Raw genomic sequence first — 144,179 nt, forward strand, 5'->3', positions numbered from 1 at the left:
TTAACTTTATCCATCACATCAACAAGCTAAAATAGGAAAGCTATATGATTTTTATCAGTCAAGACAGACAAAGCATTTGACAAAATCTAACACTCATTCATGATATATATATATATATATATATTTTTTTTTTTTTTGACAGAGTGGAGAGTGAGAGAGAGACAGAGAGAAAGGTCTTCCTTTTTGCCGTTGGTTCACCCTCCAATGGCTGCTGCGGCCAGCTCATCATGCTGATCCGAAGCCAGGAGCCAGGTGCTTCTCCTGGTCTCCCGTGCGGGTGCAGGGCCCAAGGACTTGGGCCATCCTCCACTGCACTCCCTGGCCACAGCAGAGAGCTGGCCTGGAAGAGGAGCAACCGGGATAGAATCCGGCGCCCCGACCAGGACTAGAACCCGGTGTGCCGGCACTGCGAGGCGGAGGATTAGCCTGTTAAGCCACGGTGCCGGCCTCATTCATGATATTAAAACATCAAAGTACTAGAGGAAGATATAGGGGAAACCCTGCAAGACATTGGGCTAGGCAAAGACTTCTTGGTTAAGAACCCAGAAGCACAGGCAATAAAATCAAGAATAGACAAATAGGATTATATCAAGCTATGATTATTCTGCACATCAAAGAAAACACTCAACAAACCAAAAGGGCAGCCAACAGAATGGGAGAAAACATTTGAAAACTAATCATCTGATAAAAGATCAATATCTAATATATATAAGGAATTAAAAAAAAACTCAACATCAACAAATTAAACAATCCAGTTAAGAAACTAGCGAAGAATGTGGATAGGCATTTTTTTTAAGGACAGAACACAAATGGCTAACACACACATGAAAAAAAATACTCATGATCATTAGCCATCAGGGAAATGCAAATTGAAAAACACAATGAGTTTTGACCTCACCCCAATTAGAATGGCTATCATCCCAAAATCGAAAAATAACCTTTGAGGTCCAGGATTTGAAGAAAAAGGTACACCAATATGCTGTTAGTTAAAATGTAAACTAGTACAACCATTAGGGAAGATTGTGTGAAGATATGATATGTGAAAACACTTGAAAATACATCTAAAATATGAGCCAGCTATCCCACTCCTGGAAATTTACCCCAAGAAAATAAAATCAACATATGAAAGAGTTATCTGTACCACCATGTTTATAGCAGCTCAACTCACAATAGCTAATATATGGCATCGCCGGCGCTGTGGCTCACTAGGCTAATCCTCCGCCTTGCAGTGCCGGCACACCGGGTTCTAGTCCCAGTCGGGGCACCGATCCTGTCCCGGTTGCCCCTCTTCCAGGCCAGCTCTCTGCTGTGGCCAGGGAGTACAGTGGAGGATGGCCCAAGTGCTTGGGCCCTGCACCCCATGGGAGACCAGGAGAAGCACCTGGCTCCTGCCATTGGATCAGCGCGGTGCGCCGGCCACAGCGCGCCAACCGCGGCGGCCATTGGAGGGTGAACCAACGGCAAAAGGAAGACCTTTCTCTCTGTCTCTCTCTCACTGTCCACTCTGCCTGTCAAAAAAATAAAATAAATTAAAAAAAATATATGGCATCAACAAAAATGTTTATCAATAGATAACTGGATAAATAAAATGAGTACATATACATGATACAATACTACTCAACCATAAAAAAGAATGAAATTCTGTCCATTGGAACAAAATGAATGAAATTGGAGAACATTATGCTCAGTGAAATAAACCAGTCCCAAATATCATATTTTCATTGATTTGTAACTAACATATACAATAAAAAAAAAGTAATGTGTACGAGTGAAATTGACACCTTCAGATTTTCTTTCTGTTTATAGCCCTTGTCTGTACTCCTGAAGAAGAGTGGTCTTTCTTCTTTCTACTTGTTGAAATTTTTGTTTACTGGAGAAATAAGCCTGTTGTCATAAAGTAAAATTAAAGTGCATTATTATAAAAAGAAAAAGAAAAGAACTACATTATTTTCTTAAATTGTATAAATGAAGTATGTGAAATCTGTTCTTGAAGAAAAGAACACAAAGAATAAATTTTTTTAAACTTTTTTAAAAATTAAGAAATCATATAAAAATATTACTGTTAAGAAATATAGAGAACAATTTTTTTTTACTTCTATGATATAGAATTAGAGGTAAGGAAGATTGAGTTTATTGCTTTTATTTTTTTTTTTTTTTTGACAGGCAGAGTGGACAGTGAGAGAGAGACAGAGAGAAAGGGCTTCCTTTTGCCGTTGGTTCACCCTCCAATGGCCGCCGCGGTAGCGCGCTGTGGCCAGCGCACCGCGCTGATCCGATGGCAGGAGCCAGGTGCTTCTCCTGGTCTCCCATGGGGTGCAGGGCCCAAGCACTTGGGCCATCCTCCACTGTACTCCCTGGCCACAGCAGAGAGCTGGCCTGGAAGAAGGGCAACCGGGACAGGATCGGTGCCCTGACCGGGACTAGAACCCGGTGTGCCGGCGCCACAAGGCGGAGGATTAGCCTATTGAGCCGCGGCGCCGGCCTATTGCTTTTATTTTAATTTCATTATACTTTTCAATATTTTACCATATGTATGTAAGAATTATTTCAATACATGTTTTAAATAAAGAAATGAAAAAAAGTTCTCAGTAAACTAGGAGTAGGAAGGAATTTCTTTAACTTAACAAAGAACATCTAGAAAAAAATCTACAGCTAACATTATACTTAAAGACAAGAAATTAGATGTTTTCTTGCTATGATCAAGAAGGCAAGGGCATCTTCTAACAACTCGTATTCAACATCAGGCTAGAATACCATGTTAATATAACAAGATAAGAAAAGCAAATAAAGGGCACAGCTGTCCATTAGTATCTGCAAGAGATTTGTTCCAGTTCCCCTTCAGATACCAGAATCCACAAATTCTCTTTTATATAAAACGGTCCAGTATTTGAAAATAACCTGCATACATTATATTTCCTGTATATTTTAAATCTTATCTTCATTACTTAAATACCTAATACAATGTAAATGATACATAAATAATATAGGTAATATATAATACATGTAATATCAGTAATAATGACCAAAAAATAAAGTCTGTTCATGTTAAGAACAGCTGCAGCATTTTTTTCTAAATATTTTTGACTTGTGGTTAATTGAAACCTTGGATGTGAAGCCCACAGATATAGAATGCTGACTATATATACACTTGAAAGGAAGAAATAAGAGAAAAGAAAATATAGCCAGATTGAAGGTAAATTGGGCAGGAGAAAGTGTGTGATTTGTTGACATAATATTTTGGTGTTGAAAGGGAGCACACTGAGAATGCCTGTAAGGAACAAAAAGTTAGAGAGTTAGGATGAGAGAGACAATAAGACTCAGAAGACGAAGACAGTAATTCATAAAACAATGCTAAGAACCAGTGTGGGACAGGATCTAGAATATAGATGAAAAAGCTACATTCTCTGCTGAAGTTAAATATCCCTACAACTGTCTTCAGCCAATCAGTAACAGAGACAGTGGAACAGAAATAACTAAGACACTGGCTCTCAAGATTCAGCGGTTTCTCTATCTTTCAAAAAAAAAAAAATTCCATCCCAGGATACCAATTTCCTTTCCTAAAATGGTTATTTTTAGATTCTGCAAAAATAGCCATTTGAAGTAAATTCCCCTTTTTCACCCTTGTAGCATATAATTATTGCAATATTTCGATCATACTATAATTGCTTTGCAGTATTTCAATTATTGCAGTATTTCAATCATATACACGGTTGTGAAAGATTTCATATCCAATTATTAATTGTGCTGGACTTTACCAAAATGCAACCTCTAACAGATACTTTTCAGTTACCCAAAGTCTACTGACAGACAATCCTATTAAGAAACATGAATAGTTGTAATTCATGAGGATAACAACAGCTACTACTTACTGGGAACTATTTTGTGGCAGGCATTCTATCTGCTCTGATACTCACTGCACTCTAGCTGCAAATGTTCATCTTAGACTAAGCAATTTTTAAAGTACAAAGCTTGTTTTGAAGCTATTCTTAAACTACACTAGTCTGTAACATGAGGTAAATTTATTATTCTTGTTAAAAGGAAGAGAGGCAATTTAAAAACATTTTGTGCCTTTTAAACATTACTGGTAAAATATTACCTAGGCTAAAGAAAAAATTGGCTCACTGATTATAGTAACTCATTAGAAGTTGGACAGTGGAATCTTTCCTAGCAAAGGTTTCCTCCTGAAAACTGGAAAGAATCGTTTTCATGGAAGCCAAGGCAAAAAATAATTCCAGATTGTCATATTAGAAAACATTAAGTAAGCAGAACATTAGTTGGGCTTAATTTTTCATTAGCATAAACAGGTGTCAGACTAGTTTATCATCATCATCATCATCATCATCATCACTAAAATTAAATTTTGCTTTCATTTAATACACATTTTGGAAAGGATTAGTTCCCTAATGCAGTTATGAGTGGTTTTCATATATTCCTAAGGATTAAGCCATTTTCTGATAATACTCCTTGTATAACTTCTAAAGTTTGCTCCATAAAATAATTTTGATATTATCAAATTATTCAATTATGCTTTGTAAGAATAATTATTATGTATAATCATGTTTTAAGTATATATTTTATTTTAATTAACACATTGTAATCATACATATTTATGAGGTACATTTACATATTGTGTAATTATCAGATCAGGGTAATTAGCATATCTATCAACCTCAAACATCCATCATTTCATTGTGTTGGGAATGTTCAGAATCATCTCTAGCTATTTTGAGATACATAATTAATTATTTCCATCAGTCACCTTACTGTGCTGTAGAACATTAGAAGTTATTCTTCCCACAAACTACACTTCTGTACCCATTAACCATCCTCTCTCCATTCCCTCCTTGCTATTATCCTCTACTTTCTATTCTATGAGACCAACTTTTTAAGCTTTCACATATAAGTGATAACATGATGATAATGTCTTCAGGATCATCTATGTTGTTGAAAATGGCAATATTTTGTTCTTTATTCTTTATAGTGCATTGTGTAAATGTAACCACATTTTTTTTTTATCCATTCTTCCATCAGTGGACACCCAGATTGATTCCATACCATGATTATTGTTGTCAGTGCTGTAATAAACATGGGAGTACAGGTACTCCTAGATATGTATATACCCACAGTGAGATTGTTGGATCATTTCTGTCTTTTAGTTTTTCTATTTCTAGGGTATTTTTTTTTGAAACCCCATGCTACTTTCAATAAGAGCTGTGCTACTTTACATTCCCACCAACAGTGTATGAGAGTATCCCCTTCTCCACATCCTTGCTGCATTGCTTTTGTCCTTTTGCTAATAACCATTTTGAGCTGTTCAGTAACTCCCATTGACAGCTCTTTCAGGGATTTCTAGCCATCAGAATCACACTTAAATATGTTTAAGAACTTAGATTTGGTCTCTTGTCATAAGGAAATAATGAGTGGCTACAATTTGAGCAGGAGGTTAGCTGACATTTGGAATGTCGTTGTAATATTTGCAACTGATAGATAGTTGTTCCTATCCTTGTCCCGAATTCCTGAAGAAATATGTTTTCTGTAAAACACAAATCAATGTGCCTAAACTAAACTAATTATGTAAAACAATTCAGAATCTAAACACTACTGAAAGCTTAAATGTAAATACCATGTTGGTTAACCTTAATAAAGCGGAGAAGTGTTGGAGACAAAAGAGATGATTCTTGTATTATGGTGCGAGATATTAATCTAGTTTCATTCTTCTACATACAGATACCCAGTTTCCACAGAACTGTTTATTTAAGAGATTTTCCATTCTCCAATGTATGTTCTGGTTGCCTTTGTTTATAATTGATTGACTGAAAATAATCTGGATTTATTTCTGTTCCATCGGTCTATGTCTCTATTTTTATGCAAGTACTAATCCAGGTTATTACAGCCTTATAGTGTATTTTTTTGTTGTTTTTTGTTTTAAAGATTTTTATTTATTTATTTGAGAGGTAGAGTTACAGACAATGAGAGGGAGAGACAGAGAGAGGCCTTCCTTCTGTTCATTCACTCCCCAAATGACCGCAACGGCAGAAGCTGCAAAGCCAGGAGCCAGGTGCTTCTTCCTGGTCTCCCATGTGGGTCCAGGGGCCCAAGCACTTGAACCATCATCTACTGCCTTCCCAGGCTGCAGCAGAAAGCTGGATTGGAAGAGGAGCAGCCAAGATTAGAATCGGCACCCATATGGGATGCCGGCACCACGGGGGAAGGATTAACCTACTGCGCCACAGCCCCTGTAGTGTGCTTTGAATTCAGGTATAGTGATATCTCCAGATTTTTGTCTTTTTCTTGAATATTTTGGCTATTTGTTATTCCATGAGAATTGTAGGATTGTTTTTTTGTGAAACATGCCATTGATATTTTCATAGGCATTCATTATTTTCAAATATAGAATGTTTACTATGTAGATTTTAAAACTATAACTTTTAAATATACCAATGAAAGAATAATTAAGATATTATATTTCAATAACATAGATTGTTATAACAATACTTTTTTTAGAAAGTTTATTGCACCCTGAGAAACTGGCAAGGCCCAAGGATTGACTGTCACAAACAATGACAAAAGTAGCATGCAAACATAAGAATTAGACTACACCAAAATACAGCTCAACAGATGAGCAAGTACAAGGATTCAGACAATCATAAAAGGATAAAATAGGAAGCCAGAGGAACAAGAAAACAAACCAGAATCAAACAAGAAAAATCTTTAGGTATTAGGCAAAAGGTATCAAATTCAAAGCATTTACAGATCCTGAGATACAGACATTTTCTCTTACTGATCTGAAGTGTTTTATTGTCTCTTGGTCAAGACAATCTAGAGATATTTAAAAGACTGATATATCCTATAAAAATTATGGTAGAGGGGTCTGTGTTGTGGAATAGGATGCTAACCACCACTAACAATGTTGGCATTAGATATTCAAGTGTGTGTTCAAATTCTGGTTGCTTTGCTTCCAATCCAGAAACCCGTTAAGGTGCCTGGGAAGGCTGTGGAAGAGGGCCCAAGAACTTGAGCCCCAGCTATCCATATGGAAGACCAGGATGGAGTTCCTGGCTCCTGACTTCGGCCTGGTCCAGACATAGCTGTTGCAGCCATGTAAGAAGTGATACAGGGAGCAGAAGATCTCTCTCTTTCCCTCTCTTTCTGTCATTCTGCCTTTCAATAAAATATTTTAATAGTAATAATGATGATGATGACAGTGATGGTAGAAATTAGTACTTTAATTCCACTGAAATATTTTTTCCTATCAGCAACTTTTATCTATCCTTTTTAGGGCTACACTACAAAGTTAGACAAGTGGACTTCACTGGGATTCTTAGATAAAAGGCATTGCAAATGAAATACATCAGTCTACTCTCGAGGTTAATTTTCAGATACTACTAGAGGAATACAGATAAGAGGCAGAAATGAAACAAAAAGGGCCTCTGCGAATTCAAATCAGAGTTAGCCATTTATTTACTCATTTTATCCATTACTCAGACACTTGTTGAGTAATTATATCATGACCAAGCCAGTGTTAGGTGCTGAAAATGTAGTAGGAGAAAAAAATAATCACTGTCCCTGTGGGATTTAGAGTCCATTAGAAAATATAATGCTGTAACAGGGGGTGTATAGAGTATTCAGAGACACACATTGAGACCCTTTCCCCAAAGCTCCATGTAGGAAGATGGTAGTTCAAGGGTGAGGGAAGACTTTCCAGAGAATAAAACCAAACTGACTTAGGTGATACTGTTTCTAAGCAAAGGAGTGGGGTGGAGGAGTTATGAGGGAGAAGCAGAGAACAGTGTTGTTTTAGGCAAAGAAACAAGTGAAATAAACTGTAGATAAGAATCCAGTGCATTTGAGGAACCAAAAATAAAGCAGTCATTCGTTTACTCAATATATGTTTATCAACTCCTTAGGCAGTTGGGAACAGAGCTATGGAACAGAGAGGCTGGCCTCTGCTCTCCTACTGTTTAAATTTTGATTTAGCAAAGTATGATTAAGGCACAGACAAACTGATAAAAGGCTACAAAGTTTTAATGTGTTTGGGGAACAAACAATTGCACAGTGTGGCCATGATTTATTGGCTGTAAGGAAGAATGGCCCTGTAATGTGATGGACAACGCAAGCAGGAATCAGAATCTATAGGGCCTTGTTAGACAGAGAAGGGGTGTTTTTTATTTCACAAAAACCAACAGATTTAGGCACAAAAGGTGTATAACCTGATTTACATTTTTCAAATATTACCCTGTATTATATAGAAAAATGGGTTATAAAGAGGTGACAATAAAAGTAAATTCTCTGGACTAAGTATCCAAAACTACCAAATGAAAAGATTAGACCACATCCAAATTTATTTCTGACTCAAAGGATCTATGTCCATATGTGAAGCTAAGTATCAGTGAAAGATTTTTATTCAAGAAAATATGATATTGCAGGTCATAAAATGTAATCTATAAAAATTTAAGTTAAAATTCAAAGTAGTACATTTTAACTTTGTAAATTTTACTTATATGGATTATTTCATGTTCCAACAATAGAGATAAATTAAGAATGTTATAATTACTCATTGATCAATTAATATTAATTAATTATAATTGTTATATGTTTCTGTCACTACAGAGATAGGGGTACAATAAATCAAATAGAGACTTAACTGAATTGTCATATTACAGAATTTCCTACAGTCCACAATTTAATACTATCTTGTAGAATATACTCTACTATATTTTTGTTAACATTGCCCTTAAGTTTTATTATGAGTTCCTTCCAGGCAACTTTACCCAGTAGTTCTCTTTTTTTATCCAAGATTGTTTTTGTGCTCTAGTTATACACTAGACACTTTATAATTTTCATGTCCAAAATAAATAAAGACCAGATCTGGAAAGCATTCTCTCAAAGTTTCACAAGAAAATGGGCATGATTGGACTCAAACATGGATTACCCTAAGAACTACAGCCCAGAATCTATAATTGCCTTATCTATTTCAACAGAAAAATATTTAGTGAGGTTTCTAATATCCTACATCAAAGACTTGGCGATTTTTCATGTAATGTTTAAATGGATTTTTGCACATCAAATATATCCATAGCCTTTCCCATTTCTGGTTCATATATCAAAGACTGCAAATGTTTACTGCTCTGCTTTCCAATTAAGAAAAAAAAAATATTTCATGAACAGAATTCCCCAGAAATTACAACTGCACCCAAAGACCTTGAATTCAGATTATTATCTTCCCCAGTGTCTTCCAACACAGATCGCCATTATAAAATGATTGTAAATGAAATTAATAAAAGGACAGTATATATTTTAAAGAAACAAAACAAGATACTAAGATGATAGCAACTCTTTATCCCCAGCTTAATGCCTCAGTGAACACAGGATTCCAGGCTCCTACTTCCTAGCAGCTAAAGCTGCCCTGTCTTTGGCCAGGAATGACAAATAGCACCCACAGCATAAAGCATGTGTATCACATTCCTCTTATTAACTCTGCTTGTCCTGGCTTGTCTCTCTACAGAACACAAAGAGCTCCTTCCAAGAAACTTCAAAAGACCCCTAACAGCAAAAATAATAGTCATGTCAGGAGAAATAGGCTGTCGGTTAAGCAAAATTTACAATTTTGTAAATTTACAAAAAAGACTCTCTGCCACAGGAGTTGAACATCTTTTATTCTGTGAGGTTTCTCTGGCATAAAAAGTAAAATCCCTCATTCATCATATTGTACTTTAGAACGTGAAGCCATTTCAACAGATTATCCAAAAATGGACATAGCACAAATGTGGACACAGGTTTCTTTTTCATTCAATCAGCACAATTCATAATCATAAATATTGAAGATACAGAGGAATAAGAAAAAATCAGACTAAAAACAGAGACTCACAGATCATCAAGGGATAAATACACAGTTAATGGCACATCCAGGACTAGAACTCTAGATTCCTAGTTGACAGCCTAATTTTCTTTCCACTGCATCAACATGTTGATTGCATCAAATTTCATGGTAACATACACACAAATAATGAAAGCATCCATTCCAGGCAAATTAAGGAATTAAAAGGTGGACTAGTCCTTATGAAGTATTAGCAGTAGTGAATATTTTATGTTTTAGGATCATATCCTGACATGTGCTTGTTAAAAATAACTAAGAATGTTATAATTACTTATCGATCAATTAATATTAATTAATTATAATTGTTATATATTTCTGTAGCTATAGAGATGGGATACATTAAATCAAATATGTTGATGTTAGGAAAACATATAACCAACTCCTAATTTTTTCTCTTCTCCTGTATAATTCTTATGTTCAAAGTCATAAACTGAAGCTTTACTGAATTCAACCATTAGGAAAAATGGTAGAAGTCAGCTCCCAAAACCTACATGCTGCTATTGGTTACTTTAGGCAATGATGGGCCTGTTGTGGCACAGCAGGTTAAGCTGCCTCTTGTAATGCCAGCATCCCACCTGGGTGTCAGTTCAATTCTTGGTTTCCACACTTTTTTTCTTTTCTTTTTTTTTTTTGACAGAGTTAGACAGTGAGAGAGAAAGAGAGAAAGGTCTTCCTTCCATTGGTTCACCCCCCAAATGCCCGCAACAGCCGGCGCGCTGCGCCTATCCAAAGCCAGGAGCCAGTTCCTCCTCTTGGTCTCCCATGCAGGTGCAGGGCCCAAGCACTTGGGCCATCCTCCACTGCCTTCTCGGGCCACAGCAGAGAGCTGGCCTGGAAGAGGAGCAACCGGGGGACAGAACCAGCGCCCCAACCAGGACTAGAACCCAGATGCCTGCGCTGCAGGCGGAGGATTAGCCTTGTGAGCTGCGGCGCCGGCTGGTTTCCACACTTTTGATCTAGCTCCCTGCTAATGTCCCTGGGAAACCAGTGGAAGATATTCCAAGTACTTGGGTCCCTGCACTCATCTGAGATGTCTGGATGGAGTCCCGTGCCTTTCAGAGAATGAACCAGTAGATGGAAGGTCTCTCTCTCTCGCTCTCATTCTCATTCACTCACTTGCTCTTACTGTCTCTCTGCTTTTCAAATAATAAGTCTTTTAAAAACCACAGACAACGACAATATTTTTAGGGATTATCAGAAATATATATCCCTTGGATTCTCCTCGTTGAGCTCAAATGGCCACCACAGTTTGAATCTACAAATAATGCACAACATAAATAATTTCACTGCCACTATTCCAAGAACTATGGTTCCATGAATTAACCAGAAAGAAAAAAGCCATAGTGCATTCATTAATATATTACAAAGTATATACCAGTGGGTCCAAAAGGTGCCACCAAGAGGCTTGGCATATACTACATGTGGTCAAGATAATTCAACTCTACTATTAAAAGCTGATGTCTGTCATCATTCCATCCAGGACCCACCTCACAGAATATTGAAAGTGACATTTGTTACCACAAACTTGATTTGAATAATCCCCAGAAAAATATCACAAGTTTTGAAATTAAGTGGGGTGCCAGGGGTAGAATTCCTGCTCTATTTTTCAATTGTTCCACACATTCACCCTAGAGCTAAAAATTAACTCTCTCATCTCACTCAACTAAGGTTGATCTGGTCACATTTTTTTCCAAATCCAGGTCCCATTTTAAATAAATGCAAAGCTACACTATCACTATGAAAGTATTTTATAATTACTATGCTGTAAAAGATCTTCTCTAAAATCTTCCCTGGTACAAACTGTATAAAATTTAGAGAACCTCCTAGAAAAGGAAGTATGATAATTAAAAATGAGTCTTTTTAGAGGAGAGATGTTCTCTGAAGTTGTAACATTTCTGCCTTCTTGGTAGGCTCTTCTCCAGTTGTTTCTAGGAAACTACCCTCTTTTTGTTTTCCAATTGTCTCTTTCTCCTTCTCAGTGCCTTTTTGGGCATCTCTTCCTATGTCTTCTTAGAGATTCTGGTGAAGCTGAATGTTCTAGTTCAAGCTTTTTTATCATTACCCTTCCTAGATGATTCCATCTATTGTCATGGAAGTACTGATTAAATTGAATGCTGACAGGATCACTAATTATGGACTTTCCATTTCGGGACATCTTTCATTCATTTGATAATTACAGCACTTTGAGTTCTTTCCATGGGCCAGGCAGGATTCTAGATTCAAAGATACAATTATGAATAAATGAGGGTACAGAGCTCACTTGTTGGAGGAAGGGGAGAGTTCTAGTTGAAGTGGGGGGAGCAATAATAAAAATAACTAAGTAAGAAAAATATATAATATATTGGATGATGATAAAAGCTGTGGTGAAAGTCATGCAGAGGGAGGAAAATTCAAGTACTCATTCAAATATTTTAAAAATTATGAATTGAAAGCCCAGTCAAATAAAGTCTCTCTGCAACAAACGTTGAAAGCCTTCATGTATATTTGTTGGGCCTCATACAATAAGTATAAAACAATATCTCACACCAGAAATTCACTCAAAAAAATTAAAATTCAGGACAGGCATTTGGCCTAGTGGTTAAGACCTTGCTTGGCACACTATATCCCACATCAGAGTGTCTGGATTCAAGTCCCAGCTCTGCTCCTAATTCAAGCTTTCTGCCAGTGTTGCACACTTGGAGGCAGTAGGTGATGGCTCAACTAATTGGATTCTGGCCACCCACGTGAGAGACCTGGATTGAATTCCCAGCTCCTGGCTTGCTCGCTCTCTCTCTCTCTCTCTCTCCTTCTCTCTCTCCCCTATCGCAAGTAAATAGTTAATTTTTCAAAATTAGAAATTCAAATTAAAAAATTAAACACCTAGAAACAGAGTAGAGTGGTGGTTATCAGCTGTTAGTGGGAGCAGGGGTGTCACTTGTTGGTGAGATATTGGTCAAAGATCACAAAATTTCAGTTAGGAAGAATAAATTCAAGAGATCTATTTTACTATATTTAATATTAATAAATGTTTGTACTTGCAGATTGCTAAAACAGTACAGTGTGAATGCTGATTTTGATTATGGTGGCCACCCAGAAAATCAGAGGGAATTGATCCTTTGAAATGGGAAGAGAGAGAGCAAGTAAAGCTTAAAAGAAGGAGAATATCAATAGTTTATTTCGCAAGTGGCAAACTTCTCTCACAATTTTGCTAAGAGCCAACATTAAATTGAGTAATTGCATGCAGTAAATAAATACTGGCTAATCTCTCTAGACTTCCTTCATATTTAAAAACTAAAACTTCCATAAAGGTACCTGTCAACTATTTAATAACATCAATGATTATCCTCTAACTCAGTAAAAACCAAGAGTGCAGGTTGGATATGTGTTATTAGTAATCTACCAAATTAGTTCCATTACATACAAAGGAAAAAGCCATTGCATCAAAGTCAAGCTGCCCACATACCTAATACACATACAGACAACAACCAAAATAGGTTCTACTTCTAGATTTCTCTGAGATAGTAGCTCTTCAAATATACAAAATTATGTATATTAATTTGATCTATATGAACTGAGAAAACTAGTTATTCTGATACCTCTGTTTACTTAACATTTTAACAATACCTGAAGGAATTATTGATCATGTAATATGCTCCTGTGGAAAGTATGTGTAAGCTGTAAGTATGACAACATGTATCTATATCAATCAAACCACAGCCTCTTCATTAGCTACACCTATGGAAATTTGGAAGGGCTAACATGCAAAGCTTTTAGAACTGCAGCCAGCTACTTTCCTACCACCTCCCCCAGTCTTACAGTTTTCTAAACTTGCACAATCTGAACAGGGCTAGAAGAAATTCACTGAATGATGCTGATTATATTATTAGGTTAAAATTCCCTACTGATATTTTCATTGAAAATTATTATTTGCTCATTTATTTGTTTAAGACAGAGTGAGCTAAATTCACTGATTCACTACTCAAATACTACAATGGTTGGAGTTGAACAAGGCTGAAGCTGGGAACCAAGAATTCAATCCAGGTCTCCATATGTGTGTCTGGGACTCAGTTGGGCCATCTCCCACTGCCTCCCAAGGTCAGCATTATCAAGAACCTGGGGTCAGGAGCAAGAGCCAAGAATTGAATACATATACTCTGACATGTTGTATGGGCCTATTAATCAACATCATAACCACTGCGCCAAATATTTATTCCTGAAGATTATTTGTTTTCTGCTTTGGCACACTACTGGCAAATAAGGTAATAATGATTCCATAATTTCTGTAACAGAGAAATAGGCATGAAGATTAAATTTGTACCAGAAACATTACAACATTATAAAGAACATGATGAGATTGACTTCACAAATAAATGAAAGTTCAAGAAGTCCTTCCTAATAAAGGACATTTCTCTATCAATTGCTTTAGTCCATGCTCTAATTCCTACCTGTGTTTCACCTTTAATTAAGGTTCAGAGCCTCATGTTAACAGTCACTCATGGCTCTACTCTTTCTAATAACATTAACAGGAATAATTACATATTGTATATTATTTTATATGTTTAAATTTTATATATATGATATATGAGAGATCTTCAAAATGGTCATGGAAAATGTCTGCTATTTTTAAAACTGTGCAAGAATTTAATTTTTACACCAAATTCTCATTTTAAATTTCATTTTTCACAGAGTTTTTTGAAGTATCCTCATATATATGTATTTATTTGTATATGTGTAATATTTTGCCAATGAGTCCTACTTCTGGTAATACTATTTATGTAAGGATTTATCTAAAAATCCTGCATCTCAGCTTAGAAAAATTTGGTTTTCCTAAATGTTGTCATGTAGTATAGTAACTGCAACATTTTAAGCTACATCTTTCTAAATGAAGTGGGAACTCTGAAGTGCAATAATTATGAATATTTACTTAGAATTTAGGAAAGTTATGTCTTTAATCACAAACATTTTTATGCATTTTTGCAGATTGTAAAAGATTTTTATGAAAAGGACTTCTGTTATTTTCACAGTTAGGAAATTTCTTTCTGTTTTTCATCAAAGTCAGATTGGAAAAGTTAATTGACGATTAGTCATGTTGTTGAATGGAACATTTCATAATACTGGAGAAACTTTCCATCCATTTCCAAAGAGCCAAGATTATTGATTACTTAATGCATATTTTAATGATTTCAGGAAATGTTTATACTGAAATGCCGACAGTGTTTGCCCAGTCACGCATATGTACACACACATACACATACAACCACACCCAGCTGAAATTATCTAGATGGGAAGGGTTTCAGTACAGAGATGCAGTTACTGTATTTATCGAAGGAGATTTGAGACTGCTTTTAACTAATGTTAAGACCAACACTACTCAATTCAAAGGAAGATGAAACAGAGAGGCCTTGTTGAATCTCATTAACAAACTAAATTTTAATACACTTAATACAATAGCTACTTTGTTTTAATATTGTTTTTAAAATTTGTTTACAAAAATTACAATTAGAAATCTGCATGGTGTTGCCTTTCATTTTTATTTCTGTCCCTGTCCTAGAGGTCTAACAAATCATTTCTTTGTATTAAACATTTATTTATTTATTTATTTGAAAGGCAAAGATACAGAGTGAGAGAGAAGGAGAGAGGAGAGAGGAGAGAGAGAGAGAGAGAGAGAGAGAGAGAGAGAGAGAGAGAATAGATCTTCCATTCACTGGTTCACTCCCCAAATGGCTGCAACAGCCGGGTCTGGGTCAGGCCTAGCCAGGAGCTAGGAGTTTCCTCTGGGCAGGGGACTGGTACTTGGGCCATTTTCTCCTGCTTTCCCAGTAGGGAGTTGTATCTGAAGTGGAGCAGCCAGGACATGAATCTGCGCCCGTATGGAATGTCAGCACTGGAGACAGGGGCTTAAACTGCTGCTCCACATCCACTCTTCCCCAAATCACTTCTAATAACTTCTTGCATTGCTGCTTATTTTTCTAGTCCAACCTTTGTTTCCAGTTGTTCCATGGTCTTTTAAGTATCAATGACTAAGTATATACTCCCCAAATGTGAAGTCAAATTGGGAGAAATGTTTTCTATGAGATTCACTATTTTTTTCTAATTCAAAATATATGGAAAAATTCTGACACTCCATCTAAGGACAGCTTATTTTAAAGAACACACACTTCCTTGTTTTTACTCTAGTTCTATCATTTGTAGTCTTGTCACATTTTATCAAGACACCAGTTAAGATCATTTCCCTTTATCCTTCACCACGTACCAATAAGTATACATTACTTATTCTAATATTAGTTTTATTGAAGAGTGCAATCATACTAGTGTGCTCCCAGTTCTCGTTACTTCTTTTATGTATTGGTGTATGATTCATTTAAAATATCAGAAATATTATATATTTCAATGTGTCTTGTGTAGTTATGCCCATTTTTAATTTAAACCAATTTTGTTTTATTATAGTGCCTTTCTACTTCTTTTTATATTAAAACTAAATTCAGAGATTTTTCACAACATACCACAGGACAGTTATAATCAAAACAGCCTGGTCCCATCATAAAAATAACCATGTAGATCAATGGAACAGAATAGAATCCCCCAAAATTAACCCTCTCATCTACAACCAACTAATCTTAGCAAACAAGCTAAAATCAATCCTTGGAGAAAGTATGGTCTCTTCAACAAACGATGTTGGGAAAATTGGAGTTCTGAATGCAGAAGAACAAAATACCCCCATTTTATACCTTATATAAAAATCAACCCACAGTAGAACAGGGATTTAAATCTATGCACTGATACCATCAAATTACTGCAAGAGAATGTTGGAGAAACTCTGCAAGATATTGGCAAAGACAAAGACTCTTGAGAAAGACTCCAGAACACAGGTGATCACAACAAAAACTGACAAATGCAATTACAAGATAATGAGCTTCAGTGTTGAAAAGGAAACACTCAAAAATGTGAATAGACAAATGACAGAATGGAAGAAAATATTTGCAAACTATGTATCCAATAAAGAATTAATATCTGTGATTTATAAAGAGCTCAAGAAACTCAATAACAACAAAACAAACAACCCAATTAAGAAATGGGCAAAGTACATGAACCAGCATTTTTTTTTTTTTTTTTTTTTGGACAGGCAGAGTGGACAGTGAGAGAAAGAGACAGGGAGAAAGGTCTTCTTTTTGACATTGTTTCACCCTCCAATGGCCGCTGCGGCCTGTGCACTGCGGCCGGCGCACTGCGCTGATCTGAAGCCAGGAGCCAGGTGCTTCTCCTGGTCTCCCATGAGGTGCAGGGCCCAAGCACTTGGGCCACCCTCCACTACACTCGGGCCATCCTCCACTGTACTCCCCAGCCACAGCAGAGAGCTGGGCTGGAAGAGGGGCAACCGGGACAGAATCCAGCGCCCCGACCAGGACTAGAACCTGGTGTGCCGGCGCCGCAAGGCGGAGGATTAGCCTATTGAGCCCCGGCGCCAGCCTTGAACCAGCATTTTTCAAAAGATGAAATACAAATGGCCACTACACATATGAAAATATGCTCAGGATCACTACCATCAGGGTAATTCAAATAAATATCCACAATGAGGTTTATCCTCACTCCAGTAAAAAAGGCTATCATTCAAAAATCAATAAAAAATAAATGCTGGTGAGGATGTGGAGAAAAGGGGACCCTAATACAATGTTGCTGAGAATGTAACCAAGTATAACCATTAAAAAAGACTTAGGAGATTCCTCAGAATTCTGAGGCGAGGTCTACCATATGATCCAGCCATTGTCCTCCTGGGAATTTGCACAAATAAAATGAAATCATCATATGAAAGAGTTATCTGTACTCCCATGTTAATTGAGCTCAATTCACAACAGCTTAGATAGGGAATCAACTCGGATGTCCAACTGATAATTAGATAAAGAAAATGATATATACACATGTATACATACATGTAATGGAATACTACTCAGCCATAAAAAAAGAATGAAATACTGTCTTTTGCAACAAAAAATTCTTTTCAAATCAAGATTTTTTTCATCAAATGTCTTTGGAAAATAGATGTGGTAAACAATAAGATTATTCCAGATGAAGCAGATAGGTATCTATCAGTATTAACATTTTGACAACTTACTATTATATGTCCATTAAAAGCATATGAAGAAACTAAATAGAAATGCAATAAAGAGAACGTGCATTTGTTATGATTTCACAGAATATGGTTACAAAATTGTATAATTTTATCTTTTTAAATTCTATGTTTTTAATTACACAATTTCCTTTATTTACTCAATAAATATAATATGTTGTAACAAGCAGTTGCTTCAAACTCAAAACAACAGGGGTGAAAGAAGGTAAGGTAGAATGAGATCTTGGAAAAATCATCTCCCCACAGGGACACCAATTTGCATATTTATTCAAGCATCAATCTGTCTTTACAAGGATTGCAAGGACCAGGTGAGAGAAACAGTGCCTATTTTTAGTATCATAATAAGAAGAGACACATTAAAGAAGGCAGGAAGAAAAGAGTTGATGTCTCACCTCTCTCCCAACTCCAAGCACTACAGTATGGAGATAAATTGCCTTACTCATTGGGAAAGAAGTGGAAATTAAGTCCAAGCCCTGATATAAAGATCAGTACTGGGCCCAGTAAAGTGAAACTGAGTACCATTCTGGGTTCCACAGCTCTATCCCCTACAACAGATTCTACGGACTAAGGCTGTGGAATCATATAAGCCAGATAGCCAAAGCACTACCTCCATCATCTCTCCTCCAAACTTAGGCAGTACAGTATGAAGAAAGATTAAATGCACTGGGAAATAGAACAAGAATGCGAGCACAGTACTAGACATTGCAGAGCATAGAGATACACAATGGCCTTACAAAGAGGAGACCTAAACAACATGGCATCTACCATTCCATCACCATCACTCAAGAACAACTGTGAACCAACAAGAAGCATACTTGGTGGGAAAAAAGGTAAGCAAGAGAGCCTCAGAAATGTCCACCTACACTACAGACACTGAGTCATTTATTGGCTGCTCCTCTTCTGATCTGGCTCTTTGCTATGGCCTGGGAAAGCATTAGAAGATAGCCCAAGCCCTTGGGCCCCTGCACCCACGTGGGAGACCTGGAAGAAGCTCCTGGCTCCTGGCTTCAGATCAGCACAGCTCTGGCCATTGTGGCCATTTATTTGAAGAGAGAATCAGCAGATGGAGGCCCTTTCTCTCTGTCTCTACCTCTCTAACTCTTTCAAATAAATAAAATAAAACTTTAGAAAAAAAATAATACAAAGCAACTATAAACAAAACAGCATTATACTGGCATTAAAAAGAGGCAAATGGAAGAGAACTGAGAAATCAGAAAGAAATCTACACATTTATAGCCAAGCAATTTTTGACAAAGCCAGTGAATATACACAATGAAGGAAGGTAAGTCTCTTCAATAAATGATGCTAGAGAAACTGTGTATCATATGCAGGAGAAGTTCTACCCCACCCCCATCTCTAACCACATACAAAGGTCAACTCAAAATGAATAAAAAACTCAAGTGTAAGATGCAAAATTTTGAAACTACTAGAAGAAAATATAGAAAAATATTTCAGGGCATTAGTCTTGCTGAGGTATTTAGATATGACTCCAAAAACACAGACAACAAAAGCAAACATTGACAAGTAGGATTACAGCGAATTAAAAAGCTTCTGGGGGCCAGCACTGTGGCGCACTAGGTTAATCCTCCCCTGTGACAGCGGCACCCCATATGGGCACCAATTCTAGTCCCAGTTGCTCCCCTCAAGTCTAGCTCTCTGCTGTGGCCTGGGAGGGCAGTGGAGGATGACCCAAGTGCTTGGTCTCCTGCACCTGCATGGGAGACCAGGAAGAAGCACCTGGCTCCTGGCTTCGGATCGGCATAGCTCCGGCTGTTGTGGCCATTTGAGGGGTGAATCAACGAAAGGAAGACCTTGCTCTCTGTCTCTATCTCTCACTGTCTGTAACTCTACCTGTCAAATAAATAAATAAATAAATAAATAAATCTAAAATAAAAGCTTCTGTACAGCAAAGGAAATAATCAATACAATGAAGAGACAACCTATAGGATAAGAAAAAAAATTTTTTTTCTAACTATTCATCTGAAAAGGAATTAATTTCCAAAATGTATAAGGAACTCAAACTCAACAGAAAGAAAGTAAATAATATAATTTTAAAATAAGTTAATGATTTAACTGGCATTTCTCAAAAAGAAGTTATACAAATGACCAATCAATATATGAAAAAATACTCAACCTTGCAAATCATCAGGGAAATGTATATGAAAACCACAATGTGGTACCATCTCACTCCAACTGTGATGGTTATTACTAAAAAGATTAAAAAGTGGCCAGCACTGCAGCTCACTAGGCTAACCCTCTGCCTGCAGTGCTTGCAACCCGGGGTTCTAGTCCCGGTCGGGGCGCCGGATTCTGTCCCGGTTGCTCCTCTTCCAGGCCAGCTCTCTGCTGTGGCCTGGGAGTGCAGTGGAGGATGGCCCAAGTCCTTGGGCCCTGCACCCCCGGGAGACCAGGCGAAGCACCTGGCTCCTGGCTTCAGATCAGCGTGGTGCGCCAGCCGCAGTGCGCCGGCCGCAGTGGCCATTGTGGGGGTGAACCAATGGAAGGAAGACCTTTTTCTCTGTCTCTCTCTCTCACTGTCTAACTCTGCCTGTCAAAAAAAAAAAAAAAAAAAAGATTAAAAAGTAACAAATGTTGATGAGGATGCAAAGAAAGGGAGATTCTTATATACCACTGGTGGGAATGTAAATTGGTGCAAGCCGTTATGAAAAACAGTATGCAATTTCTTAAAGAATTAGAGATAGAACTACAGTACAATCCTTGAATCCTTCTAATGGGTACATATCCAAAGGGAATGAACATGGTATGTCAAAGAGACATCTTCACTTGCAGGTATATGGTAGCATTATTCATAATAGCTAACACATAGAATCAACCTAAGTGTCCACTGAGAGACGAATGGGTAGAAAATACATTGTATTTATACAAAATGAGTATTCTTCATTAAAAATTTAAATCCTTTCATTTGCAGTAACATAGAGGGAACTGGAAGATATTGTCTTAAATTAAATGAGTCAGGCATAGAATGACAAATACTACATGTACTGAGGGGAAGCTAAAATTGATCTCAAAGAAGTAGAGAATATAATAGGTGTCACTAAAGTCTGGGAAAAGTGTGGGGGAGGAATTCACAATGGTTAACAAGTACAGGGTTGTGATTATGTAGGAAGAATAGAGTCTGATGTTTTATAGCATAGCAGAATAACTATGGTTTACAACATTTAATTAAACATTTCAAATAGCTAACAGAATTTTAAATGTTCCCAACATAAAGAAATGATTCCTTGATCTGATTATTACATGCTATGTAAATATATTAAAACCAGATTAATTACACTTATCTGATCATTACACAATGTTTAAATGTATTGAAACATCACACTGTACTCTATAAATATGTAAATTTACTAGGTGTCAATTTATTTAAAAAAGGAAATAACGAAGACCTTAATTAGTACATCCTTCAGACGTTTAAAATATACATGTGTGCTAATTTAAAGCATCATAAATCTTATAACCTACTTTTTATTAGCATTTTCTGCAACTATAATGCCATGTCCATATCCATTATATTGTCAGTATTTGATATATAATTGATAAATATTACCCAACAGGTTCTACCTGCTAGCAAACAATGGAATGCCTGTGTTGTTATTCAAAGAAGAACCTGTTGATTATTCCCACTCCTTCCCTTTTATTCTTTGAGTTGGTTGTTTAGAATATGAGTGTGTTTATAAAATAAATCTTATTCTGCTGAGTGGAGTGCCATTTACCAAATATACAATACACACAAATTTCATAATTAAAAATAAGAGAATTACGCTCATGGGTAGCTTTGCCAAAAATACTACTTTTTAAAAGAAAGTCATATTCACTGACAATACAATGCTCTGTTGACTACCTTTTTAAGCTTTCTCTTTGCTATTCAAAAGACTTATATAAAGAAATACAGATAAACAATGAAGGCAAGTAATGCCAGAGCTAGAAAACATTCTTCCGTGCTAGAGCAACAATGGTACACGCCAAACTGGACTTGAAACTCTCAGCCATGTAGTCTTTTGGAATGCCTTAATATGTAACATATTCCATTGATTTCCATTGGGAGAACAGTCAAGGTTTCCAATTGTATATTTTGTAAAACCTAACAATAAAAGTTAGTTTTCATTCTTTAAGGTAGTTTTATAACATTTTCTTTGGCCAAATCCATAGTTATTTTACATCCAACTGCTATTATATTTAATCATTATTTACATACAACTAAGACACTCAGTGTTATCCAGGCTGGTCGTCAAGTAATCAAATCCTTTTGGTGTCAACAGCTTTGGCCTTGATTGAACGTGTGTGTTAAGGACTTGTTCCTCCAGTATCAATGAAATTAAATACTTACAAATACATATTGACATAATATATAAAGAAAACTAAGATCATTCTCCAATATAAAATATACAAGAATTTTATGAAGATATATTGTTCTCACAGTGTAATTGCATAGTGGGCAACTGAATGTAGTAGACAATTGTATAATTCACAATCATATTTTTAGATGTTTGAAAAGAAAATCATACTAATTTTTAGATTGCTATATTAGAGCCATGTAATTAAAAGATAAAATGCATTCTTGGCCTAAATTTTCATCTAAGAAATGTAAAAGGAAAGATGAATTCTAGGTAAATATGATAATTAAGTACACGTTTATCTCTGTCTCCTATTAAAATCACACTAAACAGAAAATCAAGATATTCTAAAGACAATTGTTGAGGAGATAAACTTGGGAAAGTGATGATATTAAATTCCCACACCTTTTGCCCATGACTTTTATCTCTATGCTCCCATATCTCTGTATTTCTATGGTAACTGGTGTCATGGTAACTGACAGGTCCACCTGCTTGGATAACTGCCAACAAATCTGTTGTGTAATGGCTTGACTCTGGGACACTTTTGCATGTAAACCCATATAAGCAACTGGGGAGCTCAGTGAGGGATGGCTGCCTGTTGATGGATGTGGACATGTATGGGGCTGTTTGTGGTTGTGTGTAGATGTCTGTGTGTATCCAACCACCACCATGGACACAAAGGCAAATATTTCTTGTAACCCCAGTGCTATAGAAAGCAAGTGGCAATTCCTTATGCATTTCTCACCACCACTGTGAGTAAAGGAAATATAAACCCATTAACAGCTCCAAGTTGTCCTGTCAGAATCTGGATCTGCTTGTCGTGGGCTCTAAGCCCTGGGCAAACAAGAAGTAATACCACAAGGTAAAAAGAAGAACAGGAGACAAGTATACAGCATAATAAGTGATGGTAACAAGTTTTACATAAATAAGCTAATAAATAAATGTTACCTTATTTAGCTACTCTGGGAACACTTGAGGGAAGCCAGTATCCCTGCAGCAACCCCTGGAGACATAAGACCCTCTGAAATGCGAGGGCTGTGATTAACAGCAGAAGTCTGGTTTAAAAGCTCTTTGATGGCACCACCAGGCAACCATCTCTCTACAGCCCTGGCAGAAAATGAGAGATTTACTCACAGGAGACATTGATCTGGAGCTGAAATGCAATCAAATGAGATATAATCAAAGAAGAAATGTCAAATTAAAGCAGGAAAAGTTAACAAACTGAACAGTGACAACATGAGTGCCCTTATACACCAAAGGCAGGAATTGAACGAGTCTGAAGAAATTGATCAATCCAAGGAAAAAGAACCACAGATGAAAACACTCAGGAGTTCCTCAATGAAAGAATCATATGTCTACTTCACAGCATTAGATTTAAGCTCATGGCTTAAACCCACTTGGCTGCCTACTGAAAGTCTAACTCTTTTTTTTTTTTTTTTTAATTAAACTTTTATTTAATGAATATAAATTTCCAAAGTATAGCTTATGGGTTACAATGGCTTCCCCCCTCCCATAACTTCCCTCCCGCCCGCTACCCTCCCCTTTCCCGCTCCCTTTCCCCTTCCATTCATGTAAAGATTCATTTTCAATTCTCTTTGTATACAGAAGATCAGTTTAGTATATATTAGGTAAAGATTTCAACTTTTTGCCCATATAGCAACATCAAGTGAAAAAACTACCATTGGATTACTAATTATAGCATTAAATAGCCATGTGTCGTCTAAAGCCAAGTGATGCTATGACTGGTACTGAAACGGTATTTTTATACTTTGCGTTTCTGTGTGGGCGCAGACTGATGAGGTCTTTGCTAATTATATACTGAAGTGATCTTCTGTATATAAAGAGAATTGGAAATGAAAAAAAAAAAAAAAACCTGGTGTTAAAATGGAAATGGCATAGAAAATTAATTAATTTGAAAAAAAAAATTATGTAGGATCTCTGTCTTTAATGTGAAAGTCTAACTCTTAAACACAAATGACAGCCTACAATGGCCAGAAATTTAAAGATCTCATCCAACTTTAAAGAAATTCGCTAAAATAAGTAAGCAAAGAAGCCCTGAGAGAAGAAATTTTTTGTCAAAAATGTTCAGATCTTCAGATACAAAAAGATCATGTACCTATGATATAAAGGCAGGATGGTATAAAAATGTTTCCTACATATTCACAAATCAAGAATTTGAAAATATTTTTAAAATGTAGTATAAATGTAAAAATTCCATATAAGTTCTGTAAAATATAGTAGATTTCCTAGAAACTAGCAAAAGATAGAGGCAGAAAATTAGACAGAATATTTTTGAAAAATTGCTATTCCACTAATTATATCCAATGTTCAACTAATTAGAGCTCCAGGAAAGGAAAACAGAAATAGGACAGGAAAATGGAGACTTAAAGGAAATATAATAACAAGAAAAATAAATGAAAATGAAATATTATTTTGTATATTATATCTGGTTAGAGTTTAGAGAGAGCCATTGGGACAACTGCTTTATGTATGGAAAAAGACATTGGATTTCTTTCTAACATCAAATCAAAATGTTGATCTAGGTTGATTATGTATTTAAAAGTAAATAGTGAAATTTTAAAACTTTTTTTAAAGATTTTATTTGTTTATTTGACAGGTAGAGTTACAGACAGTGAGAGAGAGACAGAGAGAAAGGTCCTCCCTCTGTTGGTTCACTCCCCAAATGGCTGCACCAGCCAGAACTGCACTGATCTGAAGCCAGGAGCCAGGAGCTTCCTCCAGCTCTCCCTGGTGGGTGCAGGGGCCCAAGCACTCAGGCCATCCTCCACTGCTATCCCAGGCCACAGCAGAGAGCTGGACTGGAAGAGGAGCAACCAGGACTAGAACCAGCACCCATATGGGATGCCAGCACCACAGGTGGAGGATTAACCTAGTGCGCCACGGCACCAGTCCCAAAATTTTAAAACTTTAAAGAAAGCATGGGGCAATGTGTTATGTGTATAGGGAAGCATGTCTTTGGGGAAATAAAAAATGAAAATCGGGGTCTGTGCTATAGTGTAGTGGGTAAGGTTGCCGCCTATATTGCCAGCATCCCATTTGGGCTCTGGTTCTAGTCCTGGTTGCACCACTTCAGATCCAGCTCCCTGCAGATTTGCTTGGGAAAGCGGTGGAAGATGGCCCAAGTATGTGGGCCCTGCATCCACGTAGGAGACCTGGATGAAGCTCCTGGCTCCTGGCCTCAGAAGTGTCTAGCTCACTCTTGCTCTCTCTCCCTATCCCTCTTCCTCTCTCTGTAACTCTACCTTTTTTTTTGGGTAATAAAGAAATATTTTTTAAAAAATGAAAGCTGCTTTTTGGAAGGAGAAATCAAATAAATGTGACTAAAATTTAAATTTCCATTCATTAAATATTCTTCAAATAGACAAATTTTCTGATGTTTTTGTTCTATTGAGAGTTTTCAAGGTAGGAAATAACACAAAAGAACTAAACTAACAAAAAAACTGAGGCAATCATTGAATTCAAGAAAAGCAAAATAATGTATGACATAAAGTGAACATGATATATATGCATACATTTAAAGTTACACTAATCTAAAACTAAGTATTCATTTATTTCAGATTCATTACATAAATTCAGAGAGAAGATAGGAAAACAGATGGGCAGGGAAAATGTCCAAACACCCTATTCTTCCATCACAATATATTAAGGAGTAACAATGAAAGCTAAGTCATACAGAACTTATATTTTGCATGCATTATGTAATTTATTTTTCCCAACATCCTTATAAAGTAGGTATTATTATTCATGTTACTTTAGCATTTACAAATATGAATTATAGATAAAAGGAAAAGTTAAAAATAATATCATTTGTTAGTGCAAGCTTAATCCATACAATGTAGCAGGGAAGGAAGATTCTGATTTATGTTATCTTATAGTAGTATTTGATTTTTTTTACCTAATATGTACATTGATAAAATAAAACTAAACTAGAAAATAAATCTTATAATACTTTATATCCCCATTTGAAATATTTGTGTTTTTATTTTAATATAAAAAGAACAGATTTCATGTATTTCATATATAAAATTCTAAGAACATAACCATACTTCTCTCCCTTCTATCCTCCCTCCCTCAATCATTCATCCTTTCCTTCTTTCTTTTTTATTTTCCTTTTAATTTTTGCAATAATATACTTTCAAATTACTTTATTATCATGGGTTTAATACACCACTAAACATAGTGTTCAACAAGTAAAAAGTAGAAAAAGCACTCTTCCACAAGAATATAGACAAGGGTTTAATTTTCATAGATATATAAAAATTACACATATCTTGGGTACTATGCAATGTTTCAGTATATGTATGCATTGTACAATGTCCCTTTGGGATAAATATGCCTCCTCAAATATTTAACACTTCTGTGTGAAGAAAACATCCAAACTCCTGTCTTCTACTTCTTATAATAAAGAAATATGCAGTACGTTAGCATTATCTATAGTCCCTCTAATATGCAATACTCTCACTCCTTATCTAGCTTACTTAACTCCTGTCTACTTAAAACGTAGTACCTGTTAAGCAACTTTCCTCATCCCTCTGTCCCACTTCCCTCCCCAGTCTCTGGTAACCATCATTATACTTTTAATTTCTATAAGATCGCTTTAGTTTTAGACCCCACATATGGATGAGATTATGTGATATTTGCCTTTGTGTTCTTGGCTTATTTCAGTTAACATAATTGTCTCCAGTTCCATCCATGTTGTTGTGAACTAAAAGATGTGTTTTGTTTTTATAGCTGAATATTATTCCTCTGTGTATATGTATCACATTTTATTTAGCAGTAGGTGGACACGTATGCAGTTTCCATTTCTTGCTATTGTGAATACTGCTGCAATAAACATGGGAGTGCAGATATCTTTTTGAGGGGCTGATTTTATTTCCCCTCAATATTGGTTGTATGGTAATTCCATTTTTAGTTTTTTTTGAGGATAATTCTTTTTTTAAACTTTTATTTAATAAATATAAATTTCCAAAGTACAACTTTTGGATTATAGCTGATTTTCCCCCCATAACAACCCTCTCACTCCCAACCTTCCCCTTTCCAACTCCCTCTCCCATCCCATTCACATCAAGATTCATTTTCAATTATCTTTATATACAGAAGATCAATTTAGTATATGCTAAGTAAAGATTTCAACAGTTTGCACCCACACAGAAACACAAAGTATAAAATACTGTTTGAGTACTAGTTATACCATTAATTTACATAGTACAACACATTAAGGACAGAGATTCTTCACGGGGAGTAAGTGCACAGTGACTCCCGTTGTTGATTTAACAATTGACTCTCTTATTTATGACATCAGTAATCACCCGAGGCTCTTGTCATGAGCTGCCAAGGCTATGGAAGCCTCTTGAGTTCGCCGACTCTGATCTTATTTAGACAAGGTCATAGTCAAAGTGGAAGTTCTCTCCTCCCTTCAGAGAAAGGTACCTCCTTCTTGGATGGCCCATTTTTTCTGCTGGGATCTCACTCACAGAGATCTTTCATTTAGGCCTTTTTTTTTTTTTTTTTTTTTTTTTACAGTGTCTTGGCTTTCCATGCCTAAAATACTGTCATGGGCTTTTTAGCCAGATCTGAATGCCTTAAGGGCTGATTCTGAGGCCAGAGTGCTGTTGAGGACATCTGCCATTCTATGAGTCTGCTGTGTATTCCACTTCCCATGTTGGATTGCTCTCTCCTTTTTAATTCTATAAGTTAGTATTAGCAGACACTAGTCTTGTTTATGTGAACTCTTTGACACTTAATCCTATCATTATGATCAATTATGAACTGAAACTGATCACTTTGACTAGTGAGATGGCATTGGTACATGCCACTTTGATGGGATTGAATTGGAATCCCCTGGCACGTTTCTAACTCTACCATTAGGGGTAAGTCCAATTGAGCATGTGCCGAACTGTACATCTTTGAGGATAATTCTTTTAACAAACATATTTTCCTTTCTTATCATCTATAGTAACTTATATAAGCTAAATATAAGAACATATCTTAATGCTAGACATAATTTTACCATTTTCTATTTTTCTATAACACAATACTCAGATCTATTTCACAGTAATCCCTATTTCTTTGTGATAAATTTATTCTAAATCACTGTTAGGCAGTTTAGTTCTTGATCTTTTGACCTCATCATTTTATACAGTCTTTCTTGGTGACCTCATCTGATTTTATAGCTGAACACTCTCTTGTACACTGATGACTTCTACAGTTCCATTTCTAGCTTCAATCTTCCCATTAAATTCTAGGTTTACAAAGAGAGTGACCACTCACCTTTGACACAGCTTAGGTTTATGGCTATTGCCTTAACTTCCTATCAGTTAGTATCCCCCTCAGCTCTCAAAAGTACCCATTTAAAATTATCAATTTTATGGTTACCCCAGCTGTAATCCTATTTACAAATTAAAATCTCCATTGTGATCTCAAATAACTCCTTAAAATGTAAATACCAAAACAGAACTTTTTATTACCTCCCATAAAATCCATCTTCAGCCCTATGTTCCCCATCTCAGAAATGTAATATCATTCACTCTGTTATTCAAATCATAGAAGTTTGGAGCCATCCTTGCCTCTCCTCAGACCTCAAAATCAATCAAACTTCAAAGGGAATCTAGAATCTGAGCACTTCTCAATCTCTCCTTTGCTGTGATATCATATCTTTTGCTGTCACTATCATATCTCTCCTGGGATTTTGCAATTGCTCCTGCTTCTATTCTTTCAGTCACCTCTTAATATGTTTACCATATAATGACCAGCATATATTTTAGCTCAGATCACATGCCTCCTCAAAACCTCTTAATCACCATTCCACTAATAAAACCCAAAACCTTACCCAATTCCCAGAAACATGGCCCAGCAAATGGCTGGGTGGCTGTGGAGCCCAGGGGGCCTACGGCACACCCACCCTCCAAAAGTGCACAGGCATGCAAAAACCTGGCTTGCTCTCTCTACAATCGTATCTTCACTACTCTCTTCACTTGTTCTGCTCCATCCATACTGACCTGTTAGCTGTTCAAAAAAAAAAAAAAAAAAAAAAAAACAACAACAACAACAACCACCTCACAATTGCTTTTCCCTGCAGCTCACATACCTCTCTCAGTTAATATTATGGTTCATTCCTTCTCTTAAATCTCTGCTCAGGCAGCGCCGTGGCTCAATAGGCTAATCCTCTGCCTTGCAGCGCCAGCACACCGGGTTCTAGTCCCGGTTGCCCTTCTTCCAGGCCAGCTCTCTGCTGTGGCCAGGGAGTGCAGAGGAGGATGGCCCAAGTACTTGGGCCCTGCACCCCATGGGAGACCAGGAGAAGCACCTGGCTCCTGGCTTCGGATCAGCGCGGTGCACCAGCTGCAGCGCGCCAGCCACGGCGGCCATTGGAGGGTGAACCAATGGCAAAAGGAAGACCTTCTCTCTGTCTCTCTCTCTCACTGTCCACTCTGCCTGTCAAAAAAAAAAAAAAAATCTCTGCTCAGACTTAAAAAGCTACACAGAGGCATCCTTGACCATCTAAAAAAGCATCCCCCACTCACTGACTCTTGCGTCACTTTATGTCATTGCACTTATCTCCATGTGGCATTATATCTTTATATCTTTTTCATACACTTGTATGGTCCTATCCTAGAACTTACATTGCATAGAGGCAGGAAGGGTTTTTTTTTTTTTTTTTTTTTGCTTTATGTTATATCCCCAGCACTTAAAATGGTGCAGGACTAAAATTTTAAAAAAAAATTGAAATTTTTCCAAGAAATTAATAAATAGGATTACATGAATATTTTTCTGTGAGCAAAAACATATATAACATTTTAGTAGTCCCTGTGAAGGCTCACTTCATTGATATTAATGGTGAACATTTATTGCATGCTTATAACATACCAATTACTTTGTTAAATGCTTTACTTTCATTTGTCCACTAATTCTCACAAAAACTTCAAGGAGTAGCATTTTTCCCATTTTTGAGATTATGGAACAGGCTATGAAATAGTAAGTCCAATCACACTGTTAATTTGTGGCTAAACTAACTTTCAAATCAGACATACTGGGTTCACGAAGTGTGTCCAGAGATGATGAGTTTAACTGCATATATGGGTTGTCATCCAAAGTCAAAACAAACACATTTCTCATCTGAAAAGGAAAAAAAAAATGAAACAGAACATATACATAAAGGAAGATGCATTTTAATATGACTTTTGCATAAATTTCCTAAGTGCCTTTTTACTATTTGTTATTAGTCACAGTAAGTTGATTCATTGAAATTAATGAACTGCTAGAAAGAAATACACAGGGACTGAAAGCAACCTCTCACCCAACCTGGCAATCATATTTCAAAGACAGCTACCAGGTCTATAAGAAAGAGCTTCTTGGGTTTTAACACTGGCAAGAAGCTTTTTAAAAGATTATGTCTTGGAGAAGCAAACAAAGAATTTACAATGAAATATTTTCTAAAGAGAATGCTCTAAAATGAATGTCGAAGTCCTCGAGTCAGGAAGATGTCTGTCCAAAGTCCCCTGAAGCTAAGGAAAATGTTAGGGTCATCTTGGTCAGTTCTTTCATCCTAACTTGGAAGCAATAATATTAACTTTATGGAGATTAATAAAAACTGAATACTACTACTTATATGCTTTTTGCTCTGTGTCTGACACATGGTAGATAATGTTATCATTGATATGATTATCATTATAAGGAAACAATTTCATAAGATTTCCCATTAAATCTCTTAAAACCCTTCTTTGGCACAATTGGAGAAACATAAAATGCTTCAGCTGGAATATACAGAAAGCATATGATCACAGTCTTTTCATAACCAAGAAACTACATCAAGGAAAACTGTCCACATTTAGCTTGGTTAAGCAGAAAACAAAAAAAAACAATATAAAGTCATTGGTCCAAACAAATGGTAATGTGTATAGAGAGTAGAAAAATGACTTCTAATATTGAAAATGCAATATATCAAAGATTGTGAAATAAAAATCACCAAGTTAATACTTGTCCTATTAACATGTAAGTTAAGTAATGCCAAGAAGAAAGGAATGACTATGCCATACAGTCAAACAATAAAACCTCATCTTCTACTAAGAGAAAAAATATGACTCCAGAAAAAATACCATGCAGAGATTATATTTGGAAAAGCTTTTTTATAATAGATACATTGCCATAAAAATATGCAATATATGATTTGAGTACTTGAGCTTTAACCAAAACCCAGTGAATTAGAAAACAAATCCAATTTTTTTTTATTTTCAACATTATGAAGTTTTCTTCAAAATTGCTTTTGGATAAGTAAGAAACTCCAAATACACACAAAAAAACCTTAGTGGTATTGATAGAATTGAAAAGTCAACTTTCAGCAACAGTAGATAAGCTATTTTTTTTGATTTCCTAAAGTGACAGTAAGATTTAGGTAAAATCATGTAAATATTTGCGTGATTTTCATTAGGATAACAAATTTTACATAAAATATACTATTCCCATTGGAGCACTCAGTAATGCATAAGAAGCTATCCAAAGAACACCTACTGGCAAGAATTCTAGCACTGACTCACTAAAAATTTTGGATAGAATCAATGTGCATTGATTTCTGGCAGTCATGAATTGGTTTGTTTATTAAGGTGACCAAACTGTTGGGGGAGTTAAGTTCAGAACCCTTCAGGCACTTACAAAGATACTTTGTATAGAATAAAGGGTTCCATATTTCATTCCCTCCATGGTGGAATACTTCTAATATACCCAACACAAACTGAACAGGAAATTACCTTATGAACTTATAAGGTAAATTTTGCTGACAGGCAACTTGGGTTGTTCCAAGACCTTCTGGAAGGCAGCAGCCATGCAACTGGGTGCTTTCCCATGACTTCTATACCTTTGAAACCAGTGGATGATAGCTAAAGTGGAGCACCAAAGAGCCCAATGGGAAAGTAGCAATTTATCCTATTGGGATACACTCTTGGCTTAGGGGAGTGGCTTATCGGGCTGATTGGGTTGCTTCTTTCCTTAAGACAGAGCTACACCCTGATCCTTTTTGGTGCACTACTAGTCTCTGGGATTGCTGAGTTAGTGATGTTTCATACAAGATCAGCATAGTTTTTAGGTTAACTGTCTTCTCTATACTCTGAGGCTACCTGGGTCCAAAAATCAAAAGGAAATCAAAGTACAAAATGGAGTGATGATAACTTCAGCACTAATAAATAGGTTTAGCAACGATCAGGCCTATCATTTTACAATCTATCAATATTTGATCTTCTGTATATAAAGATAATTGAAAATGAATCTGAATGAAGAATGGGATGGGAGAGGGAGTGGGAAATGATATGGTTGCGGGTGGGAGGGAGATTATGGGGGAAAAGCCGCTATAATCCAAAAGTTGTACTTTGGAATTGATATTTATTAAATAAAAGTTGAAAAAAAAATTGGCCCACACAGATGAGGGGGGCTACTGGCAAGTCTGACAGCTGTGAGGCAGGCCAGCAAGCTGAAAATTTAGGAAAGAGTTGAAGTTGCAGCCTTGAGTTTGAATGCTGCAGGGCAGCCAGTTGCAAACTCAGACAAGGTTTCCATCGCAGTCTGGAGAATCCTTTCTTCAAGAAATCACCACTGTTGCTCACATGGCCTTCACCTAACTAGAATAGGCCAACACACATCATGGAAAGTGATTTGTTTTACTCAAAGATTCCTGATTTTTTAAAAGTCAATCACAGCTGAAAAATACCTCCACAGCAATATCTACACTGGCATTTGACCAAACAACTAGACACCATAACCTGACCAAGTTACACATGAAGATAACCATCCCAAGCTTTACAGCTGAGTAGAAAGGTGGCAAATATTCACAACTTTCTGAATAAAGGCAATGGGCTAAAATCCAATTTGACCAAAAATTTAGTGTACACCAAGACTCTCACTTTTATAAAACTGCACAGTTCTTATATATTTATATATATTATGCTTTGATGTTTCAAATATATAAGCACAATTTGATTTTCTTACTTACATATTCATCACCATCTTTTTCCAAAGTGTATATATTTCTGAATTCATCGTTATAATTACCATCATGTGATACCTGACACCAGTACTGTGAAGCAAATGTCAAACCTGTAAGCAATACTTACTGTCCTGAATATATGCCTCCATGTTAATCTATGTAGCACTGAATTCAGATCATTAACCTTGGTGTCTGGATTGACACCAAGAAAATCACTGGAGATCAAGGCCTTCCAAGCTCTTAAACCAAATGGATTATAAACAGTGTCAGGCAAGACATGTATGATTACTCTAAAGCATGGTTTTATTTCCCTTTTTCATTTCATATGTATCAAAACTCTGAGTGCATGTAGTCATTATATTGCTTTAGAAAACTGCTGATTGAAATTTTGGTGATGTACAGACAACTTTTATATGCCTGATATTTCACCAGGATTTATAGAAGTGCTAAAGATAAAATGAATAAAATAAAACAAAATGTGAATTGCCTCAGAAATTTTTAAATTGCATTCTAGCATATGTTGTGGTTCTCGCAATTATACACCAACAAGATGTGACAGGTACCTGAAGAAGAATTTATAATATCATTCCTGCCATTTTTCCTCTTTTCTTTATATAAGGCAGTGTACTTACTAGGGTGCATTTACAACTAACAGATAACTTAATGACCTAAACCAAAAGCCAATGAATTATTTGACAAATCCAGAGGGGGTGTGGTGAGATCTGTTTTGAATCAACAGAGTCATCAGTAAAATTAGGTTCCTCTCATACATCTACTCCATCATCTTGAACATTTTGATTTTTTTGTCCTTGGATTTATCACCTAATGACTACAAGATGGCTGCTTCAGAGACAGACTACTGATTGCATTCAAAGACAAAACATGAAGTGTAGCCATAATCGTAATCATAATCATAATCCCCAGGTAGAATTCTCCTTAATTTCCTTAATCAGAATTGAGTTAAATTCTTGGAAGAGCATTGACAAGAAGGAATTACATTTGCATAACTGGCTAAAAATCAGCCCCCTTCACTGATAGAAAGGAAACCACCTTCTTGATCAGCTACTTCCTGCTGAATCTGAGCAAATGTGTGCTTTCTGTCAAGGAAGAAGAGCTGGGAGTGGGCATTCAGCAGGTGAGTGACTACCTAAGGCACTTCAGGATCAGTAAATATTTCTGAGAGCCCAAGTAACCAAAACATCTTCAACCCAAAAGCTCTCTCGTCTCTGTGAACATTTTCTGTGGTTCTCTGGAAACACAGCTCAGTTCTTGGATTTTCCATTTCCATTTTCACCTGAGCTAATGATCATATCCAAGTGATTTTCAGATTTGATGCTTATGGGTGGTTGCTGTGAAAAATCTAATTTTTTTTTTTTTTGACAGGCAGAGTGGACAGTGAGAGAGAGACAGAGAGAAAGGTCTTCCTTTGCCATTGGTTCACCCTCCAATGGCTGCCGCAGGTGGTGCGCTGCGCCGATCTGAAAGCAGGAGCCAGGTGCTTATCCTGGTCTCCCATGGGGTGCAGGGCCCAAGCACTTGGGCCATCCTTCACTGCACTCCCGGGCCATAGCAGAGAGCTGGCCTGGAAGAAGGGCAACCGGGACAGAATGCGGCGCCCCAACCGGGACTAGAACCCGGTGTGCCGGCACCGCAGGTGGAGGATTAGCCTATTGAGCCCCGGCGCCGGCCGGAAAAATCTAATTTTTTCAAGGTTTCTTTTACAGTATTTTGCCTGTCTCTCAAGAGCTTCTTAGAATAACCACTATACCAACTGATTGGTTAACCACATAAATGAGAACACTTAAGTGTGAATCAGGAAAACCTGGGGATATTCAATTCAGTTATGTTTATGATGGCAGGAGACAATGATGAGAGTACAATCAAATTTTAAAGAAAAATGTCTGCAAGCATTTTCCGTTTCTAAAACACAAATATATAAAGCATTATAATTATTGCTGGCAATATAAAGATAAAAAGAGAGTTGGTTGCTGTTTCCAAAAATACACAATTTGGGTAACAAAGAGAAGCATGAACTGTTAATATTAATACACAGTAAAATATGCTATAATTTAATTATAAACAAAATATGTGAATACAGACAAGGGGGTAGCTAACAAATAATAAATACGGAGTAATGAGTAAAAATCAACAAAGAAAAATCATTTTGACTCATTTTAATGCTCTATCAAAGCCAAGCAGAAAACAATGTGGGTGGCAAAATGTATTTCAAGACCCATACAAGAAACAAGAAAATTGGATCTGTAATGAAATATTTTCTTCTTTAAAGATTTTAGAGAAGCAAATGTTTTATAACATAAATGTTTTGTAATATTAAATTTATGAGAAAAGAAGTGTAATAACATAATTTTTTCATTGGAGAAGTTTATTGCACACCTGCTCTGCTAAAATTGTAGTAGTTACAAAGAACAGAGCAGGTAAGACAAACATGACCCTGCCCTAATGGAGATTATAATCTAACAGGGAAGTCAGATCTTACATAAGCAATAATAATGAAGTGTCTGAATGTCATAAGGAGTACATTGGCTAGAACTCTTTCAATTTTAAATTAAACACACACACACACACCTTGGATTAATGAAAAAATAAAAAAATAAGGGGCATGTTAACACATACAGCAGAGAAATTCAGACATTTGCCTTTGAGTGACATCTGATGGATGGATTTAGATGAGGTCATCCAGTGATGGGTTCTTTCTACCTTCCGACTTCCATTTTCTGGATTGGTTGCATTATCAAAAAGGCTGTCACTTCATAGGAAAAAGACAGCCGTAGCAGCAGTTGCTTCGCATCTTCACAATTTCAATAGCAGAAAAAGAAACTCACTGAAGAGTTGAAAATCACTCTGATTTTATCAGCGTTGCTGTTAATGTACAAGCTGAATCAATCATCATAACCTGAGTAGTGTGATGTATTGATAGATCTAGATTTATGACAACTGTCTTATGGAAACAGCGACTGCGTCACATCAGATCTGGCATCTTTGGGACAGAAGAAGCCCAGCTGTGCCATTATTCTCAAATCATTCAAAAGCCAAAATACATAATCAACTCCAGGACAAATACATGCTTAATGTTAAATGTATATGCAGATTAGAATTTTAAATTCCCTATTGACCATAAATGTGTCCTCAAATTTCTGTTACACTGAAGAAGATGGAAGATGGGGATGAGAAAAAAGGGAAGGAAGAGGCAGAAAAAAAAAATCAAACATCTTGATGTAAGAAGCTTGGTCCTCCAGGTAGAACTTTATAAACTCTGGCATATTTGGTACCACTTTGGAAACATTTAAAATACAGATTATTGAACCCTACTCCTAATAGCTTGATTCTGTACATTTGAGTTAGAAACTAAGCTTCTACCTTTTTTTTTTCTACCTTTTTAATATGTACCCTGAGTAATTCTGGTACTAGTGATCCAAGGAACACACTTAAGAGAAAATTACTTTAAGGTAATTTTTAAATGTCATATTTAATAAAACCAAACTATTATGAAGAACTACCACACTTTATAAGAGTAAAGAGTGGCCTAATTGCTCCCAAACTCTATTCATTCATGATTAAATCCTACCAAGTATTTCAGTTCTGTTTCATAAACACAAGCCTACAAAAAACAGACAACACAGATTCATTCTCAGAGACATACAGAGAATAGAATTCATGATGAGAGCAAACACTGATACAGTGGAGACACAATGCATTTATGAGGTTGGGAGAGTAAACAGGACTGTGAAAGACAAAGAGCTCAGTCTAGAAGGACTGAAGGTCAAGGGAAGAGGTCTCTGGAACATACATCAGATCAGTGTTATCTGCTTGATCTGTAAGCATTTTTACAAAACCTCACACACAAATCTTGAGCGCTGGTCGATTTCCAAAGTGATTTCAGGGACTTTGGAATGTCTGTAGAAGCAGCAACTAGTAGGGAATTGTGGTCATCCACATCTCCCCATATGGATCCAATTTCTGATTCATCGGGTTACATGATGTAATGTGACCAAGGAAAAGAGCAAAGTTTAATAAGCAGTCAAACTACTGCTCATGCAAATACCTGTTCATTTTCAAATCCACTAGTAATCCAAGGAGACTGCAGTGGCTTTATACTCTCCAGTAATTTTTCTACCCAGCCTGTCCCTGTAAAATTGATTTCTGCTGGACTTGCAGAAATATTCTGTACTGTATATTTACACAGACCCCAAAGATCCATGGGTAATAACTGACAATCTTCAAGATTTCGTCTCTGAATTTATAATCTGGCTTTGTAAATATATTTGAAACATATTTTAATAATAATGCAGATAGCCAGAAAAAGTAATATTTTATACTGCCATGATAATAGTATATGTATGTGGAGAGGGGTGGATGTGTGTTGAGGGGATGTCAGTAAGAAGTGTAGTATTAGGACCGGCACTGTGGCATAGCAGGTAGGTTTGCCACCTGCAGTGCCGGCATCCCATATGTGCACCGGTTCGAATCCCGGCTGCTCCACTTCCTATCCAGTTTTCTGCTATGGCCTGAGAAAGCAGTGGAAGATGGCCAAGTCCTTGGGCCCCTGCACCTACATGGGAGACCCAGAAGAGGCTCCTGGTTCCTGCTTTGGATCAGCCCAGCTCCAGCTGTTGAGACCATTTGGGGAGTGAACCAGTGGATGGAAGACTTTCTCTCTCTCTCTCTCTCTCTCTCTCTGCTTTTGCTTCTCTGTAACACTGCCTTTCAAATAAATAAATGAATCTTTAATTTTAAAAAGCAACATAATATTTAAATAAAAACGTACTTTGTCTTCATTGGAAAACTCTTTTCTTTTTAATCAGTGTTAATTTTAAGAGAAGAAGCAAGCAGAGTTAAAATCGATACAGCATAATGATTAAAAAGCACAACTTTCAGGTAGTATCTAAATCCCAACTCTACCACCCCTTTTGAGACTTTAGGTAAATTACTCAAGTCTTTGAACTTCCATAGCATAATCCTAACAAGGACACAAAAATATCTACCTTAACATGATTATTATATTCTACCTAAGCATGAAGATTAGAACAGAAGCAGCCATGCTGGACAAGGAGGCGACCTTGTAAATGGAGACCATCGAAGAGAAACAATAAGCAAGAGAAAACTTTGAACCCTAACTGCTTTGTGAAGTAAAACAATCATAATATATCTGATATACCTAACTACAAATCTACAAATTTTTTATCTTTCTTACTTTTCTAAAGTTGCTATTGCTTAGGTACTCATTATTGGGTGTTACAAAATTGTGCCAAACTAAGAAAATGGAATTAATCTAAATTCATGTGAGCCAAATTCAAGTACCTAAAATGATTTGCTATGACAGAGAACTAGAATTCATTCAAGAGAGTGCCTTAACTGAAGTTATGTAAAAGGTAACACATGGAGACAAATCTCACTTCAGTTTATGGAATATAGTTTAAAATAAAACAGCTGTTGGGAAATAGAATGATATAGTATTTTTTATAAGAGAATGAGTCATCTATCCAGTTATTCTAATTCCATATTTTACTCAGAGATTTGACTATAACTCCTCTGAATTTGCCTCAAACTTAAGAAATCTGGAATTTGTAAAATGTCACATTATTATCACCAATAAACCAATATTATCTATTGTATTAAGTTAATTTATAATGTGTGTAAAGGACAAGTAAGTCTTTGATGATTGATACTTGATAAACAGGGAAGGTAGAAGAAGAAAAAATAAGGACTGATATCCACATATAGGATGAAACTATATATATATATATATATATATATATATATTATCCATATAGATTACTTAGCCTGAAGAAATAAATAAAAATGCACATCCTGACAATTCAAATTTTATGATTAGTAATCAAGAAAGTATTCCCCCAGACATAACCAAAGTTTCCATTAGCTAGCTCTCTGATGCACTGAAGGAATAAGAATAAGGTAAGAAGCTTTTGCACAACAACAACAACAATCAACAAAGTGATTAGGCAACTGACAGAATGAGAAAAAATATTTGTAAATTATGCATCCAATAAAGGATTAATACAGGATCCAGAATATATAAGAGCTCAAGAAACACAACAAAAACAATGCCAGAAATCTAGTTAAGAAATGGGAAATGGGTAAAAAATATGAACATGCATTTTGCAAAGGATTAAATACAAATGGTCAACATACACATGAAAAAATACTCATGATCACTAGCCATCATGGGACTGTAAATGATAGCCACATTCTATTTAGAATGGATAGTATCCAAAAATCAAAAAAGCAACAAGTGCTGACAAGGTTGTGGTATCCTATGGTGGGTATGCAAATTGGTACAACCATTATGGACAAACAATATGGAGATGACACAAAAAACCAAACATAGATACACCATGTGACCCAGCTATTCCACTCCCAGGAATATATAAAAAAGAAATGAATCCAGAACATAAAAGGGTTGCCTGCACTCTCATGTTTATAGAAGCCCAATTCACAATAGCTGAGATATGAAATCAAGCTAGATACTCATCAATTGATGATTGGATAAAGAAAATGTGGTATTTATACATTATGGATTATCACTCAGCCATGAAAAGAATTAAATCCTGATATTTGGAACAAAATGGATAGAACTGGAGATCAATATACCAAGTCAGAAAAGTCAAACACAGAAAGACAAACATCATATATTTTTCTTATTTGTGGAAGGTATTATACAGAAATAAAATTTTTGGGAGGTTTTATAATTTAATATATGATTATACATATGCTTCATTGATTCAAGCCATGTGAATGTCAATATACCCTTCTTTACCCCATGTGAAGATAATTGTCATGTATCCCTTACTTTGTGGACTAGGTTTTTTTTAAATAAATGGTATCATTAACAAGTTTTCAGTTTTGAATTGTTTGTATATAGGAGTACAGTTGATTTTTAACTATATTCTTTAAATGATTATTTATTTTCATTTTCAATGGCTGGAGCTGAGCGGATCAGAAGAAAGGAGCCAGGAGCTTCTTCTGGGTCTCCACCATGGGTATGGGGGTACAAGGACTTGGACCATCTTCCACTGCTTTCCCAGGTGCACTAGCAGGGAGTGGATCAGAAGTGAAGCAGCTGGGCCTCGAACTGGTTCCCTTATAAGATACTGGCATTGCAGGCAATGGCTTTACTCTCTATGCCACAGTGCTGGCCCCAATTTTCTTTTTTGAAAAATAATTCCTCCAGATGTAGAACTCCAGATTACCATTTACTTTTTAGCATGTCAACTATATCATTTTGTTTTCTTGGGATGCCATTTCTCTTTTTTATTGAAAGTCAGTCTTATTCTTTGAAGCTACTAATTTAATTTTTTCTCTAATTGTTTTAAGATTTTTATTTTTTGTCATTGGTTATGAGCATTTTTAACCATGAACCAAAACTGATTATTTTGTTATTGTTGTTTTTATACTTATCCTACGTGAGTTACAGAGAGTTTCTTGAATTTGTGGTTTGATGTCTTTACTGCTTTGGAATATTCTTAGGCAATATCATGTAAGATACTTGTTTTGTCCCCACTGACTCCTTTCCTTTTAGGTCTTCAACAACTTGCCTAAAGAACTTTTATTTATTTTTTTATAAAAAATTTATCAGACATGTAAGAATTATAAATGATGTTCTGATACCTGTATATGTTGTGTAATATCCAATTAGGCTTTCACCATTTCTTTATAGAAAAACATTCAAAATCCTATTTTTTATTTTTCTAGAGAAATATACATCACATTAACATTCATATAGTTTTTGTACTGTGCAATGAACCCCAGGATTTCTCACTCTTATATAGCTATAACTTAGTACCTATTAATCAACATTTCTGCCTCTCCTCCCCCTCTCCCTCCCCTCTGCAGCCTCTGATGTCCTTTTAACTTCCATGAGATTGCTTTCTCTATTTTTAAGACTCTACATGAGTAGGATCACATGATGCTTGTCTTTCTGAACTTGCGTTATTTTATTTAGCACAATAACTTCCCAGTTCCATTCATTTAAAAAAAAATTGACTGAGAGCAGAGGAAGAAGGAAATTATCCATTCATGCTTTCCTGAATACCAAGATTTCATCTTTTTTATGTCTGAGTAGTATTCCATTGTTCATACATACCGTTTTCTTTACCCTTTCATCAGTAGGTGGGCAGTTAGGTTGCTTCCATTTCTTACCCATATTTATACAATTTTTTACACCTTCTCTTTATTTTATACTGTTTCTCTCTCTTTTTTTTAAAATTTTTGATCCTTTAAATTAGCCAAATTTCTAGTTCTTATATTCTCTTTTCTTAAAATCTGGAGATATAATTTAATGTATTTAACTTTTAAAAAAACTTTGGGCTTTTTTTCAATTTAGAGACTTCTGTTGGTTATAGTGTGTGATCAGTTTTGCCATCTTGACATAGGTTTATTTTTGAGAACATTAATTGCAATTATTTTTTTGTGAGAACTCCGAAGTCCACAGGACTGAAGCCTGCTTCTAATTTTTGCTTTTAACTTTTTTCTTTGTTTCTAAACATTTAACTCCTCTTGTCACAGCTAATAATTTTTAAGAACTGAATACAAGATGCATCTGAAAAATTATTGAGGCAATTTGTGAAGTTTTTCTTGATGTTCCCTTTCTCTAAAGAGCATTTAATGTTAATCTGTTTGACAGCTAGAGTAAGAACAGATCACCTTTGTGCAGTCTAGGATCAAGCTAGTTGAACACTGGATTTTTATGAGACTGTTGCACTTAATCCTAAAATCTGGCCCTTTCAAAGCTTTCTCTGGAGACCTGGGTCATTTATCAGGAGCTGTCTTCTTTAGGGACCTTAACACTCCATTTTTGTCTCTCCAGTCTCATTTCTGAGTTTCTCTTTAAACTTTTATTGATTTATTTATGAGACAGAGAGATGGGGGGGGGGAGAGACCCAGATCCTTGTTCACCCCCAAAATGTCCACAGAGATGAGATGTTGAAGTCAGGAACTCAATCTTGGTCTCCCACATGTGTGACAGGGACACAACTAATTGAGCCATCATATTATACCTACCAGTGGAGCACTGGCAGGAAGCTGAAACAGGGAGTGTAGGTGGGACATGAACCCAGGCACCCCGATCTGTAATGTGGGAATTCCAAGCAGCATATTTACTACTATGCCAAACACCCATCCTGAAGCCTCCAGGGTTTTGGACAATTTTCTGCTTTGCTTCTTGGCCTCTTGATATAGCCCTTCTTCTTCTTCTTCTTCTTCTTCTTCTTCTTCTTCTTCTTCTTCTTCTTCTTCTTCTTCTTCTTCTTCTTCTTCTTCTTTTTAAAATTTTTTTTATTTTTTTGACAGGCAGAGTGGACAGTGAGAGAGAGAGACAGAGAAAGGTCTTCCTTTTTGCCGTTGGTTCACCCTCCAATGGCCGCTACGGCCGACGCGCTGCGGCCAGCACACCGTGCTGATCCGATGGCAGGAGCCAGGTGCTTCTCCTGGTCTCTCATGGGGTGCAGGGCCCAAGCACTTGGGCCATCCTCCACTGCACTCCCGGGCCACAGCAGAGAGCTGGCCTGGAAGAGGGGCAACCGGGAAGAATTGGTGCCCCGACCGCAACTAGAACCCGGTGTGCCTGCACCGCAAGGTGGAGGATTAGCCTATTGAGCCGCAGCACCTGCCCTTCTTTTTTAAAAGCTTCTTTTCCCTTTAAAAAAGTATAGCTTGTGGATTAACATGTGGTAAATGCATGCTTTTAAGAGGTGAAATTGCATATACCAAGCAACCTGCTTTTCCATTTCCATATCTCTGTGTTTGTAGCTTTCCAACTCCTCTTTCAAATTTTTATACAGAATATAATACATGATCATGGACCATAGTCACCTTTTTTGTGCTGCAAGCAACAGAATCATTACTTTCACTCTACTATGTTTTGTTACTCATTATCTGGCCTTCTTTTTTTCCTGGCCCCCTCACTTCCTGTTTTCCAGTAATGACTATTTTAAATTCAAACTTGAAGGTGCTTGGAAATGTTTAATGAGTAAAAATGTGCAAGGGAAACATGAAGCATGGCCTACATATATATATATATATATATATATATATATATATATATATATATTGTTACTATTGTTATTGTTAACTTCTACATTTAAGAGAGAACATGTGGTATTTATCTTCCGTGTCTGGCTTATTTCACTTAAGATAGTGATCTTCAGATCCACCCATTTTTTTCAAATGTCAGAATCTCAATTTTGGTGGAAGAATAATATTCCATTTTGTGTATATGTTAGTGTGCCCATATATATATATATATATATATATATGTATATATATATGCGCACACATACATATGTATAGCATCACATGTTTTTTATTTATTCATACATCAAAAGACACCTAGGCTAGTTCCATACCTTGTCTGTTGTGAATAGTGCTGCAATGAACATGGGAGTGCAAGTATCTCTTTTACTTGCTGATTTCATTTCTTTTGGCTTTGCACCCAGAAGGTGCATGACTGGGTTATCTGGGCCTTCTTATAGCCTGACAAATGCCATGAGGTAAAAACTTGTCTCATATTTCATTTCTCTTTAGGGTCTTATATACTCAAAGTACCCTGTACTAAAACAAATGCATGTTCAAACTTCTCTAAATGTTTCACTATTCCTGTGGAAGAATTTTTTCTGCAATTCTCCACCAACATTAGGAATAAGAAACCATGAAGACTTTAGACGAGAGCAATATGTTATGTTTAGTGTTTGCTTTCAAGCACTTTCACAGTCCTCGACACTTGAAGGTGCTTAGAAATGTTTAATGAATAAAAATATGCTAGGGAGACATGAGGCATGGCCTACATTCAGATCAGTTTTTTGGTCTAATGAAACAGGAAAGACCTATTCAATAAGTCTTGAATGCTTAATTTAATGTCAAGATAGGTCATAGAATTTTTTCCCCAACTTGAATTCTTTTCCACTTTGAAAAATTTTGGCATTCATTTGGCACCATATGTGCCTTAATCTTACATTGTATTGATAATATAGTTGATGTTACATGTTGATACATATATTTGCTATATTAGCATAGGTATGCTTTAGAACATAGGCTCTGTCATATTTCTTCTACATTCCTCAAGATATTTCCAGCAGTGCCAAACACATCAATGATAGGAATTCAAAGTGTGGGTGTTGGTGTGCACATTTTAAAAATTAAAAGCATATAGTGTGCATATTTGAAGACTTTTGGGGAAGTAGGCAGCAGGCAAAGAATTCTGTTTATGAATAAGTGTTCAAATATCCCACTAGTATCCTTCACAACTGGCACCATGGCCTGAAAAGAAGTAGGAAGGGTTGTTGTAAGTTCAGTGTGTGATAGGTATCATGGAAATTATTTTACATATATTGTCTTTTTTAGCTTCATCAAAACCCAATTCAGAGGTGCTATTTTCATCTTTAGATGAGAAAACATATACAAAGGATGTTTAATTCACTATACCAAGGTCACAGAGCTAGCAAGTAGAGAAACTACAACAGTGATTGCGGTGGGATAGGTTATACCATTCTACTCTCCTTTCAAATTCTCTAGTAAGTTCCTGGTCCTGTTAATACAGGAGAGGGAGCAGTGTACGATTCCTGTTATTATCTTATTACCCTCAGCACAGCAACCCTGAGAGAAAGGGAAGGAGCATGTATCTGAATGCTTGTTTGGAGGTTCTAGCAGGGGAGTGCAGCTACTGATATTCCCTTGACTGGAGACCAGTCCTCCTCTAGCAGAGAAGGGTTTCCTCTTCGACTGAATACACAGTTTTATAAGTGATGCACATGGAGTGGTGAGGGATGATGGAGACACTCTCCTAGACAGCCAGATCAGCCAAATCAACTGTGGCAATCAATGGGGTGACAGATGTTGCAGCAGATCACTCTCACATTCAAGAACATGTATTTGAAAGTTTTGCTTTGCCCTAGGCATATATAATTATCTGTAGTAAAAGATGTTTCATACTAAGCATCAATTGGCTCAGCAATTTATTTATTTTATAATATGATTTCTTTTATGTATTCATTTTCCATTGGAGAATTCTGTTAAAGTGAAGAAACATAAAACCAAATGTTGAAAGTGCCAGAGAAAGATGCTAGAAGTATTCAACTGGATAAAAAATGTTGTTTTGCAAGGGCTGACTGAAACAGTGGGCTTCTTCAATTGAAGAGTAAATGCTAAGTGGATATCCTCAGAGTTCTGACAATCACAAGCATTAATTTTTTTTTTTTTTTTTTTTTTTTTTTGCCAGGCAGAGTGGACAGTGAGAGAGAGAGAGAGAGAAAGGTCTTCCTTTGCCGTTGGTTCACCCTCAAATGGCCGCCGCAGCCAGCGCGCTGCAGCCGGCGCACCACACTGATCCAAAGCCAGGAGCCAGGTGCTTATCCTGGTCTCCCATGGGGTGCAGGGCCCAAGCACTTGGGCCATCCTCCACTGTACTCCCGGGCCACAACAGAGAGCTGGCCTGGAAGAAGGGCAACCGGGACAGAATCCGGCGCCCCGACCGGGACTAGAACCCAGTGTGCTGGTGCCGCAGGTGGAGGATTAGCCTATTGAGCTGAGGCGCCAGCCAACAAGCATTAATTTAATGAGAGGGAGAGAAAGGGAGAGAGAGACTCTTCCATCTGTTGTTTCACTCCTCAAATTCCTACAGGCCAGGAATGGGACAGGCTAAACAATAAGAAATATTCTATGTTTTTTTTTATTAAAAACCTTTATTTAATGAATATAAATTTCCAAAGTACAGCTTATGAATTACATTGGCTTCCCCCCTCCCGTAACTTCCCTCCCACCCGCAACCCTCCCCTTTCCCGCTCCCTCTTCCCTTCCATTCATATCAAGATTCATTTTCAATTCTCTTTATATACCGAAGATCAGTTTAGTATATATTAAGTAAAGATTTCAACAGTTTGCCCCCACATAGCAACACAAAGTGAAAAAATACTGTTGGAATACTAGTTATAGCATTAAATAACAGTGTATAGCACATTAAAGACAGAGATCCTACATGATATTTTTTAAAAATTAATTTTCTATGCCATTTCCAATTTAACACCAGGTTTTTTGTTTTCAGTATTTTGTTGTTGTTGTTGTTGTTCTAGTACTAGAGGTTGAACTCTGTAATTAACACACAATTATTCTTAGGTGTTTAAATTTTAACTGAAAAGTGATCCCTGTTAAATATAAGACTGAGAAAAAGAGAGGGAGGAGATGTACAATTTGGAACATGCTCAATCAGACTTGCCCCAAATGGTGGTGTTAGAAATGTGCCAGGGGATTCCAATACAATCCCATCAAGGTGGCATGTACCAATGCCATCTCACTAGTCCAAGTGATCAATTTCAGTTCACAATTGATGACTCTGATAGGTCTAAGAGTCAAAGGGATCACACAAACAAGACTAGTGTCTGCTAATACTAACTGATAGAATCAAAAAGGGAGAGAAGGATCCAACATGGGAAGTGGGATACACAGCAGACTCATAGAATGACAGATGTCCTCAACAGCACTCTGGCCTCAGAATCAGCCCTTAAGGCATTCGGATCTGGCTGAAGAGCCCATGAGAGTATTGTAGGCATGGAAAGCCAAGACACCATGGAAAAGAAAAAAAAAAAGAAGACCTAAATGAAAGATCTCTGTGAGTGAGATCCCAGTGGGAAGAACGGGGCTGTCAGAATGGAGGTACCTTTCTCCGAAGGGAGGAGAGAACTTCCACTTTGACTATGACCCTATCGGAATAAGATCAAAGTCGGTGAACTCTAAAGGCTTCCATAGCCTTGGCAACTCATGACTAAAGCCTAGGGAGATTGCTGACGCCATAAACAAGAGTGTCACATTGTTAAGTCAGCACCAGGAGTGCCTGTGTACTTACATCCCATGTGGGATCTTTCCTTAATGTGTTGTCTAATGTGAAGTGATGCTATAACTAGTACTGAAATAGTATTTTACACTTTGTGTTTCTGTGTGGGTGCAAACTGATGAAATCTTTACTAAGTATATGCAGAATCGATCTTCTGTATATAAAGATAATTGGAAATGAAAAAAAAGAAATATTCTATGTTTTATGATCATACTATATTTTAGCATAAAGGCTGAGAAATGTGAGGTATCATTTTTTACGGACACTCTTAAGGTGCCTACTATCAGGAAAACAGATTCATGACAGACTAAAATGCTATTTATCATGTTACAAATTTATTCAACTTCCTATCACTTTCCTTCTAATCAATATTGTGTTTATTTATGGTATTACTATGGGGCATTTACGAAGGTATTAATTAGAGATGAAGAGAGGCATTAATGAGAGAAAAATTACATTGTTCCACAGTTACATTTTCTCTTTCCTTTATTTTTGGTGTGAGATACCCGTGCTAGTCTGCTTGTGTCTTTAGAAGTTTCTCTCCTTACCTTTCATCCTGTAGTTTGGTTTGATAATGTCATACCACTTGTCTAAACTCCATATTCTGTATTTTGCTTTCTTCCAGAGTTCATAGTTTTTACCTTACCCTTTTTTCACATTTTTCTTTTTATTTTATTTTTCTTGAAAACATAAACATCAATATCACAAGTCGGGGCCGGCGCCGTGGCTCACTTGGTTAATCCTCTGCCTGCGGTGCTGACATCCCAAATGGGCACCGGTTCTAGTCCCTGTTGCTCCTCTTCCAGTCCAGCTCTCTGCTGTGGCCCGGGAGGGCAGTGGAGGATGGTCCAAGTGCTTGGGCTCCTGCACCTGACTGAGAGACCAGGAAGAAACACCTGGCTCCTGGCTTCGGATCAGCATAGCTCCGGCTGTTGCAGCCATTTGTGGGGTGAACCATTGGATGTAAGACCTATCTCTCTGTCTCTGTCTCTCTCTCTCTCTCTCACTCACTCTCTGTAACTCTACCTGTAAAATAAATTAATTAAAAAAAAACCCTAGACAAGGAGATTAGCCATTAGGGTCCCTCCAGCTGTGAAGAACACTGAAAGGAGACAGCTTCCTATATCTCAGTACTGTCTGGATTTTCTCCACTGACAATGAGCCACCTTGTTCAAGAGCATGCCTTTTCCAAGGCAGTCTACTTCCAACTGTTCACTGGAGGGCAATTCTGATGAGATATTTTTCTTAGAGTTCTCTCTGGGGTGGCCAAGGTTTGGGGAGACCTACATTGAAGTTGGAAGTTATCCTCTACCCAATCCTACTTCATATCCCCTTCTTTGCACAGATATTGACCCCTAATAAATAACCTATACAACAAACTCCTTTTCAGCAATTAGTACCAGGAAAGTCCGAGAAAGCAGGTAATAAGATGGAACTTTGAAGCCGAAACATTTACTGCTCAACAGGCACTGAATATCCAATGACAGGTAATATGCAGAGCAAAGGCAACCCCTGACACAGGTATTGGTTCAATTGTTAAACTGTCATAGATGCTCCCTGGAATGATATGTATGTGGATATAAATGGATTAGTTAATTCAAGTAACAGGTTTTCAGAAGTATCACAGAAACCATAGCTGTAAGGGCAATAGTATTAGATGATTATTGCTGTACATCATCCATAGCCTAGAAAAACATCACAAAAACCTGCAAGACATTAGCAAACAATTGAAAGAGAAGTGTGAAAAAGAGTAAGCATCCTTGGGGCCAGGGCTGTGGCATAGTAGGTGAAGCCACTGCTGACAATGCTGGCATCCCATATAGGTGCTGGCTCTAGTCCTGGCTGCTCCACTTCCAATCCAGCTCTCTGCTATGGCCTGGAAATGCAGTAGAAGATGGCCCAAGTCCTCAGGCTCTTGCACTCGCTTGGGAGACCGGGGAGAAGCTCCTGGCTCCTAGTTTCAAATTGGTCCAACACCACTTCTTGCAGCCATTTGGGGAGTGAAGCAGCAGATGGAAGACTCTCTCTCTCTCTCTTTCTTTCTCTCTCTCTCTCTTTCTCTCTCTCTCTCTGCCTCTGCCTCTCTGTAATGCTGCCTTTCAAATAAATAAATATTTAAATAAAAAATAAGCATTTTTGTTAGCTTGTAAAGAAGATCTTGCCTTCTGCAGTTAAAGGTCAAAGAAAGATGAAGACCAGACACAGGACTTAAAAGTCGAAGTGGTCAAACTTCTGAGAAAGTTAGGTCTGTTAAGGCAACATCAGGGCTCTGATTACTGATATGGGGGCAGGGATAATGAGGCCAGAACACTTAAGATAAGAATTTGAACCTTCCACATCAGCACAATTTTTAAGGCTCAGTAATCAGAAGCATGTTGAAAAGTCCCCTCCAGAGTAAAAGAAATCATTGCCTCTCCATACCTAAGAGAAAAGCACACTGCCTAGACACAGCATATTCCACACCTGTGGACATTGCTTTGACCAATACATATCAGTGTGTGGGGCGGCTCCTGGCCAGGCTTGGTCCAGGTGCTTATTTGAAGAGATGTAAGAATGTCTTGAGAAAACATTCATGAGAAGTATAAAAGGAAGAGACATAGACAAAGGTGAGCAGAGAAGCAAGATTTATTTAAAGTGAAAGTATATACTCAGGAGGAAGCGCAGGCATATTCAAGAGAAAAGACTGTAACAACAGGCTCAGGGACATTTGTGTACCATCTGGAAGCATGGGGGTGGTGTCTGGATAGGAGCTTACTTGAATAGCCAAAGGGGATGCAGTTTAGGCAGCACATAGGTACTGTCCATTTCTGTGCCTTTTTTGGAAATCTCAAATGTCACGACATCAGATGCATGATGGCAGTGGAGTGTCAACCATGGTAATTTTATTACAAGTACGAATGTTACGTCAAGGAGACACAACCATAACCATATTGGATATTTCCAGCTGGCATCAGTTCTAAACTGCAAAATTGTGGAACTTGTGGTTTCTGCTACACAGAAGTCTGGTGTAGGTGGTTGCTGGTACATAGAAAGGGATAGTGCATAGAAAAACAGTGATTTGATTTGGGCAGTAGGATGCTAGCTGGGGCTCTCATGTGTCTCAGCTTGGCCAGAGCTGCTGAACTGGTCAGCCAGGGCTATACCATGGGCCAACCAAGACTAGCCAACCTTAGCTCCTCTCTGCCTGTTGCTACTTCCCTACCTAAATAGCCACATGACATGAAAGGTTGCTAGCACCCGTATCAGAAGAGGACATATACTGTGTTTTGTTGTGGTGCAAGCAGATCTGCCTCTTGAACCACACAATTATGGAATAAGGGATATCAATGGTGGGCAAAGATGCCCTGAGAAATATGAAGTTGTGGCAAGCCCTAGTAGGAGAATCACAATGAAATCCTCCAGTGTGAAGAAAACCATACCTTCTACAGTAGAATTAGACACCCCTGGGAGAAAAAGCCTAGAGTTTTATTGCTACCTGGTGGAAGCCAAACACTTGATAATGGAACAGTAAGTAATTATGTATCTAGAATTATGTGTCATGAACTGGATTCTCTCACATCCAATAAATCCTAAAGGCAGATAGATCCTACCATAGTCCGTTATAAGATGGAAGGAGTATATCCCAGATCACGCACAAGCAGGAGCAGATAGTGTAAACAAGTGACGTAAACAGATACTCCCTAGACCTGAGGGGACTCAGCCACTACTGTTCCAGTGCACCTTCCTCAGTGCAAATCCATGATCACAAGGATAATTTCTTTTTTAAATACTTTTTTAAATACTGTCTGTACCTGTGCCTTACAAATATATAAATAAAACTTTAATAAATAAAAGATAAAAGACCTGGGTACAGGAATACTATAGAAGAGAATTTTCAAAAATAGATTTAGAGATAAGGTTTATTTGGTGCAAAATTTTTTGAGATTCATACATAATTTCTTCATAACATACCTTTTCCATGATTTTTTAAAATCACTAATATGAGTATAAAAATAAATATATCCTCCCACACCTATGGAAAGTCAGACCCTGATGTCTGTGCCAAGATCACTATACCCTTGGCACAGTCATATATGCTCATACACCATGCTCATCTTGGGGAAGAACATTTTGCTAAGTTCCTAAGCTGTAGACCCAAACACAAAATTCTGTTTCTAAGATAACACCATGTACCATACCTTATGTTTTGCTTTGACAGCTGAATTGAAACAGTCATTGCCTCCCCGAATTTTAAGTGGAGAATTTTTCACTGCTACCTTTATGAGTTTCTCATTTTTAAAGTGGATAAACCTAGCCAACACCACAACCTTAAACAATTTTCCTAGTACATGTACCAACCACTGTGGACACATTCTTCACGAAGAAACTCTGGCTTCTCCACACTCGGGTCTGGCCAAAGAGACATCCTGCCAGGCATATGGAGAAAGACCAGAATCCTCTAACAACAGTATGAGGACTATTTCCCATCCAGGGATGAGTGACTTCTGACAGGAGTTTGCAGGTTTGGCAAGACACTGCACAGATCAGGCGAAACCAAACACGGAGTCAAAAATGCTTCTCAAGTAACCTATCATGGGCCCACTGTAACCGTCTCTGGCTGTTAATGAAAGAGCACTGGAACAGTGCTGCACATTCTGTACAGAGGATGTGCCTCCGCCAGGTGGAGGGAAGGATGACAGGACCACAGGGACACTGTTCCAGGCGCCTGATCTGGAGAGCACACTCTAAATTTTTCCAGGGCCGCGTAATGCCAGAGACATTTTGATCCTGCCTTTGAGGAAATACTTTGGGCATAAGTGGCTTTTGTGACCCATATGTCTAAATATTTTCCCTTTTAGGCTAGAAGAGAAGAAACCTTGTTTTCACATCTCTGTAAAGTGAAAAAAAATTAAAGAGAAAATGTAACTCCCAAATGTATCCTGCCAGATCCTTCCATCTTACCTTCAAATTTCTTGTTCCTCAATTGCAAAGTCTGTTTAGGAACCATTTTCTTTCCATCTTGCATAGTGACAAGCACATTATTCATGCATAATAAGTAAATATCCATGTGATTTATTTATCTGCTTTTGCTAATTTACTTTAATGTTTCTTGAATTTCTGTCTCCAATAAGCCTTTCGTGGATTACATCTCAACCTGCACTTGCAACAGCTTTTGTATTACTTCTCTTCACTGGCATGAATAATTGACAGCTGTTTGTACATTTACTTTAAAAGTATGTGATGGGAGCTGGCATTGTGATGTAGTAAGTTAAGTCTCTGCTTGCGATGCTCACATCCCATATCAGAGTTCCTGGGGTCAAGCCTCAACCACTCTCCTGATCCAGTTTCCCACTATTGTACCTGGGAGGCAGCAGATGATAGCCCAAGTGCCTGGATCCCTGTCACCTGTATGGAAGATTCAGAAAGAGTTCCTTGCTCCTGGCTTTGATCTGATACAGCCCTAGCTATTGTGGGCATTTGGTAAGAAAACCAGTGGATATTAAGAGTTCTGTCTTTCTCTCTCTCTCTCATCTCTGTGTGTGTTTGTATTTATGTCCCCTTTCTATCACTCTGCCTTTCAAATACATAAATAAGTAAATAAATCTTAAAAAAAAAAAAGTAGGTGGCAATAGCGAAAAGCTGGTTTGAAAGTGGAGAAAGAGGCACTCTGATATGGAATGTGGGTGTCCCAAGCTGTTGACTAGCCCACTATGCCACAACTGCTCCAAAAAATTCTTGTAACTGAATCAGTATGGTTTTTCCAAGTAAATATATTAGGATTCACTTTAATAAAAATCATCTTTGCTCTATTCCTTTCATTCAAAAAGGAAGAGCCAAAAATTATTACAATCAGTTAACTCTAGCAAAGAGGTCAGTTATTTTGTGCTATGTTTCTTCATGCTTTTGGGGAACTCCAAATCACCATATTTTGCAACTCTATTATTTTATTATCATGTCAGTAAAAGTTCAAAGATTCTGACCCTTTTCACATGTAGCAAATGAAAAGTAAAGGCCTCACCCCAGATCACTCCACTCACCAAGGAGCTAAGATTTCACCCACATCCATTTTCCAGTGGCAAAAAAGTTTGAGGAAAAAAAAATATATATGTATGTTGCTGTTGATTTCTCCACAATGTTGCAGTGGGTTCGTTTCTGAGAGGAGCAGCGTGGTGGGGGCAAGAGGCGCGGAGTCACCACACAGACCCCGGGAGTCGGGTGAAAGCAGGCCTGAGGCGAGCAGCCGGCAGACTCGTTTATTACAGTTGGTACAACAGCTTATATAGCCAAGACCAGCCAATCTGGTCAAGGGGCGGTCTATACCCCAACCAATCACAGCCTGTTGCCAGGCAGTTTCCAGAGCCATCCAATCACAGCCTGTTGCCAGGCAGTTTCAAATCCATCCAACCACAGCCTGTCGCCAGGCAGTTTCCAGAGCCATCCAATCACAGCCTGTTGCCAGGCAGTTTCCAGAGCCATCCAATCACAGCGTGTCGCCAGGCAGTTTCCAAAGCCAGGTGGGTTTCAAAGCCATTCCTGACTAACTGACGCTCGCTTGCCAGTGGCCACCTTTGCATGGCCTTCTCATTCCACTACATATGTATACACATATATACAATTTAATCAAAGCAAAAAATATTCTGACATTTTCCTATGTTTTTCTTTTGTAACTATATCTAATATTTTATAATCAGTTATAGTTTACACATTTTTTTCATACATTATTTTAGGTCTCAACCAGAACTCTAAGAAGTATGTGTTCTTACAGCTATTTTGTAGACATAGAAACTGAAACCAAATATCTGATGACAGTCAGAAAGTTTGTTCTTGACCACGAGTGCTCACAAGGTGCAAAAGAGATTAGGCTGCTTAGAGCTCCCTTCTGGTGGATGAGACTCAAAAAGAAAACACATGGTTTTAAAAAAGAAGGAGGCAAATGGAGTCTGAAAACACATTATAAATTCTTACTGTGCCTTGAAAGAATATTGTTGGTGGAAAACACAGAATTTAGACATGAACGTGAACATTTCAACCTCTAAGGAAGTTTTAAAAAAATGAGAAGGAAGTTTTTAAAAAAATTAGTAGTATTAATGCCACGGCAGAAATGTTGACAAGTCCTGCAAAGCAATGTAGAATTAAAACACCACAATTTCAGATACTGCATGGATAGCCCTATATTACGGCTTCTCGTAATTGCTCATTAATATTTCTACTGTAGTCAAGTTAAAACAAAAGACTAATAGAATTTGAGTACAATGGTAAGATTGCGGAAAGACATGACAGTTTGAAAGAGGTAGATGAGGAAATTACAAAGTTATCAAACAGTGGAAAAACTGGAAGTCTGGATGTTGCTTGTGACTGAAAAGAAAATTTTGAGCCACTTTAAACTGATAATCTTTTATAACAATGCCAACTGTATCAGTTGAAGTTGCCAGGGAATTTCTTGCCTAGCTAAATCTGAATGAAACATGAACCCACCATTCCGTAGGCATGGAGGTGTTAAGCCAGCCCATGGTCCTGGTCCACTTCAACTTCCACTTCCACGTATGTTGTCTCAGTATTTCACAGAGTCAACTGAATTGTGAACTCATACCTTTTACTGGCTTCCAAAAGATAAGATAAGAATTAACTTTAAAAAAAAAAAATCCTACTCAAACTGATTATCCTGAGCAATAGAGACTTTTATTAAACAATTCAAAAGAGGAGGGCAAGATATAATTCAAATTTAAAAATCCTCTTGCAGACATCTTTTTCTAAAAATTTTTCTGCCAATCATTGGTTTTGAGAATCCTTTCTTGGACCCTTGTCCAGCCTACAGGGACAAGTCTCCAAATCTTCCTGACTGTTCTTGCTGCCTCCGGCTTTCTTCTTATTTCTTGTTTTCTTCCCCTCCATCTTAAAAAAGCAAAATTTTCTTTCTTCTCTTGGTTTAACAATTTTATGATTGTCTTTTGATGTTGGAATGCTCCTATATTCTCATCACCTAATTCATGAATTTATTCAAAGACCTTCACTCCCTAATTGTTCTTCACCACAGAAATAAGAAAGGAATTGGCTACAGTTATAACTAACCAAATGACACTGGACAGCCATTAGTTTCAAATATACGTGTATATTTCCAAAGTAAGTGATTTAGATAATTTATGATCTGTCCTATGCATTTAATTGTCACCATTGTTTTACAAGCAAGTTTCTGATAAGTATCCAAGTCATGATAAGCAACCAAAATTCATAATGCAAAGTCTTGAAAAGTAATTAACAACAAAGTATCTGGAGCTAAACATTTGACATTGAAATGCAGTTTAAGCAAGTTACTCAGTCTCTGGCCTCAATTTCTTCATATGCAATATGGAATGATAATAATTGTTTCCACCTCAAAGGGTTATCATTTGGATAAAATGGGTTAACACATAATAAAGTCCTTAGAACACTGCCCAGTCCACAGTAAGTACTGAATAAATGTGGCCATTATCAGAACTTTTAAAAAATTCTTATCTGTTTGAGAGGCAGAGAGACAGAGAGATCTCCCATACATTGGTTCAGTGCACAGATACTCACAACAACTGGAGCAGGGCCAGACCAAAGACCAGAATCAGGATCTCAATCCCGGTCTCTGACAAGGGTGGCAGAAACTCAACTACTCAGTCCATGACCAGCTGCCTCCAATGGTGTGCATTAGTGGGAAGCTGGAGTCAGGAGCAGGAGGAGGGAATCAAACCCAAGTACTCCAAAATAAAACACAAGTGTCTTAACTGGTAGGCTAAATAAGCAACTGTCCTCAAAATTATTTTAACACACTCCAGACGGCATCTTTCTTCTTTACTTCTCTTAAACAATTACTAGCTTTGCTATTTATTTGTCTATAAGTAATATGCTGCTTTGAAATAACTGTCAGTTTTACAAGACAATAATTTACATTTATATCTTATTTAATGTTACATATATGCCTCTTGGCTCTAGCTTATGATTTTACAGAGGTCAACTCCCTTTTAACTTCTTTGTATCTGCCACAGTGCTCCAGACTGTACCTTGCCCATTGGCATTGCTACTAATTATTAATATTTATTAGTTTATTAAAAAACTCCATCTATAATAAAACTAGTGCACTTTATATATTTATTTTTCCTTTTAATTTTTACACTATTTATTCATTTATCTTAAAAACAGAGAGACACAGACAGAGATAGATGCAGAGAAGTCTTCCATCTGCTGGTTCATTCCTCAAATGCCCACAGTAGCTGGAGCTGGGCCAGACCAAAGCCAGGAGCCTGCAACTCAAGCTAGATCTTCCACATGGGTGGCACAGACCCAGACACTTGAGCCATAACTGCTGCCTCCCAGCGTGTACATTAGCAGGAAGCTGAAATGAGAAGCATTGCTAGGACTTGAACTCAAGCACTCAGAGAAGGGATGTGTGCATCCCAAGCAGTGTCTTAAAAATTATTTATTTATTTTTAAAAGCAGAGTTAGAAAAAGAGAGAATAATTGATTTTCCATTCATTGGTCCACTCCTCAAATGGCTTCTATGGCTGTGGCTGGGCCAAGAAGAATCCAGAAGCTAGAACTCCATCAGGGTCTCCCACCTGGATAGCAGGGACATAAGGACTTGGTCCATCCTCCACTGTGTTCCTAGGCACATTAGCAGGGAACTAGATTGAAAGTAGAGCAGCTAGGACTCTAACCAGTGCCCATAAGGGATTTCAGCTTTGCAGATGGCAGTTTAACCTGCTGCACCACAACACTGGCTCTGCAGCCAGTATCAACAGCTTCACCAAATGCCCATCTCATGTGGTTTTATATTACTAGGCTGGGTTATGACCTATCTGAGAATCATGTCAAACGCTATGTTCCAATCAGTAACTTCTATTTCCATGAACTTTTTTCTCTGTCCTTGCTGAAATTCCAAAGATCTTCCATCCCAAAACAAGGGAGAAGCCTAAACAAACCTTAAATTCAGGGACTTGCATCTACACTCATGATAAAGAATATATTTCTGCATTTTTGTTTTCCAGTAATTTTGCTTGTCAATGTATTTCCAACAAAAAATATGCAAGTAATTGAAACATACTACTTTTAGTTGCCATTTTAAACTCTCTTGAAAAATGTAGATGTACTTTAAGATCAAAATTTTCTCTTGTTTTTCATTTTACTTAAAAGTTATTAGTTGTATGTAGCCAAGTATTAGTTGTATGTAGCTATTGTTCATGGCAATGAGAAACTCACGGATTAGAAACTATTTTCCAGACATTTAGGTCACGCTATCTCTTCGTTGCTCTACTCACATCTCTCATTTTTACCCCCACGTGTATACACACCCCACCCTAAAATAAGTTCTCAGACTCACAGGAGACCAATTTCATGAATTAAAGAAAGTCAGCCAAAGGGAAAAAGATGAGACAATTTTAAGCCTCCAGTTCTTTTGGATCACAGAATCTGAGGCTTGAATTGCCTCCAAACACCTGCACCTAACTAGGAAAGCAAGATTGCATTCTGTGGCCCTCTAACCAACTACTTCTTGATGAAATGGATATTGTCATTTCAATAGGATAATTTTCATGGATATGCATTTGGTTAAGCAATAGTAAGTCTAGAAAATCAAATTATTGACATGTCCATTTATATCCATGAATATTAATATATATCAAGTTATGAAGATACAGATACTCAAAAATGTTTACAGAAACACTGAAAAGAAGTAACAACAACAGATACACAGTCTGTGGTCAAAGGCAGGCCAAATTAGAGCTTATGTGGTACATTAGGCTAGCACCCATCAGGCCTCACTCTGATGCCCACACCCCAGAAAATCACTTGCAGCAAGTGACAGCCTTGGGAACTTATGTTTTATAAGCATAATGAAATAAGGAAATTAGTGGTCAGAATCTAATAGTACATGAAAAATTGAAGCAACTATTCTTCCCATTTATGCCCAAAACCCTAGGATATCTTGATAGCTCAAGAGCTCTGGCTTGAGGGGAAAATATATTTGGCTATTTCCCTTGAAGTAGTAATAATGAATCTTCTCAGGCAGCAATTATATATACTTAGGAGATAGAAAACAAGAATAAAATGACCTGGGGCTGGAGCTGTGGCATAGTGGGTAAAGCTGCCGCCTGCAGAGCCAACATTGCGTATGGGTGCCAGTTCAAATTCTTGTTTTCCACTTCTGATCAATTTCTCTGCTATCGCCTGGAAAAGCAGTAGAAGACTGCTCAAGTCCTTGGGCCCCTGACCTATGTGGGACATCCAGAAGAAGCTCCTGGCGCCTGGCTTCAGATTGGTGCAGCTCCAGCCACTGCAGCCATCTAGGTAGTGAACCATCAGATGTGTCTCTCTCTGTATCTCTTTCTCTCCCTCTGCCTCTCTGTAACTCTGCCTTTCAAATAAATAAAATAAATAAAAACTTTTAAAAAAAAAGAATAAAAAGACCAGACATCAAATGACATCTGCATATAAACTATAAACATCTGAGATACTCTCTTGAAAACTACATGGAAATAACCTTACAACCGGGATACTCATTAAGAATGACATATTGAAATCCTGTTATTCGGGTAGAGACTAACAACTTGGCAAATGTGTGTATAACGAGTTTGGTTAAGACACGACTTGGGACTCCTGCATCTCTTATTGGAGTGCTGGTTCAAGTCCCAGCAACCCTCCTTCCAATCACACAGGAGACCTGGATGTGTTTCCTGGCTCCTGGATTCAGCCTGACCCAGTCCAAGTGTTGCAAGCATTTGGGCAGTGAGCCAGTAATGGAAGATCCTTCTCTGTCTCCCTTTCTCTCCCTCTTTCTCTGTCACTCTAATTTTCGAACAAATAAATAAACTTTTTTTAAAAAAATTTAAACTAACAAAGTAAATCATCTTTCTCATCCTAAATTCATAAATGATTGAAAGATAGAAACAGGATATAGGTAGAAGGAAAATAAAACATTTTGTCACTATTTTTTTTTTTTTTTCAGAAATATGGCTCTAACATTCATTGATCATGAGCCTTCTCATACTAGGTCTTCAGATTAAATTGAGTTTCTGCCCAGTCACAGAAAATGTGGACACTGCAGACCTCCTGAACAGGAGAAGGGACTGGAATTAAAGGAACCCCATGGGAGAATGTATGCAGATCCAGAAAAGAAAGATCTAGACTACATAGGTAAAATTCTCTCCAAACTCACCTATCTCCTGAGGAGCACAGAGGAGAATGTGGGATAAGACACCAAGTATTCCACTGTTGGGAATTCCTTACACATGAAAAGACTGAGGCCTATGTAAAGAAATCTTCCCCACTATCAGCGATGTGCAAAGAGCCTAGCACTGAGACCATCATGTGTCAAACTACAGAGCAATTTACCATACTCCAGACTTGCTACCAGTATGAGTTATATTCCAATAAATATTTGTCTTCTTAGGTTCCAAAACTCAGTATACATTGGATATACACCCATCTCTACTCTTCTTTTTTTTTTTCTTAGTGGATTAGAGGAAGAAGTATGCCTCCTAAAATGAAAGTTGATGATAAAGAAGGGCACTTGATAACTCTGCAATTATAAAGTTGACTTAAAAACAGATTACTACCTGAAATTAAGTGATCCACGGAGGTGATGACAGAGGAGTAACACATAGAGATTCAGATTCAAAATAACTTTTATAAAGTGTCAAGCACTAAGTTAAAATTTTCACAAATGCTTCCATTTAATATAATTTAATCCTTAAAACCTCATTACCAGAAAAAAAAAAAATGAGACTCAAAAGTCTTGAGTTCTTAACCTGTTCATAGACTCAAAGGAATGAAGAATAGAGTAATATTTTGAACTGAGTATGACCCAGACTCATTTCACTCCTCTATACTGCACATAATATATAGATATTAAGAAAATTACAACTTCAAAAATAAACTTTGTGGACAAAAGTTAAAAATGCTTCTTTGAATCATACGATTAGATAAATCAAAATAATAAGCTTAGTGTCTAAAACCAATTATAAAGAAATTTTTAACCTTAAAGCATATTTTCAAGGAACAATTTAAAGAACTAAGAGCTCTATTATCAGTATATTTCTAAATGGTCTTTGATTCCCTTCAGATAATTATTTATTCGTCTTTCTTCAACCCTAACTTTGGAAATTTAGCAAAACTAAAGAAATTTTCCATTGACACTGCACAGATATGGTCAACCCAGTGATAATCACTCCTTCCCAGGCATTTCACATGATGAACTTTGAATGCCAGCAGAGATAATCTATGGATCCAAACAAACATAAAACTTGAGTGCAAGGAAGCAGGCGTCCCCTTTTGTGAAAACAGAGCTCAGAGGAGCAGTGCAGAGTGTTCTGAAGGTATATCGGGAACCCTTCAGCTCAGCCTGCTTTGATTGCTCCCAGGGGCTCTCTTGGCTGTTCTGGCAGATTTCTTCTCACTTATTTTCTACCACACCACTTCCCCAAGTGATTAGAAACAAATATCAATGCCAAGCAAGTCCATGTTTGCCTGAGAGTCTTTCAAGCAGTTGGCACTTCCTGCAGCTTTCCTTGGAAATTGCATGATGTGGCTTGCTTGGGAGGTTTTAATTTGAATTAAGCAATAATTTGAAATTTGGATTGATTCATTCTCAAGAGTGCTTCTAGCTTCTTACTTGGAAACAACAAATTATATTTTGCATTTTGAAAATGTTTTACGTACCCTAAAACATAAATGGAATAAGCAGTGATTTGAACAACATTATCTGAGAAACATCACATAAGTTTAAATTACTACATTTTTTTGCCCTTTTTGATTGCCTTGGCACGTTTCACCTTTCATCCACCTTATATGATATATTCATTGTTGAAATCTTTTATTTGAGTTGGAAACTTAAAATAAATTATCTCTGGAAGGCTGTGACAATACATGTTATCCAGGAAATGACAAATGGGGAAAGAATGTATGTATGTAAAGAAGCTGCATCTTGTATTGAAGAATCAAGATAAATTCTTTTATGCAGCTGGATATTTTGCATCTGTAAGAGTGGAGACTGAGGGGGGAGATATGCATGGGACATCCAAGTCAACAAAGTCATCTCATGTGCATTACTTTGTGAGTTTGCCAAGAGCTACTTTCCTAACATAGCCCTGTGTGCCATGCCATGCCTCCTGTTTCTAAGGATCCCAAGTACAACAATATGTGTTTTCCTGGGTCTCTCCTGTGTCCCTTTTTGTGAACATACCTGACTATTACATAGGAGAACACAGAACAGAAGAAGTGTGAGCGTATCCAAGAAAGACCTGAGAGGGTCCTAATCTCTCACCTCAGGCTGATGTTCATTCTCTGCACAAGCAAAATAAAAGCTACAACACAGTTGTACTACCAAAGCACAGAACGCATGCTCCAATTTACAGTCCCTCAACAAAGGCTAGGAGACATATTGCTTCAAGGCATTAAGCAAATCTCCATCCAACCATTACCTGATCACAGAGATAGCAGACTCCAGTGACCACACATTACAAAGAAAAACGACTTAACAGAATTAGCTCAGGAAAGCCACTAAACAAGCAGACCATCAGTAACTACTAAAACAATAAGCAGGTATGAAAATGCACCTTAGAGGGAAGATATAAATTCCAGAGTTGCTTCATGATGTTATGCTAACTGCCTTGTTTTCAGCTATAAAAAATAATGAGACACACACAAAAGCCAGAAGGCAATTCAAACAAACTGTCTCCTAAGAAGTCCAGACTGTAAGCTTACTAAATAAAGACTTTAAATCAGCTATCATAAAAATAAATAAACAAAACTTTGGCTAAAGAACTAAATAAAATTATAAGAAAGAAAATGTGGCACACAATGGAATTATTATTCATTATTCAGTCATAACAAAGAATGAAATCCTAATGTTTGCAGCAAAATAGATGGAGCTGGAGATCACTATGTTAAATGAAAGAAACCAGACACAAAAAAGACAAATGTCACACGTTCTTTCTCAAAGGGGGAAGTTTAAAAATAAAGTCTATCTGAACTTAGAACAGTGATTACTAGAGGCTGGGAAGGGTGAGGGAAGGAGTGGGGAAGACAGAGATTAGATAATGAGTACCAAAACACAGGCAGATAAAAGTAAGAGTTTCTAGTGTCCCATAGCACACGAGGGTAGCTATAGTTCACAATTACCAATATATTGTATAAGGAACTGGAAAAGAGGTACTAGTAAGCTTCAAAAATTAAGAAAGTATAAGGGAATGGAAAAGGCAGTTGCTAGGTTTGATCAGTTTATGCTGTATACATGTGTTGAACTATTGAAATGTACCCCCATAAAAATGTACAGTATTACAAGATAATCAATTTTTTTTACAGGCAGAGTTAGTGAGAGAGACAGAGACAGAGACAGAGAGAAATCTCTTCCTTCCGTTGGTTCACCCCTCAAATGGCCGCTACATCCAGTGCTGCGCCAATCTGAAGCCAGGAGCCAGGTGCTTCCTCCTGGTCTCCCATGCAGGTTCAGGTGCCCAATCACTTGGGTCATCCTCCACTGCCTTCCCGGGTCACAGCAGAGAGCTGGACTGGAAGAGGAGCAACGGGGACTAGAACCCAGAGCCCATATGGGATGCTGGTGCCACAGGCGGAGGATTAGCCAAGTGAGCCATGATGCCAGCCCCAATAATCAAAATTTTAATGTTTACTTTTATCCACTTGAAAATCAGAGAGAAAGCAGAGACAGAGTCTTTCTTCCATTCACTCTACAAATGCCTGCAATATCCAGGGCTAGGTCAGCCAGGCCGAAATGAGGAGCTCAGACCTCCATACAAGTCTCCATGTGGGTGGCAGAGGCCCAAGCACTTGAGGCATTATCTGCTGCCTCTCAGGATGCATTAACAGAAACTGGATTGGAAGTGGAGCAGCTGGACATGAACTCACTCTGATATGGGATTCAGGTGTCCCAAACAACTGCTTTAAAGGCTACACCACAATGCCCAGTCCTCAAGTTGTTTTAATTAAAAAGTATAAACATGATAGATAAGCAAATGGAGAATGTAAATAAAAATATAAAAATTATTTTAAAAATAATAAAGAAATTCTGGAGTTGAAAAGTATAATAATTGATAAATGTACTAAAGAGGCTCAAAAGCAGTTTGAGCTGGCAGAATAAGGAATCAACTTGAAGATAGGTCAAGTGAGATTATCCACTGTGAGAAGCAAAAAAAAGAAAGAGCAGAGGAAGAAGAAAAAAATCCTCAGAGACAAGTGTGGCATTATCAAACATGCCAACGTACACATAATTAGCATTCCAAAGGATAGAAAAGATAAAATTGACAGAAAAGGTATTTGAAGAAATAATGACTGAAACATCCTAAAGTTGATGATAAACATTACTTTACACATCCAAGTACCTTCACAAATCACAATCAGGAAAAGGGAAAGAGATCCAGACCTAGATACAACATAATCAAACTGTCCAGAGACAACCTAAAAAGAAAACTTTCAAAGCAGAGAGTTGTCTCAGTATAGACAAGTGATCCACAGTGGGCTGCTCATCATAATGGAGGCCACGTGGCAGTAAAGTGGCACACTCAAAGTGCTGAAAGGAACCACAAAGGCACTCTTCAGCCAAATAGTCCTTCAAAGACGAAGAAACTAGTATATCCCCAGACAAACAAAAAAATAAGAATATGCAGCCTCCTAATACACAATAAGTGAAGTCTTACGGGCTGAAATGAAAGAACACTGGATAGAAACCTGAATCCACACAAATAAATTAAAAAAAAGAAAAATTAAATGCATAAGCAAATATAAAATATAAGATACATCCAAGTTTCATTTGCAACTTGTTTCTTCTCTTGTCTAATTAAAAAAAAACCTGCATGAAACAATAACTACAAATAACTTTGATAAAACTATTGATGGACTTATAATGTTTAGAGATACCGTTTTATGACAATGGCACAAAGAAGTAAGAAGAACATGGAGCTTTATGGGAGCAAAGTCTTTGTACACTATTGAAATTAATTTGGTATTACTGTGAATTAGACTGATATAAATGTAAATGTTAACTGTCATCCCCCGGGAAAACTCCTAAGTAATAAGGTTAAAAACAAAGTAGAAGAAATAATAATAAAATTAAAATGGGACAATAGGAATGGCATTGTGGCATAGCAGGTAAATTCTCTACCTGCAACAATGGTACCACGTGGGGGCACCAGTTCATGTCCCAGCTGCTGCACTTCTGATTCAGCTCCCTGCTAATGGCCTACAAAAAGCAGCAGATGATGGCCCAAATTATTGGGTTCCTGCCATCTACATAGGAGACCTGGAAGAATCTCCTGGCTCCTGGCTTTGGTCTAGCTCAGCCCTGGCCATTACAGCCATCTGAGAAGTGAACCAGAGGGTGGAAGATCACTCTGTGTCTGTCTCTCTCTGTAACTCTGATTTTCAAATAAATAAATAAGTCTTTTAAAAAAATGATACATAGAAATCTGTATAACACAAAAGAAAACATTAATAGAGGAACAGAGTAACAGACATAAAAAATGGCAAATATAAATCTTACAAGTATTACACTAAATGTAAATAGATTAAATACTCCAACCAAGGCCGGCGCCGTGGCTTAACAGGCTAATCCTCTGCCTTGTGGCGCCAGCACACCGGGTTCTAGTCCCAGTTGGGGTACCAGATTCTATCCCAGTTGCCCCTCTTCCAGGCCAGCTCTCTGCTGTGGCCCAGGAAGGCAGTGGAGGATGGCCCAAGTCCTTGGGCCCTGCACCCGCACGGGAGACCAGGAGAAGCACCTGGCTCCTGGCTTCGGATCAGCGAGATGCGCCGGCTGCAGCGGCCATTGGAGGGTGAGCCAACGGCAAAAAGGAAGACCTTTCTCTCTGTCTCTCTCTCTCTCACTATCCACTCTGCCTGTCAAACAAACAAACAAACAAAAAAAAATCTAAAAAAAAAAAAACCTCCAACCAAAAGCAAGCATTAAAAAAAAAGTGGGGTGGGCATTGTCATGCAGTGAGTTAAACTGCCAGTGTGACTCTGGCATATTGTATTGAAATGTCAGTTTCAGTCCCGGCTACTCCATTTCCAATTCATCTTCCTGCTAATATGCCCAATAAGACAGTGGAAGATGGTTCGAGCACTTGGGTCTCTGCCACCCGTGTTTGGGACAGGTGGAGTTCCTGGCTTCTGCCTTCAACTCTGGTTGATACAGCCATCTAATGAGTGATCCAGTGGATAGAAGCTAGATCTCTCAGGTAAGGAGAAAGATAGCTGAATAGGGAAATAGATGTGCTGATACTGACCAGGGGAAGATAGCAGAACTGTATTCCCAGAGGAGAGTAGAAGAAAGTTTGCAATGGAAATTCTACAAAAAGAAGCAGAATGCTGTGGAGCAACAAGGAAACTGCAGAAGTGCAGCAGTGACTGTGGACACCACCCACAACTCACACAGCAAGAGGCTGGAGGAGATGCCAGGTTCTCAGAGTGAGGTGAAGGCAGACTGCAGTAGCCCATGCTGCTGGTGATGTTGCATTAGGGAGAACCTTGCAGACTACACTGTATTTGAGTTCAGCCTACAGCCAAACAGGGAGCAGGGGCCCAACCAAATCCAGCAAAGGAAACTTTATCCCCACCCTTCCACAAGGGCACTTGGCCACCAGCAGGAAGAAGGCACCATCTTGATAAGAATAGAAGCAGCAGCAGCTCTCACATGTGACAGAGGGAAAATTCCACATTTCCTACTGGATTTGAGTGTGGCTAGGAGGGTTCATAGGGGGCTGGGCACCCACTTAGGATTGTGAGGTGATCCCATTCTCTCAACCACCTTCTCAAGCTCCAGGTCTCAAACTGCCAAGGCAAAACACAAGCAGCTGGCTGTAGAAACAATTCTCCCTCTGTGGACAGCACAGTCTCACAGAGTTGTCAGGGGATCTTCTACACCTTGTGACTATGGGAGTCTTATGCTCTGTAACTGTGGGAATTCTGTGACTGCACAATATGGTGTAGGGTGTAGCTGGTGTCTGAACAATCATTGTATCTGGCATCAGAGGCTCAGAGCTCCCTGACTGCCTGAGGTGGGTCATGGCAAATGGGTGCTGTACTCCTATTGAGGACTGCACAAATCCTTTGTGTGGTTCATGCACCAGCATGGGTGAAGGTTATACCCACTGTGGGTTATCCCTGGGCATTGATCACCCTGAAACAGAGGAGGTACAGCTGTTATTACACCAACAGAATGTGATCATACCCTCCCCATACTGATGATAGTGGGGATTTACCATGTCAAACTTGGATGACACCCTGTATTCTCACTCTGCACTTTGAACATTAACCAGAATTCCCAATCCCCACCCAGCACACACCTCTGGATATTCAGTGAAAGAGCATACACTCCACTAATCCAAAGTGGCATGGTTCAAAAATAAAACTCTTCAATGGAGAAAATCAACAATTGTTCCCATGAATGCCTAAAAATAAATGCAGAAATACAAGTAATAAGAACAAGGAAAGAAACATGACTCCCTCAAAAAAGAACAATACTTCAATATTAGAATGTGAAGATGAAGAGATTTATGAAATGCCTGAAAATGAATACAAAAGAATGATCATAGGGTTACTGAGAAAAAATGAGAAGAAAATTCATGAATTAAAGAAATCTACACCTGATATGGATAAAAATTTTTTCCATGAGATTGATATTTTGAAGAGAAATCAAACTGAAGTACTGGAAGCAAACAATTTAATGTGTCAAATAAAAATATAGTGGAAAGACTTAACAATAGACTTGATGAGGCAGAAGAAAGAATATCTGAGCTAGAAGACAAATCTTTGGAAACATCTCAGCCAGACCGAAGAAGAAGAAGAAGAAGAAGAAGAAGAAGAAGAAGAAGAAAGAGGAGGAGAAGGAAGAAGAGGAGGAGAAGAAATTAGAAGAGATTTATTGGAGATGTGTAGATACTTTCCAAAGACCCAACATATGGGTCTTAGAAATTCTTATAGGTGTCTGAAGAGAGAATGGATTAGAAGACCGATTCAGTGAAATAATTACAGAAATTATCCCTAATTTGGAGAAAGAAAGAACATCCAAGTACAGGAATCACATAGAACTTCTGGTCAAACTTTCAACAATAAAACATATGAAAAAGATTGTAAAATATGCACAATAAAAATGCCAGATTAACTTCAGATGATCTCTGATTAGACTGACAGCAGATTTTGCATTAGAAACCTTACAGAGTGGGAGAGAATGGAAAGACATAGTGTAAGTTGAAAAAAGAAAAAAAAAAGACTTTCAAGGCAGACTACGATACCCTGCAAAGCTCTCATTTATGAATGAAAGTGAAATGAAGATATTCCATAATAGAAATTGGAAGAATTTTTCAATACTCACCCTGCCTTACAAGTCATGCTTAAGGATGTGCTACAAACAGAAATACAGAAGATAGACATCACTATTAAAGAATGTGAAAACAGAATTTCTCCTAGTAAAAATAAAAAGGAAATACAAAGCAAATAATAGGAACATTTATTAAAAATGGCAGGGTCAAGTTGGTACTTATCAATGCCATGGTGGGTAAGAACTTGTATAAGAAATCCCACTTACAATCACGACAGAATTTTGAATACATTGGATTAAATTTAACCAATGAGGTGAAGAATCTCTTCAATGAAAGTTATGAAATATTAAAGAAAGAAATATAAGAAGACACAAAAAATAGAAAAACATTCCATGTTCATGGATTGGAAGAATTAATATCATCAAAATCTCCATACTGTCAAAAGCAACTTACAGATTCAATGCAATGCCATTCAAAGTACCAAAGACATTTTTCTCAGATCTAGAAAAATGATGTTAAAATCCATATGGAAATACAAGAGACCCCAAATTGCTAAAGGAATCTTAAACAGCATAACTAAAGCTGGAGGCATCACAATACCAGATTTCAAGACACACCACATGGAAATTTTAATCAAAACAACCTGGTACTGGCACAAAAATAGACATATAAACCAATGGAACAGAATAGAAACTGTAAAAATCAATCCAAATATCCACAACCAGCTAACCTTAGACAAAAAGGTGCTAAAATCAATTCCTGAAGAAAGGACAGTCTCTTCAACAAATGGGGATAGCAAAATTGGATCTCAACATGCAGAAGTATGAACCAAGACCCTACCTTACACCTTATAAAAATTCACTCAAATGGATCAAGGGTCTTAATGTATGACCTGATGCCATCAAATTACTAGAGGAGAGAGAACATTGAGGAAACTGCAAAACATTGGCATAGGCAAAGAGTTCTTGGAAAAAAACCCAGAAGCACAGGTAATCAAATCAAAAATAGACTAATGGAACTACATCAAGCTAAGAATATTCTGCACTGAAAATGAAATGTTTAACAAAGTGATAAAGCAACTGACAGAATGGGAGAAAATATTTGCAGACTGTGCAACTGGTAAGTGATTAATATCCAGAATCAAGAAACTCAACAACAACAAGACAAACAATCTAGTTAATAAATGAGCAAAGGACTTAAACAGGCATTTTTCAAAATAGGAAATTCTAATGACCAACAGACACATGGAAAGATGCTCAGGATTACTAGCTATCAGGGAAATGCAAATAAAAACTGCACTGAGGTTTCCCCTCACCCCAGTTAAAATGGCTCTCTTAGAGAAATCAAAAAACAGTAAAGTATGGCTAGAATGTGGGGGAAGAGGGAACCTAATCCAATGATGGTGGGAATGTAAACCAGTACAGCCATTGTGGAAGACAGTATGGAGATTCCACAGAAAGCTAAAAACAGATCTCCCATAAAACCCACCCATTGCCTTCCTGGGAATTTACCCAAACAAAATGCAATCATCATATGAAAGAGTTACTTGTACACTCAGGCTTATTGCAGCTCAGTTCACAATAGCCAAGATATGGGATCAGCCCAGATGCTCATCAACCAATGACTGATAAAAGAAAATGTGGTACATATACATTATGGAATATTATTCAGTCATAAAAAATGAAATCTTGTCTTTTGCAACAAAATGGATGCAACTGGAAATGATTACTCTTATTGAAATAGGCCAGTCCCAAAAAGACAAATGCCATATCCTTTCCCTGGTCTCTGGTAACTAATAGTATACAAAATATGTAGTATAAAATTATTTGCACTACAGCCTGCATAAAAATATTCCCATGTATAAACTATTGAGAGGAAACAGCTTAATGTTTAAATGAACTTAATTATCTTACAACCACACCAGAAATATTTAGATATTACATTGTCATTGGTTCTATTTCATTGAAAGAAATTATGAATGACTAATGGACAAAAAAGTGTATATGGGTAAATGGTAATATATACATTCAATTATTTTATAGCTATTATCTAAATTCCCACTAAACTAGTGTCATTTTGCTTTTTACTTGTTAAACTTATTTTTCAGTGAAGTATTAAGCCTTTCTAACATGATGTAAATTTAAATTATGTTTTCTCAAAGACTATAAAAAAAGAAAAGTAGAATGGAGCAGGGTAGGAGGAAGGAAGAGAATATCATCATGTTCTTAGACTAGTATTTATAAACCATATTGAATCTGTTAAAAAGTTAAATGAAAATAGAAGCTAGGTCTCTCTTCCTTTCTCTCTCTCTCTCTTTTAAAATTTATTTACTTATTTGAAAGACAGAGGTACAGAAAGAGATGAGAGAGAGAGAGAGAGAGAGGGAGGGAGAGAGAATCTACTATCCTTGGTTCACTCTGCAAATGGTTGCAACGCTGTACCAGGACAAAGCCAGGAACTAGGAGCTTCCTCCAGGTCTCCCTTGTGGATGCAGGTGCCCAGGAACTTGGGCCATCCTCTGTTACTTTTCCCAGGTGCTTTAATGAGGAGCCAGATCAGAAGTGGAGCAGCCAGGCCTCAAACAGCAGTATGGAATGCTGGCATCAAAGGTGGTATCTTTACTTGCTATGCCACAATACTGGCCCCATAAATCCTTTTTTTAAAAGGATGAAAATACACTGTCTAACTATATGCTATTTGGAATATAGTTTTGAAGACACAAACAGACAAAAAAAAAGACAAACTGTGCATGCAAATAGTAACCAAAACCAAACAAAAATGGCTATACTGATTAGCAACCAAAAGGGACTTTAAGGCAAAAAATTTTACTAGAGGCAAAAAAAGACATTATATAATTATATAAAATATCATTCCATCAGAAATATGTCAGGAGTATGTATTTACACACAACTATACATTTATATATCAATATGGAATTACACAATTATGTATCTAAGATAGAATAGAAAGTACAAGAAATTATCTTGTTATTGTAGCACTATTTACGATAACCAAGAAATGGAAATGATCTAAGGGTCCATGAGCTCATTATTGGATAAAAAAAAAAGTAATTAAGATTAAATCCATGCAAACCATCCTTTAAAAGCAATAGCAACAACTAATTCCCCAAATACACAAAAATCAACTTTGAATACAAGAAGTATATAACAAAGCAAGGCAATATCCCAAATGTCCCAATGTCCCAAAATGAAACAATAACATTTCAGTATCAGATTATGAATAAAGGGAGATTGATGAAATTCTGATAAAGAATTCAAAAAAAATGTAATAACATTGCTAGAAGACATATAATAAAATACAGATAAAGAATTGAACAAATTTAAGAAATTAACACATGATATTAAAGAGAAATTCAGCATAGTTAGAAATATTGTAGAAGAATCAAAGAGAAATGTTAGAGATAAAGAACTCAGAAAGTCTTAATAACAGACTAGGTCATGAAGGAGAATGAATATCTACATTCTTGATGAGAACTCTTTTGAAATATGACTGTTAGACAAAAAAGAAGAAACTTTAAAAAGAAAGAAAACAACATTCATGAATTCTGGGATGCCATCGAAGGAACCAATATTCAAGTTTTAGAAATTCCTGAAGGAATGGAAAAAGGAAGTAGCTTTGAAAATCTATTTAATGAAATAATCAGTGAAAATATCCCCAAATTGGAGAAAGATACGGATATCTAAATAAAGGAAGCCCATAGAACTTCAAATGAACATGGTTAGAAAAGAACCTCCCCATGACACAGTACAAACTTTTTTTTGGACAGGCAGAGTGGACAGTGAGAGACAGAGAGACAGAGAGAAAGGTCTTCCTTTGCCATTGGTTCACCTTCCAATGGGCGCCGCAGCCGGCGCGCAGTGGCCGGCGCATCACACTGATCCGAAGCCAGGAGCCAGGTGCTTCCTCCTGGTCTCCCATGCGGGTGCAGGGCCCAAGGACTTGGGCCATCCTCCACTGCTTTCCCGGGCCATAGCAGAGAGCTGGCCTGGAAGAGGGGCAACTGGGACAGAATCTGGCACCCTAACCAGGACTAGAACCCGATGTGTCGGCGCCGCAGGTGGAGGATTAGCCCATTGAGCCATGATGCCAGCCACAGTCAAACTTTTTAAATACAACACAGAGGATTCTAAAATTTACCAGAGAAAAGTGCCAGGTCCCATATAAATGATGCCTCCTTAGGTTGACAGCAAGTGTTTCAACAGAAGCCTTAAGGCTAGGAGGAAACAGAACTCCCATATCATGGATTCAAAAATTAATATTACTAAAATGTCTATACTGCTGACTTTTTCCAGATCACAGCACACAAACTGATATCTAACAAAGAAGCTTAGATAGTCTTGAAGAATGACATTAGATAAGTATTTCAGTCTCTTTCAAATAAAGGCAATTGATCCTGATTATCTGGATTAAGCATGATGATCAATATTGTTCTGGGGGGACAATGGTACAAGGCAGCCATTGTCATGTAGGTTCACAGTCTTTTACTGCACAAACACCTTAATTTTTTTTTGTTTATTTTTGACAGGCAGAGTGGACAGTGAGAGAGAGACAGAGAGAAAGGTCTTCCTTTTGCCGTTGGTTCACCCTCCAATGGCCGCCGCGGTAGCGCGCTGCGGCCGGCGCACCGCGCTGATCCAATGGCAGGAGCCAGGTGCTTCTCCTGGTCTCCCATGGGGTGCAGGGCCCAAGGACTTGGGCCATCCTCCACTGCACTCCCTGGCCACAGCAGAGAGCTGGCCTGAAAGAGGGGCAACCGGGACAGGATCGGTGCCCCGACCGGGACTAGAACCTGGTGTGCCGGCACCGCAAGGTGGAGGATTAGCCTAGTGAGCCACGGCGCTGGCTAAACACCTTAATTTTAACAATTCCCTTTAGGGCTTGAGAAAGAACTCAGGAATGTTTGCATGCACAATCTTAGGTTCTCCTGGCCCAAGGACAACATTTTGTTGTTCAGCCATCTCCATGGTAATTCTCTAGCTGCCTAGCACTTTGCTTTATGCACAGGCAAGCTGGAACCATTAAGTAGAGAAATGGTTTTAGAGAGAACTTCAGTTTCCTGAAGCTTAGAAATGAAGGCAATTCTCCCTTTCCCTCTTGCAATCAACTAATATTGTCTCCAGGAAACGATGGTTCACTGAGACGAGCAGGGTATAACACTTATCACAGAGGCTCTCATCATGCTGTTCCAAGCTATGCTGCCCTCAGGACATCCATGGTCCAAAATAGCTAGTATTGAGTTCAATTATAGGAAACTCACTAATCTCCTCTTCTGAATTCCATGATTAAATACCCAAAGCCAGAGATACTTTTGGAGAAGGCCCTTGTCTACCCAGGAAAAGATGCCCAGCTACTACTGTTAGAACATTCTTTAGGCTGGTCAGCTCTGAATAGTGACAAATATTGGGGATATTATTGAGTAAATGGGATGGATCTTGAACAATACAGTTCCCTTTCTCCTCAAGGCTGCCTAGGGATTGCTGAGGCTTCCATACTTCCTTTCATATCCTTATCCTAAAGCCTATTTACTAAAGGAGTCAAGGATATCTGTCATCCTTACAACTAACATGGGGAACCACAAATACTTTGACCTTGTTGCAGTCTACAGTTTGGGGAAGGTGTAGTTATGTCAGTCAGTCTGTTCCTGCAGAGCTTTTTATACAAAGCTAACAAACTGGAACCTGACCCTATAGGAGATCAGAAGTCACTGAAGTGTTTTAAGACACAGAGTGACATAAAAATGTTAATGCTCAGAAAAATTACTTTGTAAGCTGTGTAGAATCAGTGTTGGAGGAGCCAAAGCTAGGTAGAGAGAGAACATTAGAACATGGGAATTTCAACACTTGGTATCCCTGTGGGGCTCTGTGTTTCTACTCTTCTCCTTGAGTTTGTATTTATGAAAAGTCAACAAGAGGCTAACAAATACAGAATAAACATGAGACACTGCAACCAGCATGATAAATTTAAATAAGAAATTTGTTTTATGCTCAATTCTTGGACTTTTCCTACCTGTTTTTTATTTTACTTCATGTAAATGAAGGCAGTTTTTTATTTTACTTCATCGAAATGAAGACTTCATCTAAATGTTGTGCATCAATGAAATTATAAATGTGGAGACACATTTAAATTCAGAAAAAATTAAATCAAAGCAATATAGTAATAAAGCTTCAACTATGGCAGCAGAATAACTGTAGAAAAATAGTCCTGATGACACAGTGATAATCATTACTGACTTTATATGCCCCCTCAGTGTAGAATATCAAACACAGGGATAAATCATTAGTAAAATCGTCCCAAGGACAATGCTATCCGGTTTTCTACATCTATAGAAAAGCTAGAGCTAAATACTTTGGGGGATGTTAAATTTAGTTCTTTTTAAGGCTTACCATTTATCTGAATTACATTTCTAGTTTATAAGTTCATTCCCTTTGGGTTTCAAATCTGGGATGGAAGTTTTGAGAAAGATATTTAAGTGTTCAATCTAAACAATCATGCCCTAAAAAGCAGCCAAATGAAATAAACTGGGGAATTTTCTAATTAAAAAAAAACTTCAAAGAAATTGCAACCAGCTGTTCTCATTCCACCATAGATTTATTTTCTTGAAAATGTGAACAAGAGGAAACAGGCTATGGCATAAAAGACTCTGAGATATATGTCAGAACTCACTGATGGTGAGATTTATTGGGCACAAGAACAGGCAATTCAAAGTGTAAGTTAGAGATGGGACAGAGAAAGAGACAGAGGCAGAGACAGAGAAAACGAACCGATTGCTTGTAAGTATACTAACTCTCTTTTATAATATAAGAAAATCAATAAATAATTTACCTTTTTTTGGCCCAAATCAGAATCAATTAAAAAGCAAAACAGTTAAAGCAAAACGACATGGAGGCCAGCACCGCGGCTCACTAGGCTAATCCTCTGCCTGCGGCGGCGGCACCAAGGGTTCTAGTCCCGGTTGGGGCGCTGGATTCTATCCCAGTCGCTCCTCTTCCAGTCCATCTCTCTGCTGTGGCCCAGGAGTGCAGTGGAGGATGGCCCAGGTCCTTGGGCCCTGGGCATGGGAGACCAGGAGGAAGCACCTGGCTCCTGGCTTTGGATCAGCACAGTGTGCCGGCCGTAGCGCGCCAGCCATAGCGACCACTTAGGGGGTGAACCAATGGAAAAAGGAAGACCTTTCTCTCTGTCTCTCTCTCTCTCTCTCACTGTCTAACTCTGCCTGTCAAAAAAAAAAAAAAAAAAGACGTGGAGATATCATATCCCCTTCCGCATAGATAAATGCTACACAAGAGGATGCGGCTAGGTGTGTTGAACTGCGGAATTCAGATTTAAACTATCAGTCATGGGTACATCCTGTCCAGTGCCCTGTCCAGCCCTCTTCTGTAAAATCTCATGGTATTAGCCTAACTATATGTGCAGGGAGTAAGGAGTTGGTCCCAACAGAAAGGAGAAGTCCTGAGCTACCCATCAAGAAGCCTCTTCTCACCTGCAAAGGTGCTGATGCCAGGGAAAGCCACCTGCCAGTAAAACCGAAGCCCCTTTACTAGGAAGTATTTAGCAGAGGAAGGAGTAAGAGCCCTGCTTGATCAAGTCAATTACCAGAGTTGAAGCTCATAAAACAATTAGTTCCTTATTCAAGGCCCAAAATCTCAAGTAGTAGAATGAAGATTTGAATTTCAAACTATCTTACTCTAGCTTTCATTTCAGTCTCAGGGACTGTTGATCTATTACTTAGAGTACTGCAGAACAAGAATTGCCTAAATTGCTCTAATGGTTGCCCTATTAAGAGATATCAAGGATTTAGAAGATTTCTTCTAGCCCTCAGTCAAGCAATTTTAATAAGGCACAAACATTTAATCTGTTTTTCAATATGAACTTCAGTTGTATTCCATGGATTTATTGTTTTGTTTAAGGTCGAGAACGATCTTCCCCTCAATGGAATTTGAACGTTTGCTCTCAGACTCAGGGAGGAAGAAACAGACACTGTGTTTCTCAACAGAAATCTTTGCCTTCAGGAAAGGACACTGAGTTTTATGTTTTTCTGTAATTGTTTTTGGAAACAATTTTAAACGCAAATCAAGCACCTTCCAGATCAGATAGCGAAGTCAATGTTTTGAGAAAAACAAAAAAGGGAAAGGAAAGTATAAGGAGATAAAACATTGGAAAAGCAGAAATGGGGAATCTTGGGAAGTATTGGAAAGAAGGCAGATGGAAAAAGGTACCTAACTTCCAAGGGCTCCAAGAGTGGAGTCCCTCTTTGGGAAGTGCTGTCAAATGACCAAGGCAAGTATTGCTAACCTAGCCTCTATTCTCAGGAATAGAGACTTGTTGAACAAATCTTGCCTGCTAACCAAGCTGTCTGTATTGAAGTTGGAACTTCCCCTTGCCTTCAAATGGAAGCTCACCTAATTACTATAAGAGAGAGGTCACACAGAGGTTGAGTTTCATCAACCCATTGAGGACAACCATGAACACCTAATGGATTGGTGGGCAGAGACTCTGTCTTCACAACTTGAAAGTCAAAATGAGCATTTCTGGGGCCTGGTGCTGTGGCATAGTGGTCTAAGTCTCTCCCTGCAGCACCAGCTTCCCATGTGGGAGCCAGTTCGTGTTCCAGCTGCTCCTCTTCTGATCCAGCTCTCTGCTATGGCCTGGGAAAACAGTGGAAGATGGTCCAAGTTCTTGGGCCCCCACATTCTCATGGAAGACGTGGAAGAAGCTCCTGGCTCCTGGCTTCAGATTGGCCCAGTTCTGGCCATTGCTGCTATTTGAGGAGTGAACAAGTAGATGGAAAACCTTTTTCTCTGTCTTCCCCTCTATCAATAACTCTACCTCTCAAATAATTTTTTTTTAAAAAATGAGCATTTCTAAGCACCACATGAGATGGAAGGGACACCCCTAGTATCCCAATAGGGCCAAATGGGTATAAATAATAATATGTGCAGGTATGATGATAATATAGGTAAGATATAGGGCTCATACTCTAGATATAGACTTGCTTGTGTACTTATCCCATTCAGCCAGCTGTGTAACTAGGGGTGGGTTTCATATTGTCTTTACATTCCAATTTATAAACAGATACAATGGATACAGTAGTGCCAACTTCACAGGATTATAAACATTGACATATATAAAGCATTTAGAACCAGGCCTATCACATAGTAAAAATTCAGAAATGATAACAATACCATCTGTCATCTAGATTCAAGTTGAAAGTCATCACCAGTATTAAATAATTGTTAGAAATATTCTAAAACCCAAAAGATTCAATAATATTTGTGAAAACTTAAAGAATTTATACCATCCATTGCTGCCCTGAGCAGCTGACATTGCAATTTTTTGAGAGTTTTTTAAAATATTGTCTGAGAGACAGTGCATAGGCTTTGAAACCAGGCAGATCCCCAAGACATGTAGTAGCCTGTCCACTGCTATGATGATGGATAAGAATCATCAGTCATTTACTAACATCTTTACCAATCCATCCCAAGAATGCCTACAGGGAGGGAAAACGGTAGTGCTTCCCAACCTGCACTCCAAGTCTGCACAGATTTGGCCTCTCTTTTTGATTCTCTTTTCCCCCTACTGGTGCTAATAATTTGGTTCTTGGGATGAAAATATACTGACTTCTACTTCTGGTTTACTGCATATCTGAGCTATTGGGAACTGGTCCTAGATAACCATAGCTTTTAACCTATTGCCTAATGCCTTCAGTTTAATTTGACACACAAGAAAATGATCTACTACCTCTTCTTGAATAGCTACTGACTATGTCTCTCTGCAGATTCAGAATTTAAATTCTTCCAATGATGGCTCTAATTAGGCTGTCATTTACCAAGAGCCAAAGGCCTACTTAGAGCTCTTAGAAACCTTACAAATGGAAGAATTAGAGGTGAATGTCCCATGTCTGATAGAATTTAGCGGCACTATGTTGGGGAGGGTGGAGAGAAGACATTCTCTGGAAATACAGCATAGGCAACATGTACATCAAGAATCATCTGGAAATAGACTGTGGGTGGGTCAGTCTCTCTGAATCTTCTCAGAAGGAGGCAAGGTGATTGTGGGTCATCTTGTGTGGCCTTTTCCAGAAACCGAAAAGCATGTATTTAATGTAAGTAAACATATTCACATTATACTGCTTTAGATGGGATTTAGCTTTCTCATTTTTGGAATTTCTACTTCTATACAAGGCTACATCTCCCAGAAACTGTACCCCATCACCTCATACAGCCTCCAACTTAGGGACTCATCCAATTCAATATTCTTCATCCTTAAAATTATCTCTTGTATTGGGACTCTGTGGAGAAATAGAAATAATATTTATAGAAATATGTAGATATAAAGACAGATATATTAAGGATTGCCACACTTGATCTTAAAGGCTGAGAAGTCCCATGACCTGCCATATGCAAGCTGGAGGCCAAGGTGATGTAGTTCCAGTTCAAGCCAAAAGGCCTGAGAATGAGAGGAGATCATGGTGTGAATCTCAGTCCAAGTCCAAAGGTCCAAGAACTGGGACAATGGTTGCAGGTGTGAGGACAATGGTGTGTATCTGAGCACCAGTGTAAGCAGAAGGACAGGAATAGGTAGATATTCCAGTCCAGCAGAGGAGTGAATTTGTCCTTCCACCACCATTTTGTTCTATTCAGGCCTTCCATGGATGAGGTCCATTCACAAAGAAGAAGGTAGGTCTTCTTTACCCACTCTACTGATTTAAATGCCAACCTCTTCCTGAAAGACCTTTGCAAACACAGCTAAAAATAGTGCCTTAGCAAGTATCTGGGTATCCCTTAATCCAGTAAAGTTGGCACATAAAATCAGTCATCGCACTACTTTATCCCACCTGCCTGGGGTCACTGATTCTTCCAGCCCTATGTGGTCTCTTTAATTGGGGTTTCTTAACCAAAACACTGTAGGCCCTTGGGAGTAGGTGCTGTCCTTTGCACTGTAGAATGCTCAGCAATATCCTTGGTCTGTATCCATTATCTTCCAGTTACAGTATTCTCTGTACCATTTCCACTTCCTGATTTATGACAACCAAAAATGTTTCCAGAGCTTGTCAAATGTCTCAGTGAGTGGGAAAGTGGAGCAAGAGGGGGAAAAATTCACCCTAATTGAGGACTATTGCTTTAGGTCAAGTTCCACATATAATCACTATGGAAAGTTCATTTGCTCTAATCACACATATTCAGACTTTCCTAAGTACCTTTTATTAAGCCTTTATTTTTTATTTTTCCACTTATTTCAAAGACAAACTGAGAGAGAAAGACAGAGACTCCCCATATACTCCAAAAATGCCTGCAATAGCCAGGGCTTAGCCAGATCCAATACAAGAGCCAAGAACTTGACCCAGGTCTCCCAGAAAGGTGGCAGAGAGCCATCTCCATGAACTATCACTGTTGTCTTCCAAGGCATGTATGTACCAGAAAAAATCTGTAATTTGGAGAAGACATGGTACTTGAACCCAGGTGATTCAATATGGAATGTAGTTGTCTTAATTACTATGCCAAATGCCCATTTTCCCCACCACCACCCCTTTTAAGTTGCTCTTCTGTGGAATTTATTTTTATTATCCCTTTTAAGTTACTTATTTGTATCCTTTCCCACTTTCCTATCATACTAGTATTCCCACCTGCAATATCTGGAAAAACTGAACCTCAGTTTTATATATTTTTTAAATCTAAATGAGCCAAAAAGCTGTTTGGGGGCAAAAGAATCTTCTTAGTAAACATTTAAGATGTCACCTATCTGAGTTTTTTTCATCCTATAGTTAAGAGATCTTTGGCTGATTTCCTCATATAAAAAATAGCATATCTGGGGCTGGTGCTGTGGTGTGCCAGGTAAAGCCACCAACTGCAGTGCTGGCATCCTATATGGGCACCAGTTCGAGACCCAGCTGCTCCGCTTCCAATCCAGCTTTCTGCTATGGCCTGGGAAGGCAGTGGAGGATGCCCCGGTTCTTTGGGCCCCTGCACCCCAATGGGAGGCTTAGAGGATACTCCTAGTTCCTGGCTTTGGATCAGCGCAGCTCCGGCTGTTCCAGCCATCTGGGGAGTGAACCATCAGATGAACGACCTCTCTCTCTCTCTCTCTCTCTTTCTCTGCCTCTGCCTCCCTGTGGCTCTGCCTTTCAAATAATAAATGAATAAACCTTTATAAAAAATAGCATATCTGGAGTATAGTAATCAAAATTCACAAATTAAATGAATAAAAAGAGAAGAATTTCATAAATAAAAATTTAATGGCAACAGCTATTTGGGCTAGGCATAGTTGTCCATATGAACAAAAGAAACAGCAAGAAAACATTCCTTTCTACAAAAATGCTCTGAAATCTAAATGTAAAGCGTTAATTATAAAGCTAATAGAAAAAAGAGAGAAAATTCTTTGGAATCTTGGGGTAGGAACAGATTGCCTGAACAATGGCAACAAAAATACATTAATTACAAATGTTTGATTGCCTTAGATTTCTATTTTTAGTCATCAAAGAAAATTCAGTAGGTTTGTTGGGCAAAAGTATTTGTCACATCTAAAATTAACATGAGATTAGAATTAAAAATGTAAAGGAATATTTCAATCAAACAGGAAAATACAAGAAAGTCAATCAAGGAAAGGTCACAGTATACAACTAGGCAATTTGTAGATAGGAAAATAAAATCACTGGAGGTAGAATAAGCTTCACTAACAACTAAGGAAATGTAAATTCAACTCATAAAATTAGTAACTTAGATATTATCAAGTTCAGTTTTATACATGGAGAAAATCTAGCTTTGAATTTAGTTCTTAGATCATCTGGTCTCCATTATAAGTATCTTGAACTCTCTGGTTAGAAGAAGAATAAAGACAGGCACAGGAGGATGGAACAAATGTTTCGTCCAGTATAAGGTTTATTCCAATCTGATCATTTAACTGCCCCTTTCACTAGTGTGTGAATGCAACTGCTCAATCTTTCAGCTAGCTTTCTGCTTCCTTACCTAGGTTCTATGTATCAGGGAAGGCTAGGACTTGTGCCACCCACAGTGGCCTTCCAGCCTGCTCCAGTTTCAGGGACATGAGCTCTTTCCCCTGGTGCTACTTGCCCTGTTTGCATTCATGGTGGAAATCTTCCTGGAGCTACACAGGATCTCCTTGCTATATACTTGGTGAGCTCTACTGTCACTTCTTGGTGGATCCAGGCTCACAAATAGCTCTGACAGATATTAACAACTCTTCTAAAGTCTTCTAGGCACCCCCATCCCCATCCTTGTCTGAACTGTCTACTTTCTCTACTCCTTCATCATCCATTTTACTCCTGCTAATATGTCCCTCTCTGGAAAGCTCAACCAGCTTTCCAAAGGCTGCTCTAAGACCCGTATATGTCTCCAGGGAATCAAGGGCATATGAGAAAATCTCAATCTCAGAGATCCCTTTTGTTTCTGAATAGTACCACCAGTCATTTTGACTCTGCCCACATATGATCTCTTTCTAGAATACAAAATGGACATTATGATAGGCATGGGGAAAGATAAAGGGATGGGAGAAGGGTGAACAGAGTTGAGAGAGGAGAGCTCCCTCCACTCTCCACGTTACCCTCACTCAACTAATGCACTCTCTCTGTCGCTGCAGACCAAAGCTCAGAGTAGAAAATCAGAACATATGCCTTTGCACCTCTTGTCCCCTGTTTCTCCACCCACAATTCCTGCAGAGTAGAAAGCACATTGCCATTTATTTTACTGCCAGTGTGCAATGTTTTCTCTCACCTCAATGATTTGCCATGATAGATGAAGAATATCATCTTTGCACACAAATGGAACTCCTTGTGACTGGGTTCTCCAGGCTTTGTTGCTGATCATGCAAGGGGACAGAAGATAGAAATTTTTTAAAGTCTGCTTCAACAAGTAAATTGTCTTACAGGCTAATTACTCACTGCAATATCATTTTTGGATGTCATAAGGTGCCTATTTCCTCAGTCATCCTTGAGTAACTGAAGCCAAAAAATACAAAACACAAAAAAGAAGACCCCTTTATGTATTGTTATAAATTTTATCCCATTTTTTAAACATATTTTATGGTAAAGTAAAATCTTAATGATTTTCTCAAGAATTCCATTAATCTATATTGCATCCCAGACAACATCAGCTTGCTAAACTGCCTTGGTAATGTGGTCAGTTTTTAACTGAATAACAGGTAAGTGATTCAAATGTAAGATTTTTTTACAAAGGATAATTTAATAAAAGCATTCAACGTCAATAGGAGTCTTCTTGTGATTTCAAAAAGTTCTGTAAATACAGTGTCCTTGGGAATATGCCTAAAAATACTTATCCTTCTGTTGTATAAATCTTCATAATTTTGAAATTGTGAAAACTTTTTTGCCAAAAACCCCTACATTTGTCTTAATTATGTGCTATAGTTCTTTTTTTTTAAACTTTTATTTAATGAATATAAATTTCCGAAGTACAGCTCATGGGTTACAATGGCTTTCCCCTCCCAAAACTTCCCTCCCACCCACAACCCTCCCCTTTCCCGCTCCCTCTCCCCTTCCAATCACATCATGATTCGTTTTCAATTCTCTTTATATACAAAAGATCAGTTTAGTATAAATTAGGTAACGATTTCAACAGTTTGCCCCCATATAGCAACACAAAGTGAAAAAAAAATACTGTTGGAGTACTAGTTATAGCATTAAATAACGGTGTACAGCACATTAAAGGCAGAGATCCTACATAATATTTTTTTAAAAATTAATTAATTTTCTATGCCATTTCCAATTTAACACCAGGTTTTTTTTTTTTCATTTCCAATTATCTTTATATACAGGAGATCGATTCAGTATATAATTAGTAAAGATCTCATCAGTTTGTACCCACGCAGAAACACAAAGTGTAAAAATACTGTTTCAGTACTAGTTATAGCATCACTGCACATTAGACAACACATTAAGGACAGATCCCACATGGGATGTAAGTACACAGTGACTCCTGTTGCTGACTTAACAATTTGACACTCCTGTTCATGGCGTCAGTAATCTCCCTAGGCTCTAGTCATGAGTTGCCAGGGCTATGGAAGCCTTTAGGGTTCGCTGACTTTGATCTTATTCCGATAGGGTCACAGTCAAAGTGGAAGTTCTCTCCTCCCTTCAGAGAAAGGTGCCTCCTTCTTTGATGGCCCCGTTCTTTCCACTGCAATCTCACTAACAGAGATCTTTCATTTAGGTCTTCTTATTTTTTTCTTTTCCATGGTATCTTGGCTTTCCATGCCTACAATGCTCTCATGGGCTCTTCAGCCAGATCCGAATGCCTTAAGGGCTGATTCTGAGGCCAGAGTGTTGTTTAGGACATCTGCCATTCTATGAGTCTGCTGTGTATCCCACTCCCCCTGCTGGACCTTTCTCTCCCTTCTTGATTCTATCAGTTAGTATTAGCAGACACTTGTCTTGTTTCTGTGATCCCTTTGTTTCTTAGACCTATCCAAGCCATCAAATGTGAACTGAAATTGATCACTTGGACTAGTGAGATGGCATTGGTACATGCCACCTTGATGGGATTGTATTGGAATCCCCTGGCACATTACTAACTCCATCATTTGGGGCAAGACTGATTGTGCATGTCCCAAACTGTGCATCTCCTCCCTCTCTTTTTCCACTCTTAGATTTAACAGGGATCACTTTTCAGTTAAAATTTAAACACCTAAGAATAATTGTGTGTTAATTACAGAGTTCAACCACTAGTACTAGAACAACAACAACAACAACAAATACTAAAAAGGATAAAGTATTACATTGTACATCTAGAGTCAGGACAAAAGCTGATCAGGTCATTGTTTCTTATAGTGTCCATTTCACTTCCACAGGTTTCCCCTTTGGTGCTCAGTTGTCGCCGATCAGGGAAAACAAATGATATTTGTCTCTTTGGGACTGGCTTAATTCACTCAGCATGATGCTTTCCAGATCCCTCCATCTTGTTGCAAATGACTGGGTTTCATTGTTCCTTACTGCTGTATAGTATTCTATGGAGTACATGTCCCATAATTTCTTTATCAAGTCTACTGTTGATGGGCATTTGGGTTGGTTCCAAGTCTTAGCTATTGTGAATTGGGCTGCAATAAACATTAATGTGCAGATGGCCTTTTTATTAGCCAAATTAATTTCCTTTGGGTAAATTCCAAGGAGTGGGATGGCTGGGTTGTATGGTAGGGTTATGTTCAGGTTTCTGAGGAATCTCCAGACAGACTTCCACAGTGGCCTAACCAGTTTGCATTCCCACCAACAGTGGGTTAGTGTCCCTTTTTCCCCACATCCTCTCCAGCATCTATTGTTGGTAGATTTCTGGATGTGAGCCATTCTCACCGGGGTGAGGTGAATCCTCATTGTGGTTTTGATTTGCATTTCTCTGATGGCTAGTGATCTTGAACATTTTTTCATGTGTCTGTTGGCCATTTGGATTTCCTCTTTTGAAAAATGACTATTGAGGTCCTTGGCCCATCTCTTCAGTGGGTTGTTTGTTCTGTTGTTGTGGATTTTCTTGATTTCTTTGTAGATTCTGGTTATCAACCCTTTATCTGTAGTATAGTTTGCAAATATTTTTTCCCATTCTGTCGGTTGCCTCTTCACTTTTCTGACTGTTTCTTTTGAAGTACAGAAACTTCTCAATTTGATGCAATCCCAAATGTTAATTTTGGTTTTGACTGCCTGTGCTCCTGGGGTCTTTTCCAAGAAGTCTTTGCCTGTACCTATATCTTGCAGGGTTTCTCCAATGCTCTCTAATAATTTGATGGTTTCGGGTCATAGATTTAAGTCTTTAATCCATGTTGAGTGAATTTTTGTGTAAGGTGAAAGGTATGGGTCTTGCTTCAAGCTTCTGCACATGGAAATCCAATTTTCCCAGCACCATTTATTGAATAGGCTGTCCTTATTCCAGGGATTAGTTTTGGATCTTTGATCAAATATAAGTTGGCTGTAGATGTTTGGATTAATTTCTGGTGTTTCTATTCTGTTCCATTGGTCTATCCATCTGTTTCTGTACCAGTACCATGCTGTTTTGATAACAACTGCCCTGTAGTATGCCCTGAAATCTGGGATTGTGATGCCTCCGGCTTTGTTTTTGTTGTACAAGATTGCTTTGGCTATTCGAGGTCTTCTGTGTCTCCATATGAATTTCAGCATCATTTTTTCCAGATCTGAGAAGAATGTCTTCGGTATCTTGATTGGTATTGCATTGAATGTATAAATTGCTTTTGGGAGAATAGACATTTTGATGATATTGATTCTTCCAATCCATGAGCATGGATGATTTCTCCATTTTTTGGTATCCTCTTCTATTTCTTTCTTTAAGGTTTTGTAGTTTTCATCGTAGAGATCTTTAACGTCCTTGGTTAAGTTTATTCCAAGGTATTTTATTGTTTTTGTAGCTATTGTGAATGGGATTGATCTTAGAAGTTCTTCCTCAGCCATGGCATTGCCTGTGTATACAAAGGCTGTTGATTTTTGTGGATTGATTTTATATCCTGCTACTTTGCCAAACGCTTCGGTGAGTTCCAGTAGTCTCTTAGTAGAGTTCTTTGGGTCCCCTAAATAAAGAATCATATCATCTGCAAAGAGGGATAGTTTGAGTTCGTCCTTCCCGATTTGTATCCCTTTAATTTCTTTTTCTTGCCTAATAGCTCTGGCTAAAACTTCCAGAACTATATTGAAGAGCAGTGGTGAGAGTGGGCATCCCTGTCTGGTACCAGATCTCAGCGGAAATGTTTCCAACTTTTCCCCATTCAATAGGATGTTGGCCGTGGGTTTTTCATATATTGCTTTGATTGTATTGAGGAATGTTCCTTCCATACCCAGTTTGCTTAGAGTTTTCATCATGAAAGGGTGTTGTATTTTATCAAATGCTTTCTCTGCGTCTATTGAGAGAATCATATGGTTTTTCTTCTGCAGTCTGTTAATGTAGTGTATTACATTGATTGTTTTGCAAACGTTGAACCATCCCTGCATACCAGGGATAAATCCCACTTGGTCTGGGTGGATGATCTTTCTGATGTGTTGTTGCATTCTATTGGCCAGAATTTTATTGAGGATTTTTGCGTCTATGTTCATCAGGAATATTGGTCTGTAATTCTCTTTCAATGCTGCATCTTTCTCCGGCTTAGGAATTAAGGTGATGCTGGCTTCATAGAAGGAATTTGGGAGGATTCCCTCTTTTTCGATTGTTCTGAATAGTTTGAGAAGAATTGGAGTTAGTTCTTCTCTAAATGTCTGGTAGAACTCAGCAGTGAATCCATCTGGTCCTGGGCTTTTCTTTGTTGGGAGGGCCTTTATTACTGTTTCAATTTCTGTGTCAGTTATGGGTCTGTTTAGGTTTTCTATGTCTTCCTGGCTCAATTTAGGTAGGTTGTATGTGTCCAAGAATCTGTCCATTTCTGATAGATTTCCCTGTTTGCTGGCATACAAGTCCTTGTAGTAATTTCTGATGATTCTTTTTATTTCTGTGGCGTCTGTTGTTACGTTTCCCATTTCATCTCTGATCCTATTGATTTGGGTCTTTTCTCTTCTTTATTTAGTTAGTTGGGCCAATGGGGTGTCAATTTTGTTTATTTTTTCAAAAAAATCAGCTCCTTGTTTGGCTGATTTTTTGTAATGTTTTTTTGGATTCAATCCTGTTGATTTCTTCTTTGATTTTAATTATTTCCCTTCTTCTACTGGGTTTGGGTTTGGTTTGCTGCAGATTTTCTGGATCCTTGAGATGACTTGAAAGCTCATCTATTTGGTGCCTCTCCAATTTCTTGATATAGGCACCTATTGATATAAACTTTCCTCTTAACACTGCTTTTGTTGTATCCCATAGGTTTTGGTATGTTGTGCTGTTATCCTCATTTACTTCCAGAATATTTTTGATTTCTCTTTTAATTTCTTCTATGACACATTGTTCATTCAGGAGCATGTTGTTCAATCTCCATGTGTTTGAATGTGCTCTGGGGATTCCCAAGTTGCTAATTTCCGATTTCATTCCTTTGTGGTCTGAGAAGTTGCATGGTATGATTCTAATTCTCTTGAATTTGCTGAGACTTGCTTTATGGCCTAGTATGTGGTCAATCCTAGAGAAGGTTCCATGTACTGCTGAGAAGAATGTAAAGTCCTTAGATGTAGGATGAAATGTTCTGTAGATATCTGTTAGATCCATTTGGGCTATAGTGTCATTTAAATCTGCCGTCTCCTTGTTGATCTTCTGTCCTGTTGATCTGTCTATCTCTGAGAGTGGAGTATTGAAGTCCCCCAGTACTATTGTATTGGGGTCTAAGTCTCTCTTTAAGTCCCTTAACAAGTCTTTTTTTTTTCTTTTTTTTTATTATTATTATTATTTTTTTTAAACTTTTATTTAATGAATATAAATTTCCAGTGTACAGCTTATGGATTACAGTGGCTTTCCCCTCCCATAACTTCCCTCCCACCCGCAACCCTCCCCTCTCCCGCTCCCTCTCCCCTTCCATTTGCATCAAGATTCATTTTCAATTCTCTTTATATACAGAAGATCAATTTAGTATAAAGGTTTCAACAGTTTGCACCCACATAGACACACAAAGTGAAACATACTGTTTGAGTACTAGTTATAGCATCAAATCAAAATGTACAGCACATTAAGGACAGAGATCCCACATGAGGAGCAAGTGCACAGTGGCTCCTGTTGTTGACCCAACAAATTGACACTCTAGTTTATGGCACCAGTAACCACCCTAGGCTGTCGTCATGAGTTGCCAAGGCTATGGAAGCCTTCCAAGTTTGCCGACTCTGATCATATTTAGACAAGGTCATAAAAGACAGAGTGAGAATAGTAACCAATGATCCTAAGAGTGGCATTAACCAGGTCTGAACAATTATACAGCATTAAGTGGGGAAGAGGACCATCAGTACACACATGTTGGGAGTAGAGCCATTGGTGGTAGAGTAGAGGTTATGATTACAAAGGAATGAGGCCCAAGTACGCTAGACAGGGTCTAGAACAAAGGACAGAGTCATTCTTAAAGGAGCTAAGAAAGGTGCTGTCTAAGCTACAATTACGTTTTCTGATTGAGAGGCAAATAGAACCTGATAGAAGGGGCTTGATAATAATCTGGTGGGCTTTAGGCCTTGTAAGTTAAGAGGCCCAGACCTATCTATCTCTTCACAGGGGGTATATCCTAAGGGAGGTGTGAACCTCCTAGGGGAAGGCACTCTGTTGACTTTCATTACTTGGCTGGCCTGGGAGGAGAGCTGGCCAGGTAAAGGCAGGTGGCAACTCTAACAAGAAATTTACAGTTCTGCCTGCAATGTTGCTGACCCTACTTGACCTCACCCTCAGCTGCAGTGGTCACTTTGGAAGTTGGGCTGAGTGAAGGGCTTTTCAGCTTAGAGCCAATAAGATCTGTGGCTCTGACCTGGGCATCCTTCGACTCCAGGGCAGGTCCATTTCCAGTGATCCAACTCTTGGCAGAGCTGCCAGGGCTCTTCACAAGCTGACTTCTGCTGAAGCCCAGGCTTACCTCATTGAAAGCCACTGCAGTGGACTGGCCTGTTGGGTCTCCTTGAGGGCAGATCACTGTATAGATCAGCCATTAATAGGCCTGCCACCCATTGCTTCTGATGCCTAGCTTTCTTTTCCTCCTGGTTTGTGTTAAAGCAGACCAGAGGATGCAAGTCAAGGGAGTGCCCGTGTCCCATCTCTAATCTTCGGTGGCCTGAACTACAAGTCTATAGTCACAGGCATGTTCTGTAGTAGTTTTTCTAAGGTAGACAATGCCCATGAGGAAAATTATATTCTCACTTTAAAACTTTCTTTCCCTTTGGTCTGAAAGGGAGGTTTTTTCTACTTACTGTATACTTTGCTGATGGTGAAGTGAATCTAGCTATGAGATTATTATTTAAGTTCTTATTTTGGCTATGCTATTACAGAAAAATGTTAGCCATCTCTTTTATAAGGTCTAAAGATTAAATTGTGCGTCCTACAGATTCCTTCATAATAGATTAATTTCCTATCTTGAAGAGAATAGAGAAATGAAAGAACAAGTTGGGCTTAGAATAGAGAAATGAGGGAGCAAGTCCTAGATCGCTTGCTGACAATAGCAATATCACATGAATACTTAGCAAACAGTTTCAACCATTAGATAACAACTTAAGAAAACATTTACCAGAAGGTCCAATGCCTTCTATAAATTTTAAGAATCATGTATTTGAAAATACCTCTTAAATATCTAACATGGTGTAGTTTGTTTAACCAGCAAACTTAAGCACAACCATATAAAATGTTTTTAGTTTCTTTCTACCTACAAGTTTAAAACATATGATACATAGATTCAGGTCACTCAAATTAAAATGTATCTTTGATTGATTTTAGCAGCTTAAATTTATGGACAATCTTATCTATAAGCCATTTAAAATAAGACTCTTAATAAAATTTCCCCATGTGGACATACAATATGTACACACATTTAACATAGCATAATAGACCAATATAGCGTTTTTAATAATAGCTTTTAAAATCTTTAACTCTTTTTGTAGATTGCCAATTGATTTGAATTGCTTTTTTAGTAACCTCAGTTAACCATACTTTCTCTCAGTTGGTACTGTTAATACATTATTGGCTTCATCTGTTTACAGAGCCATCCCAAAGTACTGAATACAATGGAAGTGGCTGGAAAAAGTCCATAGGAACCCATAGGAGGACAGCTACACACAGAACCAACAACGCTTTAGTTTTATGAGCAGCAAATCATATATAACTGTGGATGACAAAAGACTTTAAGTCGCCATGTTTAAAATTATAAACTCATAGACCAAATTTGATCTTGTTACAAGGTGATTATTCAAATCTTTGAAAATAAGCACATATTTACATAACCCATAGATCTTAATAAAAATTCAGCTGTTTTTGAACAATTAGAATTTAACAGACATCAAGAGAACACAATAGATTACTTTAATACATTGCTTTAACAGAGCATTAGAGTTTAATTCTATGTCAAAGATAAATTGAGCTTCCTGTGATCTTTTGCTGTGAGGTTTCCTTCCTTTACCTTCTTTCATATTGGTGACCATGTTTCTGTGTTTCTGTGTGTAACACATCTTTAAGCATCTTTTGCAGGGCAGGATGAGTGGCAACAAATTCTTTCAGTTTCTGTTTGCTATGAAAAGTCTTAATTTCACCTTCATTCACAAATGAGAGCTTTGCAGGATATAATATTCTGGGCTGGCAGTTGTTCTCTCTTAGTACCTGGGCTATGTCTCGCCATTCCCTTCTAGCTTGTAGGGTTTCTGATGAGAAGTCTGCTGTGAGTCTAATTGGAGATCCTCTAAGAGTAATCTGACGTTTCTCTCTTGCATCTTTTAGGATCTTTTCTTTGTGTTTCACTGTGGTGAGTTTGATTACAACATGTCGTGGTGAGGATCTCTTTTGGTCATGTTTATTAGGGGTTCTATAAGCTTCCTGTACTAAGATGCCTCTGTCCTTCTCCAAACCTGGGAAATTTTCTGCTAGTATCTCACTGAAAATGCCTTCTAATCCTTTCTCCCTCTCCATGCCTTCAGGAACTCCTAGAACTCGAATGTTGGGTTTTTTAATAGTATCCTGTAGATTCCCAACAATATTTTTTAGATTTCTGATTTCTTCTTCTTTTCTTTGGTTTGCCTGTTTCCTTTCCTGTTCTCTGTCTTCTAAGTCCGATATTCTCTCTTCTGCTTCGCCCATTCTGTTTTTAAGGCTCTCTAATGTGTTTGTCATTTGATCTATTGAATTCTTCATTTCATTATGATTTCTCGTCACTATCAGAGTTTCTTGTTCCACTAGTTGTTTCATTTCATTTTGATTCCTCCTTAATATTTCATTTTCACGAGAGAGATTTTCTATCTTGTCCATGAAGGATTTCTGTAGTTCAAGAATTTGTTTTTGAGAAGTTCTTAATGTTCTTAGCAATTTTTTGAGATCCGCTTCTTGCATTTCTTCGATCTCATCATCTTCATAATCTTGAATTGGGGTGTCTTTTTCATTTGGGGGCGTCATAGTGTCTTCCTTGTTCTTGTTAGCTTGGTTTTTGCGTTTGTTGTTTGGCATGTTGGAGATTTTTGGTTTCTTCACTGTGGTGTTTTTTCTTGTTACACTATGGCTCCTTATTAAGTGGACTGTCTGCTTTCGGTGGAGCCTTAGAGGCTTGAGATGAGTGTGGACTGAGAGCTGTGTTTGGTTCCTCAGGGCTGAGGGTGTGTCAAAGATGACACTCCCAGGTTAGGCGTGGTAAATCTCTCTTTCTTTTTTTGATTCAAAAGGGAAGTAATTCCGCACAGCTGAACGTAATTGGAGGTAGTAATTAGCAGGCAAATGATATACCCACAGGAGCCAGAGATCGGAAGCTCTTTCCCAAGGACCACACAGGGAATCTCTGCTGCCCTCAGTGTGGGCTCCAATTCTCCTGCAGTCTCCCACTGGGTTGCCAAGTTAGATGCTAATCTCCAGTTATTTCACCCCTCCCCCCAGAGTCAGGTTTTTCTGCTAGGCTCAGGGCCGTGCAGACCTGAGGTCGCCCTGCTTATGACGTATGTCCAAAATGGTGCCTGCTCTTTGTCTTGCTCGCCTTTGAGAGGTGAGCGGAGAGAGAGAGACTCGTGTCCGTATCGGTCACTTTTTTTTTTCCTCTCTCTCTTCTAGTTAGCCTGGTGAACTTTTCCCCACGGAGTTTCAAGCCTCGTTCCCTCTAGCCTCCTCTTTCCGCTTGCCCGCTGGTGTCTCGGGCTATGGAGGTTCGGCTCACCTCGCGTTCCAGCGCTGGTGCGTTGAGTCTGCCGCTGCTGTCCCAAACTTGGGCTCCCACGCTCTCCACGCAGGTCCACTGTGAATCACTAGTTCCGGAAGAGTTTCCTCTGCTGTTTCTTCCCCTACTCTTCCTTGACCCTGCAGTATCTCCACTTATATTAACGTGTGTCTTGACGAACTATCAATGTGCTTCCTTCCTATTCCGCCATCTTGCCGCTCTCCCTCCCTTAACAAGTCTTTTAAATAAGCTGGTGCCCTGTAATTAGGTGCATATACATTGATAATCGTTATATCTTCCTGTTGAATGGATCCCTTAATCATTAAATAGTGCCCCTCTTTGTCTCTCCTGACAGTTTTTGTGGTAAAGTTTATGTTGTCCGATATTAAGATGGCTACACCTGCTCTTTTTTCATTTCTGTTGGCATGGTATATCTTTTTCCAGCCTTTCACTTTCAGTCTGTATGGATCATTGTTGGAAAGATGAGTTTCTTGTAAGCAGCAAAAAGATGGGTTTTGTTCCTTAACCCAATCAGCCAATCGGTGTCTTTTAACTGGACAGTTCAAAGCATTAACATTCAATGTGACTATTGAGAAGGAGTAACTTTGCCCTGTCATTTGCCAAAGATATTTTCTAATATATGGTTTGAGACTCCTGTGATCTTTTGCTCTGAGGTTTCCTTCCTTTACCTTCTTTCATATTGGTGACCATGTTTCTGTGTTTCTGTATGTAATACATCTTTAAGCATCTTTTGCAGGGCTGGACGAGTGGCGACAAATTCTTTCAATTTCTGTTTGCTGTGAAAGGTCTTTATTTTGCCTTCATTCACAAATGAGAGCTTTGCAGGATATAATATTCTGGGCTGGCAGTTTTTCTCTCTTAGTACCTGGGCTATATCTCGCCATTCTCTCCTGGCTTGTAGGGTTTCTGATGAGAAGTCAGCTGTAAGTTTAATTGGAGATCCTCTGAGAGTAATCTGGCATTTCTCTCTTGCACATTTTAGGATCTTTTCTTTGTGTTTCACTGTGGTGAGTTTGATTACGACGTGTCGTGGTGAGGATCTCTTTTGATCATGTTTATTAGGGGTTCTATGAGCTTCCTGTACTAGGATGTTCTGTCCTTCTCCAAACCTGGGAAATTTTCTGCTAGTATCTCACTAAAAAGGCCTTCTAATCCTTTCTCCCTTTCCATGCCTTCTGGAACTCCTAGAACCCAAATGTTGGGTTTTTTAATAGTATCCTGTAGATTCCTGACAGTATTTTTTAGATTTCTGATTTCTTCTTCTTTTCTTTGATTTGACTGTTTCCTTTCCTGTTCTCTGTCTTCTAATTCTGATATTCTCTCTTCTGCTTCACCCATTCTGTTTTTAAGGCTCTCTAATGTGTTTGTCATTTGATCTATTGAGTTCTTCATTTCATTGTGGTTTTTTGTCACTATCTCAGTTTCCTGTTCTACTAGTTGTTTCATTTCATTTTGATTCCTCCTTAATATTTCATTTTCACGGGAGAGATTTTCTATCTTGTCCATTAAGGATTTCTGTAGTTCAAGAATTTGTTTTTGAGAACTTCTTAATGTTCTTATCAATTTTTTGAGATCTGCTTGTTGCATTCCCTCTATCTCTTCATCTTCATAATCTTGCATTGGCGTGCCTTGTTCACTTGGGGGCGTCATAGTGTCTTCCTTGCTCTTGTTACTTCGTCTTCTACGTTTGTTGTTTGGCATGCTGGAGATAATTTATGGTGTTTTTTTTTGTTTTTTTTTGTTTTTTTGTTTTTTTTGTTTTTTTTTTTTGCTGTGGTGCTTTTTTTCTCGTTATACTATTCCTCTAAGTGAGCTGTCTGCTTTGTTGGAGCCTTAGGGGCTGTGATGGGTGTGGCCAGAGAGCTATGCTTCAGGTAAACTCTTCAGGTTTAAGGCTGTGCAAAGAGCATCCCAGATTGCTCACTCCCTTGTTCCTTGCTGGCTCGCTTTCTCTTTTTTTTTTTTTTTTTTTTTTGACTCAGTTGGGAGTGGAGTTGAGGGTAGTTGAAATCTGGCCTCTGTGAGTATTCGTTTGATCTACCCCTGGGACCACACACAGAGTTTATGCAGCCCTCAATGTGTTCTTGAGTTTCACTAAAGTTACTGAGTTTGGCTGCGCTTTACATATGTAAAATCGCGGTGCTCTTTGTTTTGCTTGGTGAGTGAAGGGAGAGGCCTCTGTTCCCCCCGACCCCAGTGTCTCCGGTTTCTGAGGTCTTTGTCTTACCCTCCTTGGTTCCCGCGCTGGCGAGATTCTGTGGCTCTGGCTCGTCTCCCGCCGCTCGGCTCGTCTCGGTTGGTTTTCCACGTGGTGGGCTCCCTGTAAGTCCTCTGTGTCACATCCACAAGATCCGGAAGCGTTTCCTCTGCAGTTTTTTTTCTTGAGTCTTTTCCTGAGGCTACAGTAATTCCACTTTTATGAAACTTTATTTTCCCAAACTAAGGCACACGTCCTCACTATCCGCCATCTTGGCTCCGCCCCCCTGTGCTATAGTTCTAATTTCACCCTTATTTGTCACATATTTGAAGTATATTTGATACCAAAAACAAGGAAGAACTTTAAAATCTGCTTATTTAGCTCACTTTGTATATCCAAAAACAATTTATATTTAGGAGAAATTCATATTTTAAATAGCCACAGAATCACAATGTACTAATACTGTCATTATAATATTGATACATAAAAGAAAATATTAACTGAATATAAATTATCATTTTTCATTCTTAATAAATTTACTTTTATTGTTTTAAAATTGCTTTTTGACATCAGTCTTTTCCACATCTCTAACTCAATGTACCCAAGATGGAACTCATTATCTTTCCTCTGAAGACATTCTTCTTGGACAATTATTCTGGTTAGTCATTGTCTTGATTTCAACTTAGATCTCAATCCAAAATTCTCCGGCTCATTCTATACAATGTCTTTGAAAACTGCCTTTTCTTGTTCATCCTAGTGATCACTAACAGTAGAAACCCACCTCCCTATTGCCTGAGCTACTGTAAAAGCTTTCTACCTAGGCTCTGTTCCACCTTTATGTATTTTTTCTAATTCAACATCTATTGCCATAATTCCTATATTAATGGCAACTGTAACTTTACAGAACTTTATTATTTCCAGATCACCTTCAAATATGTCTGTTTGGACACATATCATATTATTCCTCTCTTTTTAAATTTCGTTTATTTATTTGAGAGGCAGAGAGAGAGAGAGAGAGAGAGAGAGAGTCCAATTCACTGTTTCACTACCCTTGAACAGCCAGAGTTGAGTCAAGGCCAAAGCCAGGAGCTGGGGATATAGTTCAGTTCCTACACATAGGTGGCAGAAATCCAATTACTCGAGCCACCAGCACTGCTTCTCATGGTCTGCATTACCAGGAAGTTGCAGTCATAATCCAGAGCCAAGAATTGAAATCAGGTACTCCAATGTGGGCACCTTAACTGCACTGCAAAACACCTGCTTTGGATACACAGCAGACTCACAGAATGGCAAAAGCCCTAAACAGCACTCTGGCCTCAGAATCAGCCCTTAAGTCATTCGGATCTGGCTAAAAGCCCATGAGAGTTTCGCAGGCATGGAAAGCCAAGACATTGTGGCAAAAAAGGACCTAAATGAAAGATCTCTGTGAGTGAGATCCCAGCAGAAAGAACGGGCCATCAAAGAAGGCAGTACCTTTCTCTGAAAGGAGGAGAAAACTTCCACTTTGCGTATGGCCTTGTCTAAATAAGATCAGAGTTGGTGAACTCAAGAGGCTTCCATTGCCTTGGCAGCTCATGCAAGAGCCTTGGGTGATTACTGACATAAATAAGAGTGTCAATTGTTAAATCAACAGCGGGAGTCACTGTGCACCTGCTCCCCATGTAGGACCTCTGTCCTTAATGTGTTGTACTATGAGAATTAATGGTAAAACTAAACTCAAACAGTACTCTATACTTTGTGTGTCTTTGTAGGTGAAAACTGTTGAAATCTTTATTCAGTATATACTAAGTTGATCTTCTGTATATAAAGATAACTGAAAATGAATCTTGATGAAGAATGGAATGGGAGAGGGAGTGGGAGATGGGATGGTTGTGGGTGGGAAGGATGTTATGGGGGAAAAAGCTGCTATAATTCAAAAGTTGTACTTTGGAAGTTTATATTATTAAATAAAAGTTGAAAAGAAAAAAAAACCACCTGCTCCAATTCCTTTCTTTAATAACTTTGAGAGGTCAACATTTGTTTTAGTTTCTTCTCCCATCTAATTTTGCCCATAGAGGAACATGCCATGTCCTTAATATCCTACCCTGGATCCTGCCTATCTTGTTCTTCAGCATCAGAAAACCATCTGCAGCCAAATGTATTAGTTTTTTAGAGTTGTGTCAGCAAAGCCCAATAAGCTGGGTGCATTAACGCAACAGACATTTATTACCTCACGTTCCAGGCTGGAAGCCTGAAATCAAAGAGTCAGCAGGGACATGCTCCTGCTAGAGTTACTTGGGAAGAATCTTTCATTGCTTCAGCCAGCTTCTGGTAGCCCAGATGTTCCTTGGCTCAGGGTAGCATAATTCCAGTCTCTGTCTTGATTTTCACAAGATCATCTGTCTGTATCTCCACATCAGCTTCCCTTGAGGCTTCTCTGTGTCCAAATTTCCCATTCTTGTAAGGATACCAATAATATTGGAATTGGACTTACTTCCAGATGGCTTTTTAACTTGATTACCTCTGTTAAACCCTATTTCTTTTTTTTCTTTAAGATTTTATTTATTTATTTGAGAGATAGAGTTACAGAGAGAGAGAGACAGACAGACAGAGAGAAAGATCTTCCATCTGCTGGTTCACTCCCCAAATGGCCTCAATGGCTGGAGCTGGGCCAATCCAAAGCCAGGAGCCAAGATCTTCTTCTGGATCCCCCACGTAGGTACAGGAGCCCCAGTACTTGGGCCATCTTCTACTGCTTTCTCAGACCATAGGCAGAGAGTTGGATCGGAAGAGGAGCAGCCAAGACTAGAACTGGTGCCCATATGGGATGGCAGGCCCATATGGGATGGCAGTGCCATAGGCGGAGGCTTAGCCCACTATGCCACAGCACCAGCACCTAAAGCCTATTTCCAAATAAGGAGACATTATTAGATGATGAGTTAGGTTTCCAATGTATCTTATTTTGTGTGGGGGCAGGGAGACACAGTTTAACCTATAACATCATCTGAACAGGTCAAACTCATACATCTCCTGATCACTGCTTATGAAATTTTTCTGACCTGAATGTCCATCTTCCCTACCTATACACTTCAACTATGCCCATACTGCTATGCCAACAGTCCCCCTATTATCATTCCTGTAGCAAGGTGGTCATGCTTTTATGGCCAGGGAGTTCAGTCTCATAACCTGAGCTTCTCCAGCACTCCCAGTATGGAGCAGAGGCCAGGAGAGAGACAATAAAATGGCCTGTATGGAATACTTGTGCATGGATACAGGATGAATGCCCTATGTGTGGCCAGAGTATATGCAACAGCCAAGAGGACTTGTGTGTTGAGTGGTGTGGATAGCATGTGTATGTGTGCACATGTACAAACCACGGGTGATTAAATGAACAAGATATTCAGGGAATATTGTGAATATGGATAATGGTAACAGCAGCTGTACAAGTCATAAAGTAAAGATATAGGAAAAATATACATTGTCCTTATGAAAGTAACAGTAACTTTTATGAGCTAATCATCATTTATTCCAAATTATAATACAATGTCATTGTGCTTATCATGAAATGTGCTATGTTATTTTGGCTGGAAGAGTTTATTCTGATTTTCTGATTTTCAAGAGCAAAATGTATACCTGTGGGTAGTATCTATATCTTTGGCTATAGCCTCCCAAAACTAAAAAATTGGAAGAAGCATTGATTAAAGAAAGGGATCCAGGGATGTGATAATGTACCCATAAATTCCCCCTCTTTCTTCTTCTCTTTTGTTCTTTCTCATCATTACGTCCTTTGTCCATCCTATCCCCTTCTTTGCTCTGGCCTAGTCTTGGTAAGAACAATTAATTAACAAATAATGGGGGGCTGGCGCCATGGCTCACTTGGTTGATCCTCTGTCTGCAGCTCCAGCATCCCATATGGGTGCCAGTTCTGATCCTGGTTTCTCCTCTTCCAGGCCAGCTCTCTACTGTGGCCTGGGAAGGCAGTGGAGGATGGCCCAAGTGCTTGGGCCCCTGCATCCGCATGGGAGTTCAGGAGGAGGCACCTGGCTCCTGGCTTCGGTCGGCATAGCTCTAACTGTAGAGACCATTTGGGAGGTGAACCAACGGAGGGAAGACCTTTCTCTCTGTCTCTCTCTCTCTCACTGTGTAACTCTGTCAAATAAATAAAAAAATAATAATAATGGTTGCTGTTCAAAACCAAGGTCATTGCATTAGGGAAGATAAGTTCTCTCAACATCCAGACTCCCTGTGGAGACCACGAAGTGTTCCTTGTCTCAGTCCAGATAGTCACAGGGTGTGGGAACTGCCTCTGTTTAACCTGGAATACACAGAAGACAGGTCCCCACAGGGCTCAGAAACACCCTGATGATGCTCCCTTTGGGTGACAAGCCAGCTAGGAGGCAGGAGCACAACTCAACACAGCAGCTGCTTTCTGAGCTTTAGTTTATTCTTCCCACTTTTATAGCAGCATACTTGAAGCTGTACTGTTTGATGGAAGAAGTATATATAAATGCAATTGCTGTTAATATAAGCCAGGAGAAATGGAAAACACACCAATCAAAGAAGTTGGCTGCCAGTTAAGAGACTTGATTTGTTTTCATTTGTGAATTCCATTTCTGCCCATAGCACTGAGTATGTGAAGAAAATTTGCAGCAGCCAAAAATAAAAGCCTTGGTATTTTCAAGGATGTTAGAATCCTGCATTCGGTTGCATTATTTTCTTTCATTTCATTATGCTTTCAATGACTTGAGGTCTGGTGTGAATATTAAGAAAAATTTTGATGGATGTAAAAAAATGACTTGAGTAAACACTGAACTAAAATTAGCATACTGTTCATATGCAGGAAGGGATAGCATAAAGCTTCATATATTCTTTTTTATACCTTCAGTGAATCTTTTAAACATCTGGGGATTTTTTTGTAAAATTTTTTTGTAAAAAAGAAATATTCATAAAATTTCTTTTTGTACTCAAAACTTTCTAATGTGTTTCACATTTTTAAATAGAGTTTTACAGAGACTGATACTGTGGCACAGAGGGTTAACGCCCTGGCCTGAAGCGCCAGCCTCCCATATGGGCGCCGGTTCGAGACCTGGCTGCTCCACTTCCAACCCAACTCTCTGCCATGGCCTGGGAAAGCACTAGAAGATGACCCAAGTCCTTGGACCCCTGCACCCACGTTGGAGACCTGGAAGAAGCTCCTGGCTCCTAGCTTCAGATTGGCACAGCTCCGGCTGTTGCAGCCAATTGGGGAGTGAACCATCGGATAAAAGGACCTCTCTCTCTCTCTCTCTCTCTCGCTCTCGCTCTCGCTCTCTCTCTCTCTGCCTCTCCTCTCTCTGTGTAATTCTGACTTGCAAATAAATAAATCTTTAAAAAAATTAAATAAGGTTTTACAAATGGAAGCAAATGAATCAAAACTATTTCAAAGTAACAAAACACAAATTTAATATTGTGAAATATTCTCATTGTAGAAAATTACAAAAGAAAGGGAACAGGCTTTTAGCCTTTTAGCTAAGATGCCATGTGCCACATCAGAGGACCTAGGTTTGATCCCCAGTTGCAGCTCCTGGCTCCAGATTCCTGCTAGTACAGACCTTAATTCTCTGATGACTCAAATAATTATTTTCCTGCATGCAGGTAGGATACCTAGATTGCAATCCCAGCTCTTGCCTTGGCCCCCATCCCAAGCCAGTCTATGTAAGCACTTAGGGAGTAAACAGTGAAAGAAAAGTTTCTTTCTCTCTCTCAACAATAATTTAAAAAAAATTTTTGAAAGAAAATGGGATCAGGGATTTGGCATAGCAGTTACAACACCGTGTAGGATACCCCCTTGCTGTATCAGAGTGCCTGGGTTCAAGTCTGCTCTCCTTCCCATTACTCCAGATTCCTGCTAATGCACAACTTGGGAGGCAATAGGTGATGGCAACTGGTTGAGCTCCTTCCCCCAGGTGAGAGAACTGGATTGGTTTCCCAGCTCCTGGCTCTGCCGTAGCTCTCGCGGGCATTTGGGGGTGAACAGTGGAGAGGAGATCTCTCTCTCTCTCTCTCTCTTTCTCACTCTCCTCTGTGTGTGTGTGTGTGCCTATTTGCCTTCCACTTACATAAATAAATATCTTTCAAAAGAAAATCATAAAGAATGAATACTAGTGGATATCATTGGTGTTAAATATTTCTTTACAGTTTTTCAAATATAAACACTATTTTTGTTTTTTACCATTTGAAGCACTATGTACTCTTCTTTATCAACATCTGCTTTTGTAATCTATTAGGCACACAAGAAATTGTATGAAATAGTTGTGGCACTAACAAATGGATAAAAAAAGGGAGACCCTTGTAACCACCACACACTTGAGGCATTGCAGGAATTCCTGGTCCTGGAGGAAACCATAATCAATATTCCTTCATGTTGAGTGTTTCTTACCAACTATCTCTTGTAACGTTATTGCCCAGTTTGCTTAAACACAGGAAGAAAGGAACATTGACACAAATATTCCATTTTCTCTTCTAATGAATTATTGTTACTTTGCTATTTTAAATATATATTCCGTGTTTTGAACTTAGTTTCTGAGAATCTCATTCGATGACATGGATCTGATCTTGATGTTGCCAACATCACATTTCTAATTCCAAAAGATAAAGACCAAAAGTTGGTATGAGATGAACTCACTAGGATGATACAAGGCACACGATGAGACTGGGAAGACATGGTCCTGCCACCATTCTCAGGACAGCACAAGTGCTATCTTCCCATTGACTCGGTACACACCAGCCTTTTCCACAGATAGTCTGCTGTTTTAATATTTTGAGCAATCTATCTAAAAATTTAAAGTTGCAAAAGAACAACATGAGCAAATATGATTGTCCAGATCCTGGTCTTTCACCCTAATTGCAAATTGTTGTTGAGGTAAATAAACTGTCTCTGCTTCCTTTCTCTGACCCACTTGGAGGAAATCTGGCCTCCTGCTACCTTACCTATTCACCCTGTATCCCCACCATGTTTCTTGCAATGTAACTACACAGAGGTGGTCATTTTCCTTCCCAGCACAAGCAGGATCAGATCACACAGTCTCTTCATTCAAACTTCTTCCAAATTGGGAGGAGAGGCAGAACAAAAAATGTACCAACCTGAAGCTGGCACTGTGGAGTAGGAGGTTCAGCCACTGCCTGCAGCACAGGCATCCCTTATGGGTGCCCGTTCAAGTCCTACCTGCTCTACTTCTAATTCAGCTCCCTGCTAATGTGCCTGGGAAATCAGTGGAGGACTGCTCAAGTCCTTGGTCCCCTGCATCAAAGTGGGAGACCTGAAAGAAGCTCCTGGCTCCTGGCTTCAGCATAGCTCAGCTGCAGCCATTGCAGCCATTTGGGGAGTGAACCAGCAGATGGAAGACCTTTCTCTATTTGTCTCTCTCTTTCTCTCTCTCTCTCTCTCTCTCTCTCTCTCTCTCTATATATATATATATATATATATATATATATATATATAAAACTCTGCTTTTCAAATAAATAAAATAAATATTTTAAAAAGTTTACTAACAGATAAGTGGTAATTATTATATTACATTGAGCAAGAACTATTAGAGACGTCATGACAACACCAAAGTTTTGGTTTGCCATGCCATTTCCCCTGCCAGTGGATAAAACCTCACCAGATATCACTTAGGATTTTCTTCCCATCTTGCATATAAAGTAATTCTGTAGTCATTAGATTGTGTCACAGAAGTATAATCTGCTCTACTCAGTCTAAGATAGTAATAGTTGCTTTGATACTTATCAAAATGTAGGAAATCCCCTTGGCCACCTAAGGTTTATACTGACAGAGTCTGATTTGGGGAAAGGGGATCAACAGTTCGGCTTCTCCTCTCTGCTTACCCCCTCCTGAATCTCTAACGATATTTTCTATTCAGCTGGTAAGGGGAAGAACAGGCAAAGTTATAGGGTGAAGCTTTTTTTTTTTTAAATCAGAGTTATTGGTCCTAGGATTAACTCTAAACTATAGTGGGCTGTTATGTGTTGAAAAAAACTTCCTTAAAATTGCACAAGTGTTACATGTTAATCAAACTTTTTTTAATTCGTTCTACCATAGGCTCTTCTGTGGACTCTTGGGCCTTTTGTGAGTTCTGATCGCAATTCTCCAATACTGTCTGTACTTCTCTTCCACAGATTACCTTCCCCTGTGAATTCTCAAGCAAGGAGTGTTCTTCTGGGATAGGTTACCTGTCTCCTGCCTGCTGTTAGTAGTGTAGTTAGAGCCACTCCCTCACTCTATTCTGTATTTCTCATAGTACTTCTCATAGTGAGTAAGGGTGTTTAATGGTTACAGGACGGATCCTTGAATCATCGACGCTGAAGTTTCTTAGAGTGTCATGGCTGACACACATGTTAGCATCTGCTTCTTTTGAAATCTGCTTTAACATACTGTTATATGTTAATTCATTTTTAATAATTCACTTAACAAACATTTATTGAGAACAAAATTTTTGCCAGGCTCTCTATGAGATGATGAAACACAAAATTAAGGACAATCCATTCTTTTTCTTGAAAGCACTCAACTCTTTGGAGGCTGATGGTGTCTGCAGGATGGGTCAGAGCATGTGCATAAATAATTAAAGGAAATCTCTGAATGCTGCAGAGAACAAAACATGTACTTTAGAAGCACTAAGTAAGAAACAATTGGTTCTCGGAGATTGTTAAGGTATGCTCAGTAATGTCACCATAGTTGCATTATTTTCAATTATGTGTCTCTATGAGAAGAAGAAAGGCTTATTACAGAAAGAGAAATCTAAGTTAGAGTTGAGCTAAGTTGAGCTCATTACTTTCTGCATATACAGAAGATCATTGTACGTTTAAATAAATGATGCTGGACACGTTTTATTTTTACTGTTCTGCACCTTGTTTTCATTTAATGAGGTATCTTGGAGATCCTTCCACATCAGTGTTTAAAAACCCCCTCATTCTTTTTAAAGGCCACAGAATATGGATTTACCACATTTGTTTAGCTTGCCTCCTCTTTGGATATGTCTTTGCTTACATTCTTTGTTTATATTACAAACAGTGATGAAAACCCCCATGTACAAGTTTTACTTGTAATATATCCTGCATGTAAAAATTTTGGGCCAGTAGCCAGTGTCGTGTTATAGTAGATTAAGTTACCACTTGTGATGCTGGCATTCCATACTAGAGTCCCAGCTACTCCACTTCCAATCCCTGCTAATGCACCTAGAAAAGCAGCAGAGGATGGCTCAAGTGTTTGGGCCCCTGGCACACACATTGGAGACCAGGATGGAGTTCCTGGCTCCTGACTCAAATTGGATCAGCCCCAGCTGTTATGGACATGGGGGAGTGAGCCAGCAGAGAGATGATCTCTTTATTTCTCCTTCTTTCTATTGCTCTGCCTTTTAAATAAACACACCAAAAAAAGTTTTTTAAATGGGGCCCATTTTTGGCTACATAGATTTTTCAAACAGCCATTTGATTATGGACTACAATCCATAGTCTGATTTTCCAGTTAATTACTTTCACTGAATTAAAGTATCAAAATTTCTCCCAGGGCAAGTGTTTAGCTTAACAGTTGAGATGTTCCTATCATATACTGGAGTGCCTGGGTTTGATATTTGGCTTTAGCTCCTGATTCCAGCTTCCTGCTAGTGCTAACCCTTGGGGTCCACATTAGTAGAGCTTAAGTAATGGAGTTCCTGACACTTGTAGGGGGACCTAAATTGAGTTCCCAGCTCCCAGTTTCAGCCTGGCTCAGCCCTGGCTATTGGAGGCATTTGTGAACTAAACCAGCAAATGGGACTCTCTTCTCCATATGTTTCTTTCTCTCTCTGCCTCCCAAATAAAATTTTTAAAACAATGCTACCTCCCAGATTCTGAAATGTAATAAATATTAACTGAACAACTACAATGGATGAATATAGTTGCATGCAAAAATTGTGAAAATACAAAGGCTTAAAGAAAAACAAATCAAGCTATGTCATATATGAGCTGTTCATCCTTCAGACTGCTCAAATAAAAAGAAAGGGGCTGCTACGGCAGCACAGTGGGTTGGAATGCCATCATCTCTTATGGGAGTGCCAGTTCACATCCAGCTGTTCCATTTCTGATCAAATTTCCTACAAATGCACCTGGGTAGGCAGCGGATGATGACTCAAGTACTTGGGTCCCTGTCAACCAGGTGGGAGTCCCAGATGGAGTTTCTGACTCCTGACTTCAGTCTTGTCCAGTCGTGAGTGTTGTGGACACTGAGGAGAATGAACCAGCAGATTTAAGATCTCTCTCTCTCTCTCTCTCTCTCTTTCTCTCTCCTCACTTTACCTTTCAAATAAATGAATAAATCTGCAAAAATTTAAAAAGATAGGTATGTGAATACCTGTAAGAAAAAACCAAGAAATTGTCAGCAAAGAGATGAAAATAAAACCTGTTTCATTGTATGTGGTTTCTCCACTAAAAAGGTATAAATAAAAATAACTCTAGTTTTCTAAAATCAATTATTGAATGTGCCTTTCAAGTATATCATGTCTGCCCAGCCATCCCAAAACCTAAGAATATGCAGACATCACTTTTCATGGATAGAAATACTCCCTGGCTCCTGAGAATTGCTGTTTCTGCATGAATTAGCAATCAATTTTTCCAGGAAAATATTAATGATACTTTACCATAGTGTTTACTCAATAAATTAACTGATGTTTTAATGAACCCATTGATACACTAATACTGTATTTTCTTTTTAGATAAGATATAAAAATGATCCCTACTTTTAAAAATTGCTCTTTTTAATTAAACAGAAAATGGTAAATAGTAAATGTTCAATAAATATGGAATGAGTAAGCAAATGGAAACTGAATTTGAGGGCTTTAACATTTTAATAAACATATGAAATATCATTCTTAATTTCATTGTCCTAAATATCTCTTGGCTCACTTGACAGTAATTTTTGTCAATAACTGTTGATTATTCCGGTATCTGCTGCCTGATCTCTGATAAGGCTGTTGTTTAAGGCTCTCAATTATAATAAAAATTTAGTGTGCAACCTACAGCAATATTTGCACTGCCACCTTCACTGAATACACTAGGAGTGAAGCATGTGTTTCTCAGAATGCTATGCCTTTAATCTTCCATATTTGAAACAAACTTGCCACAGTCGATCTGCTCAGCATTTGACTAGAGCTATCACTTGTCTTACTCATCTGGAAAAAAAAAAGTCCTTCAATTAAATTCCAATCCAGTGGATATCCTTTTAAACCAAGTTTTTAAAGGCAGGATGTGGTATAACAAAAAAATCTCCTTAGTAGGATTCTGCTTAGAAGTCAAGCTTCCCAAGGAGAAGGCACACATTAGCCCACAGGAGATATGCTCTGTGCTGACACTGATCATACTGTATTGCAATTGCCTGTGCTGCTTTGCTTCACATATTGGATTATAAAATCCCTAGTAGAAGAGACTCTGACACATAACAATCACCAAATACAGGATTTTTAAATGCCTGGTTCTGTCAGTAATTTATTTGTCTTCACATTTCTAAATGCCACCATTTGTCAACTTCTAAATGTATCGCTTACTAAGGTTTTGTTAGCAATGTTTAAAAACTGACAAGAGTATTTTTTTAAAAAGTGAACACATTTGTCAGGTCACGGGTCCAGAAAAATAGTCACTAAATATATGCATTAAATATTAGCTGATAACTTAGCTAATTTTCCCCGATTACTGACTAGTTCAAACCCAAATATTTTGAGAAAATCCAGGTTAGTGCCAAATATCAATATTAAAAATATTGTGTGGGGTTTCGCTTTGTAGCTCTCATCAGATTAAACATGTCAGAAAATCAAATGTCATAAGAGAATATACATGTTCAAAGGTGTAGCCATCATGAGGATTTATTGGCTTAGACAGCATACAAGTAGATCACTTAATATATAAGTTTTTCCTAGAACAGAGTATTGTTTCAATCTACAAAGGCAGTTTTTCCTTTCAGTTCAAGAAGTTCCCCCTAATCTTGTCCAGCTGTTGAATTCTCAACACCAAGGGCCCTATTTATCTTTCCACTGGAAAATCCTTGCCTCTTCCTTGACTCTATGAAGCTCTATTTAATTGCTTTAATCTGCACATTTTTCTACTACTTGTGTTTTAATAACCTTAAATATTTTATTATGACAATAAACTTTCAGCCACACTTATTCTGTTTGTTATTGCTTCTGTAATAGTGATTCTGTGTCTTCAATTTGTTTCCTGTTCTGTGCAATCTTTTCACTTTTCATTCTCAATCTCATTTTATGTTCTGATCTTGGTTAAATTTCTACTTTTCAAACATTTTTCAATAATGATGTGCTTTCATACAGTGTTTCTTCTTTCCCTGAGCTGTTAATTTCTACACACTTTCAAAATCTATATTTTGCCAGTAAACTTCATATTCCCCTCACATTTTCTCTAATCTATCTTTATTACCATTCACGTATGTGAACCCCAGGCTGATGTCATTTGTATGTTGCTCACACAAAGGGGCTGATTGAACAACTGAACCAAGGTCTGATGTTTAATCTGCTAGAGGCTTACATCATTCTGCTTGGCTCCTTTGCCATAGTGCATTTTCATGGTCCTGTTGACCATGGCCTCAGGCTTTATTGCTTAAGCCAAGAGAGTGTTTTCAGCTGGGTCTGTGAAGGTCATTGTTAACAAAACTGAGCTCTCCTCTGTGGGGATTCTGTTAAATAGTGTTCCAGCTCTCTCCAGCTAATCTTGAGTTTATTTTAATCCAGTTCAGGATAATTTGATAGTCAGATAACTCACTAACTTCTCCCATTCAGTGTGAAATGAAGATCAGTCTGGATTTTGCCCAATCCCATTTTACCATTCCTTTCTCACCAGCCACTGCTGTTCTCCGGAAGAAGACAGTTTTATAGTGTTGTTTGGGCCTGAGTTCTTTGTTGTTTGGCCCCTTTGGTGAGGACACAGCCTTATGTGGGAACTTTACTAGTTGCTCCCAGATTTTCTCCTTCTCCATTCAGAAGATCTAGCTTAAAATCCTCTTCTGCCTATTGTTTCCCCTGATTGCAGCTGATTCTTGCGTTAATAGGTATTTATTTGGGAGTGATACTTTTTTCCTTTCTCTCCCTCCCCTGCATTGAGGCTTCTCAATGGTAAAATATTATTTTTCAGGAGAGCGGGAAATAGATGTTTCATTTCAAGAGCATTTCCAAATCTCCCATGGCTGCCTCCATCTCCTGTGTGTCTCTGCTGCCTTTTCTTGATGCTGAGTTAGATTTTTCAGGCTTGCGCTTATCCATAGTCCTCTCCCCACTCCCATCTCCACCCTGACCTGCACTGCCAGTGCTTTTCATTGTTCTTTGACAGGTCATAAGCCTCTGTCTTTGCATTGTTTAAATCATACTGGCATTTTTGTACCATATTCCATTTTTTCCTGATTTTTATTTTATTATGGCATATTTAATGGCTTGCTTTACTGTCTTTAAGAAGTCATTCGTTCTGATCTTAACAGGCCATAGATAATGACACCTAGACCCTTGAAGAAGAAATAACTGGGTCAAAAACAGTCAAGATGTTTTTAGAAAAGATTTACATACATCTTAAATGGCTAGAGAAATAATTTACAATTGTAAGTTTTCTAAAGTAAGTGCTCTGAGAAAAAGGAAGTTAGAGCCTAGATTCACAAATAAGCCTATCTAAGGTTGAGTCAAGCTGGGGGAAATGTTAAGGCTGAATACATTATCATGTTTGGCAGTAACTATAATCGTATATGTAATGAAGTTCTCCAATTGGCTATCCTATTCTACTTAGTTACTTTGTGTGATTTGATTAGACATAGCGGAATGATCTTCAATGCCATGAAAAATAATACCATTACAGGAAAATAGTTTCAGTTTTCCATATAATTATGAGTTGTAGATAGTACCACAAGGATGAAAAGATAAGTACAATTTTTCCAAAACAAGAAATCTGAAGTGCAATAGTTTAATCTGAAATTCAATTTGCTGTTTAGACCATTATTTTCAATATAGCCAAATGTTCCCATTTTCTTACTTAAGGTCTACCTATTTAGAGTCTAGCTATTCAAAAACTATACAAACACTGACAAACTATTCTCAGTAATGAGGTATTTTTGTTCTATAGCAAAGAATTTACAAGATTTTTCAAGTTGTCATTCTTAAATGTGATTATCTTTTATTGCCCAATAAATTAGACACATTTTGAAATGTGCTGTCATCTTGTATTTTTAATCTCAAATATATGAGGGTTCACATACATCTCAATTATTGATACTAATAAACCAGAGTAAATGCAATACTCAAAATACACTGAATTATCTTTAAAATGCTTGAATTTATGGTTAGCTGACATTTCAAGAGTTTATTTTTATTACATTGCCTCAAAAAAGGTATCAAGTTTCTGGCTCTTTCAATTTGTATTTAATTTACATCCCCACTACAATCCTTTATACTTTTAAAATTAATCTTTCTTTTCTTAAACTTTCCTTGGAGTTCATATTCTGACATGCATATACACAACCTATTTGAAAGGCAGAGTGACCCAAAGAGAGAAAAACAGATTACAACCCCTGGGCCCCGGTTTACTCTTCAAACGCCCACAGCAGCTGGGGCTGGACCAGGCCCCAGCTAGGAATTTACAGTTTCACCCAGGTCTCCCATATTGTTGGCAGTGACCCAAATACTTGAGCCATCATTATTTGTTGCCTCCTAAAATACACATTAGCAAGAAGCTGGATCAGAAGTGGATTGGATACTGGAATCCAAGTACTCCAATATGGGATGTGGACATCCTGAATAACAACTTAACCACTGAGCTTAACACACATTCCCTGTATTTTTAACTCTAAAACACATTCATTCCATTCAATTATACATCTATTATCTCTTTCTATGTACCAATCAATGTATTAGTTACTGAAGCTTCATTCCATCTCAGGAATTCATGATTTTTTTTTTATTTGACAAGTAGAGTTATAGACAGAGAGAGAGACAGGGAGATAGGTCTTCCTTCTGTTGGTTCACCCCCCAAATGGCCGCCATGGCCGGCACTGCGTCTATCCAAAGCCAGGAGCCAGGTATTTCTTCCTGGTCTCCCACATGGGTGCAGGGGCCCAAGCACTTGGGCCATCCTCCACTGCCTTCCCTGGCCACAGCAGAGAGCTGGAATGGAAGAGGAGTAACTGGGATTAGAACCCAGCATCCATATGGGATGCCTGTGCCGCAGGCAGAGGATTAACCAAGTGAGCCATGGCGCCGGCCCAGGGATTCATGATTTAATAGGAGTGAAATGAAGAATAGGAGCGCGAGGAATAAGGATTAACCATTAAAAACAAACAAGCCTTCAAATGCTATTAATAATCTTTAAAACAAGATTTTACATGGATAATTTATATTCAGATATCAGTCATGAATCTCTTTCCAATGGGCTGGAATACCATTACCTACTGCCTTGGTAAATCCCATTCACTCTTTAAACTACAATTCGGATGTCATCTCCAGGCAATCTTCCATGATTTCCATGCCCCCTTCTCTCAGGTAGGACAGCTCAATGTAGTCTTGCCATCTATAACACTGAAATATATTCTTTTCTTCTCTTGTCTCTATCTCAAACTGAAAAAAGAGTTCTTCAATGACTGCAGCAGATTTTATTTCTATTTTCCACTCACCTAACCTGTGGTCATGCAGTAAGTATACGTCTAAGGAATGCATGAATACATTTTACTAGATATACCAATAATAATAATAAAATGAAATATCATTCATTGGCAGTTTTTTTTATCATGCTGTCAAGCATTTTTAAATGTGTTATTTATTTAATCTATTAATTATTCCCAATTTAGAGATGAGAAAAACAGAAACAGTAAAAAGAAGAAATTTACCTAAAAAATAAACAAGTACAAGATGTCTTCAAAAAGTTCATGGAAATGCTTATTGTGGAAGAACTATGTGTGGATTTCAAAAATGTTGTGCATCAAAATAAATTTTTCATTTAATTCCATTTTCCATAAACTTTTTATGTCCTCCTGTATTAAGTAATAAATGCAGCATTTAAAACTGAGGAATCTATTGAAAGTTGCTCTCTTAACTATGTCATGAATGAAGAATACAGTTTTCAAACTGTTATCAAATATTCAGAATGAGGTTATCTTCATGAAGCAGGTGAAACAAATTTATGCCAATCTAGGGATTTATAAAATCTTCCTATTTGGGAATAAATATGTCAAAAGCTTCAATTGACTCACAAGGAAGTCAACAAATGCAGAACATCTCCCTGGAACTAATAAGTATAGTGTGGCCTAAAGGCAGAAATAGACTTCTCAAGAAAACTTCCAATCCAGGAATTAAATATTCTCAAGGTACTTATCCAGGCTTACAATGTATATAATGTGAGTGATACATAGGTATATTGTTATATGTAAATTGCAAAGGATTTGCCATACAATTAGTAGAGTCATTCATATTCTCATCTTATGAGAGAAATATCAAGACAGTTTTATTTGGTATTAACAAGTCAATATTAAATACCCATTATTATTTCTTTTGGAAACACCAGTTTAATTGTTCATATGCATAAGAATTAGGGAATCAAGATGTTGTTAATTTCATTGAACATTTACCCATTATGATGCTTTCATCATAAGCGTTAAATCACTCATCAAAATGTCAAATAATCAGGCTTAGATCACTGTACGTATTGATAAATCAATATTGTATAATTTTAATAGGTTTTTTATATCTAATCACATATTAGCTCTTCATAACTATAAGGAATAAATGAGGCAGCCTTACTTCATAAGTGAAAAAAGTTGATTTTGGCTCATGGATCTGCTTCAAAGTCTAAACAGCATGATAAAGGCTTTGGCAAGGGTATGCTCTGGCTACATATCATCATGGCAGAGATGCAATATCTGTGTCTATCTCTCTGACTCTATCTATCCATGTAAAGCCACCAGGATTCAATCACGAGGTCCCACCCTGATGACATAATACAATCTAATCACTTCCCAAATGCTTCACCTCCAAACACCATAACTGAATTAAGTTTCTATGGTCCCAATCAAATTAACATGTCTTTGGGTTTTAAATTCTCAAATTCATGGACATAAATATTTAAACCATAGGAAACCATAAATTGAATTGGCATATATTTATCTTTTCTTTTTCTAACTTTGAGTTTTTGGCATCTAAGTTATATTAACCTCATAAAAGAACTAAGCAGCTTTTTGTTTGTTACTCTCCCCTTAAATGACTTAATACAAGGGAGTATTGGTTTTGTGTTACTTGAAAGTGTGGTAGAATTAGCCTGAAAAATCATCTAATCCGACACTTTTGTACAGGGGATTATTTTAAGTACCATTTCAATTTATATCATAGGTCACTCTCCTTCCACATTTTCTGCTTCTTTTCTGTCTCATTAGGATCCAGAGTCAGCACTTTATATTTTCTCCAGAAACGTAACCATGTCATTTTGGTTTTGGTTTGTTTTACTTTAAATTACACTCATGTATCTGAGAGACAGGGAGAGAGAGAGACAGAGAGAAAGAGAGAGAAAGAGAAAAAAGAGAGAGAGAGCACTCCCATCTGTGGGTTTTTGCCCATATTCCCCCAACAACCAGGGTTGAGTCAGCCAGAGTCAGGAGCTGGGAACTCAATCCAGGTCTCCCACAGTTGTTGCAGGAACTCAAGTCTTGAACCATCACCTTCTGCCTCCCATGGTCTATAATAGCAGGAAGCTGGAGTCAGTAGCCATTAGTATATGATTATTTACAACATTTACTTATTTTATATATCTATATATTATTTTATATATCTATATATTTACTTACATTTAATTTCCATAGTTTGTTTTTATTTTGTTTTTCTTGATACACTTCTCTATATGTTTATATAATCAACTCTTTCAAAGAAACAAGATTTGTTGTCACCGCACACATAGTCTATCCATTAATAAAATGAAAAAGAAATAATATTGACACATTTCCATTTTAAAGAGCTATTAGGCACTTGAGTTGAATATTATTGGAGACTTAAAGAGCTGTTACAAACAATCCTTCAGACCTTGGAAACACAACAAGTGAAATTGCCTCAGAAAATTAACCTAAACAAATAACATTCAATCCATCTGAGTAAAGACTCCTGAGTAAGAAACAAGAATAGTTTTAACTTGTGGCAATTGAGCTTTATATTTTTGGCTGCTGCCCTTGCCCTTCAGCTTTCACAAGAGTAAGGGCAAGTAAGCCAGGTGGATACTACATCGTGGGCTAGTGTCACAGCTGAGGAACCCTTAGTTTTGATAACTCAAATATTTTATTTTTTTTTATTTGACAGGTAGAGTTAGAGACAGAGAGGGAGAGACAGAGAGAAAGGTCTTCCTTCCGTTGGCTCACCCCACAAATGGCCGCTACAGTTGGTGCTACACCGATCCGAAGCCAGGAGTCAGATGTTTCTTCCTGGTCTCCCATGCAGATGCAGGGGCCCAAGCATTTGGGCCATCCTCCACTGCCTTCCCAGGCCACAGCAGAGAGCTGGACTGGAAGAGGAGCAACTGGGACTAGAACCCGGCGCCCATATGGAATGTCGACGCCACAGGCAGAGGATTAACCAAGTGAGCCACGGCACCAGCCCCCCAAATATTTCATAACAGGGAGTAAGACACCAAATGTGAACTTTTTTGTGAAAATATACATTAATTTTATTTTGCTGAAAACACCTAAAAATCTTGTCTATTACAGAAGGAGCCATAATCTTTGTCTTTCCATAATATTCTTTATACAAACATCCTTGAAAACATTCATACAGTGTGTAACAAAAGAGTAGTTAACACCCTTTTCCACAAAATATATAGACACAGGAGACATAAGAGATTATCTCCTAGCTGCCACAACAGTAAGTAATTGTTTCAATAAGTCTACCATACCTACTTTGGGTAGCTTAAAAAAAAAAATCTACTCAGTCTATCCCAAAGTAACTTAGAGGAAAAATTTAAGTATTTTACCCTCCATAAAGAAACACCTTGGAATCTGGTTACCTACCTTTCAATCAATTTCTGTAATAATGGAAAAATGAGATAGAGAGAGAAAAAATTATATTGAAATTCATGCTTTATCATTAGCCAAATACCATTTGGATAGTTTTAACCCTCATCTCTAAACATTGTTATATTTTACAGATATAAATCAGATTTGGCAAAATCCTATGTCCAGTATTTTTCAATTTCCCTAGAGTGGTTTCCCTTCATTTGATTTAAGCTGGGAGAAGAGGGCTTTTTCCCTACTCATAAATTTGCAAGAAGTGAGAATACATGCAAATTCAAACCAATGCCAAAGTGAGTTACTGAGTCCATTGCAAAATCATTAAATGAGAACAACAGCTGTCAGAGCAGGCTCAGCAAACACCTAAGATCCAGCAAGAACTTGGAAAACCATTTAAAGCAATGCCCATGGGTAGAACCAGAAGCTCATTAGATCCACTCAAGTACAATGGAATAAATGAAGTAATGACCTATTGAGAAAGTCCAATATATATGTCATCTATGATAATGGAAACTCTGAAGAGCAGAGAGTTACATGATACAGTGGTTAATTTGTTAGAATTTCAATGCATTAAAAGTTTTAAGACTGTCTAGAGAATAGTTTCAGCCACTAGGTAGTCCGTGAGTACTACACAGTTCAAAACATTATAATTTAGGCATATGACTTCTTACAGAGAAGTATTTTTACATTTCTAAAAGGTTCATTTTTAAATTTCATTTTAAAGGTACTCTGACAGGTTAAACTTCCATTTGCTTTAGCCTTGTAGATTGGAAAGTTATAGGTATATGGACAGCAAACAATAACATGAAATTTATAAATATGAATGAAACTTGGAAAATATCGGTATGATGTTTTCTCAGTACTTTTCAAAATCCCAACACCAACTCAAAATGTGCAAGGGATCCCTTGAGTAATAGGAGTAGCCTAAATGCCTGTACTATGTGTCTAAATTTACAATTTCTGTAACGTAATTGAAACAGTATGGCTTGTTCTAGAAGTCATTTATTAGCTCATTTTAAACAAATATGTGTTAACAAATGGACACTAAGATTTCTAGCCAGGGACCAGCATTGTGGCATTGTGGTGTAGCCAGTAAAGATGCCACCTGCGACTGTGGCATCCCATATGGGCAACGATTCATTTCCCGGTTGCTCCACTTCTGATACAGTTCCCTGTTAATGGCTTGGGAAAAGAAGTGGAAGATGGCACAAGTGTTTGGGTCCCTGCCTCTCATGTGGGCAATCTAGATAAAGTTCCTGACTCCTGGCTTCACCCTCATCCAGCCCTGGACACTGGGCCCATCTAGGAAGTGAACCAGCAGATAGAAGATTTCTGTCTCTATGTCTCTCCCTCTCTGCCTTTAACTCCAAATTTCAAATAAATAAATCTTTGAAAAAGTATTCTAGCATAATTACTCTCTTCTATCTCTTCAGTAGAAAATTAAAGTAAAAATGCCTTTAAAATGTTTCAAGACTGTTATTCTGAAGAATAATGGAAAACAAGACTTTTAAACATCACTAGCAAAACCTGGAAAAGGAGAGCAATTGCTTCTTCTCAAACAATAGGAGAGAATAAATGAGAAGAATTTAAGCTAACACCATGGCTCTTTCTGTGCATGGGGGAGGCTTGTGGAACTGGGAGTGGATCACTTGTTTCCTGTGGCAGTGGGAATTCTGTGACTGTGTGATAGGGCATGTGATAGGGTATGGCTGGATCTTTGAACATTCACTGTGTCTGGCCTCAGAAGCTCACGGTTTTGGGCTCACATTGAGGAGCATGCAAATCCTATGTGTATTCCATGCACCTCCATGGATTAGGTGCCCAGGCACTGTGGATTCACCCAGGCACTGTGGACTCACTCACTGTGGTTGGTTCAGCTTGGCAGAGAAGCACTTAAGCTGTGACTATGCCAGCCCACATAATCAAACTCTCTCCCCTGTTGAAAATAGAGGAGATCTACCATGCCCAACTTGGGCATCACCCTGGACTCTTGCCCACCCTCAAGCACCAATCAGAGCTCACTAAACCCACCCAGCATGTATCTCTGGATATCCATTGAAGGGGCATATAGTCCACCAAGTCACAGAGGTATATTTCAAAGATAAAAGCCATAAGACAAGAAAACCAGTAACTGTTTCCACAAATGCCTAAAAATAAATGTAGAAGTACAAAAAACAGGAGCAAGGAAGATAATATGACTCCCCAAAATAAACACAACAATACTTCAATATTAGAATGCAAAGACAAGCTGATGGATAAAATGCCTGAAATGCAATCCTAAAGAATGATCATGTGATTACTCAAAAACACAGAGAAGTAAATACATAAGTTAAAAAAATTCATACATGACACAGATGAAAAATTCTTCTGGGAGATAGAAAAACTAAAGAGAAATCAAACTGAAATATTAAAAATGAATCCAATATGTCAAATGAAAAATACAGTGGAACGCCTTAACAATATACTTCTTGAGGCAGAAGACAGACTATTTGAGCTAGATGAGAAACCTTTGGAAATATCTCAGACAAAAGAAGAAGAACAAAAAGAAGAAGGAGAAGAAAAAGGGAAGAGGAAGTGGAAGAGGAGGAGAGGAGGAAGAAGAGGAAGAGGAAGTAGACAAAGATGAAGATGAAGACAAAGAAGAAGAAGAAGAAATAATTAGAAAATCCAAAAATAATGTTAAAAAGTCATGGAATACTATCAAATGACCAAATATATGTGTCTTATGAGTTCCTGATGGTGTGGAGAGAATGGATTAGGTTTATTCAGTGAAATATTAACAGAAAACTTTCCTAATTCAGAGAGAATAGGGACATCATAGAACAGGAAATGTAGAACTCCTAACAGACATGATCAGAAAAGATCCTCACCATGACACATTATACTCTTTCAAAAGTAAAACAAAAAATTCTAAAGTTTTAATGCAGAAGAGATTAACTTCAGAAGATCTTCAATTAGACTGGCAGCTGATTTCTCAGCAGAAACCCTACAGGCTAGGTGAGAATGAAGAGACATAGTTCAACTCCCAAAGGAAAAACTGTCAACCCAGATTATGTTACTCAGAAAAACTTTCATTTATAAATTAAGTTGAAATAAAAACTTTCTAAAACAATAGAAATTGAAAGAATTTGTTACCACTCATCCAACCTTACATATGATATTTAAGGATGTACTTTACACAGAAACAAAGAAAGATAGCCATCATCATGAAATAATGTGAAAACAGAAAATTTCCTTGGAAAAATACAAAGGAAACCCAAAAGGACAAAGTCATTACTTATCAATAATAACCTTGAATGTAAATGCCTACATGCTCCAATTAAAAGACACATACTGGCTGAATCAATTAAAAACAAAACCCATCTATCTGCTGCCTATAAGAAATTTACCATACCAACAAAGATACACACAGACTGAAAGTGAAAGGATAGAAACAAAATATTCCATGCTAATAACAAAAATGAGCAGGAGTTGCCATCCTAATATAAAAAAAAAAGACATTGACACAAAGACTGTTAAAAGCATAAAAAAGGGCATTTTGTAATGATTAAGGGATCAATTCAATAGGAAGATATGCATATAGTAAATGTATACACACCCAGTGCCAGAGTGCCTGGCTGTGTAAAACAAATGTTGACAGATAGGAAGGAAGACATACACTCCAATACAATAATGGGCACTTCAACACTCCACTGTCATCAATGCAAAGATCAACTAGACAAGAAATAAACAAAGAAATAAAAGAGTTAATCTACACTATAGTCCAAATGAACCTGATGAATATCTACAGAACATTTCAACCCACAGCTGCAAAATATACATTCTTGTCATCAGGGTATGGAGCTTTGTCTAAGATAGACCATATGCCAGGCCATAAAGCAAGTCTCGAAAAATTCAAAACAATTTAATTCATACCATATAGCTTTTCTGACCATAGTGGAATGAAACTACTAATTAACAACTTAAGAAACTAGAAAATATGTAAACATATGTAGACTGAACAATATGCTCCTGAATGAAAAGTGGGTCATGGAAAAAAATCAAAAAATTCCTGGAAACTAATGAAGATAACAATAGGACATATCAAGCTTATGGGATACAACAAAAGAATTGTTAGAAAGGAAGTTTATAGCAATTAGTGCCTACACTAAGAAATTAGAAATACATCAAATAAATGATCTAACAATGCATCTCATGGACCTAGATAAACAAGAAAAAATCAAACCTCAAATTAATAGGAAGAAAAAAATCAAACTTAGAGGTGAAATAAAGAAAATTAAAACCAAAAAAATATACAAAAGATGAACGACATGAATAGCTGTTTTTTTGAAAAAAAATTCATGCACTATTGGACTAACTAACCAAAACAATGTTGGGAGAGAATATCCAAATTAATAAAATCAGAGCAAAAAAGATGTTGTGATATCACAGAAATAGAATAACCAGCAATTACTACAAATAGTTATATGTCAACAAAATTGGAAAATATACAAAAAATTGGAAAATTAAAAGAAATGGATAGAATTCTGAACACATACAATATACCAAAATTGAGTCATGAAGATATAGAAAACCTAAATAGAACAATAACCAAAATGCAGACTGAATCAGTAATTAGAATTCCCAACAAAGAAAAGGTCAAGACCAGATGGCTTCAGGCTGAATTCTACCAAACTTTTAAAGCACTAGTTTGAATTCTCAAACTATTCAAAACAATTGAAAGGGAGCTAATCTTCACAAACTCCTTCTATGAGGCCATCAGCTCCTAAATCCCAAAACCATAAAAAGATACAACAAAGAAAAGGAATTATAGATCAATATCCCTGATGAACATAGGTGCAGAAATCCTCAACAAAATACTAGCTAATAGAATCCAACAATACATCACAGAGATCACTCATTCACCCAAGGTTGGATTTATTTCTGGTAAGCAGGGATGATTCAAAATGCACAAATCAATAAATTGATGCATCACATTAACAAATTGAAAAAATATGATTTTCTCAATAGATGCATAGAAAGCATTTGATAAAATATTTTTTAAAAGCTTTTCATGATAAGAACCATAAGCCAATTGGGTAAAGAAGAATAAGACTTCAATACAATCAAGGCAATATATGACAAACTCATAGCAAGCATCACACTGAATAGGGAAAAACTGAAAGCATTTCCATTAAGATACAGAACACTACAAGATGCCAACTTTCTCCATTGCTATTCAATATAGTTCTGGAAGTTTTAGCAAGAGCCAGTAGACAAGAAAAAGAATTCAAAATTCACAAATTTGAAAGGAGTCAAACTCTCCCTGCTTGCTGATGACATGATCCTATATACAGGTGAACCAAAAGTCTGCTTTAAGAGACTATAATAACTCATAAAAGTCTGGTACAGTGGCAAGAAATAAAATTAGCACACAAAAATCCATAGGCTTTGTATACACAGACAATACCATGGCTGAGAAAGAACTCCTAAGATCAATCCCATTTGCAACAGCAACAGAAAAAAATTAAATACCTTGGAATACATGTAACCAAGGTGAAAGATCTCTACTCAGAAAATTATAAAACATTAAAGAAAAAATATAAGAAAGCACAAAAATATGGAAAAAATCTTCCATGTTTATCAATTGGAAGCATCAATATCATCAAAATGTCAAACTACCAAAATATATTTACAGATTCAATGTGATCCCAATCAAAATACCAATGACATTCTTCGCAGGTCTAGAAAAAAAATGCTAAAATTTATATGGAAACACAAGAGATCCTGAATACATAAAGCGCTATTATACAATAAAAACAAAACTGGGGGCATCACAATACCATATTTCAAGACATACTACAGGCTAGTGCCTGCTACTGACACAAAAATAGACATGTAGACCAATGGAACAAAATAGAAACAGCAGAAATTAATCTATGCAGGTATAATCAACTGATCTTTTACAAAAAAATTAAAATCAAATCCTGGAGAAAGGACGGTCTCTTCAACAAATGGTGTTGGGAAAATTAGATCTACTGTGTAGAGTTATGAAACAAGACCCTTACCTTACATCTTATACTATAATCAACTCACAATGAACCAAAAATCTAAATCTACGACCTGATACCATCAAAGTATGAGAGGAAAACATTGGGGAAACTCTGCAAGACATTGGCAAAGGCAAAGAGTTATTGGAAAAGACCTCAGAAGCACAGGCAATAAAAATAAAAATTGACAAATGGGATTACATCAACCTAAGAAGTTTCTACACTGCAAAGGAAACACTCCACAAAGTGAAGAGACAACCAACAGAATGGGAGAAAATATTTGCAAACTATATAAATGATAAAGGATTAATATACTAAGTCTATAAAAAACCAAGAAATTCGACAATAGAAGAAACAACCCGGTTAAGAAATGTGCTGGGGTCAGAGCTGTGGCATCGTGGGTGAGGCTGCCATCATCCCATATGGGCACCGGTTCAGGTCCTGGCTGTTCCACTTCCTATCCAGCTCTCTGCTATGGCCTGGAAAAACAGTGGAAGATCACTCAAGTGCTTGGGCCCCTGCACCCACATGAGAGATGAGAGGAAGCTCAAGGCTCCCAGCTTTGGATAGGCCCAGCTCTGGCTGTTGCAGCCATTTGGGGAGTGAATGAGCAGATGGAAGACCTCTCTCACTCTCTGCCTGTGCCTCTGCTACTTTGTAAATCTTTCAAATAAATAAATAAATCTTTAAAAAAAGAAATGAGCTAATAGAATGGAGGTATTTTTCAAAGGATGAAGTGCAAATGGCCAACAGACACATGAAAAAAAAATGCTTAGGAACACTATCAATCAGGGAAATGCAAATAAAAACCACAATGAGATTTCATCTTACTCTAGTTAGAATGGCAAAAATCCAAAACTCAAAAAATAATAAATGTTGGCAAGGTTGTGTGGGAAAAGGTACAATAATCCAGTGTTGGTGGGAATGTAAACTAGTACAGCCGTTGTGGAAGACCGTATGGAGATTCCTCAGAAATCTGGAAATAAATCTACTGTATGACCCAGACAGCCACTCTACTCCTGGGAATTTACCCAAATGAAATGAAATCAGCATATGAAAGAGTTATCCATGTGTTCATGTTTATTGCAGCTCAATTCATAAAAGCTAAGGTATGGAATAAACCCAGATGACCATCAACCGATGACCAAAGAAAATGTGGTACATATACACTATGTAAATATATAAATGACTATATAACTCAACCGTGAGAAAAGAATGAAATCCTATCTTTCACAACAAAATGGATGCAACTGGAAACTACTATGCTTAGTGAAATAAGCCAGTCTCAAAAATACAAATATCATGCTTTCTATGATATGTAGTAGTTAATGTAGAATACAAAAAAACTGTACATATATCTTGTGATTTGATTATTGCTTTTAGCCCTTGTTTATACTCCTGTGGAACAGTGGTCTTTCTAACTTTTACGTGGTGAATATTACAGTTACTGGTGCAATAAGCCTGTAATTATAGAGTGGACTGAAATTATATTTTTTCAAAAACTGAAGGAAAAAAAGGAATGAAGGAGGGGAATTGAGGGAGGCAATGAGGAAGGGAGGGAAGTATGGTTATCTTCTTAGAATTATAACATGAAATCTGTTCTCTTTATATTAAAAAATTAAATAATATAATCCAATTTATATGTATTTATCTCACCTGTGTGTTTGACCTTTGTTGTTGCCTGTGTTTAGATGACTTATCTAAAGTCACAACCTGTGTTTTAGGATTTGCATTTAGATTTTGCTCCATTTGAGTTTCTCTTTGCATAGGATAAGAGACAGAAATCAACTTCAATCTTCTGTATATGGAATCCAGTTAGAACTGCTCAACAAATTAAGTAAAATAGCAAAATACAAAATTGACAACATTTTAATACACTCATTATGAACTCATTGAGAAAAGAAATTATAGGGAAAACCCCATTCATAATAGCTACAAAACTAATAAAATAGTTTGGAACAAATTTAATAAAGATGCAAAAGAGTTCTACCAGTAAAAATTAGAAAACACTTATGCAATTGCATAAAACATAAAAAAATGAAAAGATTTCTCATGGATTGGAATAAGTCACAGTATTAAAATGCCCCTACCACCCAAAATTACTTACAGATGCCATGAGATCCTTAGAGGTCCTTATCAAAATACCAATACAATCTACAAATCTAAAAAAGAATTCCTAAAATTCACATGGAAACTCAAAAGTCCTCAAATGGCCAAATCAGATCAAAGCTGAAATATCACAATACCAATTGCTCAAACAGAATTTTTATAAGCAAAGACTTTGCAAATGACAAATGAAATTGGAAATTCACAGAGAAGAAATATGGAGCAACTGACCTTGGAATAATTGGTTAGTAATTATATGGAAAAACTATTATTTAATCAACATAATACTATGTGCAAAAATAGAATTTTCAAAAATCAAACATAAAAAGCTCAAAAAAATAATAGTCATCAACCCTTATGTTTCACAAAATATTGAAAAGTTATCTTAAACATGCAAATAATCAAAAAATTTACTAGGTAGAAGTATGAAACCAAACAAAAATGTTAAACTGAAGAAAAAAATTAGAGAATGTATTTATGACATTTATTTAACAGTTCTATCAGATATGACACACAAATTGACAAGAGAAATGGACAAACCACTCAATGAAAAACAGAAAATGAGCCTCATCCTACAGATTTGTGCTAGTGAGAAATACTTTCTTATAGAAAGGTTGACAGCATATGTCAAAATCAAAATATTCACTAACTTTATAAATTTAATGAAATAATATTAATATAAGCAAAGGCTTATGAACATTATAGGTAGAAGACCTAAAACTGTCTAAATGATCGATAAAAGAATAATTAAGTATACTATGGAACTTGCTTTCAATTATTGCACAACTACTTTCCAGTGATTTAAGAAGTCTATGTAATGACATGAAAAACAATCATGACTAATTAAAGTAAGTTGTTTAACAATTATGCAACATAATTACAAAAAACAAGCTACCCTTGGAATAAAATGGCTAAAAAAATAATTAAGCAGTAGCCATTTATCTTGCTAGCATGAATTTGTGATTTATATATAAATTTCCCAATTTGTAAATTTCTTTCTAACATTTTTAGCATGAAAATTATTTCCAAAAATATCTCAAATAAGCATTCATCAGTTCCTTCCATCTAAATTTTTTGGGGAACCATAAGTTTGCAAATATATACCATCTTCAGACTAAATTTTTAACACTCAAGGTTGTACAAATTAATAGTCATGAAGTAACAAATATTAAATTCCACCATAATTCATCAATACTTTAGGACTTTTGGTTTCCTTGCTTCAATGCTTTATAGCTATAAAAACTTTTGCTAGTTAGACATCAAGATGGTGGAATAGGAAGGCAGCACACTGATAATCCGGGAAAAGACAGTTTAATAAAAGTGGAGATACTGCAGGTTCAAGGAAGAGTAGGAGAAGAAACAGCAGAGGAAACTCTTCCGAAACTAGTGATTCACAGTGGACCTGCGTGGAGAGCGTGGGAGCCCAAGTTCGGGACACCAGCGGCAGACTCAACACACCAGCACTGGAACACGAGGTGAGCCGAACATCAATAGCCCGAGACACCAGCGGGCAAGCGGAAAGAGGAGACTAGAGGGAACGAGGCTTGACCCTGTGGGGAAAAGTTCACCAGGCTAACTAGAAGAGAGAGAGAGAGAGAAAAAAGTGACAGATACAGACACGAGGTTCTCTCTCTCTACTCACCTCTCAAAGGCGAGCAAGACAAAGAGCAGGCACCATTTTGGACATACGTCATAAGCAGGGCGACCTCAGGTCTGCACGGCCCTGAGCCTAGCAGAAAAACCTGACTCTGGGGGGAGGGGTGAAACAACAGGAGATTAAGATCTAACTTGGCAACCCAGTGGGAGACTGCAGGAGAATTGGAATCCACACTGAGGGCAGCAGAGATTCCATGTGGGGTCCTTGGGAAAGAGCTTCTGATCTCTGGCTCCTGTGGGTATATCATTCACCTGCTAACTACCTCCAATTCTGTTCAGCTGTGTGGAATTACTTCCCTTTTGAATCAAAAAGAAAAGGGAAGAAAAGGGAAGAAAAGGGAAGAAAAGGGAAGAAAAGGGAAGGGAAGGGAAGGGAAGGGAAGGGAAGGGAAGGGAAGGGAAGGGAAGGGAAGGGAAGGGAAGGGAAGGGAAGGGAGAGAGATTTACCACGCCTAACCTGGGAGTGTCACCTTTGGCACACCCTCAATGCTGAGGAACCAAACAGAGCTCTCAGGCCATACCCATCTCAAGCCTCCAAGGCTCCATCAAAAGCAGACAGCCCACTTAATATAGAGCCATAGTGTAACAAGAAAAAACACCACAGTGAAGAAACCAAATATCTCCAACATGCCAAACAACAAACGCAAAAACCAAGCTAACAAGAACAAGGAAGACACTATGATGCCCCAAAATGAAAAAGACACCCCAATTCAAGATTATGAAGATAATGAGATAGAAGAAATGCAAGAAGCAGATCTCAAAAACTTGATAAGAACATTAAGAAGTTCTCAAAAACAGATTCTTGAACTACAGAAATCCTTAATGGACAAGATAGAAAATCTCTCTCGTGAAAATGAAATATTAAGGAGGAATCAAAATGAAATGAAACAACTAGTAGAACAAGAAACTGTGATAGTGATGAGAAATCATAATGAAATGAAGAATTCAATAGATCAAATGACAAACACATTAGAGAGCCTTAACAACAGAATGGGCAAAGCAGAAGAGAGAATATCAGACTTAGAAGACAGAGAAGAGGAAAGGAAACAGGCAAACCTAAGAAAAGAAGAGGAAATTAGAAATCTAAAAAATATTGTTGGGCATCTACAGAATACTATTAAAAAAACCAACATTCGGGTTCTAGGAGTTCCTGAAGGCATTGAGAGAGAGAAAGGATTCCAAGGCCTTTTTAGTGAGATAATTGCAGAGAACTTCCCGGGTCTGGAGAAGGACAGAGACATCCTAGTACAGGAAGCTCATAGAACCCCTAATAAACATGACCAAAAGAGATCCTCACCACGACATGTTGTAATCAAACTCACCACAGTGAAACAAAAAGAAAAGATCCTAAAATGTGCAAGAGAGAAATGTCACATTACTCTTAGAGGATCTCCAATTAGACTCACAGCAGACTTCTCATCAGAAACCCTACAAGCTAGAAGGGAATGGCGAGACATAGCCCAGGCACTAAGAGAGAAAAACTGCCAGCCCAGAATATTATATCCTGCAAAGCTCTCAATTGTGAATGAAGGTGAAAAAAAAGACTTTTCACAGCAAACAGAAACTGAAAGAATTTGTTGCCACTCATCCTGCCCTGCAAAAGATGCTTAAAGATGTGTTACACACAGAAACACAGAAACATGGTCACCAATATGAAAGAAGGTAAAGGAAGGAAACCTCACAGCAAAAGATCACAGGAAGCTCAATTTCTCTTTGACATAGAATTAAACTCTGAAGCTCTGTTAAATCAATGTGTTAAAGTAATCTATTATGTTCTCTTGATGTCTGTTAAATTCTAATTGTTCAAAAACAGCTGCATTTTTATTAAGAGCTATGGGTTATTTAAATATGTGCTTATTTTCAAAAATTTGAAGAATCACCTTGTAACAATGATCAAATTTGGTCTATGTTATGTCATGATATTAAGGAATCTTATTTCAACCAGATATTTTGGATTTTGAGCCTTCTTGGCATTCTTGACAGGCATTCAAAACATCAAAGTTACAAACAATCTGGTCTCTAAAATTTCCAGTAAATCTTGGACTTTGGTTTTTCCAGTTTGGGCCCAACTGAAAAAATCGAAGGACCTATGTCTCTCATCTTATAGAGACACCAACTAATCATGCTATTTGGATTATATTAGAAGTACTGTCAAGATGTGACGTGGTACTAAATTTTAAGTTTCTAAAATGGAAAATGCTATTAATACAAATGTTTGAGAAATAAAATCTAATGATCTTGTGTTAGAGATGGGACTTGGGCACTCCCTTGACTTGCATCCTCTGGTCTGCTTTAACACAAACCAGAAGGAAAAGAAAGCTAGGCATCAGAAGCAATGGGTGGCAGGCCTATTAATGGCTGATCTATACAGTGATCTGCCCTCAAGGAGATCCAACAGGCCAGTCCACTGCAGTGGCTTTCAATGTGGTAAGCCTGGGCTTCAGCAGAAGTCAGCTTGTGAAGAGCCCTGGCAGCTGCCCTGGAGTTTAAGGATGCCCAGGTCAGAGCCGCAGATCTTATTGGCTCTAAGCTGAAATGTCCTTCACTCAGCCCAAATTCCAAAGTGACCACTGCAGCTGAGGGGACAGCCAAGTAGGGTCAGCAACATTGCAGGCAGAACTGTAAATTTCTTGTTAGAGATGCCACCTGCCTTTACCTGGCCAGCTCTCCTCCCAGGCCAGCTAAGTAATGAAAGTCAACAGAGTGCCTTCTTCTAGGAGGTTCACACCTCCCTTAGGATGTACCCCATGCAAAGAGATAGATAGGTCTGGGCCTCTTAACTTACAAGGCCTAAAGCCCAACAGATTATTATCAAGCCCCTTCTGTCAGGTTCTATTTGCCTCTCAATCAGAAAACTTAATTGTAGCTTAGACAGCACCTTTCTTAGCACATCTAATAATGACTCTGTCCTTTGTTCTAGACCCTGTCTAGCGCACTTGGGCCTCATTCCTTTGTAATCATAACCTCTACTCTACCTCCAATGGCTCTACTCCCAACCTGTGTGTACTGATGGTCCTCTTCCCCACTTAATGCTGTATAATTGTTCAAACCTGGTAAATGCCACTCTTAGGATCATTGGTTACTACCCTCACCCTGTCTTTTATGACCTTGTCTAAATATGATCAGAGTCAGTGAACTTGGAAGGCTTCCATAGCCTTGGTAACTCATGACGACAGCCTAGGGTGGTTATTGGCGCCATAATCTAGAGTGTCAATTTGTTGGGTCAACAACAGGAGTCACTGTGCACTTGCTCCTCATGTGGGATCTCTGTCCTTAATGTGCTGTTCATTGTGACTTAATGCTATAACTAGTACTCAAACAGTATGTTTCACTTTGTGTTTCTATGTGGGTGCAAACTGTTGAAATCTTTACTTAATATATACTAAATTGATCTTCTGTATATAAAGAGAATTGACAATGAATCTTGATGTGAATGGAAGGGGTGATGGAGTGGGAAAGGAGAGAGTTGTGGGTGGGAGGGAAGTTATGGGGGGTGGCGAAGCCATTGTAATCCATAAGCTGTACATTGGAAATTTATATTCATTAAATAAAAGTTAAAAAAAATTATAAAAACTTTTGCTGATGAAACTCACATTTGAACATTGAAGTTAAATGATATTTTGAAGAGTCAGAATTTTTAAAATTTTTCTCTGTAAATTATAATATTAATGTAGACAATCCATTAAATATTAGAACAGTTCATGCATGCATCCACTCATAGCATTATAAAGTCATCATTCAAACAGGAAATCCTGCTGCTGATGTTTAAACCACACACATTTCATGAACAAACTGTAAGCTTTCAGATTGTGACTGTAAATTTGTGAACATTGCTAAGCCTTCCTGATCTACTGTTCTAAATTTCTTTCTCTACATAACTTTGCATCTAAGCACAGTGGGTACTTAATAAACATTCACTGAGTAAACAAATAAGCATTAGTTTATTCTCATTGTTTACATGCACTTAAAAAAACTGCATCCATTTCTAAGGGCATACTCAGAGACGTAATTTTATTTCAATATCACAAACTTCAACACATGTGCAGATATCATTATCAAAATAGACACTATGATATATCCATCCAAGTTGGGGAACATTGGAAATAGGAAAGGTATTATCTACTCAAGGAGATGCATTAGTAAAAATGAGAAGATTCATTAATTTTTAGTAATAGTGTATCAGAAAAAACAAATGTCCTTTACATTGTGAAGAATGTAATGTGGGAATGAAAATTAGTGCAACCAGTATGAAAAACAGTATAAAGATTTCTCAAAAAACTACAGATATATCTAACATATGACCTATCTGATTTCTGGAGATATATACAAAGGAATTGACATCACCATATAAAAAATGCCTGCACACTTATATTTATAGCAACTCAATTCACAATAACAAAGATATAAAATCAACATAGATGTCCATCAACTGATGACTAGATAAAGCAAATGTGGTAGGGCCAGAGTTGTGGCATAACAGGTAAAACTGTTGCTGCAGCATTGGCATCCCATAAAGGTACTAGTTTGAGTCCTGGCTGTTCCACTTCCAATCTAGCTCCCTGCAAATGTGCTGGGGCTCCTGCACCCACATTGGAGACCTGGAAGAAGCTCCTGGATCTTGGCTTCAGTCTGGCCTAACCCTTTATAGGCAGTAAAACTGTGGATGGGAGATCTTTCTCTCTGTCTCTCTTCTCTCTTTGTAATTCTGCTTTTCAAATGAAATAAATCTTTGAAAAAAAGAAAAGAAAATGTTTACATACAAATGATGGAATATTACTCAGCCAAAAAAGGAATGAAGTCCTGACATTTGCAAGAAAAATGAATGGAATTGGAGATCATTATGCTAAGTAAAATAAGCCATATCCAGAAAGACAAATATCACATGTTTTCTCTTACTTGTGTTAGTTAATAAGTGTATTAAAATAACTGATGTTTCCAAATACCATTTTTTTATTTCCACCAGCAATATACAAAGACTCTGATTTCTGCACATCCTTTCTAACACTTAATACCATCTTTGTTTGTTTTTCATGATAGCCATTCTAGTGAATTTGTGGTAGTAACTCATCCTGGCTTTAATTTGCCTTTTCCTGATGGTTAATAATGTTGAACACCTTTCACATGCATCAACTATTCATATGTATTCTTTGCTGAAGTATCTCATCAAGTCTTTAGCACATTTTTAATTAGTTTTTTTCTTTTTATTCTTGCTGTAATTCTAAGAGTTCTTTGTATGTTCTAGATGAAAGTCCTATATATTGTTGGCAAATATTTTCTGCAAGCCTGTGGCATTTTTTTCTATTTTATCAATGGTATATTGTGAAGCACAAAAGTTTTAATTTTGAGTAGTTTCAATTTATCAATTTTTAATTCATTTATTTATTGATTGATTGATTTTCACTATTTGAAAAGCAGAGAGAGAAGTCTCCCATCTGCTAGTTCACTTCTCAAATGCTCACATAAGCCAGGGTCGGACCAGGCCAAAGGCAGAAGCCAGGAACTCAATCCTTCATTTACTATGTGGATGGCAGGGACTCAAGACTTGAACCATCTCTTGCTGCCTCCCAGGGTACACATTAGCAGGAAGCTGGAACCAGAAAGGCTTCTGGGACTTTAACCCAGGCTCTCCAATATGGGATTTGAGTATCCCACGTGGCATGTTATCTAACAAAAACAGACATCTACTCCAATCATTTCTTTTTTTATGGTTCAGTCCTTGGCTTCATATCTAATCAATCTTTGCTTATGACAAAGACACAAAGAATTTTTTAAAGATTTTATTTATTTATTTCAGAAGCAGAGTTACAGAGAGAGGGAGAGACAGAGAGAATGGTCTTCCATCTGCTTGTTCACTCCCTAAATGGCCATGATGGCCAGAGGTGGGCTGATCCAAAACCAGGAGCCAGGAGCTTCTTCTGGGTCTCCCACATGGGTACAGGAGCCCAAGAACTTAGGCCACCTTCCACTATATTCCGGGCCATAAACAGAGAGCTGGATCACAAGAGGAGCAGCCAAACAAGTTGGGATCTATATGGGATGCCAGCAATATAGGCAGATATTTAACCTATTATGCCACAGAGCTGGCCCCCCACGTAAAGTTTTAAATGCTGCAGTACTTAGTAGATTAATATCTTGTTAAGAAATTTTTCATCTAGATTCATGAGGGATATTGTTCTGTAGTTTTCTTGTGCTATCTTTGTCTAACTCTGGGACCCAAAAACACTGATTTAACACAATGACAAGGAATTATTCCTTCCCCTTTTGTCTTGAAATACTTCGTATCTGATATTATTCTTTATTTAAATGTTTTTTGAATTCACTTGTAAAGCCATCTGGATTTGAACAGTTCTTTATGGGAAGACATTTAATTAATAATTCACTATCTGTACTTCTTATAGATCTATGTAGATTTTCTATTTCTTACACAGTATATTTTGGTAACTTTTTTTTTTTCTAAAAATTTGTATCCCATCTCGGCTAATTTGTTGGTATAGTGTTGTTAATAATATTCACTTACAATCTCAGAATTTCTGTATCAGTGAAAGTGATACATATGTGACTCCGGATTCTGATAGTTTATGTTTTATTTTCTTTATCATTAAAGCTGAACTGTTTTTTTCAGTTTTGTTTTCTTTTCAAAAAACTTATATTTTGCTTCATAGATTAGTGTTACTCTGCTTTTTCTTTCACTTATTGCTAAATGCAAAATATGGAGACATTCAGAGTCTCCCATGACTGTTTTTTATTCCATAGGTATGGATCCCTCTCATGTTTTCTTGCAGATATGGTCATTTTTATTGTATACTGGATATTTTAGAAAATGCATTATGGCAACTCAAGATATTTATTTTATCCTCTGAAGATTATTGCCATTGCTGCTTGCATAATTACTAGCCTGGACTAAATCTGTGGAATATGCCTCAATCATAAGGTCTCTGCTCATTTTCTTACTGTTCTTAGGTTTAGGCCTGGTTTCTCAGCAATCATTGGTGCATTTACATAGATTAGTGTCATGTAAGAGTTTTCATGGGTTGTGCTTAAGAACTTCAAGTCAGTGAAGTCTTCCCTTCTGTTCACGGGTCTGTGTGTGGCCTGGAAACAACAGTTACATTCAGGCCATTTTCAAGCCTTCCCCAACCGTTATTTTCCACCAAGCTATCTTTAGTCTTCTCTATGCATGCTCTTCAGTTCTCAGCAAGGAATGCATCTGTGGCTTGGATCTGTTTCTGTTTCTGCTGCTCATGCACACAGCCTCTGTTCAAGTCAGATATATGAAGAACTGACTATACCCTATGACTGCTTTACTTCCGGGAAATCCTTGTTAAATCCCCAGATAGTCCACCATTGCTCTGTTTACCCTATACAGGACCAGAGCTTCAGACCCACAGGGCTCCTGGTTTTGCTTGTTCACTTGAGTGTCAGTGTTTTTAATTTTTGGACCTTGTAACAACCACAGGATCCATTTGAAAATAATTTAATCTACATTGTAAAGGTAATCATAAGCAGTTCACTAACAATTCACTTAAGGACAACTTAAACTACAGTGTGCATAGTTTTTAATAATCGCAAATTCCTATACTATAACAGATTGATATGAAATATGGAGCAATAGTTAAAACACAGACTTTGAATTTTCATCCTAGCTCTACCATTATTTGCATTGAAACAACAGCGAAAAAAATGTCCTCACTACAAAATGGGACTGAAGTTAAGATTGTCTAAAAGGCTGGAGTCAAAATTAAATAAAATCTTATATCTAAAGCAGTTGGCATGATATCCTGTATGTAGTAAGTGTCCACCAGAAAATATGAAGTTTTGCTCCTGGAAAATTTGGGTCACATTGTTGCCATGGTCCTGATCTTGCTTCCTTACATCATGTGAGCCATATCCAGTCTGCGTCAAGTTTCTGGTTTGGAAGGATTTTGTTTTGTTTGAGGGGTTTGTTAATTCCCACTGGGCAAGTCATTTCTTGGACACCAATTCTCATACAATAATTGCAAATAATAACTATCGTTTTTTGCAACTGTTCAAAAATCAGTGAATAAAGTATGTTTTTTAAAGATTTATTTATTTATTTGAAAGTCAGAGTCACATAGAGAGAGGAAAGGCAGAGGGAGAGAGAGAGAGAGGTTTTCCATCTGATGGTTCACTCCCCAATTGGCCACAATGGCTGGAGCTGCATTGATCTGAAGCCAGGTGCCAGGAGTTTCTTCCAGGTCTCCACGAAGGTACAGGTACCCAAGGACTTGGGTCATCTTCTACTGCTATCCTGGGCCATTGCAGAGAGTTGGGTCAGAAGTGAAGCAGCCAGGACTCGAACAGCGCCCTTATGGGATGCTGGCACTGCATTAAGCAGCTTTACCTGCTACGCCACAGTGCCAGCCACATAAAGTATGTATTTAATGTGTCATCTATATGTAGTTCATCAATTTGATTTCTATCCCTTTCAGAGTTGCATTTTTTTCTCTTTTTGCATACTTTTTGAACAAATATCCACAATTGAAAAACTACAGAAATTAAGAGTTCTCCAATGCTAACTCTTGAGTGAATGTTTGTGAATGCTTTCTGTGCTAAGCTCCTACAGAGGGAGTACCTCCTAGGTGAATATGCACATCCATGCTGGAGCATATCCCTAAGATGCTCCTCCATTAGTTTATTCCATTACATTCATTCCTTCATGGCTACTCCCTGTCTCTTGGTACAAATATTTATGTGTCAGGATCCATTTTCTCTTGGAGCTCAGCCTAGTCTATCTAACACAGGGCTTTGGCATTTAGCTGTTTCCTATTTAGTACATGTGTATTTACTTTTATCTGTTAGTGGTATTGAACTACTTACCATAATACTGGGTGGTGGAGTTCTCAAAAAAAAAGAAAGCATAGCTAATCTAAATTTAAAACTTAATTATTTGGAAATATTTGTCTGTAAGAGTTTCCCTTTAAGAATCTATGCAAATTGAATTAAATAAATGTCTTCTGTGTGAATTTTTTGGCTCATAATCCAACACAGATGCTGTTAATAATAATAATGAGTTATATTTGTCAATGATTACATGCATCAGTCATTAATCTATGTGCTTTGTATATATTATCTCATTTAAGCTCACAGGAACTTTATGGCTTCAGCACTGTAATTATACAAATTTTACAAATGAGGAAATTCTGGCTCAGGAAGATGAACTAGCTTGTCACAAGGCAGAATCAGGGTAAAGTAAATCAAAATTCAACTCCAGAGTCTTGGCTCTTTCCTTTCATTATGCATTGCATATAATGACTAATAGTCACAGAGTGCTTGCTATCTGCCAAGTACTCATCTAAATACCATACACATGTAATTCCTTTAATGCCAATCATAGCCCTATCAAACCATGGTGTTATAATTCCCATTTGAGATACAAGAAAAGTGAGGACAGAAAAATTAAGTAATCCCACATTGCAACATGGTAATAATTGGTAGATTCAGGTTTGTTAGTAAGCAAACTATACCAAATTCAGCAAAGTAGAAGCTTCTCACAGCACCTAATTCCTATAATTAGCAGATTGAAATATGGAATATTCAAGAGAAACTTTTAAATTTTCTTCTCATATCATTTTTCCAGAACACCTTACAGGGTGGTGTAAGATGGTATTACCTCCTACCCACATAATAAGTTATACCATCAGATGTCACTAATTGCTGGCTCATAAGCAAAGCCCAGGAAAGTTAAGTGAACCAAATGTCATACTTGATTAACATTTGATCTTGAAGAGAAAACTAAAATAATGCAACTCAATGCTTAAGAAAAAAAGAATTTATTTAAAAAGGAACTTAATGGGGCCAGCACTGTGGCATAGTGGGCTAAGCCTCCTTCTGCAGCATCTGTATCCCATATGGGTGCTGGCTGATGTCCTGTGTTCTCTTCTGATCCAGCTCCCTGCCACAGCCTTGGAAAGCAATAGAATATGCCGCAAATGCTTGGATCCCTGTGCCAGCGTGGGAGACCCAGAATAAGCTCCTGGCTCCTGTTTCAGATCGGCCCAGCCTCGGCTGCTGCCGCCATTTGGGGAGTGAACCAGAGGATGGAAGACCTTTCTTTCTGTATCTCCCTCTCTCTAACTCTGCCTCTCAAATAAATAAATAAAATCTTTTTTTAAAAAAAAAGAACTTTGGACAATTGGATTATTTATGTATTTATTCACAGTTTAATATAACAAAAAAGCACTGATTACTGAATGAGATGACCGAATCAAAATGCAAATCTAGTGAAAAGCACAACACCAAAAACTTGCTCCTACAAGAACTAAAAAAATGAAGCAGAAGAAAAGTACTATTAGTGACAATCTAATTATATTACTATCTTCCAGCACAGTTTACCAACATTTACAGTGTATTGTGAGACAGACTGAGGATTTCAGTGCTTCTTCTAAAGATAGAACTCTTAGCTTCCTCACTGGAAATACTGGAGTATAATTATTTGCCAAATCATAGTGTGCAAGCTTTAAAAGTTGATCATTTTTTTCTTTTCCTTTGGTAGAACTAACAATTCAAAATTTCAGATTACCTATGATCAGTTTTCAGCCATACAGGGGAAGAAAAAATGTTATTTGAATTTTACTTGTGTTAATCTAATATTAATATCAAAATAAGTAAATATAAATGAAATTAGTTGAGAAAAACACCGAGTCATATTATATGCATAAAATGCTAAGCAGTACATCTACATCAGCTAAAATTTTACATATTTAGAATAATACCCTAAGTAGTGGCAAAAAAGTGCTGAAGGATAAATGAAATTATCTAAGAAAGAGTTTGAGGAGTTTGTGCTGACTACCAATAATAGGCATAAATTTTCCCAAAAAGCTAAAAATAGGAATGTGTTAAGTTGAATGCACAGAGACGCGGAGCATGGCTCAACGAGCTCTCCCAGCTAGGAAAATGTGGCTTTCCCATACATCATTCAATAAAAAACAGCTGGGGGAAACCGGTTGCCAGAAAGAAAGGAAAGATAGACATCATGTTATAATTACAAGCTTCAGATAAACAAAGGAAAGGAGAAGAGTATTTTAAACAAAAAAGACAAAATTTCTCCCATAAAAGCTGTCTCTCCCAAGCAGGACAAATTAAGGATAAAATGATATCTTCTCAGAAACATCAAATGCCCCAGGAATGAACATTTTTTATCATTCAGAACCCATGTGCCTACTTCTGGTTATAACACTCCAAGTCCTGGTACTTGTGGCTTAGGTGTTTCACCAGCCCTTAGAAATGGACCAAGTGATTTATATTCTGCCCATCCCTCTAGCCTCAGTATCAGATCAGGCCACATCAGAGATCAAGGCATCCAAATTGGTCTACTTTAAAGTACCATCCCTGCATAATAAGGAAAAATCTTACTTGATCTAGATGATTGATCTTGCTCATCTGTTGTTGGATTCAATTGACTAGAACTGTGTTGAGGATTTTCCGTCTATGTTCATCAGGGAAATTGGTCTGTAGTTTTCTTTCTCTGTCGCATCTTTTCTGGGTTTGGGAAGTAAGGTGATGCTGCCATTGTAGAAAGAATTTGGCAGGGTTCCCTCCCTTTCAATGGTTTTGAATAACTTGAGAAGAATTGGAGTCAGTTCCTCCTTAAATGTCTAGTAGAATTCAGCAGTGAAGCCATCTGGTCCTGGGCTTTTCTTTTTTGGGAGTGTCTTTATTACTGACTCAATTTGTGTCTTGGTTATGGGTCTGTTTAAGTTTTCTATGTCTTCGTGGCTCAATTTAAGTAGGCTGATGTGTCCAGGAATCTATCCATTTCTTCTAGGTATCCCAGTTTGTTGGCATACACAGCTCTTTGTAATAATTTCTGATGAGTCTTTTTATTTCTGTGGTGTCTGCTGTTACTTTTTTCATCTCTAATTTTATTGATTTGGGTCTTCTCTCTCCTTTTATGGATAGTTGTTCCAATGGTGTGTCAATTTAGTTTATTTATTTGTTTATTTATTTATTTTTCAGAAAACCAGCTCCTTGTTTTGCTGATCTTTGTATTGTTTTTTTGGATTCAATTTTGTTGATTTCTTCTCTAATTTTAATTATTTATTTTCCTCTATTAGTTTTGTGTTTGATTTGCTGTTGTTTTTCTAGACCCTTGAGATGCATTGATAGCTCATTCATTTGGTGCCTTACCAATTTCTTAATGTAGGCATCAATTGCTATAAACTTCCCTCTTAACATTGCTTTTTGCTGTATCCCCTAAGTTTTGATATGTTGTATCAAGCATATGTTGTCATGTGTTTATATGTTGTCATCTTCACTTGTTTCCAGAAATTTTTTTTTATTTCTATTTTGATTTCTTCTATGACCCACTGTTGATTCATGAGCGTGTTGTTCAGTCTCCATGTGTTTACGTATGTTTTGGAGATTACTGAGTTGCTGAGTTCCAGCTTCATTGCACTGTGGTTTGAGAAGATGGTTGGTATGATTTCAAATTTTTGAATTTGCTGAGATTTGTTTTATGGCCTAGCATGTGGCCAACCCTAGAGAAAATGCTATCCACTTGTGAGAATAGTGTAGATTCTGTAGCTGTAGGGTGGAAGGCTCTGTAGATATCTGCTAGGTCTGTTTGGTCTATTAAGTGTTGATTAACTCTGTTGTTTCCTTGTTGATTTTCTTTATGGTTGATCTGTCCATTGCTGAAAGTAGAATATTGAAGTCCCTCATTACTATTGTATTTGAGTCTCTATCTCCCTTTATATCCATTAACATATTTTTAGATAGCCAGTTGCCCTGTAATTAGGTGCATATACATTTATAATAGTCACATCTTCCTGTTGAACTAATCTTTTAATCATTATATAGTGCCCTTGTTTGTCTCTTTTAATAGTTTTTGTGTTAAAGTTTATTTTGTCTATTAGGATGATCACACCAGCTCTTTTTTGGTTTCTGCTAGCATGGTTTATCTTTTTCCATCCTTTCACTTTCAGTCTGCATGCATCTTTGTTGGTAAGGTATGTTTCTTGAAGTCAGCAAATAGATGGATTTTCTTTTTTTTTTTAGAATTTTTTTTTTAATTTTCTTTTTTAATCCATTCTACCACTCTGTGTCTTTTAACTGGGGAGTTGGGTCAAGTTACATTCAGGATGCCTATTGTTGAGTACTGACTTTGCCCTACCATCTTTCTGTAAATAGTCCTAATTTTGTATTTTGGGTTTCCTTGTAATTTTGCGAGGTCATTTTCTGCATTCATCTTCTTTCGTAGTGATGTTCCTGTTTCTGTGTTTCTATGTGTAGCACTTCCTTGAGCATCTTTTGTAGGGCTGGGCAAATAGTTTCAAATTCTTTCCATTTCTGTTTTTTGTGGACGATTTTGATTTCTCCTTCATTCATAAATGAGAGCTTTACAGGATACAGTACTCTGGGTTGACAGTTTTTTTCTCCTTGCCATTCTCTTCTTGCCTGTAGAGTTTCTAATGAGATATCTATGTGAGCATAATTTGATTTCCTCTGAATGTGATTTTGCATTTCTGTGGTGCACATTTTAAGATCTTTTCTTTATGTTTTTCTGTGGGGAGTTTTACTATAATGGATCGTGGTAAAGATCTTTTCTGGTCATGTCTATTCGGAGTTCTGTGTACTTCCTGTACTTGGGTGTCTCTTTCTTTCTCCAGATTACAGAAGTTTTCTGTTATTATTTAATTAAGAAGGCCTTCTGGGGCTGGCGCTGTGGTGCAGCAGATTAAAGCCCTGGTCTGAAGCACCAGCATCCCATATGGGCGCCGGTTCTAGTCCTGGCTGCTCCTCTTCTGATCCAGCTCTCTGCTATGGCCTGGGATAGCAGTAGAAGATAGCCCAAGTCCTTAGGCCCCTGCACCCATGTCAGAGACCCAGAAGAAGCTCCTGGATCCTGGCTTCGGAGTGGCACATCTCGGCCATTATGGCCATCTGGGGAGTAAACCAGCGGATGGAAGTCTTCTCTGTCTCTACTTCTCTCAGTAACTCTTTCAAATGAATAAAATAAATCTTTAAAAAAAAAAAAAGAAGGCCTTCTAATTATTCTCTTTCCATGCCTTCTTGAATTCCTACGATCCATTTGTTGGGTCATTTGACAGAATCTTAGAAATCTCCAATCATGTTTTTTTAGTTTTCTAATTTCTTCTTTTATTTGGTCTGACTGTAATATTTGCAGAAATTTGTTTTCTAGCTCTGATATTCTTTATTCTAGCCCAACTATTCCATTTTTAAAGCTTTATCCTGCATTTTTTTATTTGATCCATTGGATTCTTCATTTCTAGTGTTTATTCTGATTTCTCTTTAATATCTCAATTTTTGGGAGTGCTATCCATTTAGATCATGAATTTGCTTCTGATTGCTTCTAAGTAATCTGACGATTAATTTTCCTAATTCCATCGTTGGCATATCCTGATCTCTTCATCTTTACCTTCTATTACTGAAGAATTGCCATGTTCCTTTGCGGGGCGCTCATAGTATCTTCCTTATTCTTATTTAGGATTTTTCCGCATTTGTGTTTCCTTCCTTCCTTCCTTCCTTCCTTCCTTCCTTCCTTCCTTCCTGTTGCTTTTCTCTTTAATCTGTGTCTTTGTGCCTGTGGTGAGGCTTCCCTTCACATGACCTGTTATGTGTCTGTGCATTGCAAGGCAGAAGCATGCAGCTCCACCTACTGGAGCCCAGCTCAATTCTCAATTGTGGTGAGGGCCAGTACAAGCTCTGGTGCTTGGAGTCCCAGTTACTGTGGCCCTGCTGGCTTCTCGCTAGTGGATGGAATGAGCTTGAATTTTTGATATTCAGGACTTCTTGTTTTATCGCTCATGTGGTGAGGAAGAAATTATTCTAAAATGCTGTGGTCCTCATTCCTGGGAAGAGGTTGTGGTGAGGTGGCCCCGGCAATTGATGGATGTGTGCAGGGAGGAAAAGTGGTAATCCCCTGCTTATATTCAAAAATGTAAACAAACAATATGGCTTCTAGCTGGCTGCAAGTCCGGTTGGGGGGAAGGGAGGATGTAGATGGGCAGTGGGGTGCCGGACCTCTCCATTCCTCTATACCTTCTCTTTTTTCCCATGTGGAACTTCAAATGAATTTCACCAAGCTTCCCCTTTCGCTGCTTACTGCAGCTCCGTGGATGCCCGATTTCCTCTCCAACTTTGTCTGCTGGGGCAGGAGCCAGCCTCCCCATTCCGCACCTCCTCTGTGCCTCTGCCACTCCCCTTTCTTATTTGCTGCTTTAGCGTGGAACTTCTCAGTCTCTGTTGGTCTCCTGGGTTTCCCACAACTCTATCTCAGGTGTGTATCCTCTCTCCTTTTTAACTATCTATTTTGCCCCACATGACATGGATCATCCTGTTGCTATACTGCCATCTTGGGCCCTACAAGATGGAAGATCTGTTGGTATACAAGGAGAGAAAATGTTCTGTCTGTTCTGAAGGTGTGGCTAAAGAAACGGGATAAAAAAAAAAAAAAAACCTCCTAATTACTCCCTGGAAGGCTCCTAACCTATTGGAATGTCATATAAACTGACCTAGGGGAAGGTAAACACCAACTCTAGATGCCTCTAAACTTCTGAGAAGAAAAGGAAACTGAGAAGCCTGTGTGTACTTCCAGATCCATAGCCACAGGCTCACTGAAAACAGGACACCTGCTTATACCACCAAGGCAGGCTTCCCCTTCTCCTATATTTTTATCACCACATTTCTAAAGACCTATTGACAGCATTTGTTTTTATCCAGTGGATTACATCATGCTATCAAGAAAAAAGAAAAATCACATGGGCTGGCACTGTGGTTCAGCGGGTTAAACCACAGCCTACAGAGCTAGCATCCCTTATGGGTGCTGATTCAAGTCCCAGCTACTCCACTTGCAGTCCAGCTCTCTGCTAATTTGCCTAGGAAAGCAGCAAAGCATGGCCCAAGGACTTGGGCCCCTGTAAGTATGTGGGAGAGTCAAAAGAAGTTGGTATTGGCCTGGCCCAGCCCCAGTCACCGCAGCCGTTTGTGGAGTGAATAAGTAGATAGGAAACTTCTCTCATTCTGACTCTCATTATCTGTGTGTGTGTGTGTGTAAATTTGCCTATAAAATAAATAAAAAATATTGAAAAAATAATAAAAAAGAAAAAAGTCACAGGACATACTAAAATAAATAAAAACAAAACAGTTTGAAAAGACAAGGCAAACATGAAAATCAGGCTCAGATATGGCAGTGAAGCTGGATTTATCAGAACAAGAGTTGAAAATAACTGATTAGTATATTAAGGACTCTAATGAATAAAATTGGTATCATGCAAAAAAGAGCAATGTAAGCAGAGGAATAAAAATTCTAGTGAGAAACCAAAAACTGCTAGTAATTAAAAAATTGTTGCAACAGAAATGAAGAATATTTTTCTGGGCTTAATGATAAATTGGCCACAATTGAAGAAAAAATTGAGTCTCAGTAGTAATCTCCAAATAAGAGCAAATATAAAAGACTGGAAAAAAGTAGAACAATATTCAAGAATTGTGGGACAACTACAAAAGGTATAAATTTTTGTAATAGAAATATCAGAAGGAGAATAAAGAGCAAAAGAAACATACAAGGTATATATTTGAAACAATAGTCACTGAGAATTTCTGAAAATTAAAGCTACACAATAAACCATGGATACAGGGGGCTCAAAGAACCTCCTATGTAAATGATAAATGAAAAAATGAAAGAAGAATCTACACCTAGGCATTTCATTTTCAAGCTATAAAAAATAAAAGTTAAAGAAAAAAATCTTAGTAATCAGGACAATAATGATGACTGGGAGAGAGGAAGGTGGTGGGTACACATGTCAGTACCATGGGTTTCCTGCACCAACTCTTGCTTTTGCATTTCAGACAAGTATTTCAGATCTTCAGACAGCATCCCCATGTTCACGAAGCCCAGTGGCTGAAGGGAAAATAAAAGGCTCTTCTATGAGTTCATAACTGCCTTTCCCAAGCTGTGAGAGCAAAATAAGTAGGACATAATTGAACTCAACTTCTTCACCTGGATATAATAGACATAATACATTGCTTCATCCAGTGATAGCAGAATAGACAGTTTTCTCAAGCTCACATGGGACCACTTACTAAGCAATTGGGGCCACATTCTGGGACATAAAACAAATCTTTAAAAAGTTATATGATATAAATCATACATTTTCTTCTCATAGATCCACAACACAATTAAACTAGAAATCAAGAACAGAAAGATAGCTGGAAAACTTCAAGGTACACGGAGTTAGAAAGCATACTTCTGTTTTTAAAAATCAACATATTTATTTATTTTACTTAAAAGACAGAGAGTCAGAGACAGACAGACATCCCCCTTCTTCTGGTCCACTCCCCAAATGCCCAAAACAGCTAATTCTTGGCCAGTCTGAGGCCAGGAGCAAAGAATTCGTCCAGGTCTCCCATGTGAGACAGAGACTCAAGTACTTAAATCATTACCTACTACCTCCCAGTATGTGCACTAGCAAGAAACTGGAATTAAGAGAAGAGTCAGGACTAAAAGTCAGGCACTGCAACCTAGGATGTGAGCATCCCAAATGGCATCTTCACCACTACACAGAATGCCTTTCCCAACAACTTCTAAATTACATGGGAGTCTAAGAAGAAACCTCAAAAAAGGGTAATATTTTGCAGTAAATTAAGGAGCAACTTATCAAAAATTGGGGGATTCATGAAAAGATGTTAGAAAGAAACATTATTGAATCTATATACCAGAAAATAAGGAAAATATGAATTCAATGATCTAAGATTCCACCTTAGTAAACTAAAAAAAAAAAAAAAAAAAAAAAGAAAGAAAGAAAGGAAGCAAGAAAGAAAGAAAGGAAGTAAATCAAATTAAACCCAAAGTACAGAAGAAAAGAAATAATGAGAACTAGTGTAGAAATCTATATATTTGGAAACAGAAAGTAATAAAAAAAATTACAAAGCCGAAAATGCTTCTCTGGAAACATAAAAAAAAGCAGTACTCCTCTAGCCACCATAACTAAGAAAGGGTATGAATTGCTAATATAGGAAAAGAAATAGAACACTACACATCCAATAAAAATTGAAAGGATAATCAAGGAATATTAAAAATAACTGTAAACCCACAATTTGATAATTTATATGGAATGTATAAATTCCTTGAAAAACCTAGACTCCCAAAACTCACACAAGAAATACACAATCTAATCAGACTTATATATATATATTAAAGAAATAAGTCAATTTTCAAAACATAAACCAGTAGACCAAGATGGACTCACTGATGAATGTTTTCAAACATGAAAGAAAAACATCATAGGGGCTGGTGTTGTGGCATGATGGGTTAAGCCACCACCAGCAATACAGCCATTCCATGTCGGCACTGGTTTGAGCACAAGCTGCTCTGCATCCATCCAGCTCCCTGCTAATGTACCTGGGAAAGCAGTATAGATGGCCCAAGTCTGTCGGAGGCCACCCGACAAACTACACGGAGACGTAGCACTCAGTCAATTCATCACCACGTTTATTGCCTCATCACGTTCCAGGCCAAGGTAGGGAGCCCGGCGATGAGGGACTGGAGGCTGTCTCCCTGGGGAAACTCTTCAACCTCCAGCAGCGAGCACCAAGAAAAACAAGGATATATACCCCAGGCACCATACAGATAACATTCATTGCGTGCAATCATGCATAGCACAGGAACAAAACAAGTTTACAGGGAGCAAAGATCAGGGTACAAGCTCTGCTGATAGAGCAAAGAACATCATAAGCCTTCATCAGAAGTCACATCCTGCCTGCAGGAATGTGGGACAAAGAGTCTTGTGCCTTCAGAACAGCAAGCACAGGCACAGAATTAGATAAGGGACAGCCTCAGCCTGCTGCATCTCATGTCGGACCAGGGCCACTAGCCCCGACACAAGTTCTTGGGCCTCTGTACCCACTTGGAAGGCCCTGAAGAAGCCTAAGGCCCCTGGCTTCAGCCTGGCACAGCCCCAGCTGTTGCAGCCATCTGGGGAGTAAACCAGCAGATGGAAGATCTCTCTATCTCTCCCTCTCTCTGTAACTCTACCTTTCAAATAAATAAAATAAATCTTTTTTGAAAAATAAAAACCTTAGCCGGCGCCGTGGCTCAACAGGCTAATCCTCCGCCTTACGGCGCCGGCACACCGGGTTCTAGTCCCGGTCGGGGCACCGATCCTGTCCCGGTTGCCCCTCTTCCAGGCCAGCTCTCTGCTGTGGCCAGGGAGTGCAGTGGAGGATGGCCCAAGTCCTTGGGCCCTGCACCCCATGGGAGACCAGGAGAAGCACCTGGCTCCTGCCATCGGAACAGCGCGGTGCGCCGGCCGCAGCGCGCTACCGCGGCGGCCATTAGAGGGTGAACCAACGGCAAAGGAAGACCTTTCTGTCTCTCTCTCTCTCACTGTCCACTCTGCCTGTCAAAAATTAAAAAAAATAAGAATAAAAACAAAAATAAAAACCTTATAACAATTCTCTACAATATATTTCAAGAGATCAAAGCAAAGGGAATACTTCCTAACTAATTCTATGTGACAACATGATGGTAATCTCCAAACCAGACAAAGACATTACATGAAGACTTCAAAACAATATAGCTCATGAACATAGATGCAAAAATCATCAACAAAACCTTAGCAAATTGAATCCAACACCATATACAATAATTATACAACCATAAACAAGTAGTATTTATTCCAGGTATGCAACACTGGTTCAAAAGTCAAAAATCAGCTGATATCACTTCAACAGAATAAAAATCAAAATCACGTGATCATATCAATAGATGCAGGAAAAGCTTTTGACAAGAATCCACACCTATTCATTATATAAACTTTTAGTAAACTAGGTATGGAGAGGAAATTTCTGAACTTTATCAAAAGCATATACAAAAATCTACAGCAAACATGTTTAATGGTGAGAAATTCAAAACATTCTCATGAATATTAGGAACAAGGCAAAGATATCCCCTTTCACCACTACATTTCAACATCATACCAGAAATATTTGATAATGCAACAAGGTAATGATTTTTAAAAGACAGAGAAGAGAAATGAAGGGAAGAATAGGAGGCAAAGCAAAGAAAGACAAGGCATACAGACAGGGAAGAATGAAAACACTGTCTTTGTTCAAAGATGACATTATGGTTTATGTAGAAAATCTAATGGGAACAACAACAATAAAAATCTGCAACTAATAAGACATTATAGCAAGGTTGCCAGATGCAAGGTTGCAAGATGCAAGGTTAATATTCAAACTCAATTACTTTTCCATATACCAGCAATAAATGAGGGGAATTTGAAATTAAAATCACAATTCCATTTCATTAGAATCCAGGAATCATATTCAACTCTATTAACTATATGAGCTTACAGTTATTATTGAAATGGTACATAAAAATGTCAGATCTTGTAGTAAGCATAATTGATCAGAAATATATTGTTCCCTTCTCTAATGAATAATAAATCAGCACACACACACATGACACTAATTAGCCCAAAAATATGCATCCATTTTCTTACATCTTTAGGAAAAATTTTAGGAAGTTTGAGACTTTTCCTCACACTTTTACACTGATACACTTTCCTCCCAAAATACAAATCTATTTTGGTCTGGGTTAACACTAAAAAGCAATAAAGCAATCCTGACTGTACTATTCTTAAGTTTTCTGATGTAAAAATCAAATATTTGCTATAATTGTATTTATCTAGACATTTTTATTATTATATGTTTCTCCCAAAACAGGCATAAATATCTTCCATGTGTGTTTTGTTTAGATGGATGAATTTTTTCCAAAGCACTTCTATTCTTTTTGAATGAATACAATTTCCAAATGTTACATAACCTGATAAACATGTAATAAAATATTAGTTCTGATGAGGTTAGTGAAGTTCTGTAAGAGAAAAAATAAAGATGGTGATGGAGAGAAAATGTGTCCTCTTTCTCTACTGGAAACACTAGATATTGTGGAATCTAGGGACCATGCCTATCAGCTTGCAATCTGAAAATTCCTTGCACTGATAAAATATTGCAGATACAGAAAATAATTTTCTTTAGCTGAGAATTCACTTGCCACTGTCATCTTCCTTTTGTCTCCTCTACTGCTGAGAGATAGAAGCAACACAGATACACACAAACACACACATACACACACACACGCATATATACATATTTAGTTATGAACCTTAGCACTTTCCTGTCAACTGCACTTTTAACAGTGAGTAGTAGGTTTCTATATGCAACAAATATAAATTCCTTTTAAATTTTATTAATATAAAAAGAACAGATTTTACATATTTCATAGATATCATTACTTCCCTGTCTCCTGCAATGCCCCCCTTTCTTATTTTTTTTAAGATTTATTTATTTATTTGAAGTCAGAGTTACACAGAGAGAGAAAGAGAAGCAGAGAGAGAGAGGGAGAGAGGGCTTCCATCCAATGGTTCACTCCCCAATTGGCCGCAACGGCTGGAGATGCGCTGATCCAAAGCCAGGAACCAGGAGCTTCTTTCGGGTCTCCCATGTGGGTGCAGGGGCCAAAGGCCTTGGGCTATCTTCCACTATTATGCCAGGCCATAGCAGAGAACTGGATTGAAAGTGGAGCAGCCAGGACTTGAACCGGCACTCCAATTCAAGTTTCATGCACAGTATCTACACGTTACTGGAGAAAATGCCAGGTATAAGGAGGTAGCAGAAGTCCATTTCTTCTTCAAGTCAAAAGCACCATCAGTTTCCAAAAATGAAGGGTAGAGGGAGATATTTTACACATAACCTTCAACTATAAAGCTATGCAAACTTACAAACACAATAATGTGTGAAAATAAAGGCCAAATTGGAGGCAGTAATCACAATAGTATGCTGACATTACCCATTGCATTGCCCGTCGTAAGCTCACTTTGGTCCCATCATTGAAAGTGATCAAAAATTAATCCCTTTAGATAAACTTTAAAAATCTATTTAATGAGACACATTAAAGTCAACTTCAGAATGTAGTTCAT

Source organism: Lepus europaeus, chromosome 6, assembly GCF_033115175.1.
Source record: "Lepus europaeus isolate LE1 chromosome 6, mLepTim1.pri, whole genome shotgun sequence".
In the NCBI taxonomy this organism is placed as follows: Eukaryota; Metazoa; Chordata; class Mammalia; order Lagomorpha; family Leporidae; genus Lepus; species Lepus europaeus.